Source organism: Notamacropus eugenii, chromosome 2 (assembly GCF_028372415.1).
Source record: "Notamacropus eugenii isolate mMacEug1 chromosome 2, mMacEug1.pri_v2, whole genome shotgun sequence".
Classification (NCBI taxonomy): Eukaryota; Metazoa; Chordata; class Mammalia; order Diprotodontia; family Macropodidae; genus Notamacropus; species Notamacropus eugenii.
Genome location: NC_092873.1, coordinates 61,506,337 through 61,631,198, shown reverse-complemented (window position 1 = coordinate 61,631,198; position 124,862 = coordinate 61,506,337). Strand labels below are relative to the sequence as shown.

Genomic DNA, 124,862 nt, shown 5'->3' with positions numbered 1-124,862 from the left:
AAACAAGTCTTCACCAAATTCTTCCCTGATGCTCATTGTGGGGTGGAAGTGACCCTGACTTCTAGTAGCCTCTTCAAAGAATCCCAACTTTGGCCAGTCCAACTGAGCAGGCAGAAGACCAACGTGATGTGGACAGTGGCTCCATATTCCAAGGACCAACCTCACAAAGTTAGGAAGGGCTTTTCACTAGAACAGCTTCAGCTCCAGCCACACTTACAGGCTTTGTGCTAAGTCAGAGAATGGTGATCTGTGCTGGCGGACAGGCTCATGCTGACAAAATGAGAGGTCTTCAAAGTGTGAAATTAAGTAAGAAACCTAATTTAGAGGCAGACACACACTCACGTACACACATAACCCATACACGCATTTACGCACACAACTCACATGCATATCTTCAAATGCTTTAACAGAACCTGACAGCTGGTTCTCTTTAAATCATAAATCAGTTTGAATGTAATCAAACATCTTGTTGGGTGGAATTGGGCCCCTTTCCTCCCCAAAGCTCCAACAATGCTCTCAGACAGAGACAGCATTCACAAAGGGAGCTTTCTCCCTCTCTGGAGCCATTTTCTTCTTCCAGCGGAGAGAAAACATGACTTTTTGTCCTGAAAGACTGACTGTCTCCTGAAGCCATCACCAAGGCCTGGAGTTCCCAGAGACGTGACAATCCACCCACTCCTATCCCCACCCGACTCTGTGAGTGTTTCTCTGAAGATGAATCACCGTTCATTCACACAAGATTCTCATTCGCATATGGCTGGGTTTTGCCTTTGATCTCTGGGAGACATAACATTTGTTTTCCATTGGTTTCATTATAGCACAAACTCAGATAGGATTTTTAAAGAAAAAAATTCGAATTATTTATATTATAGTATTAATAATAACAATAAACAGAAGTCATTTACATATCCCTTCAAGATTTTCTTAATATATTACATATTTGATGCTAAAAGCAATTTCATGAGGTAAATACCATAGGTGTTATTACTATTTTCAGATGAGGAAACTGAGGCACAGAGAGGTGATATGTCTTGTCCACAGACAAGCCATCACGCAGCTGTAAACACTGGCCAGGGTCTTCACACGAGATCTTCCCCAACTCTAGACCCAGGGCTCTTTCTTCCTATAATAGCTTGCAACTGTCATAGAAAGTGATGTGATATTTCTATTTTATGTTTATTACAAATATATGATTCCTATTTATGTATTGTTTATTTCAAAATATATAATTTATAGGTACAATAGAAAGTAATCTGATATTTTCTATTTGTGTCTAAGTGATATGTTTATATTATATTTAATTTTTAAATATCAAATATTTTATAGGGACAACAGAAAGCAACCCAAAGGGTTGGACTCAGTGGTCTCTGGAGGTCATTCCAGTTCTAATTCCCCTGGCACCTGGACCCTTGCCATAGTCCCATAATGGGTCTCCCTGCCTCCAACCCTACGAAGGCTCTTTTAGTAAACACTAATGTCACTTCCCAATTCTCTCTCTCTCTTCCTCTCTCTCTCTCTCTCTCTCTCTCTCTCTCTCTCTTTCTCTCTCTCTCTTTCTCTCTCTCTCTCTCTCTCTCTCTCTCTCTCTCTCTCTCTCTCTCTCTCTCTCTCTCTCTCTCTCTCTCTCTCTCACACACACACACACACACCATGAAGTACACTTAAGTGATCTTAAAATTAGGAAGACCTATTCAAGTTCTTCCTCCGACAAATACTAACAATGGCCACCTGGCCATGTTACTTAAACTGTTTGTTCCCCAGAAAGCTCCTCAAGGTTATAACCTGCAAAGCAAAGGCTGATTCTTTTTGGTGGAGGGAATAAGGGCACAAGCATTTGTATAGAAATGACTCTGTATAGTTGCTATAGAGTTCTTTACAGAAATTGCCCCATTTGAGAGAGAGGCGGAGATGAGGAGACCAGGGTTCTTCCCACAAGTAGGAGTATGACAAGGTTGTCCATGATGATCTTCCTTAGCTTTCTCTCCTCTGCACTGCGTACCTCACGCTCCTCAAGTCAGCTCTGTTACTGCACTGTCTTCTATGATAACTTCCTCTACCATTAGCAAACAATGATCATATTTCCCCACACTGGGGAAATGACTTCCCCATTACCATGAAGGGCATTGCCATTCTCCCAGGAATCTATCTATTGTCAACACCTCTTAATTTCACATCTGGAGCATCTTCGGGATACAGGACTCAGTTCAGGCCTTCATCACCTGTCACCCGGACTCTGGCCATACTCCTACAATGGGTCTCCGTGCCTCATTCTGTCTATTGCTGGACCTGGAATTAGAACACCTGAGTGTAAATCTATTACTTACTAGCTTGTGACCCTGGGCAAGTCATTTTGCTTCTGTTTGCCTCAGTTTCCTCAAATGTAAAATGAGGGTAGTAATAGCATTGACCTTGCAGGGTGGTTATAAGGCTCTAGTGAGATTATGGTAAAAAGCACTAGGCACACAGTAGGTGCTTAATAAATGCTTAGTTCTTTTACTTCCCTATCCTCCACTCAGCAGCCAAGGTGATTTTCCTGAGCTATAGGGTCTGACCATGTCAACTCTCCTACCCATTAAATGTCAGTGGCTCCCTAGCACCGCTGGGATTAGACATGAAATCCCCCATTTGGCATTGAAAGTCTTTCATATGCTGGCTCCATCCGACCTTCCCAGCTGCCTTTCCCTTTCTTCTCCCTTCCTTCCCCCCTCCCCACCCCCCACTCTATCCGATCCACCCACATGGGTCTCCTGGCTGCTGCTCTAACATTAGGCTCTATCCTCTCCCCATCTGTCTCCTCCATGATTCAGCTTTCATACAGCCTTCTGCAGAAGGCCTTTCCCAGTTCTCCCAGCTGCTAGCGCCTCCCCTTTGAAATTATCTCCCAGATACCATGTTGTGTAGATGTGTGTAGTATGTACATATGCATACCTGAATGTGTGTGCTATATATCTGGTTCTTTACATGTTATCTCCTCTGTTAGTCAGTAAGCTGCTTGGGGACAAGGACCATTTTTACCCCTTTTTGGATTTCCAATACTTAGCACTGTTTCTGGAATATAGTAGGCATGTAATAAATGCTTGTTGACCGGCTGACTCATGAGGCTGGGTCTGACTACTAACACATGGCCATCTGTATGATCCAGAGCAAATCTCTCAACCTCTCTAAATCCCCGAAGTTGCACAGCAGACACTGATCCTTACTGATAAAGGGAATTTCCTCATGGGAAATTATTTACCCTGATGATATCCCAGACCTGGACCAAAGCCAAAAGGACCTTTAGACCTGGATAGACCACTAGCAGGCCTGTTAACACACTAAAGAAAGTGGACCAGGGTCAGACTGGATCTCCTACACAGTGAGAGAATCACTGATTTGGGACTGGCAGAGGCCTCAGAAGTCATCTTGTCTGACCACTAATTTACAGAAGAGGAAACGGATAATCAGAGAGTTGTGACTTTTTCAAAGCCACACATAAGGCCAGAGATAGAATTCAAACCCAGGCAGGCACACAGCCAGCCCTTGATCTTTACCCTCATCTTCATCAATGAGGCTGACCCTGTGGGGGAGGTGCGCTCCCCCTGGTTTATCACCTCAGTCTGAATAGAAAATACTTGGGATGAGCATGGGGAGCAGTTTGCATGAAGGTGGGGTCTCCTAGCCACCACTGAGGCAGCTTTGCCAGGAAAATCCAGAGAAGTTGGGATCCAGGCTGGACAGCATCCGAAGAATGTGCCTTTCCCCAAAGTGGGCATGGGAAGGTGGATTCTTTCTTCATCATCAGATCCTTTCCAGCTGACTGTTGCAATTTGCATTTTGGAATCAGAGTTTCTGGTTGTCAGCAAATCAGTTGTAATTTACCTCTGAAGGTTTTTAATAAGCTCTGCACGTCTGAGTTCTATTTTTGCTGTCACTGGCAATGACAGAATTCTTGACGAGGAGTATATTTTACTAAAAGAAATAGGAACCATGAAGAGTAACTCTTGTAACTAGAACAAGTGTAACAAAAGACAATGTATTTTGAAACAGGACTTAAACCCAGGTCTTCCTGACTCAAAGACCAGCTCACCCTGCCTCAAGAATATTTCAGAGCACATAAAAAGAGTTTGTTGTTTTAGGTAATATAAATATAGCATTTCTTCTGGGACTACCCCTCCAAACATGGAGAGGCACTGACAAACTGGGATTTCTGTTGTTACTATCATTCTCATAATTCTATGGATAATCTTAAAAGGCTTTGTATCTAGTATGGTTGCTTCTGAGCCCCCATCAGTGTGTTCACCATTATCAACCAATCAACATGCTTTCAAAAATATTTTTTGCTAAGATGGCATAATAGAAGGAGTTAGTATAAAATATCACACACACACACACACAAATGAAGGTGATACTTCCATAAATACACAAAAAATTAATGAAAAAAGAGGACAAAAACTTAAAGAACAATGGTAGTGAAGCACACATTAAAAAAAGACAAGTAATAGGTAGAGGAGTCAAGAGAGATAGGAAATAAGAGATACACACAAATATAAAAACAAAGATTAGGGGTAGAATCTCTTAGGGAAAGTACTCGTTTATAAATGTATATATGTATATGTTCACGTGTATACATATATGTATAATCAATATCTATATAGAAATATATCCATGCTTATAGCCAGGGGAGGGAAGGAAGGGGAGAAAAGAATAAAAAGCATACAGCAAAGAACAAAAGAAAATCCATAAAGAAGCAAAGATCAACCACTTTCAACATAATTCAAAGTTTTTATTATATGTTTTCTTGAAATGAAAATTTATCATTATATATTTCTAATCATCTCATGTTCTGCTGTGCATATAACATTTTTTTCTTTTTTCTTTTATATTTGTTTTAATATTGAAGCTTAAAAATAAATCTAAATGAAGAACTTGAAAAAAGAGAGAAAGAAGCAATTAACATTTCTGTAATTCCTAGACTGAAAGTCCTTTTCTCCATTCATGGAGTCTTCATAAAGTTCTCTTATGGTTTTCTCGGGTACACCCCGAAGATCTGCCCATTTCTTGAATTCCCTGCCAAACTAGTCCTTAGAAACAATTATTTATTATTGTATTTTCCCAAATTATATATGAAAACTATTTTTAACATTCATTTTTTTAATTTTGAGTTTTATCTCTCCTTTCTCTACTCACTGCAAAGGTAAGCAATTTAATATAGGTTATATATGTGCAGTCATGCAAAACATATTTCTATATATGTATTGATGTGAAAGAAAACACAAACAAAAAACACCAGAAAAATAAGTTTTTTAAAAAGTCTGGTTAGATCTACATTCAGACTACATGATCTACCTCAGCCCAACTGACCTTCTTGCTTTTTATCACATTGTCTGTCTCCCACCTCTCTGACTTTCCACAGGCTGTCCCCTCTGCCTGGAATGCACGCCCTCCTCCACTTCACTTTTGAGAATCCTTACTTTCCTTAAAAGCTCAGATATCCTCAGGCCTTTACTGATCTCCTCCCTGCCTCATGTTATTCACTGAAAATTTTGACCTAAATGTATTTATTTTTTGTACATAATTTTTCTTTACTCTTCCCTTTTTATTATTATTAACTTGAAAAAACTTGAAAAACGTCAATAAGCATTAATTTTAAAAAAAAGAAAAAGAGGACTGAAATATATACATAGTCAATCCTCAACACTGACATTGTGGAACTTTTGTGACTTCAAACATTCCCATGATTCTATATGTAATCTCATTTTCACATTCATGTTGGCAGCCATGAAGATCGGTGGCCATGTACAATAAAGAAAAATGAGAAGCCCAATGAGGCCAAGTTTTTGGAGCAGCTGGTGTTCTTTTAGGTCTTGTCCCCCTGCTATTGTAAAGAACTCCCCATGCATTCTTTGTATATTTTCATTGGTTGCCTTTAAAAGTCAAGTTTTGTTCGGCAATCATGTCCTCACGGAGCTGATCAAGCCGGCATGTCCTTCACAGTCTTCAAGGCCATCCAACATCCATGAAGGACAAAGGGTAGGAGGTGGTGTCAAGACCTCGCCAATCTTAGTGTCTTCCAACAACAGTGAATAAAGTCCCAGTAACCTTGCCTTTGGTTTTCAGAGGATGACCAAGGTGGAAAGGTCTACAGCAGAGTAGTGTGCAATAAAATGCCATCAGACATGGAGGAAGGAAAGATTCAGGTTAATAAAATGTTTTCACTTGAAGAATGCTATTTGCTGAACTATATTTATGGTATTATAGATTTCATGTATTATGAAAAGTGAATATTGTTTAAAATCAAAGTATTTTTCTAATTGAGAAGTTAGCACAAAAGGCCACAGAATTCTAGAGAATAACTAGCAAGAAAAATATTTTGCTCGTCAACAATTTTATCTTATGTGCTGCACTTTATGGGTTATTTCATGGTTACTGTGTTAGGAAAAGTACATAATATCAAAATTAACATTTCTGTTATAAAATTTGTGTACAGAAAAAGTGTATTTTCAGCAGCTTCAAGTGAAAGATTACAGTTTGTAGTGGTCACAGGATCCTAACCCCTTATTTCCCATAGGTTCAGTATATCAGCTTTGGTATTTTTTACTTTTGTGCTGTTTTCAAGGAACATTACCCTTGTGAAAGTTGAGAATTGAATAGGGAGATGGGGGGAGGGCGGGAGAGAGAGTGAGAGAGAGAGAGAAAGAGAGAGAGAGAGAGAGAGAGAGAGAGAGAAATTCTCCAGTGTGTCTGTGTGTGTGTGTGTGTCTTACAAGAGCACATATTGTCTATTGCTATAGAATATAAGCTCCTTGAGAGCAACAAGAGAGCAGAGGCTCTTCATTTGGTCTAGGTATCATTTGCTCCACCATCGCTTTGTATTGACTTGGTTATATTTCATATCAATCCATCTATGTTGATATTGTCTGTCCCACACACACACATCCCCCCCCCCCATAGATTATAAGGTTCTTGAGGGAAAGTATTAATTCATTTATTTTTGTATTCTCAGTGCCAAGCACAGAAGAGATACTTAATCATTGTATTGATTGATTGACTGAATGATTGATTGATTGATTCCAGAGGTTCACTTTGGAATCCTCTGGGGTGTAATCCCATTGTGCTCCCCAAAGGTGGGGGGTGGAGTTTTCCCAGAGCTAGGGGCCAAAGTCCAGGAATGAATATCTAACTGGATGGCAGATGCCCCCTTCTCCCATGCCCAGAGAAGTACTGGCTGTCTCGAAACAGAATCATGGCATTTGGCCTGCGGTTTGAGGAATGGACTCTGCCAAGCAAGGCCATTAAAACTGCCAGTGAGGCTCAGGACTGTCTCAACAATGCAAAGAAATGAACTATCCCAGCAAAGCCTACTGGGCAGCACAAAGTTATTGTTGGTCTCCATCGAAGCCACGTTGGCAGATGATCTCTCGCTGTCTTTCTCTGTCTTTCTGTCTTTCTCTGTCTCTTTCTGTCTGCTTGTCTCTGCCTCTCTGTCTTCCTCTGTCTCTTTGTCTGTCTCTCCCTTCTTTCCTCTTTGTATCTCTCTCTGTCTCTCTGTCTCTGTCTCTGTCTCTGTATCTCTGTGTCTCTGTGTCTCTGTGTCTCTCTCTCTCTGTCTCTCTCTGTCTCTCTCTGTCTCTCTCTGTCTCTCTCTGTCTCTCTCTCTCTCTCTCTCTCTCTCTCTCTCTCTCTCTCTCTCTCTCTCTCTCTCTCTCTCTCTCTCTCTTTCTCTCTCTCTTGCCGGTCAGATGGACCCTCTGGCTTCCAAGCTCACACAGTGGAATGCAGCCTCTGAACAGCTTCCAAGGACCCGGCCGGATTCCTTATAAGGAATTAGCAAGTTCAGGAATATGGTTGACGCAACAGGGCAGGAGACCAAAGAAGGATAGACAGCAGAGGGGATTTGTCTCCAGCTAGATGTCAGGAGCGGCAATCTTGGTTAAGAAGGGGGGATGGCAGGGGCAGGGTGCAGGGCAGAGCTCATGGCTTCCTGAAGAGGAATGCTTCACTTGTTGATGCTAAAGCCTGGCCTCAGTCATGGCACAGAAGCCAGCTAAGTCCAGTCCTGGCTTCTCTTGAGACCTGTCTAGCACATAGAAGGTCCCCCAGGCTCCAAGCCAATAGAGGGTTCGCTGTATGTAGAGTAGGAGTTCAAATTTCACCACAGACACTACTATCTGAGTGACCCCCACCACATCTGTGACATAGAGATCACAGAAACAACCACCTCACAGGGTTGCGATTAGATATGTGCTAGGCTCTGGGCTAAGTGCTTTAGAGTTATTATCTCAGTTGATTGGTCAGGATGCCCCTTTATTTCCTATGCCACTCTAATTCATGTCAGCTGCCATCTCAGTGATTCCTGGGAAGAGGTGAGGAAGACTGCCGAGGGTGGGGGGTCCTAAATTTGGGGGGTCATGCCCCTCTAGTAGACTGGTGAAACTTAGCGACTCCTTCTCTGAATCGTGTTTTAAATGCGTAAATTAATATATATAGGATTACACAGAAACTGATGACATTGAAATAAAGTTATCAAAGTCTGGGTTTTTTTTTAAGTTCCCAGACACTAGGTGAAGAATCCCTGGTCAAATGAGGGGAGAGGGGAGGTTTCCCTCAGTGGTCTCCAACTCAGACAGGTTGGGAAATATTTCATCTTGGTGACAGACTTCCTCAGAGGTGAGCCTGGCTCTTTCTATCAGACCCTATACAGAGGGAGAGGCTTCAGGTACGGGCCCAGAGCTGAGCTGTACTTCTGCTGTCCAAGGACTCTGCTTGGTCCTGTTAACAATACAGTCATCAGGGATGTGGGATAGAAAGACATGATAGGCTGGCCCAGGATGAGGAACAGGAGAAAAGAAGGACAGACCATGTCCTCCTCTAGGATGATCATGTGTGTGTCAGTAGAAGGATGGAAAGCCTGTAGCACGTTGGGGATCTAGGAGAGGCTGTTCGTGAGAGTCACAAAGGATGGGGGGCCAGATGGGCTGGATCTCATGGAAGCAGGACATCTGGGCTCAAACCCATGCCCTTTGACCTTGGGCAAAGCTGCATCCCCAGCAACGCTTCCCCTCCCACAGGCTGTGCTGCTGTTCTCCAAGGCTCAGAAAAGGCAGAGGGAAACAGGAGCCACGCATGCACTCACACATAGTGAGCTCTGAAGACCAGGAAAGGTTGAGACCTACTCAGATTCTCCAAACAGATGTTAAAATGCCCTGGTTCCTGGGAGGAGCAGCCTGAGTTTGGCCAGGTTTGCCTCCTTACGAAGCCAGGAGAGCTACAGCTCCAGCCCTGCCTGACTTTTCTAAGACTTGGCAAGAGCTGGGCCAGCTCAAAAAGCATGGAAAAGAGCTGGGGAAGAATGCAGTGGGAGAAAGAAGGGGGATGGGTCAGAGAAAAGAGGATGAGGCTGTGGCATGAAAGCTAGCAGGGACCTTCAAGGTCAACCCCTCATTTTACAGAAAGGGAAACTAAGGCCTATAGAGGTGAAAGAACTTAATCAAAGTCCCGCAAGAAGGCAAGAAGGAGCATAATGGGAATAAAAAGTCAGGTTTTCTTACTCCAAACCCTCAGCACCACAGACATCTATTCAGTATAAAGATATTCTCAGTCACTAGTGCCATTTTCTCTAGGCAATGAAAGCAAGGTGGTCCACAGAGGAGGTCCAAACTTGGAGGAGCAGTCAGAGTCCGTTGGAGGAAGGAAGGAAGAAACCAAGGGCAGTTATTGTGGAATAATAGTATCTTGCAATGAGAACAGGGTACAATGGAAAGAGGCTGAAGATGGAGCCATTGCAGTGAGTTCAAATCCATTCTCTGCCATTCACTGCTTTTGTGGCCTTGGACGAATTGCCTAAATGTTCTGAGCCTCAGTTTGCTCAGCTATTAAATAGGAGGGTTTGACTAAATGCCCTCTAAGGTCTCTACCAGCTCAAACTCTCTGAGCCCGTGAGCCTTGGGACCACTGCACCCCATCCTACAGCTTTCTAGGACCCACAGAGAGGGAAGAATTTCCCTCCATTTTGTGGGTTAACCTGGCCAAAGAATTAATCATAAAAGGGCCAACAACCATCATACCTTCCTCTTGGGCCAGGGTGTGGTCACACAAAGTGTCAGCCTTTGCAAACTGCCTGGAAATATAAAATGTGACTGTTATTTTTCTTGGAAAAAATAAATGGATCATTTGTCATTTTACTTTTACTTAGCCAAGCCTGAGTTAAGAATAAGAAAGATGCACGCGCCTACGGCTAACTTCAAATCTAATGACTCAGTTTCAGGAAAGGTTTAACTATAATTACCTAATCTCTAGGAAAACAGATTTTAGCCATGTCGTACTTTGGCCATGTGCTCAGTTACATTAAATAGGAAAAATAATGGTGGAAAAAAATAATGATAATAAAAAGAGCATGGAATTTGGGGGAAGAGGATCTGTTTTCCAAAGACTACCTCTGCTACTATGAGAAGTCAATTGAGTTGGTCAATTGACCCCTCTAGGTTTCAGCTTCCTCTAAAAAATAAGAGGATTGGACTAGTGGCCTCTGAAGTCCCTTCCAGAATCACGATCCTATGACCTCTCTGGGCCCCTCTGTTTTATCATCTGGAATTGGAGGAAGGGTTAATTGGACCACCGCTGAGGTTCTTTCTAGGTTTAAGGTTATGATCCTATGTGTGACACTGGAAAAATAATGTCACTTATCTGAACCTCAGTTTCCTCAGCTATAGAATGGGGGAACTGAACTAGAGAGCCTCTGAGATCCTTCTGGTTCTAAGCCCATGATGTTATGAACAGGATCCCACTGGAATATACTCCCCAATCATTGCCCTCAGGGAGCACTCCAGACCAATCCTGTTCTACTTCCTCCCCTCGTGGTCACACCCTCACCAACTGCCTTATGGTATGTTGGGATCTGTGTCCATGGTTCTTGATCAACCTTGAGCCTCTCATGAGGACTTGTGTCCCAAGGTCTAAGGTCTCTTCATAAAGTCATCTCTCCCTCCTCCTCCAATGATTTTGGCTTACAAAGTTATTTTAAGAGTGTCTTCTCTCATTCTTACTACCCCTGGTGTGATGTATCACACCAAGTGTCAGGAACACTAGATCCAACTCCATTTGTTGGTTGGAATGCAGAGATGACCTTTGCTCAGGAATGGGATGAGTTAGATATTACTAAGGTCCCTTCCAAGTCTGAAATTTTGGAATTCCATGAATTATCTTCATAGGAAAAGATCCAGACCACTGTGCGTACTCTCTAAGCCAGTGGATCCCCAATGGAATGCCATGCTGAGGCAATTGGGCAGCACAGTGACGAGTGCAGTGGACTTGGAAGGTCATGAACACCTGAGTTTGAATCCCACCTGATACATGTGCCAGCTGCATACCCTGGTCAAGTCATTTAACTTCTCTCATCTTCAAATTCTCCATCTGTCCAGTGGGGATAGCAATAACTCCTAATCTCCACCCACAGGATTCTTGCACATAAGGGTCAAATATGATAATATAAGCAAAGTGCTCTTCAAATCTAAAATGATGTTGAAATAGAGTTTTCTCATTTGCTAGACTGTCCCTGGCCTCAGGAGTCTGAGACAGGGTAGACTCTGTCTTTTGGTTGCCTTGCTCAAGAAATAGGGGTAAGGTTAAGGAAACACAAGACACAGGGGTTAACTATGATTGCCCATTTAATATTTAAATGGCAGTTTATTCTATAATGCCTTTACTCATATCCATCTCCTCCCTGCAGAATCATAACATTGGTAGAATCACCTGATTTCAGTGAGGAAGGGCAGAGAAAAAGTCAGCTAGTGAAAAATAATTCCTGAGACAAGCAACTCCTGGTTATTACTTTGGAAAATATTCATAGCAATGTTGAAGTATATTTCATATTCATGAAGCTCTTTTGTCAATGTTATTTCAGATTTATAATCCTTGAAACCCATAGTTGGTTAAAATCAGAGGACAACAGAGAATCAACAGATTCTCTTTCTCCCTCTCTCCCCCCTCTTCTCTCTCTCTTTCTCTGTCTCCGTCTCTCTGTCTGTCTCTGTCTCTGTTTCTTTGTCTCTCTGTCTCTCTCTGTCTTTCTGTCTCCATCTTTCTCTCTCTTTCCCTCCTTCCCTCCCTCTTCCTCTTCTTTTTTCCCTTTCTTTCTTTCTTTTTGCATGAAGATATTGTTGGATTTAGGCCCACTGAGCCAAATTTTCATCATAAGGAAATTTCCACAGTGATCAACAGGAAGCTTTGGCCTACTAAACAGATGCACAGCCATGGTCAAAATAAATAAACAAACAAACAAATGAAGGAACGAATAGATAAATTTTTTTAAAGGCCACACTGCATACAGAGTAGTTCACACAGGTGATATTGATGCCTTCACTGCAGTCCACTTATTCTGGACTCCAAAAGCCACAATCTACATGATTGGTTGGTTCTCCCTCCCCCAATGTAGACTTCAGGCTCCCTTTAGCCAGTAGATAGCCTTTGAGTGACTGTGGTCCAAAAAATATTCATCAGTCTGAGCCCTGAGACCAACCTAGTGATGAGACACTCCAGAATAAGGATGGTCCTTGGAAACAGTAACACTCCTCATCACTAGGCCTGGACTGGAGGCCTTTTTGAACTGATGGAGCCTAAAAGAGCTTATCCTCCTCTGGAATAAACTGTAAGAATCTATGATCATTCCATACCATTATGGGAAATCCAAGAAGCATATTAGTTTCTATATTAGAGTACCTGTCAGCATCAGAAAGACCTGAGTTCAAATCCTGCCTCAGATATTTACTAGCTTTGTGACCCTGGGCAAGTCACTTCCCCTCTGTGTGTCTCCATTTTCTCAATGAGGACAATAAATAGCACCTGTTTCACAGGGTTGTTGTGAGGATCAGATGAGATGATACAACTTCCAAGTGCTTTCTAAAGGCTAACAACAATGATGGTGATGGTGATGATGACACCAAGGATCCATGGTTACATGAAGTAGCTATGGTTCCATTAGTGTGGGAACTCCTTCAGCTAAAGAAGATGCAAACCATCCACAGAGAAGTAGAGAAACCTTAGATTCTTAGAGGCTCCATCATGACAGGTGTGACTTCATAGCACAAGAAAGAGATAATCCCATTGCACTCTGTCCCAGTTCAACCATGTCATGAGCACCATGATTTAGGAAGAACTATGAGAAGCTAGAAAGTGACCAAAGTGGGGTGATAAGGATGGGGAAGGGTCTTGAGTTCATGAAATGTACTCAATGATCAGGTGATCACCTGATGGAACTAGGCATGCTTAGCCTGGAGAAGAGCAGATTCTGGAGGACATGAGCCCTGTATTCAAGCATTCACTAGGTTGTCTTATGGAAGAGGAGTTAGCCTTGATGTGATTAGCCTCAGAGGATAACACTAGCAACAATGGGTAGATGCCAATTCTTTTGGCACTATGTCAGGAAAAATTTTCTTAAAATGTGAGCTATTCCAAAATGGAATGGACTGATGAGAGAAAGAGAAATGGGGAGAGAGAAAAAGAGGAGAGACAGAAAGGAGACAGAGAAAAAGAGAGCAAGGAAGGAGAGAGAGAGAGAGAGAGAGAGAGAGAGAGAGAGAGAGAGAGAGAGAGAGAGAGAGAGAGAGAAGAGAGAGAGGGAGAGAGAGAGAGTTGGTGAGTTCCCTTTCTGTGAAGATCTGCAAGCAGAGTCTGGACAACTACTTGTCCATATCATCTTGGTGAAGTTCCCTGGGTTTGATGGGTTGGATAATGAGAATGTCGAGGTCCTTCCTAACTCTCAAAGTCAACGATTCTGCAGTTGAGCGACTTGCCAGTGGTCACACAGCTAGCAAAACATCAGAAGTAGGATTTGAACCCAGGTCTTCCTAACTCTCAGAGACATCTTGGTGTAGTGTATAGAGATCTGGTCTCAGAGTTTGGAGGTCCTTGATTTGAATCCTGCCTGTGACAGACATATGCTGGCTTTGTGACCCAATTAACATCTCAAAGCTTCTAGACAACTCTCTAAGACTCTGAACTGTGAGGAAGCTCAGTGATTAAGTTATAGGAAGTGTTTTCTCACCTATGAGTTCACAATATCAGTGAAATCACAATGAAATCAGATGTAATCTTTTTCCTTCTTAACACCAAGTCCAGGATTTAATTCATCATGCTATGTTGTCTTTCATATTTTTTTTCAGAAACATCCATGGTCAGACTATATCCTTAGAATAAGGAAAGTAACAGGAAAAGTGGAGGACTTGGGTTTCATCCCCCTCTGACACTTACAAGCTATGGGGCCTCGAGTAATTCACTTCTTCTCTGGGCCTCAGTTTCCCTCTCTGTAAAGTGAGACTTTCAGACTAGATGGCCCTAGATAGGTCTTCATATGCAATAGGATGGGATGGGATGGAGTAAGAGGAGAACAAAGTTCTGAGGGTCTTGGCCTCTCTTCTGTTCTTTCTCCCTCATCAGAGCCAATCATTTCATCTTCCCATATACCCAAGGGGTGAATTGGGATGAGACAATTATCATATCTCATCACTACGTGACCCTGCCTAGTACAAAGTTGATTTGCCTAGCCTTAAAATCTTTGGCTTATAGATATAGAATCAGAAGGGATCTGAGAGGCCATCTGGTGCAATGCCATCAGTTTACAGAGAAGAACACTGATGCCTAGGGAGAGAAGGGAATCAATGGTGTCAAAGGCAACAGAGAGGTCAAGAAGGATAAAAGTTAAGGCCAAGGAACTGTTTCCATTAAATGATGAGGTTGGGAGTCAGATTGCAGAGGGTTTAGAGAAGAATGGGAGAAGACAGAGTAGAGGCACCAAATGACTTTTCCAAATTATCCAAACATGGTGGAGAAACTGGGGATAAAAGACATAGGATGATGGCTCTCAGGGATGGGAAGACTGTTTTTAAGGATAGGGAGAGGTGGGTCCATTTGCAGACAGCAGGGAATGATCCAGTAAATGGGAAAAGATTGAAGATTAGTGGTAGGATGAGAGTGGGGACAATATGGAGAAGATAGAAAGGAAGAGGATCAAGGACACATCGGAATGAGGATGAGTTGGCAAGGAAGAGGTCCACCTCTTCATCAGACATTAGAATAAATGAGGAGATAGTAGGGAATGAGTTAGAGGGAAGTGGAATCAGAGGAGAGAAGAGGGAACTCATAGTGAATCTACTCTATTATGTATGTGTTAGGTCCCCAGATAGACTACAAGCTCCTTGAGACCAGCAACTGTCTTTGTGGTCATAGAACCCAGCACAGGGTGTGGCACATAGCAGGTACTTAATAAATGATTTTTGATTGACTGGTCAATGTAATCAGTGATGATGAGGAAGAGACAATCACATCTCTCTGTGAAGAAATGGTGGAAAAGTAGGGACCATCTGAACGCATATGAGCTTCGTCTTTCATCAGGGCTAGATTTCTTTTCCAGGGTTTCCCTGGGTCACTGAAAAATATCTCATTGGTCCATATTTGGGAAGTGGGAGAATTGCAATATGCTTTTTTCTTTCTCCCAACAACCTTTAGAAGGTAAATGATGTAAATGTTACAGAACAAGGGAAGTAGCCATGATATTTTCAATAGTAGAACATCAAGTGTGGAAAGGTCCTCCACCAGAGCAGATTGCTATCATCTATGACTTAGGAGCTAAGTTCTAGGGAGTTGTCTGAAGCCCATGGAGGTTCAGTGACTTGCCCAGGGTGAGATAACTCTGTTAAGTGTCAGAAATAGGATTTGAAGTTAAATCTCCACGGCTTCAACCCCAGGTACCTTCCACTACACCATGCTCAGAGACATAATGTAAGATAGGCAATATGGTATAGTGGATAGAAGCCTGGAATCAGCAAGACATAAGTTTAAATTCAGCCTCAGACACTAGCTATATGACCCCAGACAAGTCGCTTCACCACTGTCTGCCTCAATTTCTTCATCTATAAATAATCGATAGCACACACTCCCAAGATTGTTGTGAGGGTGAGATGAGATACTATAGTTTTTCTTTCCACATCGCAGGGGTTAGGGGCACAGAGCCCCCTCAATCTGGAAAATCCATATAAAATTTTTTGGTCTTCCCTTCCTACCAGAGAAGAAGTCTGAATTTTTTATTTTTCTTCATACGGTGTTTATGGTACTATACATATATTTTATGCATTTCTGAGTTTCTAAACTTTTTTTGTGTCATCTGCTGGTCTTCATGCATCATTTGAAGCTTCTGCAAAACTCCCCAAAATTCCCATTTAATTTCTTATGCCAATTCACAATATATCAAAATCGTGATGGGCAAAGGCATGCTGTGGAAGGGATAATTATCACTGTAAAGCACTTAGCATAGTGTCTGGCCGATAGTAAACATGATACAAATGCTAACTATTATTAATATTACTATTACCACCACCACCACCACCACCACCACTACTACTGCTGCTACTACCTACCCCTACTACTACTACTACTACTACTACTACTACTACTACTACTACTACTACTACTACTACTACTACTACTGTTCCTCCTACCAGTACTACCACTACTGCTGCTTCTACTACTACTACTCTGAGTCACTTTCCCCTCTAGGCCTGTTTCCTCATCTGCAATGTGAGGGGGTTGAACTACATGATGACTAAGGATGTCTCCACATTGAACTCTGCTCCCAGTCCCCTCTGTCCCACCAATTTTCACCATCCTCCTCCTTCTGCATCTTCCTCCCACACTGTGAACCCAGGGGATAAATCCAACAGTACTTTGCCAAAAAGAATAAGAAATCCAAGCTCAAAAAACCTCCATTAAACTTTATTTAAAAAGTTTCTTTGTGTAGATTTCCCAAAAACAAAATAAAAATTAAATCCCTCCCTCCCCATTTTTTTATCTTATAAAACACACAACATCAGAGGAATGTCAAGAACATTCTACACCAGGACTTCAGAATCTTTAACTGAGGCGTGGGTCCCAGCAGTGCATCTGTGCAAAGATGTTTCCCTTGTTTCTACTTATGTTACTTCTGTGCAGAACATCGACAAAGAGAAATCAAATGGAAATCTAACCCAGCAAAACTACACCAAGCTGATCCCTTCGGGGAGAAGCAGCTCCTCCCACGCAGGCTTCCCATCTCAAGTTATGCTTGGTTAGGGAAATGATGAGCTAAGCAGGTCTGGTTAATATAGCTGCGGGAATCAATGGGCTTCCTGTTGGAGATTTTATGCAGGCCCCAAATAAGTGGAATCCCAATCTCGACTGAAAATGAGAATTGGACAGATTGGTCATGAGCAACACTGCTGGGGGCGAGGAGGGGGACTGCATTTCGTAATGTGGAAGGGATAGGCTATAATCACCTGAAGACAAGAGCACTCAGTCCACAAACAAATTTAGCACCATATTGATAGGTCATGCAGCAAAAAAAAAAAAATTACGAAAACAAAAACAAAATTTCCTTCAAGGTTTGCTCATAACGTAAAGCACAAAATAGTACAGTGCACGGTCTTGTCTACCCATAGCTTCTACGAGGGCTAGTTGGGAATAGCTGAGTCCTGTGCTTCTGGAAGAGGTATGTGTCAACAGTCTGTCACACTTAGGTTCCTATTGTTGAAATGACTCCAGGATTGATGTGTGCTGTGAAAATGAGAGAGAGAGAGAGAGAGAGAGAGAGAGAGAGAGAGAGAGAGAGAGAGAGAGAGAGAGAGAGAGAGAGAGAGAATACATGTTATCAAACAAACAGGAGAACCATTTTCTGATTATGAAAATTAACTCTAGAAGTATCTTTAATTTTATTAGAGGCAGAACTAAGGTGGGGAAACAGGGTATGACCAGAGCAGAGAAATTTAAAGGGCATAGAGTAATCCAAGGGCACAGAAATTCAGCAACTAGAATTTGGGCTTAGCATCTAATTTGTAAAATTAATTAGTTAAAGGGGGGATGACCTCACCATTCCCACCTAACTGAATTTGTCTTTAAAATAGAATTATTTTTTTTTTAATTTGAGGGGATTTTCCATGCTGTTTGTACATTTTGTGATGCATGCCCCATGGGACAGAATTCACAGTGATGACTCCAGATCTGAGAAAAGGTCGTGAGAGGCTGAATTTGGGAGCCTGTCCTTTGCACTGATGACAAATCAAGAGAATGTGAAAAGCACAGAATTTGGCTCAAATTTGGCTCAAACTGGGCTCAAATCCCAGTTCTCTTGCTTTTTGAGCTTGGTGCTCCTGGCATAAAGGTCCCAAAGGAAGGGTTTACTTCATAAGTGTGTGTTGGATGAGACCGGTTAGCATTTATTTCCCCAGTAACTGGCACAGGGACTTATCCATTGTTGACAGTTAATGTTTTGATTGATTTAAAATGAATTGATTTTATGGCCAAAGTTCCCAGCTTAGGGGTCACATACTGAAACTATTTGGGGGAATGTTTCTTAAGTATATCCTCTGGCCTTCCAGGGCTTACCACTCAGTGCACCATTTGAGCAGGGTCAGGGATGGAGAAGGGATCATAGTTACCCCCTACTGGCAATCAAGCAATTGACATTCCTGAATTAAGCACCTACTACTATGTGGGAGGTTCTGTGCTTGATTCTAGGGACAGAAAGAAAAAAAAGAAGACAATCTCTGTCTTCAAGGGGCTCTGTTCTATTGGGGGAAACTACTGATAAATAAACACAAATGTATGCAGAACGTTATAGGGGAGGCCCAGTACAGGCCTCAGCTGGAATGCCGCCAGAGAGCAGAAGTTAAAAGAAAACAAGGGATTCTAAAGGGCAGGGTTGAGGAAGAAGGGCTTTTTACGTAGGGGGGCAAAATTAAGGGTTTTCTGTGCAGAATCAGTCCAGTGTCCAGAGAGAGGAGTTTGCAAGTCGGGGGGCTGAGGTCTGGCTGTTAATGTCTTTAAAAGCCAAATAGAAGAGACTGCGTTTGCTCATAAGGCACCCCCGGCAGATGACTGAGTGAGGGAGCAGATGTTTGAACCTCTAAAAAATGAAGGAAAAATTCACTGGGGCCTTGGCTAGGACACCTTCCTTTGGGGGAGACCTTGCTTGTAAACTCCATATCTTTGTTTCCTTTTGCTTCCGGTGATCCATGACCTAAAACTGGGGCAGCACCAGGCCCATGATCAGGGCCAGCCTCTGAAGAAGGGGACGAGGCAGCGCCACTCACCCGGCAAACAGGCCTTTTCACAGTCGGACTGAGTCTCAAAGTTGTTGCCATTGCTACCACAGCCGCTGTACCAGAACCGGCCACAGCTCTTGGTCTCAGGGTCATAGAACCACTTCAAGTTGAACTTCCGACAGGTCCCAATTTCCTTGGGCCGCTTGCAGACATCTTGAATTCAGAGAAAAAAAGGCATCATGGCAGGATTTGGGTACTGGCCACGAGGGCCAAGGTGTCAGGGTTCCCCCAGTCAGGGAGGTGGGAATGAGGGAAAGAAGAAGAGAGAGGGAGAAGGGAAGGAGAGAGGAACAAGAAGGGAGGAGAAGAGGGAGGAAGAGAAGGAGAAAGGGAAAGAAAGAGAGGAAGAAAGGCAAAGGGGAGAAGGAAGAAGAAAGAGGTAGAGGGGAAAGGAGAGAGGAAGATGGAGAAAGGACAGAAACAGATGGGAGAGGGAGAGAGGAAGAGAGAGGAAAGAAAAGAGAAAATGGAGAAAAGAGGGGAGAAGGAAAGGATAAGAAGAAAAAGAAAAAGGAGAAAAATAGGGAAGTAGAGGGGAAGGGAGGAGAGGGGAAGGGAAGGGAAAAGAAAGAAGAGGAAAGAAGGGAGAAAGGCAGTTTCCTTTTTCTTTATAGCAAAAGTCCCAACTCTTCCCTCCTGGCAACCCCACAATCTCTAAGAAGAAGCCCAGACTCTCAGCTGAGAAGTACCAATGCCTCCCCTACAATACCCAAACACTCAGTGAACGGCTCTGAACCAGAGCCAGGCTCTGGGAGAAACAAAGGGAATCTTTGAGAAGAGGAGGGCTTAGGGTCTCTATGGAGACTTTATGTATTTGTCCTTCCTTCTCGAAGAGGACCATGACATCATGATGATGACATGACTTGCAGTTGACTTTCATTTGAGTGAGGGAGGGCTGTGCAAGGTCACCAGCCTCACTTTCTTCTTCAGAGCCATCTGGATCCAGTAGCCAGATATTCATCAGGATGACTAGAGATGGCCCAGGATGCAATGGGATACCCTGGCCCTTTCAGGCTAAGGTCCTATAATATTCTCACTTTGAATGAGCTTTTAGGGCAAAGTTAAATAAGGAAGTGAAGATAAATACTCGTCAATACAAAATCCACAAAGACACTACACACACACACACACACACACACACACACACACACACATGCACACACACATGCACGCACACTAGCACACAGGCACAGCAAAGTTATTCTGAAGTAGGGGATATTTTCCTTTAACCAAGGAAGGCAGTTTATCTTTCTCATCATCCCCTTCCCATGTGACCCCACTGCCTGATCAATTTTCCAATATCCCAAATAGCTGCAGAGAAAAATGTGAAGTTCCTGATTTTTAAGGCAGGATGGAGTTCTTTGAGTGCTTTGAATGCTTCATCCTAGAAACACCCCAGGACAGATAAGCACCAAGATGTCTCATGGACTCACCCAGTTTGACCATCCACTGAGTGGATCTAATTTCCATTTCCCGTTTACCTCCACCTCTGTCACACGCCCCCCAGTTCAGAAGATCATGAACCCCTCACCTAAGAAAGCTTCTCTGGCTTTTTAATTAAAAGGATGGGTTTTTAAAAGCCCATCTTCACCAACTGTCTGTTTCTGATAGGTAGAATATACGCAGTAGCCAAGAAGAAATGCCTTCCTTAAATGGAAGGGAAATGGATCAAGAGGCAGTTCCCCAACATTGGCCCTGGTATCCTAGGAAGGACAGGAGTCTGAAGTGAGAGTCAGCAACAGAAGAAGGCCTGTCTCTGTGCAGTCCTACTCCAAAAATTCCATCCCAGATCTTGGAAAAGACATTCACTGGCCCAGTCCTCTGCAGGAGAACCTCAGAGCTCTCTAGCCTGATGCAACCTGGTCAGGCACGAAACCATCTCACCATCATGTAGATCCTACATCTGCTCTTGAGTTGAGATGCCCACCAGGCCTAAAAGCATCAGACATCGATAGTAATTTCTGACACCAGTCAGCATTTTTAAACCATCAAAATCTAAGCATGCTCTTGGAGCCAGAGGCAGTATGGCTAGTGGGGAGAGGACCAGCCCTGGGGCCAGGAAACCCTGGATTTAAGGCCTACTTCTGACACCTTCACTTGTCAGGGCTCCTGATTTTCTAAAACTTTAAGTTGGGGGGAGTTGCTAATATATATCCGTGGAGAGAAATTTCATATTGGAAGCTCTCATCATGAAATCGTAGGTCTCTACCAAAACAAGAAGACAAATTTAAATAATTGGGGAGAGAGACAGAGAGACAGAGAGAGACAGAGACAGAGACAGAGAGAGAGGAGATTTCCGGTCAGTTTATAAACATAGCTACATTTGTCATTAGTTTTAGGACTCCAGAAAAAAAATACTATTTCTTTTCATTTTAAACTTGAAAAAAAGTAAAATAAGCATTTGCACAAACACTGTAGGACAGTAAGAGAAGCTTCGGCATGGATCTGTGAATCTCTGTTATGTACAGCTTGCTTTTCTTTTTAAGAATGTAATAAATTCAGCCTGATACTTTCAAAGTTGTCCTGCTGGTCTGGGCTTCCTTCTGGCCTTTCTGCTGTTCTTTCCCCACGAGGAAACAATAATGAAAGCAAAGCTTTCCTTTATCTTGATCCCAACAGAAATTAGATGAGAATTTAAAGGACTGGCATTTGACTTCTGATTCTGCTGCAAATCATGGGAAACTCACTGCTCAGTGCCTGTTTCCTCATCTGTAAAATGAAGATAGTAATACCCCAAGTACGAGCTGCACAGGGTTATTGTGAGATCTGAGTGAAATCATCTCTGTAAAGTGCCTGGCCAACTTTAACGTGCTATGTGAATGTCAGTGGACATTACCTGGGTACAGAGAGAAACCCCAAGATACTAGATGGTTATTGCTTGCCACGCATCACCAAAGGAGTGCATATATTGAGACCAGACTAGAGAGGAATTCACCTGTGTTATGCTCCCTGGAAGGAGGAAGCTGGTTAACTAGGTGCTAAGCTTAATTGTTTCCATTTGCTTAAATGTTGTCTGGAGTGTAAGTTTTAGTGGTCCCGGCCAATGCCCTGAGTATCCCACTCTAGTTCTTTCTCCCTACACTTTATTTAATCATTCATTTCTTCCTCGTACTTTCTCCTTATAGATATAATGGGAACAGTCATTAGGGTTTTCCTGATCTGCTGGACTGGGTGATTTCTTGTGGGGTTGACCCTGAACCATGGTGACCCCATACTGTAGCTCCTCACTAAAGGAAATGCATGGTCAGTGTCTCCTGGCTGGTCCACATGATCTCTGTCACCGGGGACATTTTAAAAAATGTTTGCTGATCAAGCCAGATCCACCCAGTCAACAGGCTTTTAAAGTAAAAGCAACTTCTGTTCTTGCCCTCTCATCCCTTCTCATTAAGCAAATAATTTGGAACCCTCCCAGCTCTGCCTTAGGCTTCCAGTAAGGATCTGGATGACTGCTCTCTCCCTCGTCTCCCCAAGCATCACACACACTTCACAGTGAGGATGCCTGCTTGTCAAGGTGAGCCTGAGAGGGACCATCTAGGATGTCAGTCATGACACTTCTGCTTGGCATTTCATTCCCAGAGCATAACCAACTAAACAGCAATTTTGGGGGAGAAACGTTTCCAGTCATATCATTAATCTGATATGTGCTTACAACAGACTGAAGTGTCTTTCATAGGATTTGATTCATGAATAAACTAGGCTGGCAGCCTCTGCCCACCATTTCACCTGATTTTTCTTGCTTGTTACTCGTCCTACTCAAAATCACGAAGACTGACTGACCACCTTGTGATTGTGTGCCTTAAAGAGACAAAGGATGTGATGCTGAGTTAGAAGACAGGGGCAACTGCACGTGTCCTGGGAAGCAAAGAGTGTTCTTGGGCAGAAGCAAGAGTTAATGGGGATAGGAAACATCTTGGCTCCAACGACTTAACTTTGAGAGAGCACCAGCTCAGAGCATCAAGGTACCTTGGCACATAGTACGCATTTAATAAATACTTGTCAATTTCATTCATTTGTGTTTTTCTTAATTAAATGTGCCCATTTTTATTTCAAGAATCTCAAAATCATTGTCCAAAGAGCAGTTCCCCAAAGCAGTCTTCCTCAGGAGGTAAATGGGCGTTAGACTTTGTGGGAGGAGGCTAAGAAATCAATCCTGGGGATGGTTGATTCACCAAGCTACATTAGAAAGCTCCTGGATCTAGAGCTAGAAAAGCCACGTAGACCAAGTCGCCATTTTAGAGGAGAGTAAACTGAAGCCCAGGGAGATGAAGTGAGGCAAGGTCACGCAGAGAGGAGTGCTGAATAGCATTCAGAGGAAGGTCTTTCCCCTATACCTCTTCCTGGCCTCATCTGCTTTGGGTCTCTAGCCTCAGAAGTCACTTAGCCTTTTTTAAAAGTTCACAGGGAGAGAATCCAATGTAAAGCTTACAAATTCTCCCTAATTCTGGACCTTGTGACTCACCATGAAAAGAAATGGGAGGGAGCAGAAACAAAGATTTTGTTGTTTATATCCATGAAAATTGTTTATATCTTCTTGATCCTTCTGGGCTACACATAACAGATCTCCAAATCTCCCTAGTTGATGCCAGGATTATCTCCTCCTAATGACTCACCAATACTAGAATGAGGAAGGAATTCTCCTGCTCCACCAAAAAAGGGTCAGCAGCAGGTGGGAGAATCCAGGCTGGATTCGGAGAGTCAGGGAAACCTGAAATTAAAGCCAACCTCTGCCACCAAGCTATGTGACATTTAGAAAATGACTCCCCCTCTCTGGACTTGGGTATCTTCATCTACAACATAAGGTGGACTCAATGATCCCTAAAGTTCTGTTCAGCCCCAAATGGGTAATCCTAGGAGAGTCGTTGAGAATCGACTGGTACATGGGAGGCATGTTGGTTAGAGGATATTGGTATTCATGAAGTACCTTGTGTTCCTGGGGCAGCTAGGTGTTGCCATGGTGTATAGAACTTGGGGCCTGGAGTCAGGAAGACTCATCTTCCTGAGTTCAAATCTAGTCTCAGACATTTACTATTTGTGTGACCCTGGGAGAGTCTCTTGGCCTTGTCTGCCTCAGTTTCCTCATCCGTAAAGTGAGCTGGAGAAGGAAATGGCAAACCACTCCAGTATCTTTGCCAGAAAAACCCCAAATGGGGTCCTGGAGAGTCAGACACAACTGAAATGACTGAACAACAAAAGTACCTTGGATGTCAATGTTATCATCAGCCTTTAAAAGAAACAAAGATGAGTTGAGGTAGTATCACTGTGCCCAATACACACACACACACACACACACACACTCCCTCAGTGTCCTTAAGTTGAGAGTAAATTTCTTCTCTAATTCAAATCTTGGAGAAAATTGCTTTCATAGGCTCATGGGATCCTACGCTTTCCATTTTCCCTATTGGGTCCTTCATAACCTGGGAAGAACCTTCAGGTCATGTGCCCTAGGAGGAATGCCTAGAAACCACATGTCTTCACTGGAGTTCTTTGTAGGAACACCTGGGATCCCATCCCATCTCTAGCACATACTAGCTGTGCCTCCCTGGGCAAATCAATCCACTTCTCAGCACCACTAGGCAACTCCTTAAGAGTAAAAGTTATAGACAGCTTGTAGATTTTCATTGGTGAAGAGAGTATCCACACTGAGAGTCCCCTTCTAAAGTCAGTTCTAATTTCACAACCTACTACCACCCCAAATTTTCTGTTCTTCAAACTTAACACCCCTAGTTCCTAAGAGTGATCCTTTCATTTCATAGACTCAGCACCATGTATCTGCCCATTTCTCCCCTCCCCTCCAAAATGACCAGCTCTCAAAGACACTGAAAATGCCTAACTCTGGTCTGCAATCTCTAGAGTGTCTTAGCACCTATTAGAGCCTCAAATATCTAGTGAATAAAAAACATGTCTAGTGCCTGTCTTATATTGCAGGCAGATGCCAACCACTGATCAGTATCTAACTGCTCCTAGATCAATCACCTAATACAGGAAATATATCAGAGTGTCTTCTTCACCACTACCTCCAGAATATAAAATCCTCGAGGCAGAGACTGTATCACTTGCTTGGACATGAATCCCCCTCACTTACATGTGTTTGGCATATAGCAAGAGCTATTTAATAAATTCTATCTCTAACTACAATAAAGTCAATGGAAAAAATCAGCAGCAACAAAAATGTTGAGACTGAATGAATTCTGGATAACTATAATAGCCAGCTTGCTCCTAAATAATAATATAAGAAAAGACTTCCTCCCCCCATTCTTTACAGGGGTGTGGGAGGCTGTGGGGGTGGAATATTGTGAACACTATCAGACTCCGGTGATGTTCTGGTGAGTTTTGTTAAACAATTTTTTTTCCTCTTCCTTTTTTATACTTTTTTATAAGGGATGACTCTGGGTGAGAGGGAGAGGAAGGACATATTTGTAAATAAAGTTGATAAAAAGACAAAAGCTATCAAAAATATGTTTAGTAAGTGCATATATCTACTATTTTTGAGGAGCAGAGGGACTTGGTGAAGACAGGACTGGACTTGGAGTCAAGAAGATCTGCATTCAATCCTGCCTTGGATACAATCTGGTTGTATAACCCCAAGCAAGTCATTTAATTTCCCAACATCCTAGGTAACTTTCTAAGGTCATAAGTTAGAGGGAGTTGATGTGTGGAATGAATTTCCACACTGAAGTTCCCCAAGCTCATGAAAACAAAGATCCGGACCCCACACCACTACTTTTCACAGTGTAGTGACTCACCTGCTTCCATCCCTTTCCATGGCTCAGAATTCACCATGAGGTTTAATGTGGCACTTGAAGCTGTCTTTGGCGCCTGAGGTGGTGGAGACTGGACTTTCTCTATAGGTACAAAATAAGTTTCACTCTTAGAGAAGCCAGAAGTTAAGGACCTCTAAGGAATATCGGCACTTCTCAGCCTCATGCAGAAGGTAATTTTTCAGGCTTAATTATTAGCTACACTCAGAGCGAAGGTGGGCATTGAAATAGGACCACTTAGTACCTGGCACATAGTTGGTGCTTGATAAATGCCTATTAGTTCAAAACAAAAAAAAAAACTAAACCACCCAGCAAAGTAAGAGACAAGAAAAGTTTCCTACCTATGCACACCGAGGAGAAGAAGGGGACATTCACAGGGAAAGGACATTCACATGGCAGAGTACACGTGTAAAGAACCATGAAATCTCCAAATCGGAAGAGATCTCAGAGTTCAAAGAGTTAGAGGCAACCTCAGAGGTCATCTGGCCCAATATCCACCTTGTACAGAAGAAGTTTTGTGACTGGATGAAGGGTGCATGGCTAGAGAGTCACATAGTCTAACCCAAACTTGAATGAGAATTCTCTCTATAACGTCTGCAATAGGTGATCATCCAGACATTGTTTAGAGTCCCCAGTGACCTCCCAAGATAGTTTATGCCATTTTTAGGCATAGTGTTACTATTTCTAATACAAGATGGGGGATGGGGGCCGGTGTTTTGCCCACATTGGCCAACTTATATTCCATTTGAGATACAGGGAATTATTTGTTTCATTTTCTATTAAAGCAGCAAGGTGACTTACTTGTAGTGAATGTTCCCTCATAAGTTGCTTTGACCTGGGATTTCAGGTAGCTGATAATTGCAACGTGGTACGTCTGCCCAGCAACAAGGCCTCCAACGATGCGTTCGGCCACAGTGAGGTTCTGTTTCAGGACAACAGAGCGGTCGTGCATGGAGGTGATGGTGAGGTCATAAATATAAGGATTGGGTTGGTCAGGATTCACCCATCGAAGCTTGGCACTGTTCTCAGTGATGTCAGAGACCTGGACTTCCCTGGATGTCTTAACTAGAATACAAACAAATCGAAACAAAATAAAGTCACATAACACAAAATGATACCGTGGAGAAAATGCTGATTTTAGAGTTAGAGGAACTACAGGTTCAGATCCTACTTAGGACTCATCTGACCTTGACCAATTCACTTCATCTCACAGAGCCTCAGTTTCCTCACCTGTAAAATATCTTTAGACGACCTGAAAAGTCTAGGTTTAAATTGATGATTTTATAACCTATCTGGGATTCAGTTTTCTCATCTGTAAAATGAAGTGATTGTATTCAATGACCTTTTAATCTCTTTATCATATGTTCCTAATATTATCTAAGAACTTGTTAATACGTACATTGAACAGAATTCATGAAAAACTTTGCTCAAAGTATATAGGTGTAGAGTTACAGTCCCCATCAGAACAGGCAATTCAGACTGTTCCCTCCCTGCTAAGTCATCTGTTCAAGTTCAATTTTCATGATTCATTATTTTGTTTTTTAAAGAGATTTTCTTTACACTCTCTCTTATAAGCAAGAGGCTAATGATTTACTTCCACCTTCCAATGCTAGGTAGTGAAATCGAGTTCCCTGAGAACACTTCAATACTCCCAGGTATTTTAATGGAAGATAATTTTGACACATGCCTTTTTAAATTAATTTTTTGAAAGTAATCACTGATCTCTTGCTGATGTGAGACTATAAAGACAAAGCCTCCTTCAACAATCAGATGGAGCTATAATCTCCTTGGGTTGGTCAATCTCTCCATTGGGCAGTTCCCAATACATCCACCCCTTCTCTTTCTATGGAATGCCTGTCAACATCTGCATTCTTCCATGGATTCTCCACAGAAGAGTCTAGCCATTTCAAATGAATACTCTGGCTCTCCCCAGAATTTCCCCATGGCATTATAGCTTATTGTGCTTAGCCAAACACTGTCAGTATCTTCTCTAAATGACTAACTCACTGCCTAAATACCACCAAGGAAAACCACATGGGATCACTTTCCAGAAATCAGTCCTCCCTTCATGCCTTGGCCTCCCCATAGAATTCTTTTCCCGTGCTCACTTCCAAGACTGGATTTGGTCTATGGTCTTGTGGTAAAGTAAAAGTTTTTTATGATTCTTCTCTTTGGCAAACTAAGAATCACAGATTGCCTCATTCCAGGGGAGAGGGATCCCATTCCACACACATATCGTGCTCTGTGTACTCCAGATGGTCACTGAGGAATAGTCACAGAAATACAGAATTTAAGAGTGAAATGGACCCTTACCCTCTACAATATCCCAAGTACCACAAGAATTTCTACTGCCCAACAAGTGGTCCTCCAGACTCTTCTCGGAGGCCTGCATGGAAGGGGAGGCCTCTCCACCTATACATAGTTCTAATGTTAGGACTCATTTCTTGACATCAAGCCCAAGTTGGACCGTGCAGCCTCCACCCATTGCTCCTGATCCTGGCCTTTGGGACCAAAGAAAAAGTTCATGACAGACCTGCAAATACTTGAGGACAGGTACCATGTTCCTTTAATCTCCACCTCAAGTCAAGTGACAACAGCATGGTCCCCAGACAGGAAACTTACAGAAGTGATTTCTTTAGACTTCACACAAGAAGTCCTTTCCCAGCCTGAGATTCTGGGACACAGGAATTCTTAGACGCTATGAGCCTGAGAATCTGGAATCCTAGGATTTTTTGGTTCTGCAGCTCCGACTCAAGATGCTACAGAGTAGTTACGTGATTTAGTTCTCTAGGGTAACATTCTCTATCTTAAGATAGAGATATAAGTAAGATAGATTACTTCTCTTTGATTCTATGACTACCAGACTGCATGGCTAATCTTCTCTGCTGGCAAAGAAGGTCCTTGGCTATGCTATTGTTTTGAGGTGAAGCATTAGAGAGCCCCCTCCCCCAACTATCCCCAATCTTGGCTGCTGCCTGAAATTCTTCCAATAGGGCTTGGTCTCTATTCTAACACAAACTCCCTTCCCATAGATTTAGACTTGTCACTCACTCCTGCCATGATATGAGGCCAAAGGGGGTGGAGGAGCATGAGGAGACATTTAAAAATAGCATGGGTTAGTGGGAAGAGACTTGAATCTAGAATCAGAAGACCAGGGTTCAAATTCTATTACTGACTACCTGACTCTGAGCAAGCTCTTCAATCTCTCTGGGCCTCCGTCCCTATCTGTAAGATGCAGAGGTACAAGTAGATGGCCTCTGAGGTCCCTTGTGGCTCTACATCCATGACCCTGTGATCTACCTTTGGAGGTGGCCAAGGATGCCAGATAGGAAGGTTGGGAGACCTGATTGCTTCCAAGAGAAAAAAATTCATCTTTTTGAGTCTTCTCCACCTTTCAAATTAGGAACCAGCAAGTCTCAAAGAGCTGCTGACATGAAAGCCTATATTGAGCCTTCCCCAGGAAACACTCTTGAACTTGGCCACACCTAGACCAGCCAGCTGCCGCTCAAGGAGGCTCTTATAGCATCACGTCCCGAGAAGTTTGCAAGGGTCTTCTGGGTTCCATTTGGTGCTGCCTAAGTGCAGGGAGGCCTGGGGATGGGGCTCGGGGAGAGGGGTTCATACATACCTGCTGGCTTCAGGGACAGTGGCTTCATGGCCTGGGGTTTCGTGGCAAGTGGTTTTGTAGTCACAGGTTTTGGAGCCACTGACTTAGCGGCCACTGGCTTTGGAGCAACTGGCTTTGAGGCGACTGGCCTAGCAACTGTAGCTGGGTTTGCAGGGGCCTGCTTTACAGGGGCTGGGTTGGCCACAACAGGATTCACAGGGGCCTGCTTTACAGGGGCTGGGTTGGCCACAACAGGATTCACAGGGGCTTGCTTTACAGGGGCTGGATTGACAGAAGCCTGCTTTATAGAGGGCAAGTTAGCAGCTGCTGGGCTTGCAGGGACCTGCTTTGCTGGGGCTGGATTAACAGGGGCCTGCTTTACAGAAGCTGGATTAGCAGCAGCTGGGTTTATAGGGGCTGGATTGACAGGAGCCTGCTTTACAGAGGGCAGGTTAGTGGCTGCTGGGTTTGCAGGGACCTGCTTTGCAGGGGCTGGATTGGCAGGGGCCTGCTTTACAGAGGGAAGATGAGCAGCTGCTGGGTTTGCAGGGACCTGCTTTGCAGGGGCTGGATTGGCAGGGGCCTGCTTCACAGAGGGCAGGTTAGCGGCTGCTGGGCTTGCAGGGGCCACTTTTGCAGGAGGCTGCTTTTCAGAAGGTAGAGCTGCTGAAGTTGTAAGTTTGGTGGTAGTCACAGGCTTGGGTGTAGAAACGGCAGTTGCATTGTTAGGAACATGTCTGGAAAAAGAGAGGCAGATTTCCAATTAATTCAATTCAACAAAATCTGATGACATTTATACTGCATGCCAGGGACTGTGACAGGTCCAGGGTCCTTACAAAGGTGATCACAGCCCCTACCTTCAGGGACCTGGCAGTTCCATGGAATATGTCCATGGGATATGCCTAATATTGAGACCAAGGCTTGCAAAGATTCTCAGTCATCCAGTCAATAAACATCTATTAAGCACCTACTATGTGCCAGGCCCTGACAGGTGCTGGAAATACAACAAAAGACAAAAACTCACTACTGTCAAGGACCTCATTGCCATCTAATGGGAGAAACAACCTGCAAATGGCTCTAGATAAACATCATAGAACAAAACTTGGGGCAGTGGGTTCTGTTTGTTACTCCTGTTTTGCAGATAAGGAAAGTGAGTCTGAGAATGGTTAAGTGATTTGCCCAGGGTCACACAGCTAGTAGATTTCTGAGGCAGGGTTTGAACTTGGGTTTTCCTGAATCCAAGTCTCAAAGGTCTGTGCGCCCTCTTGCCACTAAAAATGAAACCAATGAACAGTGCAAAGATCTGAATGCTCTGCAAGGCCAAAGGATGGCGTGATCTTCAAAAGAGGAGAGCTCTGCCCAAGCAATGGCACAAGATACCCAGGGCTTTTGTTTTAGTTAGAATTTAAGGAGAATGTGTGTAAGAGCTTGAGGTCTCTTTACTGGTCATGGGCTTCTCTGTTGGTGTACTTACCTCATAGAAGGGTGATGAGACTGATTTAATTTGAGGAAAGGGAATCCAACCCCCAGGACACCCAAGAAGAAAGATGAACCTCAGACTGGGATGGAAAGGGTGCTAAGTCACCTTAGAACTCCTATAAATAAGTAAAAATGTCTTGTGCTTCCACGGGGGGCCACACCCCTAAAATAAGAAATCTTTAAAAGGAATAAAGAAATGGAGATAGAGTGGAAGGCAGAGGCAGAGAGGGGGAGGCAGAGACAAAGGGAGAGGCAGAGACACAGACAGAGAAACCAAAAGGGAGAAAAGAGAAAAGACAAGGGAAACATGGTGGAAAGGGAGCCCGCCTCAATGACCAGAAAAGAGTATGTTCAGTCTCTAACACTACTGGATGACCCTGGGGACAGCTCCTAAACACTCAGATCCGCAGGCAACACTTAGGGCCAAGAATTGCCGAAGGAATGTTGATCTGGGGCAGTCACACCCTGGCTGATCCCTACACAAATGAAATCCCAGATGTGGATCACACTCCTCGCCTCCTCCACCAAAAGCATATTTCTTCTTGTACTTAAGTAAAAGGCAGTGGGCAGTGTAGACGTAACGTCAGATGACATCAGAAGAAGCTGGAGTTTTGATTTTTTTGTGTCCAGGGACTGGTACATAATAAGTGCTTACTAAATGCTCATTAATTAATAGATGTATTGGATTCAAATTCTACTTCCGCCAATGTGTGTGAGTTTGAACAAGCTATTTCAGCTCTTTAGGCTTCGGTTTCCCCATCAATAAAATGAGAACCCCATCTTTCAGTTCCTTGCAGTTCACTGGGTTGTGAGAATAAAATAATCATGTGTGACTAAAATGCTTTACATCAGATAGGATCTTGGAGACTTAATACCCTGGAAAAATGGGGGGGGGGGGGGGAGAGAGAGAGAGAGAAAGTCCTGTGCTCCTCTACCATTGTTGGCACTCTCTTCCTCTGAAAAATACTTTGCAAAATGATTTACCATCTTTGGATTTTCATGTGTGTGTACATGTCTATTCTCTATAAGCTCTCCATAAGCTCCTTGAGGTCAAGGACTGGGCTTAGAAGTGCTGGGCTTAGAATCAGAAAGACCTGAGTTGAAATCCCACCTCAGAACACTAGCTAGCTGTGTGATCCTGGGAAAGCCACAACTCTGAAGGAGTTGGACAGATAGTTCTCAAGATTCCCTCTAGCTCTAAATGCATCCCCATATCTGATAAGTGCTTAGGAAATGCTTGTGGCATTGAATTTAATTATGTTTTCAGTTTTTTCTTCTATGTGATCTCCCTGCCACCCAGTCCTACTCCCAATCCCAGTCCAAGTAGAATGAAAAAATGGACATTAATTTGTCTCGGTGGATTGAAATGCAAATCACTCCCCAGATCAGGGATTTGATAAGGGGATGAAAGGCTGCCTTGCCTTTTGTAGAAGAGAACACCATTCTGGAAGAGCGTGTCCCCTGCCAGTCTCTGGCTCTGCCATGGTGGCTTTGCACACTCGCTGTCAATGTGGTAACTCCCTTCCCCCCATTCTTCTGCCTCCTTTGCCCCAGACCTCAAGGCAGGAAATACAGTCACTGTGTGGTTGAACATTGATTCTCTGCCAATGCCCACATGGGCATGAGAGTCTACTAAGCAATCACTGCCTTCCTGGGCACAACACAATGCCCTGGCTGTGTAAAGGACAAACATGACCTCATGCCCAGCTTCTGAGAGTTCTCTAGTCATTTCTAATGAATGGGAACTCCCAATATAGAAAAATCCTTCAATTGATGCCTATCAACAACTAGACTGTACCTTTCACATAATATTGGAATACTATTAGGCTAGAAGAAATGATAAAAAGGATAGTTTCAGAGAAGCCTGGGTAGAGTTATCTGAACTAATTTGGAATGAAGTAAGTAGAACCAGGAAAATAATTTATACAATAAAAAACAATATTAAAACACAAGCAACCTTGAAAGACTTCAGAATTCTGATCAATGCAGTGACCAGCCATGATTCCACAGGACTCATGATGCAACCTGCTGCCCACCTCCTGAAGGAGAAGGCATGTACTCAACAGGCAGAGTGAGATATATTTTTGGACATGGTCAATGTGGAAATTTGTTTTTCTTAATTATGCATATTTATTACAAAGGTTTGTTCATTTATTTTCTTTTTTTCCAATGGAAAAAATAAATGTTGATCACTTGAAATAAAGATTTTTTAAGTTTCCTAGATCTCAAACAAGTTAAGTAACCTGTCCATAGTTACATGTGTTGGAAGTGTCAGGCAAGACTTAAACCCATGCTCCCTGCCTCAAAGGCCACCCACTAGACTACTCGACCTCTTATATGTAACATGAACAACTTGAAAAACAAGAGATCTGTTTTGGAGTTTCCTCTTTCCAGCTTCATATCCCTCTCCAGAAAGGATTCCTGGAAAAGAAAGGTCACTTACATCTGCCTTTGACCAAACTTGATAGAATTCTTGGCTGGCTGGTCCCCTTGGAACCAATCACATTGCTTCCTGATATCTGGAGACAAGTAAAATGCATTTTCACCTATGCAGAAAAGGAAACAGAAAAGGCAGGTTTGTTATTTTTTTAATCAATGAAATAATCCATTAGACATAGGTACAAATTCACATGAGCCTTGCATCAAGGAAGGACGCTAAGGGGAAACCTCATGGATCCGTTTAGGGAACACTCTGCCTTGGCTCCAAGGGACAAGGGATGATTTCTTGGAGTTATCAGGGAGTAAGACTCTTGACCTTCTTGTGTCTGACTGTCCCATTGGATATAGTAAAGACATGCTTTGTTTTTTAGGCAGAGGGAAAACTTATTCAACACGAAGGACTGGCAGAGCCCAAAGGCAATAGAGCAGACAGGGAAATCTGTGGGATTTCAGAAACCACCACCCCACCCCACCCCCAGCCAGGCTCTTTCCTCTTAAAGAGGAGAGGAAATCCGCCCTCCACACATATGCCAAGCTGATTTTCCTAAAGTACCGATCTGACCCTCCTACCCAAAGTCAAAGTCATCAGCAGCTCCCCTCTTGCCTCTAGGATACAGGACAAATCTTCAACCTCCCCTGGACACCTTCCTCAGGGTGGTTTCCATTCGCCTTTCCAATCTCCTTTCATATTACTCCCTTCTATGCGTTACAGTAGATGAACAGTAGGTCAGGAATCAGAAGATCTGGGTTCAAATCTCACCTCTGACGCTGTGGAGGTTATCCTCAAGGAGGTGGTTTGGTGAAAAGTACTCTGGTCTCAGAGTCAGAAGACCCAGGTTTCAGTTATATTTCTGACACTGACAAGCATCAATACGTGATGTGCTCAGATGTGCTAAGCCTCCCTTTCCCTCATCTACAAAATGCTTTAGAACAGGAACAATGTTACTGACTCTATGGAGCTTACATTCCTGGTCTGTGACCTAGAATGAGTGAGCCGACAACTAGACACCTCAGAGGGAGGTGATGAACCTACCAAAGGAAAGCCCATGAATTGGGGGGGGGGGGGGCAAAGTTGGGGGAGTGTCACACACCACCGCCTTCTGTGAATCTCACACTTGTTGCCCTATGACTCCTAAATTAGTGGGATTTCACAGGATTCACAGAATCTTAGAGTTGGGTGGGGGATCAGAAGTCATCTCATGGACCCCTCCATGTCCCACCCACCACATGAATGCCCAGTCTTTCCTGGAAGGTCTCCTTGTTCACTTTGGAGTAGCCTTAAATGTTAGGAAGCTCCTTCCAACATCTTGCCTAACCTCACCTCTCTGTACCAACCACTCATTGTTTCTAGATCTGCCAACTGGAGCCAAACCAAATAAATCTATGCCCTCTTCCATAGTGTAATGGAAAGGGCATTAAGGTTGGGGTCAAGTAAGCTGGGCTCACATCCTTACTCTGCTGTTTCCTATCTATGTAAATTTGGTCATCACTTAACCTCTCTAGCCTCAGTTTCCAACTTGGTAAAATAGGAGGATGGACTAGAAGACCACCTCTAAATCTATGACTTTATGATAACATGATGATAACATCATGATCAAGCATTTATTAAGTGCTTACTGTGTGTCAGGCACTGTTCTAAGTGGGGTTATAAAGAATGGACAAAACAGTCTGCCTTCAAGACTTATCACATCCCCCAGAGCTTCTCTCCTCCTACCTGTACCTCCTCAAGTTCCTTCAACAAGATACTTACTGTTGACAAAGGAGGGCAACAGCCTTGCAAAGCGTAATAATGGCTCTTCATTCAGCTCTGTGGGCTTGTCAGCCAGTTTGAAGAAGACATCGTTGGGCTCACTGGCAAAGCCATAGACATCCTTGACACTGACGTTTCGGCCAATTCCCAGCACAACAAAGAAGTACCCTTTGCACTTTGCCTGGACAATGATCCTCTGAAGGTCATCGAGCTCAGATTTTCTTACTTCTCCTGTGACCATCAGCACCACAATCTTCAGGTCCCGGGGGTTGGGTGCACTTTCAAAGATACTTTCTATGGTGTACTCAATGGCATTTCCCAAGGCCCTGGTCCCAGGCAACAAGGTCATGCGGTTGCTGAGGAAGTCTATCAGCTTGTCCTTGGAACCATAATCAGTTAATGAGACTTCCACGTGGACAGGGGGTATGCTGGTGTTCATCTCATGCTCCCAGGGTGCATGCTGGAGGACTGCTACCCTGGTGAGGTGCTGGGACATCTTGGGATCAGGACTGATGTCCAACTGCTTGACCATATAGGTGATGTACTTCTTCATCTCATTGAATGCAAATGGGGTAGTGGTTTCAGAGCTGTCCAAGATGAAGGCCATGTCAATGTCCACATCGCTGCCTGCTGCTCTCCTGTCCCTGAAGGCAGGCCTAACACTATCAAATCCACATGATGGATCAGGATTACATATATCTAGAGAGGAAGACAATAAACAGACACTTAATTCTGAGCCACTCAGGGGCTGATCTTGTCTTTAGAAAGAAGACAGACTGATCGAGATTTAAGGGAAGCATTAGACTGGAAACATCTCTATATCATACAGTCATATTTACAACCAGATTTCCACTGCCATCTCAGGCTTTCAAATATCAAACAATAATGAGATGGAACAAAAACACAGATAAGTCTTCCCCCACCCACATCTATTGTGACAATTACAGGGGACTTTAGATCACTGCCATCCTATGAGGAAAGCTGAACTGTAGGTGTAAATGAATCAGAAGTTACAATTCTGGACCCTGCCACCAGCCAGAATTTCAGAGTTTACCTTATCCTTTGCTGAACGTAAAATCAACCCAAGCTAAGATATTTCCCGGGCTATCTTGGTCAGTTCTCCCTATTTAATTTACCCTGGATATATCTTGCATGCCCATAACTATTTACATGTCATCTTCCCATTAGAATGTGATTCCTCCAGGAAAGGGGCAGTGGTCTTGCCTTTCTCTGTATCCCAAGAGCCCAACACAGTGCCTGGCATATAAGGAATTATTTAACAAACACTTGTTGACTGACAGTCCCACCACTAGATCCAATTTGATCAAACCCATGAATAAGCAGACTGACCCTTTATTAAAATGGAGGGCCTTACCCAAGCAGACATGGCAAGTAAACACTGTCTTCAAGAAGTCATCGAGGTTCCTTGCAGCGGGCAGAACCAGAGCGTGACCCACAGCTGTGTTGTTGATCTGAATTAGACAAAAGGAGATGGTTTTGAAGGGTATAAGTAAATGAATCCAGTGTGAATACATATATGTATATATATGTATATTGTATGTGTATGTGTGTATATATATGTGTGTGTATGTTTGTGTGCATATATATATATGATATACAGTATGAATTATGTCTCTAAAGTCAAACAGTTGACTAGCAGATTGAAACATTTCTCCGCCCTCTTTTGTACCCCAAGTCTGAAATAATATTATCCCCAAATGTAAGAACTGAATTTACAGACCCTGCCCTGGGAGTCACTTTATAACTGTTATTATAATTAATTTCTATTGTACTTATCACTGTGCCAGTCATTATGCTAAGCACGTTATAATTATATCATTGGATCCTCACAACAACCTGGTAAGGTAAATGCTAGTATTATTCCCTTTTATAGATGAGATCACTGAGTAAAGAGAGGTTAACGGATTTGCCCAGGGTTACACAGCTAATAAGTGTCTAAGGCCAAATTTGGATTCAGATTTTCCTGACTCCAAACCCAGCACTCTATCCACTGAACAATCAAGCTACCCCAATGACCCAACAGTTTTGTCTGAATCCATGATACTCTGATTTATCCTCCTTTATCCATTAACCAATGGGTACAAATGGCTCCGGGTAGTTATAGACCAAGTTATAGAAAGAAAGAATCAGGGCAAGGTACTCCCTCTTCCTCCACTCCTCAAATGATCCAAGTTGAAGGTTAATCCTTCAGTGATGGCTTATCTGGGTTACAAAGCTCTAGGAACTCTCAGGAGAGACTAGTCAACACCAGGTCAGGTGAGAGGGAAGATGCTATCTCTGGCTTTTTCCAACAGACCATTCTCCAGTGCCTGGAATATTCCCCTTGTGCCCCTCCATAGGACATCAGACTTGGAGTCACAAAAACCCGAGTTCAAATCTTATCTCATAGAGTTACTAACTGTGTGCCTCTAGGTAAATCCTTAACCTCTCTGTGCCTCAGTTTCATCATCTGCAAAATGGGGGTGGGGGGGGAATGAGACCTGAGGGCCTCTAAAGTCCCTTCCAGATCTAAAGCTATACTCCAAGGAAAAGCCTCAGCTTCTTACAAGGCTCCAGCCAGATGCCGCCTCCTGTGTGGAGACACACATGACCCAGGTCACTTTGTACTACAAAAATACAAGTGTTATCAGCACCCTCTAAAGTTCAGGGTGCTCAGGCTTGCCCCAGTTACTCAGCCCTAGTTTTGGCTCTGGTGAATAAAACCCCAGTGAGCATATGAAAGCTGCCTGAGGACAGTGACTATGTTGTTATTTTCTTTACCCCCAGTGCCGCCACACATAGTAGGCACCTAATTAAAGTTCCTTGGATTGAAGTGACCTCACAAAACCACACAATTGGAAAGTACCTGGGGACTGATCTAGTGAAACTCTATCACTTCCCAAAGAGAAAATTGAGGTTTATAGAGGGCAAGAGAAAGAAAATACATAATAAATTACATAATTATATATATAGTCATAGCCATTATTATTATTATAGCTAGCTAGTAGTAGTGGTGGTAGTAGTAGGTAGAAATGGCCAGGTAATCTCAGAGAGGAAAGCACTAGCAGCTGGGGGGACTGAGAAGGCCTCTTGCAGAAGATGACATTTGAGTTAGGATCTAAGCATTACAAAATAATAATGAGACTGTATGAATGGGTGACTATGATGCTAGCTCTTCAAATTGGACATTTTATTACAACTCTGTCTGTGCCTCCAATTGATCAAGTAAGGAAACAATAGCCCATCACTGGGAGTTGTTTAGATAAATGTTAGATTAAATTGTTCATTTGCCTTGAGAGGTGCTATGATGCAGTGGCCTTGGAGTCAGGAAGCTAGTGGCTCACATCCCATCTCTGATGCCACTAGATTGTGTGACTATAGACAACCTCTCCATACCCCAGGTCCCTCTCTAAAATTTGTGGTTGCAGAGCAACAACCTGTGTTAGAAAAGGGAGTTTCCTAACTGGAAATGCTCTACAATGATGATATAACATTCCCAATCCTCCCCCAAGATGACATTTGGGTCACAAATGAGGAATCCAAGACTCTTTAAATCTTTTTGACTTCCTAATGTATTATAATCAGTACTGGAAATAAAAACAGAAGGAGAGATGCCTAGTTAGTGTTTTAACCACCAGAGCTATAACCAGAACTGAGAAGCTGGGACTTGAACCAAACATGATAAAATGTCGACAGTCCTGATGCAATCTGCCCTTGTGTGGGAGAAGCAAAGGAGTTTAGTTACTAAGAGTAATTATGTAAAATAGGGAGCTACCATATGGCACGCTCTCCCCTAGCTTTAACCCATCTGGAACCTACCTTCACCTAGTCTCAGCCCTTTCTTCTCATAGTGTCCCAGGCACTAGAGTCATCTCATAGAGGAGCCTAGGCCCTCTGCCCAGGTGGACAATGTCATGAGAACTCTATCTACCCTAGTTCAACTGGGTTTATCTTCAAAGCTCCCTTTCTGCCCTAAGATTTGCCTCATTCTGGTCTTTTCCATGACCCTCATCAGCCATCAATGGGCATGGCATCCACACGATCCAATACCAAAGGCAGAAGGGTTATGTGGCTCTCCCCCTGCCTTCCTGCCCACAGCACAAACCTGAAGGGCATTGATGAGGGCCCGGTCCTCTCTGCTGGTCAGGAACAAGGGTGTGATTCCTGCATCAGAGAGCTTGAGCACAGCCTCATTGAGCTGAGGGGAGGCTCGGACAGGACCGTTGCTGAAGAAGACAGCCACCTTCCTCATGAGGAAGCCACTGCGAGCCCGCTTGAATGTGTTCCTGGCCACAAAGGACATGGCAGTCTCCAGGCTGCGTTCCTTGGATGTCAAGGGCACCTGGAGGTTCCTGATGCGGTCCAGCAGAATGGACTTCCTCTTGGAGTCAGGGAAACGGATCTCCGTGGTCACTTCATTGTTGTAGGTCACAACAGCCACCCGGGCGCCTCGAGGACAATTGCTCTCTGCTATGGTCATGTCATTCACAATCCTCAGGAGGGTGTCTCTCATCCGACTGAAAGTATCTTGATTGACCCCTTGCGAGGTGTCTAAAGCGAAGGCGAGTTCTGTTGGGAAAACTGGGCATTCCAGGGGCCCTGCAGAAAAGAGGTGAATTTTTTCAAAACAATCAATTTCTTGACTGATGGAAACAGTTAAGCTCAATGACAGCCCCCATCTCTATAGAACAGAAATTTACAAAGCTCTTTTTTAAAGCAACCTTGGAAAGTTGAGAAGAGAAGAATATCACCCCATTTTACAGATGAGGAAACTGATACTCAGAGAGGTCAGGCAACTGCCCAGCGTCCCAGAGCCAGCAAATGTCAGGGTCATGATTTGAAACTTGGGCTCCCCACTGCTGCTGGGTAAGAAGGATGACCCATTGAAAAGGACTCACCATAACAGCAAGCTGAAAAGGAAAAGAGAAACTGTCAGAGAAATGTCTCTAGAATCACATCTCCCTAATTGTCCAAGGTTACCAGAGGAGGCTGGTGGAGATCTGAGGACTTACGGCATTTGTCTTTGATGCTCTGAATCAGGGCACATTGCTTTAGAAGAAAACAAAAACGCGGATGAGTAATGCACGTCAATTACTAAAATATTGATGAACAATACTCTAAATTTGAATTAGTGTTTTGCTTACATCAACTGACTCTCCTCTGTTGCCTTTATGGCCCTGCAAAAGGCAAGGAAGAAATGATTAAAAATTACAAACCCTTTCCCTCTAATCATTACTTAAGTTTAATAAAGAAATATCTAATTTTTCACTCTCACATTTACATTTTTCCTAGCCTTTGGCATACAGAAAAGGCATTGAGAAATAAAAAGTCTGTTCTTAACCCAAGTCCTTCATCAGTTAATGAGTAAAAGAGCTGGGATTTATAGCATGCTTGCCATTATACTGTACTGCCTCTGCATCTCTGTCTGTGTCTCTATCTCTGTTGCTCTCCCCCCCCTCTTTCTCTCTCTCTCTCTCTCTTTCTCTCTCTCGCTCCCTCTCTCCCCTCTCTCCCCTACTCTCTCCTCTCTACTCCCTCCTTCTCTCTCTTTTAGTACAGCCTCTTAATTTTACAGACGAAGACAATGAGACCCAGAGGCAGGCTGACTTGCTCAAAATCACAAAAGCAATAAAAAGCAGAACCAGAGTCAAACCTGGGTCCTGTGTCTCCCATCTAAGCCTCTTTCATTTCACCAGACTTATCTCCCACAAGATAATTCAAAAGCAGAACTGGAAAACTATCTGGAATCCCAGGAGAGCATCCAGATATTCTTGGCTGCCTTTCAGCAAGTGACATCTAGGTTAGACGGTTCATCATTCTATCCCCTGAGATTTCCAAGGATAGAGGCTCCATGGAATTCCCCCAGTTCTCTCATCATGTGGTTTTATCAGGGATGGTTACAAAGTTTGTCAAGGACAGCCCTTTGACTGGCACCCTTGGTGAGGGGTTGGGAATTGAATAGGGCTTCAGGAAAATGGACAATGGGCAGTTAAAGAGAGAAGAAGAACCCAGGAGTGTTGAGGTGTGCCAGGGAGCCAGCAAAGGCAAAAATGTCCAGGAAGACAGGATATCAAAAGGGGAAGGAGGACTTCATGGAAAAGAGGTCACCATATTTAGTGACTAGAAGGTCAATAGTGACCTTGCAAGAATGGTTTCAGTCAAGGGGTGGGCGAGGAATGAATAGAGGCAGTCAAGCGTACAAAAATTCCTTTTTCAGGAATTTCATCAGGAAAAGACAAAGAAGAGATTGAATAGCAGCTGGATATGGCAGATAATCAAAAAAAAACTTTTTATAGGGATTCTGAAGGTAAGTTGGGGTGGGGGGCTTTGTAGAATGGAAATATGGGAAGGAGCTAATGGAGACTGAGATTAAAATGATTAGTAGACAATAAGTTTAGTGAATGAATGAATGGGTAAGTGAATGAATGAATGAATGAATGAATGAATGAATGACTTCTGAATGCATCCTGGGGAAGAAGGTAAAAGGGATGGGGTCAAGGGACCAAGTAAAAGATGAGAAAGATGCAGAGGCCAGAGCACTGGGCCCAAAACTCAGCCCTGCTCCTTAGTACCTGTCTAATTTAGGCAAGTCATGATAAATCGTAATCACTGACCCTCAAATGGTGCCTTGGAGTTTCCAAAGCATTCTGCATCTATTATATCCTTTGGGCCTCTCTGAACCTCAGGCTCAGGAAGCTGGACACCAGACGATTTTCAGTGACTCCTAGCAAATCCAGAAAGTGGCTAAGTTAGGAGGTCACAGAAGTACTTACAGATGGTCCTGGATATCCTGGGTCTCCCTTCTGTCCAAGTGATCCAGGTGGTCCTGAATTTCCCTGTAGATCAGCAAAGCAAACATATAGGTTCCATGTCCTTGGGTTAGAGTTCTCAAACCCATGAAGAGCCTCAAGACTCCTTGGATGAATCTACTCTTTGCCCAGGTTTAGGTTCCAATGAATAGTTAATGACTGTTTCGGGCATTGAATTCAGTAGAGAGTACAGTGTCTCAGTAATCTGGTCAATCTCCCTGTTGCCATAAATATACATCTGGAAAAGTCTCCAAAGATAGACAAGGAGCTGGGTCCAGAAATGAATGGCATTTTCAATTATCTCAAGCTAAACTGCTATCAGAAAAGTTCATGGATTTCTGTTTTGTCTGGACTGAACAGAACTATTCTCCTAGTGATGCCTTAATTAATCAGCCATCATAAGGTAAACTCTTTGAAGGTAGGATCTATTTTTGTCTCTTTGTATCCCAGACAAAGTAGCCATTTTATAAATGTTTGCTGATTGACTGATTAGCTGCAAGTCAAAGATTGCCACAATTTCAGAAGAAGCAAAAGTCTAGATAACCTAAAGGCAATGGAAAAAGTGGATGTGGGGAGTCAGCTGGCTATGTGAGACCCATGGTCTTGGAGTGAATCTGTAGTCTGACTGAACCACCAGAAGAAGGCTATCTACAAGACAGAGAATTGGATATGAGGTTATAGCACAGGGTATTTGTTGAGTGTAGACAACCAATCCATTATTTTAATCTACCTTTCTACTCTACACTAATGAAATTAATTGGACAATTGTCCAATAGTTCATTTCACTTTATGCTGTCTAGACCCAACTTAAAAATAAGTTTTTGTTAATGACCTCTGACTTTGAGTTATCTCACAGTTTCAGCTGCTATAGGGGTCAAGTCAATCCAAGGAAATGAATCAAAAATTTTACCTCCAGCAAGATCCATCATGGGCTCATCGGTCAAATGGAGACGTTGCACTGATTGATGAGCAAGGAAAGTATAACCTATTGGTTCCCAATGTTCCCAGAAACACCCTGGAAACACTCAAAAGACATCTGGTGATGGGTTTCTACTGACTAATGTACTGGGCCAGTTGGGGCATCTCCAACTTTGAGAATTTTTAATAGTTCCATGGTTCTAATTATTGTGCCTCCAAAGTGGGATGGGCTCTTTGAGACTATCCCTTAATAAAAGTTATTTTTCAGAAGAGGGAATTTTCTGATTTTCTTTCTTTCAGAATAAAAGGGAAGGGTAACAGGCATTGGGATGAGAAGGTATTTTAGTTTCCTGTTCCTATTCCATGTCTAGAGAGGCTAAGTGGGAAAGAGTCCACTATAGTGTAGTAGAGTTGACATTTATTCATAGGACCACAGGCTCATACGTGTAGAACTAGAAGAGACCTCAGAGACATTTAGTTCAACCCCCTCATTTTACAGATGGGGAAACTGAGGTCTGGCTAGCCTCAGTGAAGCTATGTCACCATAGTGACCTACTTAGACAAACGAATTCATCGGTTGGGGGGATGATATTGGAACTTGACTTACCCGGCGGCCTCTGCTTCCTTTAGGCCCTGGTCCTCCATCCACACCTCGATCACCAGGAGCACCCTGGAAAAAAAAGAGAATGAATAGATGAGCTCAGCTTTGTAATGAGGTCTATGCTGAGTCAGAGAGGCCAGATCTGTCCTGGATGATTGAATCCCCTTTTCTCACTGAATTCAGTCAACTAATGATGTTGGATTTGTATGTGCTTTATACTGAGCAACTAAATTAACTGATGAATAGAATCCTAGAGTAGGAAAGAACTTATGAGGTCACTGAGATACAGTCTCCCACTTCATGCAGAAACCTCAGACAGAAGTTAATGTAGTCCCTCACAAGTTGGCCAATTTCAGTTGGCCATAGCTCTAATTGTTAAAAAGACCTTTCTTCTGGGGTCAAACAGAAAACATCTTCCTCCTCTTCCACAGGATCTCTTTCTGGAAACTTGAAGACTTCTCTCATGGCCCCAAAGTGTTTTTTCAGGCTAAATATCCTCAGTTTCTTCAATCAATCATCTCATGCTATGGTGTGTAGGCCCCTTCAGTATCTTAGTTATCTTTACCTTCCTGGGGTCACCCATCCTCAGATGCATTCCAACTTGATGATCCAAAACTGAACACAAACTATAGATCATGGCAGCATAAAGCACAGAATAGTGGAATGCTCACCTCTTTCATTATGAACACTACCTCTCCATGCAACCAAAGGTCACATTGGCTTTTTACAGGGGCCATGTCACAATGCTGAGTCACAGTGAATTTGCGGTAAGCCCGAGCTCTTTCCCTCGAAAACTAACTAAAACTAACTAACTAAAAACTAACTGCTGCTTAGCCTTCTATCCCATCTTGTACTTGTGAAGTTGACTGCTTGAACCCAACTGTAAAACTTTACATTTATAATCTCTCACCTCCCTCGTTGTAAAGTTGTACAGACACAGACTTAGAGCAGTTGATTTGTAATATGATTTACATGGCACATGTGATGGTACTATACTTATATATTACTAGGAAATGATCTATTTACCTTTGGTCCTGGATATCCAGGGAATCCTCGTTCTCCCTAAAAAACAAAACAAAAACAAGAAAGGAATCTATCAAGATTCATTCCAGTTTAAATGTGTGTAATGAGTACATATTTATTTCTATATATTTCTATATTTCTACATATATAAATCTATACATGTAAAAATAAAAGAAGAATGTGGCTTTATATAGTTTATATATTTATATTGATCTCTTTATATAGTTCTATTTAAAGAATACTCTTTGTCAAATATTCATATCATTTTTTATTAATAAACATATTACAAGTATTTATTCACAACAAACATAAAAATAATAAAGTAACAAACTTAGGGTAAGATCACTAGGGTAACCTTGATAATAACTTCTGCATTCTATGGCATTTTACCATCTAAAACATTCATTCACATTCATTCTCTCATTCAACTGCATTCATTATGAATGGAATATGCAATGTGGGCTCAGCAGCCCACAGACTCACTCTTCTATAAAGAGCTTATTGCAGTGAGCATCTTGATGCCCCCTTAGCAATGGAATGGGTTGAGGCCACTTTGTAAAACTTTAATAAAACAGTGTGCCCATTGTTCATGAGGGAAGCACCTACTTTTTTGCCTTTTTGTCCTTCAAGGCCGATGCCATCTCGTCCATCATCTCCCTGGGAAAAGAAAAGACAGTGTGACCATCAGCTGAATATTCAATGGAGCAGTCCTGGTGCTTGAGAGAGTAGGGAAGGAGGAGAAAGAAACACTGCCCAAGTAGCCCCATCATGTTGGGGGCCTTAAAAGGGTCAGCTAAAGAGAGATGAGAAAAGGTGAGTTGAAGGGGATCCATTTGCCAAACTGTAGGCACCCACGCAACATCTGGCTTATGCCATTCATAGTGAATAAAGACGAATAGTGCAGGGACTGTCTTTTACCTTTCTTTGTATCTGCAGCACCTAAAAGAGTGCCTGTCACAAAGTAGGTACTTAAGAAATATCTGGCACATTGTAGGTACTTAATAAATGCTTATTGATTTGCATAATAAAGGTACAAGAGGGACTGGTTGTGAAACCATTCAAAAGGAGGATTGGAAAATCCTAGAATCTTTGAATAAGAAAATATCTTTGAGGTTATATATTCTAGTCATCTCTATAGCACCTTTGACAGGTGATAATCCTAACCTTGACTTAAATGCTTCCAGGGCCAGGAAACTCATTATTTTAAGCAACCTTTTCTATTACTGGAGAGCTCTAAATGTAAAAAAGTTCTCTCTTCTATCAGACTGAGTTGTGATCCTTTGAAAACATCACAATTGGCCATAGGATCACACTAGTGTGTTCGTCCTTCACTGCCGAAAAAGACCATGCCATCAGAGAAATGAAGACATGACTTGCACTTGACTGTTTTTCTTTTTTTTGAGTGGAGCACCGTGCAGGTCACCAACCTCACTTCTCCTCCAAAGCCATATGAATTCAGTGACCAGATATTCATCAGGATGACTGGAGATGACCCAAGATGAGGCAATTGGGGTTAAGTGACTTGCCCAAGGTCACAGAGCTAGAGAGTGTCAAGTGTCTGAGGTGAGATTTGAACTCAGGTCCTCCTGACTCCTGCACTGGTGCTCTATCCTGTGCACCACCTACCTCCCCCTTTAGGATCACACACTGTACACCAGAAGTCTTAGGCACAAAAAATTACTGGGTGCTTAGAGCTAGAAGAGGCTTTGAAGATCATCAAATGGAAGTAACTGAGCTGACATTTTATAGTCCACGTAGAACTGCAGGAAAGATCTGCGATTTCTTGCTGTGATTGGGCACCATCACATGCTCTGATCTCAGGGTCTGGACTTTTCTTAAAATCTATCCCTTCCACAGCTATCTCTATGTTAATATAAGTATAGCCAGAATGAACTCCAAATTTATAATTCTTATCCACACCACTATACTGCCCTCTGAGACTAGCCAATACCTTGAAGACTCTTGTGTTTGATATCTGGGACTGCTATTCTGACACTAAGTTTCAAGACTCAGTTAATTAACACTATCATTAAACAACCCCATTCAAACAGGCATTTTAGCCACAAGTTCTTAAACTTGATAATTTCAAATGGATATGAAGGAGATAGATGAAGCCTAGACTGGAATTCATGTCTATTCTTCCCTCAGGATACAGTGTCAGCTCAGAAAAAAGCCTCCTGAGGGTAAGACCCATCTTTGTCCTTACGAGTCATGGCTCCAGAGGGAAAGCACGCAAAGTTTTGGGAACCAAGTTGATTCTCAAACTTACCATCTCTCCCCTAGGTCCACGTGGCCCATTACCTCCTTTTGGACCAAGCTCACCAGGCTCACCCTAAGAAAAGAGATTATTTTAGAAAACATCATTCCTACTTCACATGGTACATAGAAGGCTCTGTTTGATCCTAAATAAGTGGAGGTGATTTGAATTGGAATGGATTAGATTTAGTTGGGTTAGAATGGCCTGAAGTGAATTAAATTGAACTGAACTGAACTGGATTTCTGTAGAAGCTTCAAATTACATCACTACAGATTACATTTCCAAAAGCAGTTAAGGAAAGCTATTTGTAGGCTTCATGACTCTCGTTTTTGTTATTTGTTTCTCTGATTCTGTGATTTAAGAAATCACAACACCTTGATAAGGACTTCTGGAAACCATCCAGGAAAGCTTGCAGTTATCCCTTCTCTAACCCTACCAGTGGTAGAACAAAGGAAGGATGAGACAGAAGGAATCTCTCCTAGGATCCATCTGTGGAAATGTTGGAGATGCAGAATTAACAATGGCGGCTCATAGGTCTATAAGTGGAATTTAAAGTTTACCCAGACTTCCACCTCAGTTTCCTCATCTGTAAAACTCAGAAAATTGGACTAAACAGCCTCCGAGTTCCTCCAAGTTCTAGCACTATAATCTTTTGAGTTGGATGGCATAAGAATTTGATCAAGGATCATCGTTCAGTTGTTCAGTCATGTTCAACTCTTTTTGATCCTCTGGACACCAATACTGTCCATGGTTTTTTTTTCAGCAAAGATACTGGAGTGGTTTGCCATTTTCTTCAGCAGAGGATTGAGGCAAACAGAGATTAAGTGACTTGACTAGTGTCACACAGTTAGTAAGTGTCTGAGGCCAGATTTGGACTCAGCTCTTCCTGACTCCAGGTCCAGTGCTCTATCCATGAGCCACTGAGCTGCCCCTATAGGATGATAGGTCATAGATCTGGATTTGACAGGGACTAACCAATCCATGCATTTTCCAGGCATGTAGAACAAGACCTAGAGAGTTACTAGAACCTTGGATTCCAAGATATAAGGAACCTTAGAGATCAGAAAAGGGACATTAGAGGCCATGTAGACCACCCCCTCATTTCACAGATAAATAAACTGAGGCCCAGAGAGATGAAGTCATTTACCCAGAGTCACATAGCTACAAAACCAGCTTATTTGTTTCTCCAAACAGGGTTCTCTAAGGCACCTTCTAACCCCATCTTACAGATGAGAAGAGTGAGACTCAGAGAAGGAAAAGTGAGACAGAACTTGATTTATCATTGTACTGGAAAATCAGGAGTGTGTCAACTAATCTATAGTTTAAGGGGAGATCAGGCAGTAGAAACGAGAGCTCACTGCCTTGTGCTTCCTTTAGAAATTAATTGCCATGACTCTCTGGCCTGGGTGGGTGTCTCTGAAAGGCCAAAGGGTGACCAGTAGTCTATTCTAAGCTACCTCAAATGGTTTAGGAGTCAGAAAGACTGACAGATGAGGGTCTTAGAAGTCTGAGCTTTCATCTAGGAGTCAGTCCCCCTCAAAGGGACTTTGGGTCTCTTCAGACATACCTTGGCTCCCAGGGGACCAGGTCGGCCACGATCTCCAGGAACTCCAGGAGTTCCACCACCTCCCTAGTGGAAAAAGAGTAAGGATTGGTCACTGCAGCATAATGCAAATGAAGCCAAGTTTAACTATACACATTCACAAAAATCCCCCAATTTATCCCACTTGTTCTCAGTCGTAATGCTACCTCCTTTACTAGGCTTTACGTCTTCCCCACCCAGTCTATTGCCCTGCCCACAGCAGGTGTTTGTGAGTGAACGATACCATCTCTTCCCCTTCCATATTCCCTCCTGCTTTCTTTGGGCCATTGGCACATAGCACATCCTGCCTTTATGTAGCTGATTTGGGCATGGCACCTGCTCCACTGGACTATGTGCTCCTTGAAGGCAGCGACTGATGATTACATACATACTGAGCATCTACTACATATAGCAAGCAGCGTCCAGGCACCCCCAAGAGAGACGCAGAGCTGAATCGAGGCCCTGCCCCATCTCGATGGGATGGGTTTAATCTAAAGATGTGAAATGCTTCATACAGACACTCCAGACTAGAAGCTGTCCATCTCTGTCTGGGGAAAATTCTCCCAAGTCAATAATTTTCAGTAGGTTTTTATAATTGGTGTTTTAGGACTGGATTGGGACTTCAGGGGCATCTAGCCCAACCCTTTGATTTTACATATCAGGGAAACTGAGGCCCATAGAGGTGAAGTGACTTGCCCAAGGCTATACAAGTAGTAAGGTTCAGAGGCTAGATTTGAACTCAGGTCTTCTGACTACAGTGATCTTTCCGTCACACTACATTGCCTCTTTCATGTCTGCTTTCACCCTCAGAATTCTATTCCATTCATATAATAACAAGTACTTATTCAGCATTTGTCAGTCATGGGGGACTCCCCCCCATAATGTGTATCAGATTACTGAAGCAAATTTTTGAGATGGGGCTTCAACATCATACCCCATAAATGGAAGGCTAGATGCTTATATGCTGCTTTTACATCCTCCTCCCCTCTCCCCATCCCCAGGGGAGAGGGAGCAAAACAGGAGAGAAGAGAAAGAGAAAAAGTAAAAAGAGAGAAGAGAGAGACAGTAAAGCAGATGAAAGAGGCAGGGGAGGGCAGGGAAGGAGGGGAGGAGAAGGAATATTTACCCTTGGTCCAGAAATGCCTTGTTCACCTATTAAGCCAGGGGGTCCCGTTGGGCCAGATGGACCCTGTGGACAGAGGAGAACAGGGTGAGCCTTCAGGAAAGATCCTGGGGAGGGGCTATATGCGCCTAGTCCTACTGATAGCCCAAAACGGTCAAAGCAATGATAACTCATGGTCTGGATGGACCTCAAGGTTTACGCAGTACTTCAGTCACAAGAATTCAGTGAAATTAGCAGGGCAAGCATTATTCCCCCAATTTTACAAATTGAGAAACTAAGGCTCAGAGAGGGGAGTCACTTCCCTAGGTCCTAAACAGGACGATGGTTTCATAGCTTTAGAGCTGGAGAGGGCCCCAAGGGCCGTCTAGTCCAACCCCTAATGTGACAGATGAGCAAACTGAGGCTCAGACAGGGAAGTGACTTGCCCAAGGTCACTCAGCTAGTTATGTGTCCAAGGCAAGGTTCCCACCCAGCTCTCTTCTGGGTTCGATTCCACATCTAGCGCTCCTGACACTAAGCCACACTGGGTATGGTCACTCACCTGAGACCAAGAAGGGGACAAAAATTTCAGCAAAAGTGACCAGTCTTAGCTGTTAACCCACTATAAGAATATTCAGCTATTCATTAAGAAAGTCAAATCAATAAATTACAGAGCAGCTTGTCCCCCAGGAAGGAAATTCGGAGCTCCTCAGCATTGACTCACCTGTGGCCCTCTTGCTCCTGGCTCTCCCGAAATTCCCACTTGACCTGGGTTGCCTTTGTTACCCTTGAAAACAAGAGACAATAGAGGTCAAATATGGGCAGTCTGACTAAACTGAAATTCAAGCCCTGTCATTTCCCATTTTTCTTCTCTGCCATCATGCCCAGGTCCCACTGACACCCCCAAGTCTGGGATGGGGACTCTTCAAACTTTCCGTGCATGGCAGAGTCTAGGCTGAGTGCTTCTCCCCTACAGAGCCTTATGCCTCCAAGAGGACTTTATAGAAGCCTTCCTAGAGTGGCTAGTCAAAAAAGGCATCCCCCTATGGCCAACCTGCTGCTGAGGGACTTCTCCAAACTATAAAGGTCATTCTTTGGGTTACAAACAGTCCATCCCTGGTCCAAATGTAAACATTTCCACCCTGGCTTAGCCTCCAAGAGGAGGCCCTTTGGGGAAATCTTGGTGGGGGTGGGTTGTAAATCAATGGCTAAAATACATCAACAAAGTACCAGATCATGGGGAGCATCATAGATTTAGAGCTGGAAGTAACCTTTAAACAATTCAGTTCTCATCTGGTTTCTTTGTCCATGGGTGTCCCCTCTACTTAGATTCAGAGTAGGACCAGCTACCACCTTGACTTTTAAACTTTGGCTTTTATATCACCTGCATTTCCAAATATGTCTTTCCCATGTTCTACCCTGAGGACCACGCATCATAACAAATCTCAGAAAGGTCTCATGACAAAGGTACCAACACTTGAACTCAGACCCAAGACTCTTTTCCCAACCTCTTAAGAAGTGGTAGGAGGGGGCGGGGCACATGGAGACAGTGAATACCCTTCATATTAATGGGTACTTATGGGAAAATGAGGGAATCAAAGAAAAAAAACTTACCTTCACTCCTGGGGGACCTCTACGCCCAGGGCCACCCTGTGTGAATAAGAAACCACCAGGGAATTAGCAGAGAAAAGAACGTCTTCCAAGTCCTTCATCATTTATCCATTCATGAGATAATAGAGGCAAACCACTTTTTAAACCTTAAATAAATATTAGCAAATCACATCACCTCTCTCTGCCTTAATTGGCCTCTCTGTAAAATGAGGATAATCAAAGCACCTCTTACAGGCTTGTTGCAAGGATCAAATGAGATAACACATATAAAACTTAAAGTGCTTTATAAGTGCTAGATATTACTATTATTAACTGTTATTCAAAAAATCTTTCTCATGTGTCTGGGAAAGCCCTGGGCCAGGCACTGCAGCCTGACTGAGGACTCTCTGCTTCTCTGCCACGTGACCCCTTCTGGAGCAGAGCCCCTCGTCTACTTCGAATTGCTGCCAATTAAAGTCTTTAGGAGGCTCTCGAGCCTGCCAAGTTAAACAATTCTGTGGTCTCCACTCCGTCTTCTCCCCCTCATTTCCAAAGCAAAGCCTAGGAACTATGAGCACTCCCCTCCTCCCTCCCTCTCCACCACCCCAGTTCTTTCACAGTGGGTAGCAAGCATGATGTAAGCCCGATTTCAAACAGGGGTCCCCACTGTCCTAAACCTCTGAGCCAAAGGTAACACCTGCACAGCGAAGGGAAAGAGGAAAAGGAGGCTTTGAGAACTGAAAGCAAACCTAACAGAGACTCATTCATTGTGCTTTGGCCAAACTTTAGTCTGGTGCCATGCAGAAGACCCCTGGTCCCAAGGAATGGAAGCTCTTTTTACGGGGGACCCACCATGATGGGTAGCACTAAGCCTCCTCCCTGCCATTGTGACCAGGTTCTACAGACACACCAAGAGTGAGAAAGCAAAAGACAGGATTCTCCAAGCCTTTCATGCTCTGTCATTTCTGGGTAGAGTGTTTCTCCCCTACAGGAAAAGGAGCAACACAACTGTCCAAAGAAGGGTCATGCAGACCCTCTGCCCCTTCTCATAAAGCATGAGCAGCTGGAGTCATAAGAGTCCACATTTAGTTAGCACTTTGAGATTCACCAAAAGCTTCATGTCCTTGATCTCATGTGATCATTGCAACAACTCAGTAAGGGCACTGCTATTATTATCCCCTTTCTGCAGATGAGGAAACTGAGTCTGAGAGAAGTGAAGTGATTTGACTAGAGTCACACAGTCAGCAAGAGTCTGAGGTGGGGTTTGAATCCAGGTCTTCCTGATGCTAAGCCCAGTCCTCCATCTGCCCATTCTGCCACAATGTGCTCCATTTATTCGACCAGATTACATCCAGTCTTTGGGCATCTTCATTCTCCCCTTTAGATTTTCAGGTAATATGGCAGTAGCTGCTCAGTGATGGGGCACACATAGCAAGGTGGGGAGTCTTTTAATAGACCTACTCTGCCCAGGGTCCCATTTCACCAGTCTGCTGCCTCAGATGTGCATGACCCCTCAGGGGCACTGTGAGTGGCTATGCATCAGAGCTAAAACCAGCAATTTTTGGGTCAAAATCTGTCCTCAAATAGAGCATTGGAGGAACAAGTCTGAGACAAAGTGAGGCTGCTTCTGGGAGGAGTAGGACAAAATCAAGCTCAGAGGTAACCTAACTGGTTCTAATTAATTCCTACGTGACCATCAGGAAAAGTGCTAATAAACTATAAACATAACAGATTTCTAAATTGCCCAATCTCTTGGAATCATTTTGCCCTCTTCAGTTCCTCTGCTCTAATACAAAGCTCCAGTGATTCAACCCTAGTTATGGTTTTCACAAACTGTGAAAGTTGGAAGGGACCTCATTCTACGCATACACTAAGGAAGCTTCACTGTAGTGTTCTTACAAATAGTCCTGCAGCCTCTGCTTGAAGATTTCTAGGAAAATCCCACCCTTTCATGGGACATCTCTAATTGGCAGGAAGTTTTTTTTCTGATGTGAAGCCCCAACATGGCACTGAGCTACAGAGCCAATAATTTTCTCTCGCCACTGTCCTAGCCTAATCATTTGTTTGAGTCCCTCAAAGGTAGAAGGGATCTTTTCTCCAAGCCGCTGAGTCATGATTTCGAAAGACTCAGAAAGGAAAGAAGGAGAAAGAAGGACCTTCTCCTTTTTACAGTCAGCGCCAGGACAAGTATGGTTATCTCCTTCCCCATTATAGTCATTAAGTCTCTTGTCCTAGCTTCCTTATACATGGCATTTCCAAAACACTCATTGACCTCCAATGAATTAGGGGCAGTGATATTTTTAAGCTATTTCCATGGGAGTTATGTTTGGCCTCATTCATGTACTGGGTTTTTCAACAAGTCAATGCCAGTTGCACAGTGTAGCCACCTCCAAGAACCTCTTGCCTTTGACCATCGCTCCAGACGACTATTTAAAATTAATGAGCCTCTGCTGAGGGCTTTTACAATACTGTTTTTCACCATTATTTGCTTATTTATGAGTTCAGAGACAAAAAACAAATTGAGTAACGTTGGATGTGTTGTTTCATGTAGGCAGAATGAGGCTCTCCCATAAATTTCCTCATCTCCAGTAATTCACACTGCACAGCCTCACTTGAGATATTATGAGATGCTGGAGATTAGGGTCTGGCCACTCTCCTTGCCACTTTCCTTGTCACTCTGTTTTGGGACCAGTTTTCATGTGAATTGGGAGCAATCTTAGAGACTACAGTGCTTTTTGCATCTCTCCTCCAGGCAATGACCTTCTATAAGTAGGCTCTGTCTTACTTCCTTATTTTCTAGCCTGTAAGAAGACCAAGCATCACATGATTCACCAATGCTACTCTCCCATGTGTGCTCCCAATCATTGTCCCCATTCTTGGGAGTTTCCTAGATTCTGTGAGTCTTTTAACGACCTCCAGCATCTGGTCTTACAATTTAAGAGCTGCCTTAGGTGCTGAGAATTTAAAAAATTTACCCAGGATCACATACAGCAAGTATATGTCAGAGACAGGAATTGAATATTGAGGTCTTCCTAACTCTAAGACTGACTACACCACACTGCCTCTCATATTTAGTAGGTAGCAAAGAGTTCATGGGACAAGCATCCCAAACGAACTTGAGAGCAGCAAAACGATAAGAAGGAAAGTTTCTATGGTGAAACAGAGTTCCAGGAATTCACTTCCTGCCAAGAGCAGAGAGGTGTTCAGTGGCTTTGCACCAGATGTCCATCAATGGGCACATCCATGTCCACATTTGGGCAAAGAAATGAGATATACTCACATCCTTCCCAATTACTCCAGGACCACCTGGGCTCCCATCAAATCCAGGCATTCCCTAGAGCAAAGAAGAGACAGACATGAGACTCTCATGGGCAGGCAGAAGAAAAGTAAGTTTCTTAGATAACTACATGAAATGGGTCTGCGAATAGATATACTATATATATAAATTCCCACACACCCCACTTCACATGTGTGTTGACACAAACGGATTTCACCAATATCTATTTGTTAAGATGAAAATCTCATCACTCAGAATAAACAAGGATTTTCTTTGACTCACATGTCACTGTGGAAGTGGCTGAGACCCAAGACAGACCCTCTACCGGGCTGGTCTTTATCAGGTTTAAGGAAAGCATCACTTCCTCTTTCCGCTCTAGCTGCCTAGTTCAGTTGCTTGGTTTTTCTTCCTATTAATAGTGAATAATCAAATAACACTTTACCATCGGGCCGATTTCACCCTTTTCTCCTTTGGGTCCTCGCTGTTGACTGTCCAGTCCTATTTCACCCTGAAATCAACAAAAACAACATGAAAATGTGAGATTGACAATACTCAAATTAACCCAGCTAACTAATGGTTGGACCACATGCCCAATGTCGGATTGGTGAATGAATGAACAGGGGTGAAAACTTTAAAGGGTGGACAGATGTGACTCCTTGGAGGGAGAACGTAATTTTCAGATCATCCCAATCTCACAACAGTTGGCCCAAATCATGGCATCAGACTTATTCTGGGCTCACCCAGCAGCCCTGTGGCACCAGACTGCCCAGAGTCATTCACAGACTAGCGACAGCAAGGTTTTTCTCCTGAGGAGGAAAATGCTACAGAAGGGGCATAGGCTCTGTCCTTGCAGTATTGCATCCCTCTCCAGGATCAGCACAACGGGAGGCAATAAGTCAGTCTAAAATAGAAATAATCTGGCTCAGAAATGGCAATTTCTTTGTTGAGTTAAAATGCCACATGAGAAAAGAGACCAGTGGAGAGCAAGAATAGCATTCCCAAGAAGCACTTGTCTACAGTGCCAAGGCTCTACAAGCCAGCAAGGAATAAGACAGACTTCTCTATGGTGAGAGCTGCAAAGGTAAGCTTCTGGAAGGGGACAGCAGGGATCGTTTTAGTCACACATCTGATGTTTCAATTGGAGCATGGCTCCATGTCCTTCCTAGTCTTTCTTGTAACCCATGGCCCTAAATTTGACACTGAGGAAATAATCATATGAGAAAATATCTACAAAGTTATTAGCTCAGTACCTGGAACACAATAGGTGCTTTATAAATTTTATTCCCTTCTCCCCTTCCCCATGAACAATTTAACATGGAATTCTCTTTACCGGATCTCCGCGAATTCCCATGTCTCCTCTCTCTCCTTTCTCTCCTTTCACACCTCTGTCTCCCTAAGATAAAAACATAAAAAGACAATAAAGCTCACAAATGTTTCCAAAACCATTTCCCACCCTTAACATGAAGAGATTCAGCTCAGAAATGGCAACGATATTCAGCTATTCAGAGAAACAATCCCAGTTATGCAAACAGAATCTCAGATTCCTAGAATTGAATGGGACCAATGATGCCATCTATCCCAACATGGACCTGACCAAAAACTGCTTCCCCATCAAGTAGTCATTCAACCTTTTCTGGAAAGACTTCCAGCAAAGGAGAATCCCCCTTGCCCCCTAGGTTAGCCCATTCCACATTTGGACAGCTCCAATCATCAGGAAGGTTTTTTTACATCAAGCCTAAATATGCCTTTTTGTAGCTTCCACCCAAGGTGCCTGGCTGTGCTCCCTGGGCCACAACTAGCCACCTTTGTTGTTAGAGAATTCAACACAACCTGGCTGTGCTCTTGGGGACCAAGGGGCCCAAAGTTAATCCCTTCTCCACATGACAATCCTTCAGCTCTCCTGTCCAACCAGAGAATAGCTCTGGCTCTTCTGCTGGCCATACATCCCTTTAATTTAAGGTCAAATAAAAATTCCATGCAAGAAACACTACTGTATTTATCCATTTAACAACAGTAAAGAAAATATGACCTACCCGTCTGCCAGCACTGCCCCTCTCTCCAGAAGAACCTGGCAATCCGTTGTCTCCCTGAAAAATGAGTTTTGGAAAATGTCATAAGAGGACTCACTTCTGCAGCCTTCATCAAAGAAGTGTCACCAAGGATTTGGGAAATCAGAGAGGTTTTTTTATTATTTTAAAATACAAATAGTTTTAAAATATCTTACTTCTTCTCCATTTAGTCCATCCAGACCTATCTCTCCCAATTCACCCTAGGAAAGAAAACACAAAGGAGAATTGATATACCGATAGGTAAATAAACCCATTCATTTAAAAAATTGGAAAATAACAATATTTTTAAAAATATTTAAATACCTTTTCTCCTGGGAATCCACGGGAACCCTAAAAATAAAGCAAATACAATTAGTGATCCTCCAACACAGGCCATTTTCCATATATTCAGAATGATGTGTGACCCATGGGAGGTGATGGAAACTAACCAAAGGATACCTTGAGTGGGTTAGTGGAAAGACCACCAACCAGCCTTGGACTCTGACCACATGGGTTCAGGTACTAACTCTGGTGCTTACTGGCTGCCTAACTGGCAAATCATGGTCTCCATTTTTCCATTCATGAAATGAGAATTATTGAACATATAAAGTGTTCTGTAAAACTAAAAGTGCTATCTATGTGCTAGCAGTGATAATGGTGGTGGTGTGGTGGTGGTAAATGTGAGTAATGAAAAATAAAAAACCAGATACTGACTTCAAGGTTACAGCATTTTAAAACTACAAGGTCTTCCTTTTGGGTCACTCCTCTACCAGATTTAAAATATAACTACTCCAAAGAGGGACTAGCTCATTTAAGTAGTTCACAGAAAACTTCTCAAATCTGCCTTCTTCCTTACAGAAATGAATTTTTCCTCACCCTAAATCCCAATAAACAAATATATTCTCCCTCCCACATATGCACATAAAGTCATTTTCTAGGCTGTAATTTTTCATACATCACTCAAACTTGACCCATTCATCTACAACATACCTTTGTTCCCCTCTGACCTGGACATCCTTGAAAACCTTGAGTACCATTGACACCAGGAGGTCCACGTTCACCCTTTGGAAAGAAAAGAAATATGTGTTGATTAGACTGTCTTCCTCATTTATTTATGACTGCTTATGGGGTTGGATTAGAGTCTTTTGCATTCATTTTTGGTTCAAATTAAAGTCTGACCTACGTTCTATGATTTGTTAGCCCAAATGCTTGCACAGGAGCTGAAGGCTCTTTTCTTTTTCAGTAGAGACCTAAACATGAACGACAGGTTCTCAGCTCTGGGAGGAGATGTGAACCCAAAAGAAACATTTAGTGACAATTCAAGACTTAAGCTGCTCCATGGGAACATATGGCTCAGGGCTCACAGGTAATATCAAATGAGATACGCATTCAAAATGCTTCACAACTGACCTTAAAACAGTATATAAGGCTATTATTAACATAATAATAACAGCTATTATTATTATCATGTCACCAAGCAATGATTTGTCCGATGATACTCTTCACAGTCAATACAACATAGCTCAATTCAACAAATGATTATTAAGCACCTAGTATATGAAGTCACCAATTGGCTGCTTTTAAATCATTTAAACACTACGTGCCAAGCACTGTGCGAAGATGTGCATGTGCTATGAGCAATGCACTGGGTCAGTTATTGGGAACCCAGGGATGAAAAGTCACAGTCTCTGCCCTCCAGGAACTGATAATCTACTCTCAGTTAGAAAGTCTATTTCACTGGGTCAAGAATTTCACAAAGGTCCTGTGCCTATTTACTGGTCAAGAGTGTCTTATCTTGGAAATGTCATACAAAGTGAATATGAATGAAGAGCATCAGAATGCCATGTTTTATATAATCTGCTGTGGTCTGAACAACAACGTCAAGATGAGAGTTGGGGAAACTCCTAGGGATTACAAGAAAAGCACACATTTTTAGAAAGGAAAAATGGTCTAGGCACATACACACACACATATACATACACATACACACATATACATACATATATACATATGTATATGTATATATATATATATATATATATATATATATATATATATATATATATATATATATATATATATAAAATTTCTTGGTCCTAGACCATAATATGCTAGGGAGGGGACAAGATGGAAAGAAGGATTGTTAGACAAAAACCATGTTACTTACTGGTCCACCTTCATCCCCGGGATAACCTCGATAACCATCTTCTCCGGGCATACCCTAAAAAACAAAGCAATTTCTTCACTCGCAGAATCCTATTCCATCAAAGCTTTCACTCTTGATTCCAATTCCCCAGTGATGCTCCTGAATTTCAGGGAATATCATTAATTCTATGGTAATAATTCATATTTCCTTCCAAGATGTGGATCCATTTTTCGAGGCATTGATGGATCAGACTTGTTCTTTCTGGTATTGATGTTACTAATACTTTCACCAAATTCCCCATGCCAAATTCCCCATCCCCTGATGTTCAGGAGCTACTCTCAGGGAGGGGAAAAATAAGCCAGAGTCCATTAATAGTACAAGTAAATGAATGGGATATAAGACATCAGTCAATGGGAACATGTTTGTATTTAGATAAGGGAGGCTAGTAAGCAAAGAATGTTTTCTATTGCTGTTAGGGAAAAGAATCAGTATATTCAAGAAAAGGCAGCTTGGAGAGATTTGTGGTCCCATCCAGTCTCCACCCATGACCTTTAGTCAACTGAACTTTGGCTTTATTTCAGTGTCATCTGTTGGGAGATGGGAACACATTTTCCTCACTCCTCCTTAACCCCATGGTAAATGATAAGAAAAATTTCTGCTCAAATATGCTGATGCAATTTTCCTGGAATTTGATTTCAGTTTTATGAAACGAACCAAAGCCTAAACATTACCTTTGGCCCGACACTGCCCAGAGGTCCTCGGTCTCCTCTTTGCCCGGAACATTTGCAGGGAACACCACAGCATGCCCTCTCAGCAATGCTGTCCTGGGGAAATGAAAGAGAATGGTGAAAGAGAGCCCACACCAAAAAAAGAGAATATGAATGATCCGCCAAACCACCCTGTATGCTTGCCTCCAAAGGGGAAAGGAACTCTCAGGTGAAGTTTGAGAAATACTAATTGCATACGCCTGGGCCAGATGGAGAGACACCTGTAGAATAGTGGCCACTTAAGCCAGTTTGAATGACTCGAGTTCATTTTGTCCAGGGACAGATGGGATTCTCAGGAGTAACTCTTCCTACTGATACATCACCATAATCGGCTTCAACACTATACAATCACGTGAACTCATAGGTCATTTCTCAAGCCGACATTGAGTTATAAGACTACAGGGAAGGAAGGAAGGAAGGAAGGAAGGAAGGAAGGAAGGAAGGAAGGAAGGAAGGAAGGAAGGAAGGAAGGGAGGGAGGGAGAAAGGGAGGGAGGAATGGAGACAAGGAGGGATTGACTATTTGAAAACTAAAATTTTAAATGTTTTAGTCAGTATACTTAAAGTAATATAGATGTGTTGGTCTGATGAGATCCCTTATAGAATCAACTTCAAAATATGACGTCTTCCTAATATTCAGAAATGTCAAACACTGTGAGACCATGGAGAGTGCCAGATTTAGGATTTAAGAACTTCTGTTCAAATCCTACTTTTCCCACTTATCGGCTTTTAAATTTTGTTTTCTATGGACTATATTGCTCAGGTGTTTGTAATCATGCTCACCATCTCATAATCATCATTCTGACATGAGCTGATAGAAAGATAGAACTCTCCTTCGGCCAATCACTGAAGTGACATTATTAAGGTTTTCTTCTTTCCCTGATATTTATACCAAGGAACCACTAATGGCCAATAGTGTTTCCAGGCATGGAATTCCTGCTCTCCTTGGTTTTTCCATGTCACATGATTTGGAACCCCTCTAACTGCCTTTGCCAGCTGCCTCGTGGTGGTAACGAGGTGAGCCTGTTTCTTCAGAGTCTCTGGCAGCAGAGTGCAGCAGCCTTGGCCAGTCTGGGCCCATGGAGGGGTTGTCCATCATTCAAGGACAAATCTACTAAACACTGTGATTCTCATCATCAAGTTGGCCACTCTAAGATGTTCACTCCCCACCACACTGCCCCTCTCCCCATCAACTCTCAAAAAGATCTACTTCTTCATCAGGAACTGCAGCCAGCATCAGTGGAGAGAGGTCTCATACCACTGACATCCCACGTCACTGAAGTGATGGTTATTTGGAAATCATGGTTATTCTGTGGCCAAAGAAACCAGGTCAAGATTGGAAACCCAGAAGGGATCCTTAGGGACCCCCTTAGCAGCAGATGGGAAGAGGGGAACACACATACACAACCCTCTGGCAATATAAACCCCACCCTCCAAAAAGTAATAATAAAATCATTTCTCAGCCTCTGAAAAGGGGCCACTTCATTCTCCGGTCAGTTTTAGAGCTGAGTACTGACACCTATCTTCCTTTTTTCTACCTGGGCTCTTCCTGCTCAACAATTCAATTCAACAAGTATTGATTAATTTCTTACTCTGTGCCAGGCACTGTAGTAGGTGCTTTGAGTGCAAAGGCAAAAAGGAAAAAATTCTTGCCCTCAGGAATCTTCCATTCTAAAATATCCCAAATCTGTCATTTATTATGTATGTGGCCACAGGCAAGTCAGTCTATCAGACTCTCAGTTTCTTCATCCTCTAAATGGGCATGATAGTAGCACCCATCTCACAGCGTTGTTGCCACATGTGTGTGTTCGTCCTTCATTGCCAAAGAAGACCATGCCATCAGAGAAATAATGACATGACTTGCACTTGACTTTGTTCTGAGTGAGGGTGGGCTGTGCAGGTCACCAGCCTCACTTCTCCTCCAGAGCCATCTGAATCCAGTGACCAGATGTTTATCAGGATGGCTGAAGATGACCCAAGATGAGACAATTGGGGCTAAGTGACTTGCTCAAGGTCACACAGCTAGTGAGTGTCAAGTGTCTGAGGTGAGATTTGAACTCAGGTCCTCCTGATTCCTGCACTGGTGCTCTACCCACTGCACCATCTACCTGCCCTATTGCCACATGAACTGTCTGGAAAATGCTTTGTAAGTCCCCAGAATGCAACATAAATTATTTATAATGATGATGATTAATATAGTTATCTTAATTATTATATTAATTGATATAATGATAACTATTATTCATTTGCCCTTACTGTAAGTTCACTATCCTCAATCCCCACTAGTCTTTCTATCATGTTTGGCTTGACCAAGAACATTTTGTAACCAACTGGGAAGGCTTACCCAACCCTTAGATACGTCAGCACCTTTAGCTGCTACTCTGGGCTAGAAGCCATAACCTCACTCTCCTTGAAGGAAGTTTAGATGTCATGCCGCCCTCAGCCTCCAGAGGGTTTGGCCAAACATCCAACAATTTCTCGGTCTCCTCCAGAAAGCTAGAATCAGTCTGATTTCCCATTTTCTTTCAGTATTTGTGTTCACTACAGGACCTTCCAATGCAGTTCACCAGTCGAGAGCTGGAAGGACCCTCAGAAGCCATCTAGGTTTTCATTTTACAGGTGAGAGACCTTAGGCACAGAAGAGGGCAAGAGATTTGCCCAAAGTAAGTAGTAGAGCTGAGATGTGAACCCAGAACCTCAGATTCCAAGCCCAGCATTCTTTCTTTTATCCCACCTATTTCCTCTTATTTAAGATAGATCTCTAGGTGACATGATTGACTAATAAAATATGGGTTACTTGGCATGAGGTTGGCTCCTCAATCAATGACTCTCCATTTTCTCCTCTGAACCCTCATCTCTACCATCTTACTGTAAAAAAAATACTTTCATCGTTTTCTAGAATATTTCCTCCAGGGGTTCTAGCTATTGCTTCTGGATAACCAGCCAAGAAAAGAATCTTGTTTTCCCAGAATCTTAGTATTGGTTAAATGAGATTATGTGTGTAAATTGCTTTGCTAATCTTAAATTGCCATTTTTTCATCCATCACTAATGAACAGAAGAGGGGGTCCATCATCAAAGGGGACAGAGGGCTACTAGCTCAACATATGCAGCTCCAGAGACCCCTCTCCCCATGTTCTGGCTCTCGTTTCATCCAAGGGAACCATTTTGGGATCCACCAGTAGTTCCAATACCAAAACAAGGCCCAAGCAGAGAACCCACCACTGAGCTGCCTGTGTTAATGCCTCCATATCTGTGAGCGTGGATCACTGAGACTTACAAACCAAACACTATATCCCCCAAATTCATCCACTGAGTAAAGCTGCTCCAAACTTACAAGCTGTTCTGCCAGCTCATAGTCCAAGTCCATCAAGTTCACTGTCAAAGGCCGATTGTAGGTGAAGCCACGCCCAAATTCCAGCTGCATCACGTTATCATAGTTGGCAACCCGTTCAAGGCCAACAAAGATCAGGGCCTTCACACCTGTGGGAAGAAAATGGGTAACAGAGCTAATGTTTAAGATGAGGCTTTGGCATCTTTATCCAAGCCACAAATGATAGAATGTGTTCATAGGATCATAGTCCTAAAGCTTAAAGGGACTTCAGATCTAGACCACTCTCCCTCCCATTTTGCAGATGAGAAAACTGAGGCCCAGGAGGTTAAGTGACTGGCACAAGATCATACAGGTAATAAGTGGCAGAGGTGACATTGGAACCCATGTCTTCAGACTCACAAGCCAGGGCCCTTCCCACCACCTCCCTGTGTCACATCGTCGGCATGACAAGTACTCCTAAGAGGTTTCAGGGTGTCACTGCAATGTTTAGTGAAAGAGTTTGCTGTGACTCAGGCATAAGAAGCCATACTGAGACAAGGTCTGAATGAAGACAGGAACCTGGATGCTGGACCCCTTCCCTCCTGACATTCTAACCGAAATCACAAAACCTCGAAGATGGAAGGGACCCCCACGGAAATGACCAACAACCAGGGGATCCCCTAATTTTACAGAGGAGGAAAATAAAACTGAGCTCTGGAACCCTTCCAGGTTTCTCCCTGATAGAAGGGGCCAGGCAGCCCCTGCTCAAAGACCCCAGTAGGGGCAGTCATTCTACTCATGGAAGGTTCCCCTGGCTGAGGTCAAGTCCACATTTATTTGCCTCCAGTTTGCATCCATTGGTCTAAGTTTTGCCCTCTGAGGCCAAGCAGAACATGCCTAAGCCCTGGTCCCCTTATGCACTCTCCATTCCAGTCAAATGGGACTACTAGCTGTTTCCCACACATGACATCCCATCTTCTACCTCCATGCCTTTGTAGCAGTGGTGTCTCATGCTGGACAATCCTTCAGATACATGAAGATGGTGATCACATCTCCAAGTCCAGGCTTCCTTGCACCCAATTAGACAAACCCACTTTTAGCAAACCATTGAACCTACCTTCTTCTTGCAATTCAGCAGATGCTTTTTCTAACTCGGCCAGGCTGCCATCTACCCCATCAGTGAAATGAATAACCACCTTGGAAAAAGGAAAATGTAGAAAAGTCAATTCTCACACAAAACCACTAGAATTTTCAGGCCAACTGACAAACACGTCCGTCATAAGAAGAGCATTGGGTTGGACCATTCTAATAATATAAACTGAGCACCTATAAAAAAAGAAAAAACAGAACCACCTCATCTGTTATAGTGCCAGAATCACAGTAAGAGAACAGAGAGGGATCGTGTGTCTTGACTGCAAGGTCCATGTATGAAATGAAAAGTGCTCTCTTAAAGAAGAGAGGGAGGGAGGACACACATGGACTGGAACATGTTGCTAATTTAACTGCAGAAACTACAGTCTCTTCCCCTCCCCCTAACACACAGTGATGACTGAGTCAGACAGTTCACACTCACACTCGGGTTCCTACTAGAGTACTTGGGAGTCTTCTCTTTGAGAGATCCAGGGTCTGCCTAGGCAAATCAGGATTCAAACCCTGACTCTTGGAGTTCAGATCCCAAGCTCTTTTAACAGTAACAAGGTTGCTAAGTGGGGTCAGAGAACCTGCTTGCAAAACCCCATATCTGTGACTTACTGCTTGTGTGATCTTGGACAAGTCAACTTGCCTTTCCTGGCCTCAATTTCTTCATATGTAAAATGAAGGTTTTGAACTGGATGGCCCGAGACCCCTTCCAACTCTAGGTGCAAAAGTGTAGGAAACATCCCTCTGAGGGATGAATTTCTAACTAACAAAGGACTAAAGTGTGTGTGAGTAGCTGGTCCATGGTGCATGGAGCACTATGCCTGGAGTCATGAAGACTCATCTTCCTGAGTTCAAATCTGGCCTCAGATACTTAGTAGTTATATGACCCTAGACAAATCACTTCACCCAGTTTGCCTCAGTTTCCTCATCTGTAAAATGAGCTGAAGAAGGAAATGGCAAACCAATCCAGTATCTTTGCCAAAAAGAACCCCAATGGGGTCATAAAAAGTTAGACACAAATGAAAAAAACTGAACAGTAGCAAAGGTGTGTACATTCTTATGAAGTCAAAGAGACTTCAGAGAGACCACGTTTCAAAAATCTCCAGCCCACTCCTCAAAATATCAGAGGACTTTGCAGTAGAATGTGATCTTACAGATATTATTATCTTCTGGTCCAACCCCCTCACTTTACAGATAAGAAAACTGAGACCAAGTCATTTCTTAAAGGTGGGAAATGACTTGGCCATGGTCACACAGGTAGTGATAAAGTCAGGACTTGAAGTCAGTTCCTCTGACTCCAAATCCAGGTCCCTCCTCATTCCTTCACATTGCCTCTCATCTCCATCCCCAATATGCAGAGACATCTCTGACAGGTCACAAAGCTAGCCCCATCCTCACCTTCACCGTGCCCGCTGGGGAACTCCTGAATTTATTCTGATACACTTTCAATGTGTCCGCCGTCAGAAGGTAAGGGTGCTGATTCCTCATGGTCTGGAACTTCTCAAACAGGTCAGGCTGGTACTCAGAGAAGTCAAAGCCTTCCACAGGCCCAGAAGGAGTATAGGCCACAGCCGCCACCCGCACAGTGGGTTCCTGGCTGCCAGTGCAGCTGATCCGCTGGAGCTGGGTAATTCGGTTCAGGACAGCATCCACTTTGGATTCCAAGCCCCTCTGGGACACAAACACACTCTGGTCTCGGGAGCCATCGAAGCCGAGAATCACATCCAGGTGGCATGCTGGGATAGAGGAACATGACAAGCTGAGCAAACCCATGGCAAGATTCATCTACAGTAAGAAGCCCAGGGACTCTGGCAAGCAACCGTTTTAGCAGGGAAATGTCCAAAGACAAGCAGGTTTTAGGGTTTCATCAGAAGAAGGGAAACTTCCAACTGGGGACCTTCAACCAAAATGAACCTTCACCAGGTACATGAAAGTTCAGTGACTTGTCCAGGGTTACAGAACCAGTATGAGTCAGACAGTGGCGTCTGAACCCACATCTTCTGGTTTCTGAGCCCAGCCTTCTGTCTTACATGTTACACTACTTCCAACCATAAATGAAATAAGGGGAGGGGGGAATAAAGGGGAGCTTTCCTGTAATCAGTGTCTCTAGGGTATGAGGAGAGGGAGAGGAGGAGGAGGGAAGCTGTGTTAGGGCAAAAAAATTACTATATGGCAAGCATTGGTCATTAGAGGACCAAGTCTAACATTGTATGAGGACACTTAGAACTGGTTCCTGTAAGTATCTCATTATAATCTAAATGGCATCATTTGGGTCTGAGTCCCAAACTTATATTTAGGTCACACAGAACCAGATGAGACAAATCAGCCTAATGTTGAACAGAGGGTTTCATAAGGTTACACATTCTTGAAAGCACATACAAATAACCTCTACAGTCTGGGAAATTAAAAAATTAAGAGAAAGGAGCAGAGTCCAGAAGGGCGAGAGAAGTTGGATCTACTGTTTATTCTCGTATGTTATCTCTTCCAATAAAACATAAGCTTCTTGAGGACAGGGGTGGGGTTTCTTTGTCTTTGTATTCCCAGTGCCTAGCACAGGGCCAGGCACATAGTAGGGTGCTTAGGAAAGGAAATGGATTGATTGCATACATGTTGTCTTGTTCCCAAGGGAAGTTTTTTGAGAGCAAGGGCTTTTATTTTTTTTGACTTTGCATCCCCAGTGTCTTGCACATAGTAAATGCCTAATAAAAGCTGGTTGATTGATTGACTGTTCTGTCTCCATGAGAACAAAACTCAAGCCATGATACCAGCATGGTATTTGACCAACATAAATGAGGTGAAGATAAAACAGATGAAAACCAAGCTGGATGGCGAAGAACCTTTGGAAGGAATCTGCTTGGATCTTTGGGGATAGGGTGATTAACTCATTTGCCACTTTCTAAAGGATACAATTAGGAGGATCCTACGTCTAGAGCTGAGAGGGACCCCCAAGGCATCTAGGCCAATCCTTTTTTGTACAGAGCAGGAAACTAAGACCCAAGCAAAGTGTCTTGTCAAAGATCATACAAGGAATGGGTTGGGATTGGAACCTAGTCCCAAATTGGGATGACTCCAGATCCAGAGCTTTTCCCACTATCTCATGCATGTAATAATCAGTACCTCTGGAGACGTCTGTCATGCCGGGACATAGAGTCTCATGCATTGCATCATGCAGAGTTTCCAGCACTTGCTCGCTCAATTCAGACAGCTCCTGGACATTGCTCACTCTGAAAGCTATGGCACTGTTGGAAGCGATCTTTGACACTTCCCTTAAGTCAATGTTCTTCACTCCTACAGCAAACACTTTGACGCCTTTCTGAGACAGTGCCCGCGTGGCTTCCTCAGTGTCTTCCACCGAGGCCCCTCCAGTGATTACAAAGGCAATCTGGGGGATCCGCTGGTCAATCCTACTGCCAGCCTCAGGTACAAAGTGGTTCTTCCTGAGGTGGTCGAGGCCCACAAAGGTGTTGGCTTCCCTCCCACCTTTGTAGACAACTTTGTTAATGGCATCTATGATCTCTTCTTTGGTGGAGAAGTCCTTGAGGAAGAATTCATCGGTGGGGTCCGTGTTGTACTGGACCAAACCCACCTGAATGGAATCTCCACCTTCATAAATGGTGTCCACTATCCCTGAGGCGAAGCGGAGAACTTCTTGGAAATCATCTCTTCTGAAGTTGATGGAGCCATCCAACAGGAAGACAATGTCAGCTTTCTTTGCCACTAAGGTAATCAAAATCAGAAAATGAGTCTATTTCTGTGCCCACAGTAAAAAGACACAAAATGGTAGGGAAAATCATTGAAAGGCAAACATGGGGTATAGAATATGTATGCTCATCATAAAAAAGAATGATGCCCCCCAAAAAAATACACCACAGTATTAAATAGTAATTTCCATATTACATAGTAAAGAAAGTGTGTTTTATTTCTGCTTGGGTTTTTGTTTTATTATGTTTTGGTACTAGACTTATGATTTCATTGGGATAGGGAACTCCCAGAAGAAGACACTGCTTCCTCACAATGCAGATCTGCCCCTACTCTACAACTTACAGGGCTCATCCAGTTAAGTTACTTGTCCAGGGTCTAATAAAAATTCTATTTCAGAGGCAGGATTAGACCCTAGATTTTGTTGAGTTCAAGGATAACTCGCCCTTTAGGCAGGCTATAGGGACACAAGAAGGGAGAAGGAGCTATATGTCCTAGTCTTCAAGAGAATGGAAACTCCTCAAGGGAAGAGACTCATCTTTGTTATTATATAGCCCATGTCCAGCAGAGTGTCTGGCTTATAAGTGGAATTTGGTAAATAAATACTTATCTGTTGACTAACTGAATGATTTCTAATTGCCAGACACTGTCTAAGGGTGTCAAGTGGTAGCCTCAAAATTGGCATTTGATGATGGGAGGTGAATACTAATTTGAAAGTGAAAAAGTAAGGCTGGTGCCCTGAAAGTTAGTGGTGAGAATGAGTGGGTCAGGACAGGAAGGCAGTCAATACTGTATCATAGTATTCAGCAATGTGACCAGTTCCAGTATATCTGAACTTGAAGCCATGAGATCATGGCTTTAGATCTGGATAGGACCATACAGGTCACTTATTCCAACAACAACAATAAAAAGGTTAAGTGACTTATTCAAGGTCACACAGACATGGCATTGAGGAGTTGAACTCTGGTCCAATAACTAGAAATTCAATTCTCCTTCCACTACTACATATCAGATACTTAATAGCAGGGAGACCCTAAGAAAGTCAAAGTGTCTCTAATCCTCAGCCTCCTCATCTGTAAATTAGGGATAATAGTGGCATCTACTCCATAAGGTAGTTGGGAGACTCAAATGACAGAATATATGTGAAGGATTTTATCTTTAAAATTATATATTTTACATATATTATATACAATATTATATAAATGCCAACTACTATTATCTGGAATTGCAGATGCATCAGTGACCAAGGGAACTTGAAGAGAGTGAGAGGACATTCAGTACTTATACAGAAAAAATGAGGAAGTGAGTCAGTGAGTGTGTAGGAAAGTGTGGGGCTACAAAGCCCCTGTTGGCATTGAGCCCTTGTAGGAGAAAGATGGTATGTGCAAGAACAGGGGGAAACTGGGTCCTACAGCTTTGCTAACACATCCTCAGCATGGACAGCAGCAGAGGGAACAATAATGAAGAGATCAGCTTTGCTGTATCCCAATAACATGTCCTCACTGAACATTACCTGATCGCCTCCTGGTTCTGTTTTTGGAGAGAAAATTGCCCTCAAAAAGGCAGTCTAGGGATAATCTAGAGAATACACATGCCAGTGAATGACAATATTGCTACAAAAGTATCTAACAATGATGCCATGATCTGTATCCATGGATCATAATATATTTACCTGGGGTTGAAGGAGGAAATGGACCTGGAGGTGTTGGAGTCACTCCTGAGGGTCCAAATGAATTGATGACTTGACTTTCAATGTTGCGAAGATCCCTAAAGTCTCTGACGGTGAAGATGAACCTGTCATTATTGGTGATTGTCTGCAGCTCAGCTCTGTCGACATTTCGGGACCCCACCCCTACACTGACAATGCCCGCTGAGCCTATCACTCTGGAAGACCTGGACACATCATCTTGGGACTTTCCTCCAAGAAACAGGACAAGGTGTTGGGGCACCCCGTCTTCTATCCTGCTTCCTGCTGACTTCACAAAAAAGTTTTTGGCCACAAAATCCAAAGCCTTGCCAGTGTTCAGTGGGGAGCCTCCACGGAGCCTCAAGCGTCGTATGGCATCCAGAACGGCAGCTTGGGATTTGTAGGTCTTCAGGTAGAACTCTGGGAAGACATCATTGCTGAACTGTAGCACACCAATTCTTACTCTGTTGGGGCCAATGTTGAGCTTCCGAACAATGCTGCCAATGAAATCTCGAATGTGGGCAAGCCCATCCTGCCTGACACTGTCGGAGGAGTCAATGAGGAAGATGATGTCAGCAGCGTCGTTTTCTACAGCTGGAGAAAGAAGAAGAGAGAAGAAAAATAAGCATTTCTCTCTCCTGTGGCCACCCAGCCTCACCAATGGTCTTTGAATATTGGGTTCATTTCCTTGGGATTCTAGGCACAGAGATAGGGACTGGATGTGGGATTTCATTGGTATTGGGACCTGGCACAAGAGGAAATACCTTCTTCTAAAACAAACTGGCACCTTCTCCACAATTTATAGTCCTAGGGAGCTGCCTGGTGCACATGGACAGAATGTGCCAGAGAAAAGATGTGAAGAATGAATTTTCTGGCCTCAGGGCCAGCTCCCACCCCACTAAGCCACACTGTCTCCTTGGTACTCTTGGGGGACTGTAACATCAACCACCTTCTAAAAGGGAAGTCCTGCCTTCAGGAGACACCAGGAGATTCAACTTGTCTCCTGGACTATTCTTCTTAAGTTTTGAACTTAAGGCATATTCTCTTCCCCACCCCACCCCCCCCAAAAAAATGTCTCTCAAAAGTCCAATTTATCCTCACAGAAATCCTAAAATGTAAATGTCAATCTATTTTACAGATAAGGAAACTGAGACTAAAAAATTAACCAAAATGTTTTAGTAGAGATTCCTTTTACCAATCACAGAACTGCAAGAGGCCCTCAGAAGATCTGTAAATCTAGGCAACTCAATTTACAAATGAGGAAACTGAACACAAGGGATGTTAAGGGATTTGCCCAACACCTGGGTAAGAGTGTAAGGATCTGAACCCTGGTCAGCTGCCTTCGAGGTACTGAACTACCTCTCTCATTTTTTTTCCCCTGCCATTCATCCTAGTCCCATCTAGCTCCTTGTTTTCATCCAAAATAGCATTTACTCACCTGGGGGCGGGTATTGGGTGCGCGTCAGGAGGTTCTGTATCTGCTCTGAGGTCAGCGTGGTAATTGGGGTCAGGAGCTTCTGTTCCAGGCTTGGGAGCTCCCTAAAGGTGCTCACTGAAAACACGTACTCGGGACTCAGAGAAATCTTGACCAACTCCTCGGGATCGGCATTCCGGGCCACGGTGAAGGGTGCCACCCCTGCCTGTTTAATCTGCACAGCGGAATCCTCCACCTCGTCATCGGATCTCCCAGAAGAGACCAGGACCAGAAATTGAGGCACACCCTCTTCGATGCGACTCCCCAGAGGCCTCCGGAAGATGTTTTTGGACACGTAGTCCAGGGCGCTACCCACGTTGATCTGCCGGCCGCCTTTGGGACGCAGCCTCCGCACTGCATTCTGAACTTCATCCTTGCTGGTGTAGGCGTTGAGCAGAAACTCAACCCTGGGGTCCTCGCTGAACTGAATCACGGCCACTCGGGTGGTGTCAAAGCCTACATCCAAGTCTTCAACGAGCCTCTCGATCAAGCCACGAACATAAGAGAACTCTTGCACCATGTTTTGGGAGCCATCGATGAGAAAGACCACATCCCTCTTGCTGCTGACCCCTGGGAATGTAAGGGTCAGAATGTCATATCATACAGGTAGAATCGAAAGGGACTTTGGAGGTCTTCTAGCCCAAGGCTTTCATTTACAGGTGAGGAAGCTGGGGCTGAGAGGGTCTAAGTCCCTAGTTCAAAATCACACAGGACGCAAGTGACATAATTCGGGATCAGAAGCCTCTGGCTCCAAGTCTAGCCTATTTTTCTTCTCCACAAAACAAAAAGACGTGTATGTCCAAGTCACTGCTCTCCCTATTTGGAGTTACAACTAATCTTAGCATCTCCCAGAATCACCAAAGAAATAAGGTGATTTATCCTCTGGATTTCACAACCTAAATTAAATATCACCCTAAATAAATGAGTCTGGAGGCTGTTACTTTGGGAAAGTTTCATTCTATAGAAACTCTCATGGGACACTGACCTCCTGTTGGTTCCACAAACAAGACCCTCTATCCTTTCATTCTGGGCAACTTCTCTGGCTCTCCAATGACTAGAATGCCTTGCCTGCTCTGACCAATGACTTTTCTGTTTTCCTTTTAGCCTCAACTAAAATTCCTCCTTCTATAGAAGAATTCCTCTATTGAGGAAGCCTTCCTCAACTCTTCTTAATTCTAACAGTCTTCCTTCTGTTAATTGTTTCCTATTTATCCTGCATATACCTTGTTTATGTCATTTGCTTGTATGTTTAGACTGGGAGCTCCTTGAGGCCATAGATTGTCTTTTGACTCTTTTTGTAGCCCCTAGCCAGGGCCTGGAACATAGTAGATGCTTAATCAAGGTTTATTGATTGATTTGTTACAGAATGTGGCCTCTCACACTAAAAAGCATGAGAAATGGTCCCCAACATTTGTAGATATTCATCAGTCACATTTTCCTTTCCAGGTGCCCAGAGATCAAAGTCAATCATTCTGAAATCTCAAAGACTCCATGCTGAAAATTATAAGGGTGAAGGCTGAGAGAGATGAGAAGACAAGAAATGCCAAAGAGAAGAGGCTTTCATTTTTTTACCCCAAACCAAACAAATTAATATGACTGGGGGTGAACTGTCAGTGAATAAAATCTGGTACCACACAGCTTCCCACTGGGTAGAATCATTTGTTTTACACTTAGAAATATCATGCACATTGAAGTACAAGTGTCCAGGAGAGGCAAAAAGCCCTGATGGAGAAGAGCCCGTAAGCCCAAAGACTCATGGGAGGCAACATGGCACAATGGAAAGAGCACTGAGTTGGGATCCAAGAAAGTCATGTAACCTCTGACTCTTCAAGACGACAGTTCTCAATTTTTTTCACATCAGGACTTCTTTATACTCTTAAAAACTATTGAGGACCCCAACGAATTTTTGTGTATGTGTGTTCTGTCAATATATATCATATTAGTAATTAAAATTGATAAATTTTATTTATTAATTTATTTAAAATTGTAGTTGTTTTTCAGTCATGTCAGACTCTTTGTGATTCCGTTTGGAGTTTTCTTGGCAGAGATACTGGAGTGGTTCTGCCATTTCCTTCTCTAGTTCATTTTACAGATGAGGAAATTGAGACAAATGGGATTAAGTGACTTGCCCAGCATTCCAGAGCTAGTATGTATCTGAGGCCAGATTTGAACTCCCAAGGATGAGTCTTCCTGACTTCAGGCCTGGCATTCTTTCCACTGCACCACAAGGTTAACATTAGAAACAAATTTAAAGTTAGAATTTATCCATTATGTGTAAACATAAGTTAATTTTTATGAAAAATAACTATATTTTCCCAAGCAAAAATATATTTAGTAAGAAGAGTAGCATCTCTTTTCCATTTTTGCAAATCTCCGATGTCTGGCTTAATAGATCAGTCAATCAATAAAGATTTACTAAGCACCTACTACGTTATGTACCAGGCATAATGCTAAGCATTCAGTTCACATATCAGCTTCTGCATTCAGTCTGTTATGATATATTGTGTTAATTGAAGTATATGAGAAACATCTGTCCTAACACAGATATGTAGTTGGGAGAGGGATGAGTATTTTGATAGGCAATTTCATAGTATTATTATGAAAATAGCTTTGACCTCACAGACTAAAGCTAAAAGGTTTTGGAAACACCCAGGGAGGGTCTGCAGACCACCCTTTAAGGAACGCTGCTCTAAGATTGTAATTTACAGAGAAGGTTCCTACCAGCTGCCATTGCTAAAGGGAATTTTCTGCACTGATGAAATCACAACCCTGTAACATTGCTACCTGCACACATTTATGTATCTTGTGTGTATATGGCTATTTGCTCATTGTTTTTCACAATAGACTTATAAGCACCTTAAAGTAGGGAGTGCCTTTTGCCTTTCTTAGTCATCCCAGGGCTTAGCACAATTCCAGCACATAGTAGGTGCTTATTAAATGCCTGACTGACTGACTGTCTAATTGAGCTTGAACTTCACTGAAGGCCTGGATTGCTGCTTCCTTGCAAGCTTTAGACTTCTCCAGGGCATATCACCTCTGAGTTTGAACATAAAAACAGCTCTCACCCCACATTACACAAGAAAGATGACTTAAAGGTTACTTGCATCCAGGTGGCCAAGCTAAATGCATAGGAAACCTACCTGGTGTTACGTAGGTCAGCACAGGCGTTATCTTGTCCAGCTCTTCCCTCGTGAGTAGAGTCACTTTTTCTGAGATGACCTGTTGTACAGAACCGAGCTGTTGGAAGGTGGGGATGACCACAGCAAAGTCGGGAATGTAGGAGATGGTGCGCATTTCTGTGTCATCGTCAAGGCCAATCCGAATGCCAAAGGGGACTGCGCCGCTCCTCTTCAGAACCACCGAGGGCCCTCTGATGTCATCCCGGGACCGGCTTGCACTGAGCACAATCAAGAACTGGGGGACACCTTCGGCAATCCGGCTTCCAGCTGATTCCACAAGCATGTTCCTCATGACAAAATCCAGGGCCGAACCCGTGTTGAGGGACGAGCCTCCGAGCAGGGTGAGTCGGCGGATGGCATTGACCACAGCCTGCTGGTCCGAGTATGAGTTCAGGTAGAATTCAGGTCGGGCTCGCTCACTGTACTGCACCACAGCCACCCTCACCCGGTCAGGACCCACGTCCAGGCTCTCTACCACTCTCTGAACAAATTCTTTCAATAAAGAGAAGCCGCTTCTGACCCCCTCAGAGCCATCGATCAGAAACACAACGTCCTTCCTCTCACCTGGACCTAAAAGGAAGAAACCAGAACAGATGACTCACCGATGACCTAGTGTTCCTATTACCACCTGCCATAGATCTCTTGAGGGAAACTCAAGAGACTTAGTGGTAGGGGGTGGGGGGGAAGGATGGAAATTGTTCTATCATTCTCTGGTAATATTTCTTAGAGGGTTGTTTCATGGCATTGCAGAGTAGAGATCATAGGACCACAGAGACCTCAGATTGCTGTTAGAGACCTCAGAGGCCAGCACTTTACTGATGAGGAAGCTGGATCAATAAATTAATAGATCAATAAATCTTGCGTAAGACCACAGAGGGAGTACCTATCAGAGGTAAGATTTGAGCCAACTTCCCTCTGACTCCAAATTATAGGATCTCAGCCTGAGAGCTAGAAGGGACCTCTTATACTCCAATCCCCTCCTATAGACAAGGAAATAGATGCCTACAAAGTTTAAGTGATTTGTCCAAGCCGAGGCCACACAACTAATACATGTCAGAGACAGGATTTGAACCCTGCTCTTCTAGCATCAATGCATAGTCCAACAGATTTAGAGCTGGGAGAGACCTTAGAGATCATATATTCAAAGTTCTTCATTTTAGAAATGAGGAAACTGAGCCAAGATCATTGACATAATTTGTCCAAGTTCACACAGATATTAAATGCCAAAGCCAAGATTTGATTATGAACCCAGTGCTCTTTCCCCATTTAACAGGTGGGAAACTGAAGCAGTCATAGAGATAGTTCAGTAGAAAAAAATGAAATCCCACCACTATATAACCCCTAGTTGACTTCCTCAGTAATCTTTCTGTTAAGTTACAATCAGATCTCCCACTGACCCATATGCTGGAGAACTGGCCTGGAAAAGTAGCAATGGCCAAACATACCTTGTGATGGTTCACCATTTTGCACAGTTTTTAAGAGATTCACAATCTGTGGCTGAAGCTCTCCAATCTTGGGCAGAGACTCAACAGTTAAGATAAATGCAGGGGAGGGTACAATCCGTTCTAATTCAGCAGCATCTGCATTCTTGGCTTGGAAAATGAATGGGATAATGCCGACTTGTCTCAGGTTCTGGGCTGGCACATCCACACGATCAGTTGACCTTCCAGCAGCCAGAAGGACAAGGACCTGAGGCACCCCTTCCTCGATTCTACTTCCAGCTGACTTCACAAAAATATCTCTCTGGGCCAAATCCAGGGCATAGCCCATGTTGAGGGGTTTGCCTGTCTTAATCTTCATCCGTTTCACAACATTCAAGATCTCTCCCTTATTCTGGTGTTCAGAAAAACGAGACTCAATTCTGACATTGTCACTGTACTGGGCCACTGCTATCCGAGTGCCATCAGGTTTCACATCCAGCTCATCAATAATCTTGTAGAGGAAGTCCCGGACTGCAGGGAACTGACCAACAAGGTTGGCTGAGCCATCAAGGAGGAAGAGAATATCCCGCTTGTTTTCTAAAATAAAGGTGAATGAAAACAAAATAAGTAAAGTAGACACTGGAAATTGCAGCTGGTTGAATTTCAGTCAAGAGCTACAGGGACTTGCTAACAGGATTCACCAAATATGGAAGATAGCTATACCAGCAGCCAAAGAGAATCCAAATCCCTTGTCACTAAAATTTCAAGTCCTACTGTGTTCATCTGGGAATAGAAAGAAGAAAAGACGAGTACATATGACTCAACACTTTGCTTCTCAAAAAACCAAAAAACAAAATGCAAAAAAAGTTCCATAATACACTATGACTTGTGAAATGTCATTGGTAGCAAGGTATAGGAAGGCTGCATCCTTTTCAAAAATAAAACAAGCTATAAAACAATGAATAATGCTCTTATCACAATTATGCATATTAAAATTTAAGATTGATCTCCCATGACAAAGAGTGCCATGGATTGATAAATATGGATGGCACAAAACATGCTACCACTTATTCAGTTGAAATTAATGATCATTTCACTAAATCTGAGATTATGACAGATTCCAAATAGTGGTCAACAGCACATTCTTTCTCATTGTCACAAACCTATCCACCTCTTCTGTCCTTGTCCAAAAATCTAATTCTCCTTAAACTTCCTTATAGCGGCACAAAGAACCATGGATAAGATGAATTTATGACTCAGACTACATGGGGTGACTCAACTTTATTCTATTTTATCCAAACAGATCCTGGGAGTGATTCTGACTGTAAAAATCAATGAGTTTCATGGCTGTCACTAGTCAGCAGTGGTGTCCCCAGGAAGCCTTCTGAACCCCAAGAGCACAGACAGTCTATAGTAGGGAGGCAGGGTAGAAACCATGCTAGTATTTCAGTCTAATTCCTCTCCAAATTTGTCTTTGCCCTCCTGTTCACAATAGATGTTTTGCTAAACATCATAGAAATGGTCCATGGTGAACTTCTCTTAAGTAGAACAGAAACTCCTTAGGAGAAGGGAGTATTTTATTTTTTTTGTCTTTGGCTCTCCAGGACATAGCTCAGAGTAAGCAATCAGACTAAATAGCCTCAGAGGCACTGTTCAGCCTTGGAGTACTTGTATGATCCTGCAAATTTAGCTCAAGTGTAAAAAAGATGCCAGATGTATATGTTGGTTGGAATCCTCTGTGATGAATGTAGAGAATTCTCTGACTCAGTCCTATCCTCACTGATGTTCACATGAACAGGGAAATGTTCAAAGGAGGACAATTTCGACCAGGTTTAAAATCAAACAGACCAAGTGTGCTATCATCTCTTATTATGCTGTCAGGATACATCCAGTCAACTCAATTTCTTCAACTTCAAAATGAGGGAGTTGGAATAGATAGTCTTTGAGGTCCTTCTTGCCCTGAATCTACAATCCTATGATTTCTCTGGGCCTCAGCTCCTTCATTTATAAAATAAGGAGGTTGGACCAGACGACCTGGCCCTTCTAAATTTAAATCTCTGATAACATGAATTCCTGGTGTTTCTGCAATATGGTAACAGAGCTGAGAAGGACAATGGTACTTTTCGATTTGGAGGGCCACCAAAGCCGATATGATTTTTAATTTTTTTTTAATTTTTAAAATTAAATTTTAAAGTATTCCAGTGAAAATGAGCCACGGAATGAGCAGAAAACTAATAAAGTGACAGTCATATGCTGTCTGAAATGGAACTGAGCTACAAGGAGCTCCTTCATATTCAGTGTTAAATGTCAGCTCCTTAAGGGCAGGAACTGTCTCACTGTTGTCTTTGCAAATTAATGCCATGTTTGGCCCATAGTGAATACTTAGCAAATAGCTTTTGAATTCATTCTTAATTTATTCATCTCTTCCTGAAAGAATCAGAGCATGCTGGTATAGTATCTTCAACATCCAATTAAAACAAAAGTCAACCCTGGGGAACGTCCATCCCTTCTAAGGTTCACAACAAGGTAGAGAAAGGTATTGGCCAACTGCCTCCCAGTTTGGTCTCCATTGGAGTGAGGGGATAGAGAGTTGGGATGAAGAAAATTGCACATTACCTGTTGGGGCAAGTGGAACTTCTTCCACACCACCACTAACATACGTGGTTAGGGGCTGAATCAATTGCTGTGGCAAGGCTGGTAGGGAATTGAAATCATCCATAAGATAGACCAGGCTGGGATTAAACGCAATCTGCTCCAGCTCTGCCTTGTTAGCCTGGCTAGCTCCCACACAAAAGGTCAGGACTCCAGCTCGGGCTAAAGCATTGGAAGCTTGCAAGTAAGAATCCCCCGATTGCCCAGCAGCAAGCAGAAGGAGGAGCTGAGGGACGTTCTCATGGATCCGGCTCCCACCAGCTTCCGTGAAATGGTTGGAGCGCACAAAGTCAAGCGCTGAGCCAATGTTCAGAGTGGACCCCCCCTTGAGTTGCAGCTGCCGCAGGCGAGCAAGCAAATCTGCCTTGGACTGGTATGTGTTTAAGGAGAATTCAGTTTCGGGAGTGTCGCTAAATTGAACTAAACCGACCCGGATACTGTCATAGCCCACATCAAGGCTGTTCACTAAGTTCATTACAAAGTCGCGCACATAAGGGAAGTTGGTGTTTCCCACGTTGAATGATCCATCCAAAAGAAAGATGATATCCCTTTTGTTTACGGGAACTGCAGTGAAGCACAGAAAACAAAGTGAGATACTCAGAGACAGGTAAACATACTGTGTGAGACTGGACTATGTGTGCATCCCGCGCAGGCACACATGGGAACACCAAGACCACAGAGAAACACACGGTGAGGCCAAGCGTGCCCGGGGCATCAAATATGACAGATGGCTCTGCATATTTCTTTTCAACTACTGCTACTGGTGAAGCATTTTGGTGGTAACGGGAAAGAAAGTGAGTGGAGCTCACAAAACACGTACGTGAACCATCTCCCGCGGTGGGGTGGCTAGCATCAGAAATCATCAGAAGAATGGTGAAAGCCCTCCCCTGTGCCCCCAGAATAACTCCACAAACCAGGTGCCATTGCTCTTCTCACAATCTGGTCCTATTGAGGAAGAAGGTTAAAATAGGTTGGAGCTGTTCCTCTAATTCCTGATTGGGACCATCCAGCTGTGCCTTTTTTGTTTCTTGTGAAAAAGATCTGGGGGCTCTTAGTGGATTGTGAGCTCGAGATGAGCCAACAGTACACTCGGGCAAACAAAGAAGGTTCATGCAATCTTAGGCTGTTTTGAGGGTTGTAATGTCTAGGAATAGAGAAGTGGTGGCACTACTCTGGATGTAACAGTTTAGGAAGGGCACTGATGAGTTGAAGAGAAGGACTAAGGACTATGGTATATAAGGACTGACCAAAAGATTTGGAGATCACAAGCCTAGAGAAGAGAATTTGGAGGCCTGTCAAGGTATAGGAATTCAGCTTGATCTGTGCATCAGAGAGAAAAAACTGGGGGGGTTATATTGGCAGAGGGAACTTTCTGTGCCAATAAAACTACAAGTCTAGTCCTTCTCCCTATCCCAGATCTGCATCATTTTGTCTTTTATTTTCCTCTTGGCAAAACCTTTTGAAAAACTGTCTTTAGGTGCACCAAGGGGAGAGAAGGCTTTGCCAGACTGATGGAGGCAAGAATTGGTGATTGCAGTAAACACAAAAAGTGATCTCCCCTCCCACCAGTGACTACAGGGAACCCATAGCAAGGACCAAGAGTAAAGGAACAGGGAAGCAAAGATCCATATTATGTTCCCTTTCCTCCCTGGAGTCCTATGTTCTAAGTGAGAATATTTATCAATATTCCCTGCAGATTTCTTTATTCCTTGAAAGTCACAGAGCCACATTTTAGTTTAGTTTTGTGACATATAAAATATGTGCTCAAAGCAATATTCAAATGGAATGTGTTCAGAACCCTACACCTTAACAAAGACAGCTACATTTTTTAAATGCTGCTCATAATACAAGACTGGGGTCCTAAAATAGATCTATAACTGGAAAGGACCTTAGAAACCTTCAAGTCCAACCTCTTTATTTTATAATCCAAGAGGTTGTGACTTGCCCGAGGTCACATGGCTGAGATGGGCTTCCAAGCCAGCTGTTCCTGAAGTTCCATTCACTATACTACCCTGCCTCTCAATGTAGGATAAAGTGACCTTGGGTCCTTTGGAGTTTACTCACATTTTCTAAATAAGTACTTAGCCAATGCCTTCAGATCATTGATAATATGTGCCTTGACATTCTTGACAGTTCCTTTCCTCTGCCATCACTGGGACACAGAAGCTAACCCCTTTTTCCAATATGAGAATAAATAAGCTGTAAAATGTCCTGGACCAATCAACTTCAATAACTTTGGCATGAGATGGAAGTTTGAAACACAGAAAGACAACTAAGCCTTAAGATGAGGGGGCATCCAGGGACACCAAAGACTTGGCATGCAGTCATGCAACAGAGAAGGAGAAGACAGTGACTTGGAGAAGCTGGTTAGGGTGAGAGGTGGTGGTTCCGTGATATTCATCTTCATTAAGGACGGCTGGGTGGATCGAATCCATTCAGGTTACAGGTTCCCAGAGCAAGGTTCGCAGGAAATCGTTTGTGGACTTAACATTGAGCTTTCCCAGTCTATCCTTGTTGAGTTCTCATTTTATTTGGGGAATTTGAAGAGGATGGAGCTCAATCTTCAGGCACTACTCCTCCCTACACAGAGGCCTATTCAAACATTGGCCATTAGAGACTGACATTTAGCCATCCAAGATTCAGGCTTCTCAACCCCAAATAAAAAGGGACCTCAAGATTAATCGCCATCTTGTCTTATTACTTTTTTTAAGCAGTAGTGTGTTCTGGATTCTATTTAGCGACACAGAGGCCAAATCCTTTTCTCTCTCCAAGATCTCACTTAAAAACTACTACCCGACTTATGGTTCGGAACATACCTTGGGTGATTCCAGAAAGAGTTCTTAATGGTGCCAGCAAACCAGGTAGAATGGCTTGCAGAGGCCCAGGTCGGAATTCTGGAGGGATGAACACCAAGGAGGAGTCAAAGGCAACCTCTTCAAGCTCCATTCTGTCCGCCATTGGGCTCCCAATGGAAAAGGCCATGATGCCACTTCTCTTCAACTCCTGGGCCGGCAGGCTGATGTCATCAAGGGACTTACCTCCCGTGATCAACACCAGGAGTTTGGGAACTCCTTCTGCGGCACGATGACCAACAGAACTATTGAAGAAGTTGTTCCTGATGTGGTTGAGCGCAGCCCCCGTATAGAGCGCTGTGCCATTAAGGGGCTTCAGCCTCCGAACAGCACTGAGGACGTCCCTTCTGGTGTGGAAGTCCTTAAAATAAAACTCCGGCTTAACAGTGTGGGTGTATTGGGCCACGGCAACTTGAATCAGATCCTGTCCAATTTCCAGCTTCTGGATGACTTTGTAAATGAAGTCACGGATGGCATTGAAGTTGGCTGATCCCCGTGTAGATGTGCCATCTACTAGGAAGACTATATCTCTCTTGTTGACTTCAATGACTGCAGGCAGTAATATTATATAGTAAGTGGACAGGCTCAAATACCCACATTCAAATTGATTCTCTAAAAACCTAGAAGAGTATTGAAGACACTACAATATTTCTTTGACTGACTTAATACTAAGATTTTCCCAGCTGAGAGTTCTCTGGGCCATATATGCTTGAGTTACAGCCACATCCATTCCTAAACAATAGGAATTCATAACAGTTAAATCAGATAAGTAAGAGAAAATTGATTTTGATCAACTGCCTGTTTGGGGATGTCACCACCAAAATTCAATGAGATCTTCTTTGATCCCCAAATACATCACTTGATAAACAGCCCTGAGAACAAAAATCATTAGAAACTCAAAAGAAAGACATGAAATTGATATAAGCCCAGAAGAGCCCCTATAACTGACACTGGGGCACAGGACCCCATGGTCCCAAGATGTCAAAGCAGAATTAAGGTAAAGTTAAAACTATTCTTTACCAAGGTTTTTTGCAGCTTCATTGTTCAGAAAATAAAATGTGGTTTTAAATCAATGTGAGAAATAAACAAAAAATGGGGAAAGGGAACTATTAAAAGGAAAATGGATACAAAATCCAAACAAATAAGACCACAGAAGTCTCTTTATGAAAGTGTGTTCTGTTGCAAGAGTGTGGGTTTATACCATAGGAACCCAAACCACAGACTATAAAGCAGAAAAGACAAAAACAGAAGAATAAAAATATATCCTAACCAGAATATTTCCTTTTTGGAAAAATAGCAACAGTACACCATCTGTAGGGTCACATCACAACATCAAAAGGAATAAGGGATACTCTATGCATCTTAGAGGTACAGGTAAATTTTCCAGGAGCCAGGGGAAAGAAGCATGTCAGAGAATATTGGATGGAGAGCAAAACAAGCAAAATAGAAGTGATATCATCCTCGTGTATACTACAGACCACCTGGACAGAAAGAAACCCCAGATGAGCAATGCAGAAACAGAGCACAAGCCTGGTGCAGAAACATGGCATGGTAATGATAGGGGATTTAAATGATCTAGACATCTGCTGGAGTTCCCTCAGAGTCGAATAAGGAGGAGTTAATCATGCCTTGACTTGTCATAATAATGATTTCATCCTCCAACAAGTGGAGAGACCAATAAACTTGGTCTGATACTTGCTAACAAAGAAAAACTGGTTGCTGGGGGTTGGAAATCATAGGAAGCTAGTACAGAAGACTACGCCATTCCAAAATTTGTGAGACAGGAGTCAATAACCTGCATGCACCCTAGAACTGGGGAAACCATATCTCAAAGTGTTCAGTGAAAAGATGAGTCAAACCCTATGAGCTAAAATCCTAAGGGAAATATTATTCCAGGAGGTATGAGGAGCTCTCAAGAATGAAATTCTGAAGACATCAAGAAGATAATGTGGATGTGTAGATGACTCAAAAACTAAGAGAACTGAATAAATTGTACAGAACATGGAAGCAAAGAGGAGAAACAAAAGACAAAAATAAACACATCATGATGCTTTGAGAATAGCATCAGGAGGGCTAAAGCTCAGAATGAACTGAGGCAAATCTAGGGACAACAGAAAGGTGTTTTCTTCATATTAGGGGTTTCTCCTTTCATCTTTAACTCTCCTAAGGAAAATGAGAGGATCACAGCAAGGAAAGATCCTAGGGAGACAGAGCAGAAATGCTCAGTTCTAATTTTGCATCTCTTTTCTTTGACAAGGAGAATAATCTTTGGACTGGAAAGAACAGAATAAAACTGGCTAATGAGGAGCAAATACCAAGGATAACTGAGAAGGAAAGAGACCTCAAAAAAATGGAACTTGTTCTGTTGGCCACCATAGGCAGCACTAGGGACAATGGATGGAAGCTGCAAAGACATAAATCTGGGTTTGATGTCAAGAAAAAACTTTTAACATTAGAGATTTGTGGGAAAGGCTCTAGAAAAGGTCATAGATCTAAAGCAAGGGCCATCTACTCCAACCCTCTCATTGTACAGATGAAGAAAACAGGTCCAGTCTACTCAGGTGACTTGCCCAAGGTCACACAGGGAATAAGCACCAAAGGTAGAATTTGAACATGGACCCTTAGACTTCAGGGCCTGTGTCCTTTCCTCTTGCCTCCCCAACTGGAGAAGAGAGATGGGAGAAGAAACAAGCTTAAGAAATTGAAGGCATCTCCAAGCTGCAGATTCATAGACTTACATCTGGAAAGGACCTAATAGCTCATCTAGTCCAATGCCTTCATTTTCAAGGTGAGGTAACTGAGGGTCAGAGAGGGCACAGAAGTAGTAAATAGTAGAAGCAAGATTTGAACCAGGTTCTCTGATCATATGCTTTTTGAGATCATTGAGTCTTGTCTCCAAAGACTAAGAACATAGACAGAAAAGAGAAAGTTTCTAGATAAAAATGTGAGAGGCTCTGTGATTTAACATTGAGGCCACAAGAGTGTTTGACATACCAACACACACACACACACACACACACACACACACACACTAACACATACATAAAAAAAGAAATAACTATATGAAAGAGTATAGCTTCTCTCCTGACCTACTTGAGCTTCAACAGAAACATTCCTAAGGAAGTGTTCTTCTATTTTAAAAACCCATATTGATTGTGATCCATCTGGCTACATGCCCTGCTCAGCTGTGAACCAGCAGGACCCCTAACTTCCTCTCAGCAACTCTAGGCATCATTTTTCAAACATTGGCATGGAGGGTTCATGCAAAATTTTAAAGAGGGACATCAGAAGCCAACTGGTCCAACTCTACCCTCAACATGGATCCCCTCCCCACCATGCCTCAGAAAAGTCATCCAGCCTCTTCTTGAAGACCTTGAAAAAGGGGGAAAGCATCAATTCTTAAAGTGTCCTATTTCCCAATGGGATGCTCTAGTGATTAGGAAGCTTCCCCTCCTGTAGAACTTCAACCCTTCAACCCACCTCTGCATCTTCCCCCAGGGTTCTTGGATCTGCCTTCTGGTATCATGAATAAGGTTAGTCCTTTCTCCATATGAAAGGCCTTCAAATGCTTGAAGATAGCTCCCATGGCCCCTTCTAGAAGACTTCACCTCTCCAGATTAAACATCACTAGTCCCTATGATGTTGCTTCTCTTTAACAACATCTCAAAGCCCTTTCACTATCCTGGTCCCCTTCTTCTGACCCTCCTTAAACCCCTAGATGTTGTCTGGTTAGGGCAGATGGGTCAGTGAGACCATCATCACTAACATCCCATGTGGAGTCTGGTACAGAACTGGGGATCTGATCCCTGGTCCTCTGATTTCAATCCTAATGCTCTTCATTTTACCTCCTAGATTGTTCATTAGGAACATCAATCATCATGTTGGATTACTATGCAGTGACTCCCTCCCAGCCTACCACGGTGTAAAGGGACATTTGTCCCAACAAGCAAAGACCTTGGAACTCATAACTTTGGAACTTCCTTGATCTAATTTGCACACATTTGAATAATAATCATGCCATCTATTCACTTCTCATTGCTACTCATGGGACTGCCCAAAGTTGATTCCTCCTCAAGTCATATTTTTGCAGTTACTGCTCTATTGTCCTTGATCTTGTCATGGACACAGTTTTCAGAAACATTCTAATTTACATTCAGCATAATCTGGCTGAAGTCCAGCCCTCATAATTATTTAATTAAGCAGAAAAAATCATCATAAACACAATATAATAAAAGTTCACTTATATTGGTTGATATCAATTATTTCTTCTATTTTCTAATAAAAAATTAACCTGGAGAAGCAAAGACTTATTGTCCCTTCCATTTAGATTAGCGTAGTACTTGACTCATATTATGTGCTTAATAAATAGCTTTTCATTCATTTAAAAATGGAATGGTCTGCCTGGGAATGTAGTGAGTTCCCCATCACTGGAGGTCTTCAAACAGAGGCTGCATGATGACTTAGGATTCTAATCTGAGTGAGGGTTGGACTAGGTGGTCTCTGAACCTTCTTCTGCTAACATTCCAATGTTCCTCATGGAAGGAAAATCTCAGTATGCAAAACGAGTGCCCTGTAAGGAACTCTTCTCTCCAGGAAGACCAATATTTTCTGGATCAACTTATTTAAGTTGTTTTGGGCTATTTCTTTTTGTTTTGCAAATTCTACTTTCTTAGATAATGCAAACATAAGCTCCAACCTAGTCCAATTACATAAATTTCCAGTTAGGAAAGCATTATTTACAATGACTGTCTACCTGATGTATTTGCAGCAAGAGGGACTGTTTGGAAGAAAAGTGATTTGAATCTGCAACATTTAAATTAGTCATGGGAAAGAATAAAATGAAATTAGTCCTTTCCAATTGGCACAAATACCATGATACTTAGAGAGTTTTTTGTGATCTTATTTTCCCTTCAATTTCAATTTATAATACAAAGGAATAATCTCTTTGTGCTGCAAGAAATCTTGAGACCATCTTGTCTAGCCACTCACTTTTCAGGTGAGGAAAGTGAAGGCTAGGAAGGCCATAGCACCACAACCAAATAGTATGATGGCCACACTGATCAAAGAATCAAGATGGAGCCATCCAAGGGAGTCTATGCAATTATGCCTCCCAAAAGATCTCTTGCTAAGGACATTGTTTTTGTCTTTCAAAAGCCCTGTTTCAAAAGGAGAATTCAGGGCTTCTTACCTTAAGAAAAAACCCAACTATCAAAAACTCCAGAATGAAGTGAGCCACTGAAGATAAGTCATCTGTCCTCCACTTGGCAAGCAACTGATTGCCATCAGGCCTAGTCTTAAGGCAGCTTTAAATTTCAAGGATAAATAATATTTTTCAAAGTTTCTTATTATTTTTGCCACTTTCACTAGGTAGGCTTGGTAGTCTAGAAAGTTCTCTTAACAATGATTCATATCACACCAAGAGCCAACCATTAACAAATCATTCTCTTGTTCTGAAGCTATATAATATCACACTGAACTCCAAAAACTCTAGGTATCATCCATGACACTGAGGGGCTGTGATGACTTACAACTTTTCCACATAGGAACTACTCTACTCCTGGCTTTATTTGCAACTGAAAGGTAACCCACCAAATCCCATCCATTCAATGATGTCCAGAGAAGTATACATACCTTGAGTGACAATGGTTGGGGGTTGCAACACAATTGTTCTTTGGGCCACTCCAACAATGTAAGGCAGTAAGTATTCTCGTAAGTCGCCAAGGCTACGAAAGTCCGGGGTGGTAAACACGAAATTTTCATCTGTAGCAATATTCTGGAGCTCTGCCCTGTCGGCACCCGGGGCCCCAAGGCCAAATGAAAATATACTAGCTTGCTTCAAGGCTACCACTCCATCTCTAATGTCATCACTAGACTGCGAGCCACTGATGAGCACTAACACCTGGGGGACCCCTTCCTCCACTCTGCTGCCTCCCGCCTGGGTGAAGTGGTTCTCCACTACGAAGTCCAGGGCAGCCCCCAAATTGGTCTCCTCACCACCAATGACCCTCAGAGCCTTCACTGCATCCAGAATATCAGCCTTCGTGGAGTAGCTATTCAAAGAGAAGGCAGTTCTGGGTTCATTGCTATACTGCACTACCCCAACTTGGATCTGCCGAGCTCCAATGGAAAGTCTCTCAAGGAAATTTACAAGGAAATCTCGAATAGCTGCAAAATGGGCACTTCCAGTCTTGTCTGATCCATCAATAAGGAAAATAAGGTCAGCAGATTCTTGTGCTTGAAAAGAGAGAAATGCAAAATGTGAAAGCGTTAAAAATGAGTGATTCCATGCAGTCACACAGCAGTCTGACATGTTTCTTTGGAAACCAATAAGAAACACGGATATGGAAAAAAATACACACACACCACATGTTGAGTGAGAAATGTGAAAATCTCCTTTAGTTCTGCATTCTGGTTGGATAAGAGGCATCTGGCAAAGCTACATCTTGACAAGACTTTCGTTTCTGATCTTATTTTGGTGAGAAAATTCCATGGCTGATAATGCTAAATATTGAGCCCATATTCTAGTGATTTCTGCCAAGTGTTTTAGGGGTTAATTTGAAATGGAATCTGCACACTAATAGCCAAAAGAGAGCATGCAGTAGGCATTTAATAAATGCTCATCGACTGTCTGACATAAAAGGGAAACCAACTGAAATAAAAGGATGACTTATGGTGCAAGGATATATTCGGGGCAAAACCAATAAAACATTTTTGAAAACTTTTTGTTTTCAATCATGAATACAAGAAGACTGATTGTAATCTAAGTTTATGATGGTGAGATGATGCCTCCTGATTTGCACCCAGGGCATCACATCCTAGATGTCTTTGGCATATAGTGCTTTGTCCTTGCTGGAAAAGTCAATTTCACTTTTTTAAATGGTGGGATGCATTCACTTTTGTGAATATGATAGGAGCAAAGATAAAGCCATGCAAAATACAAAAACCAAATATTTTAATAAGATTTTGAATCTGGCTTCATTTGACTTATTGTCTGCCATGATGGGTACTCATGTTGAACCCAGCTTGGATTGCTTAGGGATTTTACAACAATTCTCACCTCTATCCAGTCAAGTAATGCAGAACAATGTTAAACAGGGTGATATGAAACCAGTCATGACATAATTATCCAACCTTGTTCATTTTTAGGGACAATCCTAATTTGATCACATTGTGGGGGGATGCACCTGAGATAAAACCTTATACAGCAGTTATTTATGGCAAATTAATGATAGGAATGAAGAGATCACTACCAGGGTGTCTACTCTATTCCCACAATAATGCACAAGTAGCTTGCATTCCATTCCTAGAAATGGGAGTCATGGGAAATCATCAAAGTTACAATACCATTCTTGAAATTTACAAAGCATGATGGAGTCATTCAAAGATTCTCTGGAAAGAATCGTGGTCACATTAATATTCTAGACTCAGTGGAAATTTGACTTACTCATTCTTAACTGCCTAGTCAGATCATAAAGGGATGCTACACACACACACACACACACACACACACACGCACACGCACACGCACACGCACACCTCTACTATACATATGTGTGTGTGTGTATACACACACAGAGAGACATAAACGCATCATATGGAATTTTAGTGTGATTTAGTGTAATTTCAGAAGCATTGCTTCATATTTTTAAAAAATATGAAACATATAAAGGTTCTTTCTCATTATATTTTAACATGGAGACACTAATGGTAAATCAGTCCTCCTCCTATGTAATTTTTAAATCTTACTTGACAATTATAACATTATCTTATGGGAACTCTTTGTAGAAGTTGGGGACTAAATGCACTAAAATGTTCTTTTCTTTACCCTGATGTGTGTTCATTATGGCTACACATTGGAACTTAAACTAATATCCATTTTGGCCCAGAATTATGAGTCAACAGGACAGGGTAGATGGAGATCTGGTCTTAGAATAAATAAGATATAGGTTCAAGTCCCGCCACACATACTAGGTATATGAGCATGGGCAAATCACTTAACCTTGAACTGTTCTCAGTCAAGTCTGAAAGACTAGAAGTTCCAAATGAGTTCCCAATCTTAATTAGTGGTGGGAGTTTCATACCAAGGGATCCCTATAATGATGAAATCACAGGACTAGACCAATAACCATTTACAAAAATACAAAATAATAATAAATTAAAGTGGACATTGGTCCAGTTTCAGATCTTTCGCTCTGTTAGCAAGTTCATTCATTAGGGTCCAATTAGTAATTCTATTGTTAAGGGTAGTAAAATCTTAAGCCTTCCTAACAGTTATCCTTCTGAAAAGTGAGTTTCAGTATCTGGTAGAGATAAGACCCGTTGGATTGGCAGGGAGCTGCAATTTCAAGGTCTACAGAGACCCAGGTTTAAGCAAACACATGATTGCAATTCACAAAAGAAGGAGGGTTTAAGAGCTAGGATGACTTACACATCAGAGAAAATTTGCTAAAGTTAACAATGATAGGGACTAATGAGCTGTATATGAGTAGACCACATAAATCATATACAGTTACAAATCCTATTGTGAGCAAATGTATTTTCTGTGGCTCGTCAATCAATCTTGTCAAAGCCTGATTTATAGGGACAAAGATTGACGAGTCCATTCACTCCCCTATTAAGAACTTTCAGGCGTTCACCATGAACCTTTAGGGTTACAAGATCTGGGGTCAGAAGATCTAGCTTGAGTCCTGGCTCTGCTGCTTCTTCCAAGGTTGACCATGGACCAAATCATTGCACCTCTTAAGCAGCCTCTGGTACACATGTCCCAGAAGGATGAACTAGAAGTTCTCCAAGGTCCTTTCTTCCATCTCTCAACCATACAGTCCAACCACACAGCATCATATTCTGTCACTGGGGACACACCTTTCTTTCAGGCCAAAAAACAAACAAAAAAAAAAAAGTGAAAGGTACCCTTAAGGAAATCCCTTGAAACCACCCACTTGGCCATTCTTTGAGAAAAAACATACTAAGCATCTACTAAACCAGGGTAGGTCCTAGGGAAATGTTGGATAATTTGTCATCACTGCCAAAACCATAGTACTCACGTACACAATGATGGAGCATGGACTAGAAAACAACTCAGAGCATGCTGGTTAGGTGAGGGAGCCAGAGCATCCCAGGAGCCTTATCTAGCTCAAGGTCCTTCCCAGAGGGAAGGCTAAGGGGACTCCAGAAGTAGTCAGCTTTCTCAAAAATTCCAGGGGGGAAACGGGACCTTTTTCTCCTTTTTTGGCTCCCGGCTTATAATGTCCATGGCATTTTAAAGTGAAAGGGTTACAAACAGTCAAGCATCATGGAACCATTAACCACCAAGAGAAGTTAATGCTTTCCTAGCATCTCGAATTGGCAGGGGGGTTTTTTTATATATCCATAGCATAAGAAGTTCTCTCATTTAAAAAGTAAAGGAGCAGTCATGATTTCCGTGCAAAGCACACCATTGTAAATGCATTTCAATAATTTGTTTCAAATTTTATTTGTCATGTAAAGCAAAGGGGAAAAAAACACCAAACCCATCTTTAAATGAGAAGAGTGCTTTAGCAAGAAATACTCTTTTAGCATAAAGAACATTTCATGTTTTCCTTTGGTTTAAGACATCATCCTAATAGTAATTATGGGTGATCAGAGTCTACTTTGTGACCAATTGAGGAAAGGGGACAATGGGGAGTCTTGATAGCTAATACATACCAACCACAGACGTGAGGGAGGGAAGGAGATAAAAATGACTGCTAATTAATAAATTCTCAGAGTATTTTTCCTGTTGAATAACCTTTCAAAACATTTAAAATGGAAGCAAAGTGTCAATTTAAAATCATGGAACATGCAGTGAGAAGTGGTGACTTGGTGGGTATACAAAGCAAGGTTAATCAGGAGAGAGACAGGGGAGAGGCTGAATGAACATTGGTGATGCTTGTGCGTCAGCTTGCTTAGAAGGCAGAGATGTTTTCCTGGGCATAAAAACAAAGGTTTCCTTGTCAGAGGTCAGTTCTGCACAGACAGGACTAAAGTCATTCCCTTGGGAGACAATTGGGTGGCCGAGGCCTTTTATTCATTTCTAAACTCAATCTGATCAACTGTTTCTCTTTAGTTTGGCAAAAGGGAGTCAATCCCATTTCCCTATTGATACCTTTCTTGAAAGTTCTTATTTACTTTGTCAATGTCTGCATTGGAGCATTTTAAGGAGACTTTCAAATGGTTGGATGATGACTAGTGAGAGGAAGCAGTTAATGTCTCCTGTCTCTTAATAATGAATCTCTGCAGACACCTTTGGTTGTTTCCCCTGACATAGACAGTGATGAGGCCCATATTGTACTAGATGAAAAATGCTAGCGGTACTCTAGCAGGAAGTCTACACTCCCTTGCAAACACTACCACCAAAAACTGGCTAAATAACCACAGAAGATGCTATCTCTATACATGCTGTTTATGATTCCCTTGACCATGCTGATAAGCCCATTTAGAGTGAAGGCTCATCCCCAATATAGAGAAGGAGTCTGCCCAGAAATTGCAGATTGTATCATAAACTCCAGTTAAATGAGGTCCACGCCTTCCGTCTTACAATAATCCTTCGTAGCTCAGTCCTGTAGCCCAGTGTATCACTCAACTCTGCATCACAATGGTGCCCATATAGGCAAAGATTCCTTCCAACATCCAGCCTTATCAGCTGGGAGGACGGAGAGGAAGGAGTTGAATAGGGGTTCCATTTATTCTGAAGGAGAAGCATCCTTTCCTTCTCTTTTTTCAATCTCCACCCTTCTCCCATCCAAATACCTGCCCTTCCCATATCAGCTTCACCCCTCTCAGTCTGCTAATTACTATCAAGCCCAAACCTACTTGGCTCTATTTGTATCTGAACTTTTTCAATCAAATCCTCCCTAATCCATGAGAAACTAGAAATGCCTAATTGAGCCTGAGCCATGGTGCTTTCAGTTCAGAGTTATCTGTGTCTCAAGAAAAGGATTTCCTGTAAGACAGTGTCATAACTCATAAGATGATAGTCTAGGGATGAAACCCTCCAGGTCCTCCCCTTCATTCGAGGCAGAAGGAAATTGAGACCTAGGGAATTTAAGTGACTTGGGCTTCACACAAGAAACACATGTTGGGGTCAGGATTTGACTAGAGTCAGCTTTGCTGACTCTAAAGCCCAAACACTTTCCACTGCACCACACTGCCTCTTGGGTTCAAAGATAAGGGATGCAAATGTAATACCCCAAGTAGGTTTGGTACCACAGAGTGAAAAGACCACTGGTGTGAGGGGTCCTGGGTTCAAATCAAAGATGAAAACTGATATTCTGAACACGTGCCCTACTACATGTGCTGGGGGTTCAGAGTGCTAGGAGGGGAAGGGGAGAAGTTAACTAAGCAAATACCACGGCAAATGGGATACTGATTTTAATTCAACAAATATTTTACTGAACAGCAATTCAATGCCATAGTTAGACAGCTGGGTCTGGGTCTGTGGGTGTGGGTGTGGGTGGTGCCACAACCACTATGGGGGCTCCCATACAAGCAAATAGTTCCAATTATTAGTCATCTTGGGCAAAGAATCTTGGGCAATGAGCAAACAAAAAAGACCCCTAGAATAACATTGGAAAGCCTCTGTGGACCTTAGAGTCTGGGTCCCAGGTCCTAGCCAAGGCTTTTCCACAGCACAGGGTCTGCCTCTCTGGACCTCAGTATCGGCAGCTGAAATGTAGCATTCCATTAGCTAATTCTCAAGGGCCCTGAGGACCCCATAGAGATGGATCTGGGGCTTCTGTGACTGCAGATAAAGAGCAGCAGGCTTCCCCAGGCTCTCTTTTAAGCATGAAGCTTTCTGAGAAGCGAAAGCAACCTTCACACTCAGAAGAGGATGAATGATAAAAGTCATAAGAAAAGAAATGTGGCCAAATTTTTAATCTCCTGGTAATTTAAAAAAGGGGCGAGTGGGAGGAAGGAGTTTCTATTTCTTTTATTTTGTTATAATGCCTCCATGAAAATCTTCAAGGCCAAAAGCTAATGAAAAGAATACTTGAATTGGAGTCAAGAACACGTGGGTCAAATTCTGTCTCAGACACTTACTAGCTGTATGACCTTGGGCAGTCACTTAACCTCGCTTTCGTCATTGGTTAAAATGAGGATGCCAGGTTTCATGGTCTCTAAGGTTCCTGCCAGCTTTAACTCTGTGATCTTTAGTCACTTAATAGACTCAGTTTTCTCATCTGTAAAATGAGTTTCTGAGATCTCTTCTAGCCCTAAATCTATGACCTCACCGTCAGTCAACTAGCCCATAATGGACGTACTTTTCTTCTCCAATAGCAGGTAAACAATTGTTCTTGGCCTTTGACAAGAGACCGCTGAAAAATGCTTAGAACCTTTGTTTTTAACCTGTGGAGATTCATCATCTGTCCCCCTAGGTCAGAGGTTCTTAACCTGGGCTCCATAAACATAGATATATGTTTTAACAATTTCAATAGGATTCATTTCCTTTGTAATCCCACAGGTTTTCTTTTGTGTATTTAAAATACGTTGTTCTGAGAAGGGTCTGTGAGCTTCATTAAACTACACAAAAAAGTTAAGAACCCCTGTTCTAGGACAATTTTCTTACATGAAGCAGGGCCAATCGAGGCTGGCAGAACCTTAGCACCACCCAGAAAGCTTGACCCGGCCGTGGCTTAATGCTAAAGCGGCCGCCAAACTTAACGCCATGAGGAGGGAGCAAGGCGGGGACGCAGCTCGGTGCTGAGAGCATTCGTTACCTGTGATGTCTTTGGGTATCTCTGTTGCCCCGGCAATGTCCGCAACCATGGAGGAACGGACACAGGCCACTAAGTTTCCTACTATGTCATGGAGGGCGGTAAAATTCTCTAGGTTGAAAACATGCAAATCAAGGGGTTCACTGGCCATCTGCTTGAGCTCGCCTTCCTCTGCATCCTGCACGCCGATGGCAAACACATCCACGGCGGAGGCAGATTTAAGTTCTGCCGAAGGCCCGGCCACATCGTCCTGGGATCGTCCATCCGTTAACACTATGATAACCTGGGGGACACCATCGCTCGCTCGGCTCCCGGCAGCCTGAGTCAGATGGTTCTGTATCACGTACTGTAAGCCTCTGCCAGTCTTGCTGTCTCCCCCCAGGTAAGTCATGTTCGAAATATGGGACAAGACCTCTTGGTTAGTACGGTAGGTATTTAGCAGGAACTCAGTATGTGGGTTTCCATTGAACTGCACCAGAGCAAAACGAAAATCACTTCCTCCCACAGCTAAAGACTGTATAACATCATAGAGAAACTCCCGAACTAGCTGGAAATGTTCTTTGCCAATGCTCCAAGAGGAATCCACTAGAAATATTATATCTGCAGCGCCACTCATTTTGACAGCTTTAAAAAAAGACATTTTTGTGAAGTTAATTTCTACCCATCCACATGCTCCGTGATCTGACTTGATCTACACTGCACCATAGCTGAATAACTAATATTTCTGTTTGATGACCATGAGATCTTAGGCTAGTCAGTGCAGCATCAAGACTTACCCACCAAAACAAAGGTCCCATAGTCATGACGGACAGGCCATTTCACACTGACACTTTCATTTGATGATGACAGTTCAGTGTGTAAAATGGTCCCTGGACTAGTCGTAGGCATACAGAATGAAGAGAAATATCTGCTAGAATTCTTTGTCATAAGGTAGCAATTTTCCCATGTAATACGACCTCAAAGATACTTCTCAGACAGTCCAAGGACTGTCTGAACACAGATAACCAGTAGTCATTCACTGATATGATTTATCAATTGAATCTATTCAATCACGCCTTGATAGGAAATAAACAATGGGAGCTCTTTCAGTTGAGATAATTACAGTTCTATGGGATTACAATTGTTACAGAACTTTTGAGTGTGTGTACTTCTCTTTCTCTCCGGAACATATGGATATGCCTGTTGGCATCATGTTAAGGGGACAAGACAACCCATTATGAAGTCTTAGTGACTAGAGTAGCAACTTGAAGTTAGATTCTCTAGGTTGAAAACATCAAGTAAGATTGGTTGGCTGAGAGACCAGAGTGGATGGACTCTCCAGAGAGGAGCAGTCCTTTGAACCTGACTGGGAAAGGGAGCCACCAGATGAGTTCAGCCCCATTGAACTTCTATCCCCATGCCAACGAGCATCTCCACTCTATGGAGAAAGAGGTACAGGCATTCAAAGGTTCATCTCCCTGGTGCGCTCATCAAATCAATCTGAGCAGGGGAGATGCCCCTGAACAATCCTCATGTTCATTTCCTTCCATCCCCTGCACAGAGTAGTGTCTAAATGAAAGGAACATCTTGTAAATAATGGTTTTTCAGCAGCACATGTGGCCTCCACTTTGGCCAAAACAGTTACACAAGTTTCTAAAAAAGGGTGAACAAACTCCCGTCCAGCTTGTTCTGAAAAAATAAAACAACATAGCATCAAAGCAAGCATTCCCAGGGCTTACCCTCTTGAGCATCAGTCACCCAGGAACCTGAGACTAAAAGGCAGAATATTGCCACTAAGGGCAAATGTCGATGCTTCCTCATTTTGTTTTCGTCAAAGCACCAGCTATTGGACCTGAGAAGGAGAAAGGATGGAGAACATATTGATCAATTTTACCATGATATTTGAGTTCACATACTGGCTTTGTTCTTCAGGTCTTCTTTTACTTCCAAGACAGCACTGTGACCCGGGGAACAAAGTAGGCAGGCCACGGGTCCAGCAGCAGGTACTATCATGTACTTTATAGGTGCCCTCATGAGCCTTCCCATGGCTGATGATCATCCCTCATGTTACCAGACTGTACATGTTTTCAAGGGAAATTTGAATCCACTCAATTCCTTTAGTCCTCACAACAGCACCATGACATGGGTGTTATGATCCCCATTTTCCTCATGAGAAGACTGAGGCCCAGGGAAACTAAGTGACTTGTCCAAAGTAATAGGATCTAGAGCTGGATAGGGATCTCAGAGGTCCAGGAGACCACTGCCCTCAATTTATAGATGAGAAAATAAAGTAAAGTGATCCACCAAGTCATACATCTACTGTTGATGGTAGGAGTACGAGTAGTGTAGGAGTAGGAGGAGGAGGAGGAGGAGAAGGAGGAGGAGGAGGAGGAGTGGTAGTAGTAGTAGTAGTAGTAGTAGTAGTAGTAGTAGTAGTAGTAGTAGTAGTAGTAGTAATAGTAGTAGTAGTAGCACTAAGGCTAGTACCTAGCAGGCCATCCACTAGGTAGTACAGTGAATAGGGTACTGGTCCTGCAGTCCAGAAAATCTAAGTTCAAGTTCAGCCTTGGACACTTACTAGCTGTGTGACTCTGGGCAAGTCACTTCACCCTGTTTGCCTCAGTTTTCTCATCTGTAAAAATAAACTGGAGGAGACGGCAAACCACTCTGGTATCTTTGCCAGGACATGATTGAATAATAACAGTAGTAGCAGCAGCAAAAGTAGTGGCAGTAATAGTAGTAGTAGTAGTAGTAGTAGTAGTAGTAGTAGTAGTAGTAGTAGTAGTAGCTAAAATTTATAAAATACTTTAAGTTTTGCAAAATGATCATAATTGATCCCCACAACAACTCTAGGAGGTAGGTGCTATTGTTGTCACCTTTTTACAGATGAGGGAACTAAGGCAAACAAAAGTTAAATTACTTGCACAATCACAGAGCTAATAAATATGAGAGGCAGGATTTGAAATCAGGATGTCTTGACATGAGCTACATACAGCACTCTAGGAACTACACCAACATCCTCTTGAGGCAATACACTTTCCATTGTCTTCTCCTACCTAGTCCAATGACTGACAATTCATACAATTCAGAATGGCTGCCAAAATGATTCTCCTAAATTCCAGTGGCTCCCTATTACCTCTTGGATAAAATACCAACTTCTTTATTTGACTTTTAAAGCCCTTCATGTTTTGTCCCCAGACTATCTTTCCAGCCTCATTATATATTACCCTTCTTCCTGCATTCTGTGGTACAACAAAACTGACCTTCTCTCTGTTCCTCACACATGGGACTCTATCTCCCATCTCTGTGCCTTTGCATTGGCCATCCCTCATGCCTGGCTGCCCTCCCTCTTCACCTGCACTTCACAGAATCCACTTCTTTCAATATTTAATGAGGTCTTTCATCATGAAGTCTTTTGTGATGGTGCCCAACTGCTGGTGCCCTCACTCCCTCATGCCCTCACATTTAACTATGTTGAGTTTGGTTTTATTCTGTATCACATTTCATTAATACATATTTGTTATGTGTCTGTAGAATGTTTAAGTGCTCAGTACACTGCGTTATCCTGTCAGGTGATCTTCAGAATCTTCCTAAGACAGTTCAAATGGAAGCGATTCAGTTTCCTGGCATGGCGCTGGTAGACTGTCCATGTTTCACAGGCATACAACAATGAGGTCAGCACAACGGCTCTGTGGACCTTCAGTTTAGTAGTAGAAGTTCTCATTGAAATTTAGCATTTCCTTCCTCTATGATTTTTTTAAAGAATATGGTTTTGAGAAGGGTTCCATAGCTTCACCAGACTGCCAAGACAGTCACACACACACACGCACGCATGCACACACACACACACAAAACAGCAGCAGAACTAGAAGTAAGGATGTGGTGATGTTGGAGGCATATTGATAGGAGAATAATACTTATTATCTGATTATTGTACCCCAAATGTAAAGACACACTGCACTTCTTTTTCATCCACAGTAGAGGGTGAGAGTGACACCCCAGAAGCCCTTGTCAGGTCCACTTCACCCTCATTCAGGGTTTTGAAGCCACTGTCCAGGGCCCAGGGGTCTATAGCCCCCTCTGTCATCCAAGACACAACAACCACCCTTTGCTTGAATCTTGAGCTCTTTGAGAGCAGAGATGGACTCATTCTTTGTCTTAGTGAGCCTCAGAACCTGGCAATGTTTGGCGCAAAAATTCTTATTGATTGATGGCACATAAAAAATAATAATAGCAGGTACCCTTTAAGATTTTCAAATTTCCTTACAAGCATTATCTCACAACAACCCACCAAGTTCTATTACCATCCCCATTTAACAGATGAGAAAGCTGAGGCTGATAGAGGTTGACTTTCCTAGGGTTTCACAGCTAGCAAATGTCTAACTCTAACCAGTCCTTTCTGATGCTAAGTCTTCCTGACTCTTCTCTATACCACAATGCCTCTTGAAGAGTTCTGGGTTGCAGGTCTACCTTTGACACCTACTATGACTATGGGTAACTACATTCTCTTGCCTCCATGTCTACTTTCCTTCTTTACTGTGCCCATTGAGTTCATGTCTCTTCCTCTTTCTCTGTTGAATTCCTCTGTACACTACAAAGATCAGCTTAAATTCCAGCCACTCCATGAGCTTTTTCTTCATGCCAATCTAGTCAGTAATGACCTGTTTTCTTCCTCAGATCTCACATGGCATTTTGCCTACAAACCAGCTGTATTCATCATGTGATATTGTAACTAACAGTTCTCTGTGTTTATCTTTTCCTCTTACTAGATTGAAAGATGAGGACAGGAACCATAGTTATGTCTTCTTTAAATTTTATACTTCTACCTCTAATATCATCTTCTGCATACAAATGCCAGTTGAACAAATTAACAAATAAATGTTTCCCAAAGTAGGGGGAGGAATGAGACATCTAGGAACTAGAGAAGAGGAAGATCACAAGCCATAATTTCAATAAAAAGAAGGGGGGAAAGAGCAGTAAGGACTGCGTCTATAAGAGTCAAAGTAGGGATGAATAGGATGGAGACCATGCCATCGGCATAGGGATAATAAACTCTCTGTGAAAACTCTCTGTCACAGAATCATAGATTTAGGGTGAGATGGACCTTAGAAGTCATCTATTCTAACCTCTTCATTTTTGAAGAGGAAGAAATTGAAGCCCAGACAGGCAGTTATTTAGTCAGGCAGCTACTCAGTGGAAGATCTGGGATTCAAACCCAGGTCTTCCCACACCAACTCACCCACATTATGCTTCCCCTACACTATATTGCCTCCCAAATTCCTTAAAAGGGAGAACACAGTCTAAGTCAAGCTTCAAAGAAAAATAGGATACTAGTGTGACTTTTTCTGGGAACAGTCCCAAGAAAAAACAGAGGAATTTTGCCATGATGCTGCTCATTGGCCAATCATCCAAACTGCTCATTCTTTTCTGAAACAGAATGGCTAAAGCTGTGACAGCAAGACTGTGAAATGAGAGGTCGCCATATTGTTCTCGGATATTAAACCAGTATGAGATAGGGGTTAAAGATCACACCCTCTTTGGGGGGAGTCTTCACCTTAAGACAATTCATCTTAGTGCCATGCTCCTCCGGCTGTAACCAGAACAGAGCCTGGAGTAGGAGGCAATACAGTGCTGGGAAGCCAGGTTAAGGAATGACTATGGCACTCGAGAGTGAAGGCATCACAGGGCAGCAGGAAGGCAACGTGGTCTATCTCAAGCACAACTCTAACTAGGGAAGGGCTATCAGGATTTTACCTCCAGCAGCCAATAAAGCAGGTTAAGGATGCATAAACTGGCATTGTTGCCATTGTCTGAAACCATCTGAAAGGATGAAAAGAGGCAGTCTAAAACAACAGAGAGAACACTGGATTTAACATTAGAAGACCTGATTTAAAATCAGAACCCCATTCTGCTACTTACCTAGGTGAGTGACCTTGGGCAAGTCAATTCCCCTCTCTGGGCCTCAGATTTCCCATCTATAAAATGAGACTAGAGGTGGGGAGGGACCATACATCTTCCTAGGTATAGCTATGGACTCGTCAGCTAACTCAGATGGAAGAAGGATTAATCATACTCATTATAAGATATTTTCTTGATATTTTCATTGGGGAAATCTCTTAGGTTATAATGATAAAATTACCAATTAATAATTTTTAAAAAATACTGAAAAATTGGCAGTACCATTTAGATAGACAGATAAAATGTCATTTAAGCGTATGTATTGAATTGAATTAAGTTTCACAACAACCCTATGAAGTGGGTACTGTTCATGTTATAATCCTCATCCATTTCACAGATGATGAAACTGAGGATCAGACAAGTTAAGTGCCTTTCATATGTCCAGAGTCAGGACTTGAACCCAGGTCTTTCTATCTCCAAGTCCATGCTATGCTATCTCTTAACCAGAATTTATTAAGCTCCTACTGCATCACTAGCACTGGACTAGGCACTGAAAACACAGACAAGAGTGAAATAGTACTTACTTTCAAGGAGTTTCCACTTTCCAAGATATTCATAGTATCAAAAATACAAAGTTCACTAATTGAGAAATGCCCCCTACTACTCCCTGTCTGAACATATCTTCCTGAGATGCTTCAAAACCATTTTGTGATTCTTTGGAATGAGTTCTTATTAACACTGATCATATCTTCAGCCTTTTTTTTTCTTGTCTGGATGTTTTTTTAAGAAAGACACACAAGGAAACCATTCCAAAAACAAAGGCTTAACCACATGTCGAGGTCCCCGGGCTGACGTTCTTCATTAGCGCTGACCCAAGACCACTTCTAAAAGTCATTCAGCTCCTTGGGTCCATGCCTGGACCTTCTCTTAACCCATCCCAGGCCAGCATAATACAATCCTGGAGTGCTGGGCTGCAGAAAATACATATATACATTTTATACATATGTGTGTGTATATATGTGTGTGCATGTATGCATGCTAGAGACATAGGGAATGATCTGAATGGGGAAACTGGAAAACTTGCCTTTGTTTATTAATGTAGTTAAATATTGGTGTTGAGGCATTCAAGGCCATATGCAAGGAAAGTTGTGTTAATGAGCCCCAGAAGTAGTCTCAGTAACTGTAAGAATGAAGTGGGGGGGGGGGAGGGGAGGCGGATCAGACCTTCTACTGCTTTCCACATATGGCATTGGCTGATTGAACTGTCAATCAGTACTAGATCAGTCAAGGATGGGATGGCGGGGGGAGCAGTTTGGTAGCCCAAGGGATGGAGCGCTGGACTGGAAATCAAGAAAACTCATCTTCCTGAGTTCAAATTCAGCCTCAGATGCTTAGTAGCTGTGTGACCCTAGGCAACTCACTTAGCCTCAGTTTTCTCATATGTAAAATGAGTTGGAGAAGGAAATGGCAAACCATTCCAGTATCTTTGCCAAGAAAACCCCAAATGGAGGCACAAAGAGTTGGACACAGCTAAAACAACTCAACAGAAACCATAGAAAATATGGTTTTGGTTGGTTCTCCTATCATGCTTGGCTGCTGGCCTGATACTGATTGATCACTCAGCCCACTTGTGACTTAGTAGCCACAGTTCCCTCTGCCCAGCCCCATCTACCAAGCCAATACAAAAAGAAGGTTCCAGACAGATATCTGAAGATGAAGAATGTTCCCCGTCGATCAGAGAAGCAACCACAGACACTAATGTACAGAGCTCTGATCACTAGCATGGGATAGTGGATGGAATTCAGGGGTCAGAAGACCTGGGTTCAGATAATACCTCTGATATTGGCTGTGAGACCTTGGGCAAGTCATTTCATTTCTGTGAGCCTCCGTTTCATCTTCTGCAAAATGGGACTAATACCGGTAGAGCCTACCTCACCAAGCTCTTCTGCAGTTATAATTAATAACAATATTAGCTAGCATTTATATAACTCTTAAAGGTCTTCAAAGCTCTTACATGTTATCTCATTTGATTCTAATAACAACGCTATGAGATAGAGGCTGTTTTCAGAGATGCCATTTTACAGATGAGGAAACTGAGAGTGAAAAGAGGGGAAGTGACTTGCCCAGGGTCCCACAGCTAGAGAGGATTTGAACTCAGGTCTTTCTGACTCCAAGTCCAGTGTTCTGTTCACTGTGCTTATCTAGGTGCCATAGGTTATGAGATAATGTATATAAATAATTTTGTGTGTGTTCGTCCTTCATTGCCAAAGAAGACCACGCCACCAGAGAAATAATGACATGACTTGCACTTGACTTTGTTTTGAGTGAGGGAGGGCTGTGCAGGTCACCAGCCTCACTTCTCCTCCAGAGCCATCTGAATCCAGTGACCAGATATTCATCAGGATGACTGGAGATGACCCAGGATGGGGCAATTGGGGTTAAGTGACTTGCCCAAGATCACACAGTTAGTGAGTGTCAAATGTCTGAGGTGAGATTTGAACTCAGGTCCTCCTGACTGCTGCACTGGTGCTCTGTCCACTGCACCATCTAGCTGACTAAATAATAATTTTGTTCAGTTTAAAGCACCAAATAATTTCAATTACTACCAATTAACCATCTCCAAAAGTGGTGGTGTGCATGGATTCAAGCCCTGCCTCTTCTACTGTCTGCGTGTATGATCCTAGAAGAGCCCTTTCCCTTCCCTGAGCCTCAGTTTCCCTATGCATAAAATATAAAAGAAGCTGTAGTACAGTGGGAAAAGGATTGTTTCTGGAATCTAAGGACCTGGGTTCAAATACTGCTCTGACACTGGGGGTCCTTGACTTCCTAGACTTCAGTTTCTTCATCTACAATTGGGATGGGGGCTGGACTAGGTGACTCTTGAGATGGGATCCTCTGAGCCGAAAGAGGCAGGACCAATAGGACCTCCTCTGCTGGAGTCTAAGCACCCTCAAGTGCCATGAGGACGGCAAGGTACCAGCAACATCATCCCAGCAAATAAGACTGAGTCGAGAGCATCTTCAGAGTCTCTTGTCTGAGAATAAAGCAAAGAAAAATAGAGACTTTCTGAATCCTCCACCCACCGCCATGTAGACATAGAGACATACCACTGCCGGCCCTGTAAAGTCTTCTTTCAAAACCCCCAGATCTGTAAGGAAACTCAGATACATCCTATCCAACCTATGACCCCAACAGTGGCCATCCAACCTCCTGGAAGACCCCTCAGGCGAGAGGTCTCCTTCCCCTCTGCCACTCTGGGTCTTATTGGCCTCTTTGCACCTCCCCTTACTGCCCCCAAAGGCCTAGTATACATTTGTATTTCTAGCTTAGAATACAAGGATTGAGCCCCAGAAGAGGCCAGGCTTCATCCCAGCAAAGCTGATCCCTTGCAGCCCCTGGGAAGCCTTGCACAGCCTTCATTCCAACCCACTGACGTAGCCTCCTCCTGGTGAGAGGCCAGCTCAGGGAAGCTTTACCCTCAGAATTCTACCCCCATTTGGCCATGGCCAGTGCCTGCCCACTCCCTGCTCCCACCCCAGCCACAGCATTCGGTGCAGGAGCTGTGAAAACACCTGGAAAAAAAGGTGATCAAAGTGTCCTTGAATCATAGGAGGGAAATTGACGTACATTTTTTTGTTCTCTTGGCTTCGTATAGAATCAGGGGAAAACACTGTTTTCAATTAAATGATGACTTTTTTAAAATCGAGTCAATTGTCTTTCTGATACTATCTCCTAGAGGTCTCTAGATCTCTAGCCTTCACACACCTTCACTGTCTGTTAACCTTGCCTAGGGCCAGGTGGGAACTCCCCAAGTTACATCCGGGTGATGAAGGTCACTGTGAGTAACAACCAAAGGTTTATTGGCATCATTCACCTAGCCTGAGTTGGAAATTCTGAGTAGCAGATGCTAGTAGGGTCAAGAAGGGCGGTGGCTTCAGTTCAGGCTCCTGCTTCAGACTGAAATACCTAATCATTCACTTTTAAACCACTGCAAAGCTTGCCAAGTGCACCCCTTAACACCTCCTAGGGAGTTAGAGAGTGCCTTATGTATTATTGTCATTCTACAGAGAGGTAAGCCAAGGCACATCAAGGTTTAAGGACTTCAGATTAGAGACCTAGGGCTGGAAGGGACACCAGAGGCCATCCTTTTAAAAAGGAGGAAACTGAGGTTCAGGAAAGATGAATGAATTGCCCTAGGTCATATAGCTATTAAGCATTTGCTAGTGGCCTGAAATCAGGAAGATCTGAGTTCAAATCCTGCTGCAGACACTCAGTAGCTATGAAATCTTGGGCAAGTCACTTCACCTCTGCCTGCCTCAGTTTCCTCTTCTGTAATACGGGGACAGTAACAGTACCTACCTCACAGGATAGTTTATAAAGTTCATGGCAAGCCTGAGTGTCAGATAAAAGCAGGCTATTCCAATCCACCATTACCTTCTAAGTGGAGCAGCTAGGTGGTGCAGTGGATAGAGCACCAGTGCAGCAGTCAGGAGGACCTGAGTTCAAATCTCACCTCAGACACTTGACACTCACTAGCTGTGTGACCTGGAGCAAGTCACTTAACCCCAATTGCCTCATCCTGGGTCATCTCCAGACATCCTAATGTACATCTGGTCAGATGGCTCTGGAGGAGAAGTGAGGCTGGTGACTTGCACAGCCCTCCCTCACTCAAAACAAAGTCAAATGCAAGTCATGTCATTATTTCTCTGGTGGCATGGTCTTCTTTGGCAATGAAGAAAACACACCTTCTGAGTAAAACTGACCACTCTAAAAGTTAATACCTAGTTCCCTTCCCTTAGAAGGTATCTGAAGGAGACATGGGCCATCTTCGGACCCAGTTCAGTGATTTCCACTTGTGAAAAATCATGTGTTTCAGTGTCTGGAGCAGTCAAACGCCTATGAGAAATGGGCCAATTCACAGAGTCCACTTTCCTTTCCCAAGCCTTCCTAGTTGGAGGCCAAGGTGGCAGTCCCCACCCAAAAAGGATAATAACAGTTGACCTGCAGCAGAAACAGATCAGTACTGCTGAAGGAGCGTGGGTTCTAGAGTCAGGACCCTGAGTTCAAATCCCATACTCACTCATAAGAGCCTAGGAAAGTCATTTTAACTTCTTGGGCCTTAGTTTCCTCTTCTGTAAAATGAGATTAGACTAGATGGTCTCTTATGTCTCTTCCAGCTCTAAGTCTATGATGGTCCTATGACTCTGGCCAAAAATCTCTTTCTGTTTTCCCTTTTTTCCTCCTGGTTAACTCAAATTCAGTAATTCCCTTCTTGCTTAACAAAAAGGGCTGGCAATCACAATTCACATTTAATAATCATTAGCATTTAAAGGATATTTTTTAAGGGTTACAAAACACATTCCACATGTTATGGTTTGAGGCTTTCCAAAATGCTTTCTTCTCAAGGATCCTATGCAAGCCCCATTTTACAGATGTGCAAACTGAGGCAAGTAATTTGTCCAAGGTCACCTGTGCTAGTAAATGTCTGAGCTGGGATTTGAACTCAGGTCTAAGGTGGACACTTTATGAAATGGAAGCACTACTTTTCAAACTAGTGTGTAACCTCCATGCCCCCTTCACCAATCCGGCTCAGTGGGGGAAGGCAACTGAATTCCAATTCATTCAGAGACCAGCTGTGTATCTACAACAGTAATTTCCTCAACCAAATCGTTTGTTGCTTGTTTGTTTGGGTTTTGTGTTTGTTTTGAGTACCAAGATGATTGATTCAATGCAGCAAATTCAATTTGACCAACATTTATGGAACACCTACTATGTGCCAGGAGGACCTACATTCAAATCCCAGCTCTATCATTTTAGTCCCTTTTACTGCCTATGTGACTTTGGACACATAGTTACTTAACTCCCCATCTCTGGGCCTCTATATCTTGGAGCAAAATGGGCAGGAAACAGGAAGAGGGTAAAAGAAATGAGCTCTTAGCACCCATTAGTTCCTGAACCCAGGAAGGTCTCCATGAGAAGAACTGAGGGTCTGTTCTAGGGTAGATACAGCAGGAATGGAGAAGAGAGGCCAACTGGGATGGATGGATGGGTGGGGCTGGGGAACTAAGAGGAGTGCAAAAGAACCAAGGAAAAAAGTGAAGGAAGGAGGAAAAGAGGAAGGGAGGGAGAATTTATTTGGCACCTACTATATATCAGGCACTGTGCTAGGTAGTTTACTAATATTATCTCATTTAAACCACATAGCCATCCTAGGATGTAGGTGCTATTATGATCATCCTCAGCTAAGGAAAGTGAGGCAGATGACAATTAAGTAGCTGGCTGAGGGTCACATAACTAGGAAGTATCTAAGGCTGTCTTTGAACTTAAGCGAGTCCTAGATTAGGAACCTGGGTGCCTGGAGAATAGTAGGGGTGGGCAGGACAGGGTGTTGTTAACTGAATGAGAAAAGGTGGGAAAATGGCAGATAAGGGCCAAGACCATAAGACCATAGATGTGGAGCTGGAAGGCTGTTGGAGGCCACCTAGTCTAACTCCTTCAATTTACACATAATGAAACCGAGGCAGAACAAAGTAGCAGAAGTGGCATTCAAACTCGGGTCCTTGGACTCCAAGTTCAGCCTTCCCTTCCACTACAACGCCCTTGGCCATGTAGTATCTAAGAATTCAGGTCAAATGTGCTCATGGAGATGTCCAACAGGCAGCTGAAAATACAGAACTGAAGCCCTAGGGAGTGGAAATACAGATTTGGGAATCCTCTGTGTGAGCTCCTTAAGAAGAGGGATTGTTTTGCTATAGATTTCGCACACCCAGCATGTGCGGGGCACACAGTAGGCACTGAAATGCTTGCTGTTTGACTGTTTTATTGTACCAACAATATTAAAGCCAGGAGCGTGGAGATCTAGGCTGCACAGGGAGAGAAGGCCCAGCCCAGTCCCAATGGCATCCTCGCAGCAGAAATTCACAGAAAGCTGTGCCGGTGTTTTCTTAGCTGCACAAGAGTCCAAGAATCCACACTAATCCATCCCCAAATGCCTCATTCTCTCTAAATAACTCTGAACTGATGAGCCTGTGATTATATGACTTTACTGCGATTCAGTAAAGTCAGTGTGTGAATTGCTGAAATCCAGTGGAATGCATTTGGCTCAGACTTGGATTTGATCCGGGGCTGGTAGGGGCTTATGCTCTGGCAGGGAGTGAGGCTCCCCGACCCTGACTCAGAAGCAAAGAGAGACTGTGGGAAGAGGGGCGCCCTCTGGTGGACACAGTGTGAGACCTGCCCGTGCCAAGTACCTCAGAGCTCTCACTTCCCCAGCCTTCCAAGCCATGGGGAGGCTGCCACGCATTAGGAGTTACCTCTTTCCAGTTGAGAAAAAAAATCTTTCCAAGGAGAAGATCACTTCCAAAAAACTGGATCCTGAGCTCTCTTTTCAGCAGAAGATATATAGAATGCTAGATTCATCCAGGGGTGGGGAGCCTGTGGCCTTGAGGCCACATGTGGCCATCTAGGTCCTCGGGTGCAGCCTTTTGACAGTTCAAGTTTTACAAGTTTGAAGGGGATTTGTTCTGTAAAGTTGAGATTCACTCAAAGGACCAAATTTGAGGATCTGAGGGCCATATGTGGCCTTGAGGCCATAGGTTCCCCACCCCTGATCTAATCTAACCTCATTTTACAGAGGGGAAAACTGAGGCCCAGAGTTTGGCCAAGGCCACACAGAAAGTAAGTGATAGAATTTTCATCCAAATCTATCTGTCTACCCAAACCCTCTCCGTCTCCACCCAGCAAAAAGAGAAGAATAAGAAAGAGAAAAAAATCCTCTCCCTTTAAAACAGAGAAAATTAAACCAGGCACAAGATGAGAGAAAGAAGCTCCTTAGGCTGTTCCACAGCCATCTGAGGGGGAAAAGCAAATTAAAACTGGTCACTTTCTGCTTTCCTTTTCTTAAGCTGAGCAGGTTTGGGGGAGGGGGAATTAATAGTGCTGCGAGCCTGGAACTGTTTATATAATAATAAGGTTTTTCTTACTGACTCTGCCTTCAGCTGTCCCGGGGGGGGGGGGGGGGGGGACAGGAGTAAGACCAATGGGCAGAGAATCTTTCACAGGGGAAAAAGTGGCAGCACCGTGGGTGCACATGCACATGTGCACACGCACGCACGCACACACACACATACACACATACCTCTAGTATCATCTCCCCCATTCAGAAGGGAAGCAGGAACACCAACTTCTCTCACATATATGGAATACTTCTCACTCTCCCTAGAAAGGCAGACAAAGAATTCTGCTGGAAGACTCGTGGCTAGGATGGGACATGCCCAGAAGGAGGGCTGATGCACCCAAACTGGCCGTGGGGGCAGGTTTTTAAGACAAAATGTGGAATTTCACACAGAGGATGCCATGAAGGGTCATGAAGAAAGCTCCAGCATCCTCGGAGGCTAGATGGCTCTGAGTAGAGCTAACTCTACTAGCCTCCATGAAGGATAGATAGATACAAACAGAGAGAATGGGTAGAGAGATGGAGAGAGATAAATAAATAGTCCTTTTAGAAAGGATCAGAACCAGATGGGACCTTGGAGGTCATTTTGCAGAGAAAGAAACTGAAACCTAAGGAGAGGAGGGGACTGACCCGAGGTGACCCAGGAGACAAATGTCAGAGCCAGGATTTGAAACCAGATTTTCTACCTTCCAATCTGGTGCTCCAGCCAAGTGAGAAAGTGGCCATCCCAGCCACTCATCCCAAGGCTGAGCTCAGTATCTCTGTGTGTAGGAAACAGCCACTGAATAGATGTGGGAGAAGAGACTCCCAGGAGCCCTGAGTTGGAGGGTTCCTCAGAGACCATCTAACTCAGCCCAGCCTTGCACAAGAACTCCTGGGACAACCCACCCAAGAAGAGGCTCCCTGGATCATAGAGCTAAGCTGGAAGGGACATCAGAAGCCAGCCAGCCCTTTGTACAGAGGAGAAAACTGAGGCCCAGATGGGAAAGGAATTTGCCCATAGCAAATTAGTGATAGCTCACAAATCTCATCAGTGTATTTAGGGTTTAAGGTTCGTATATGTAGACTATTTAGAGTGTTGGCAACTCTTAGATCAGTACTGTTTTGTTTTATTTTTTTTTTTACTAATCTAGGTTACCTCTAACTCTATTCCATCACACACACACACACAAACACACATACACACACACACACACACACATGCATGCACACACACACCTTATTTTTCCTAGTCTTTACTTTTCCTTTACTCATGACCAGTTGACAACCTGAGAGATGAAGAAGTTACTAGCTATGGACCTAACCCTGAAAAAATACAAATTCTTTCCTTCATGCCTACTTTACCCAACCAACTCAACCATGCCACCATCTTATGCAGTCTTTCCTAGACTTTATTCATTCAAAGTTGATGGGTTAAGAGAAGCAAGAATGAATTAGTCATGGACCTAACCCTGAGCAAATACAAACTGTTCCTCCTTCCCTTCCTCTACACTGCCACCCCAACCCACCCACCCACCTCCTCTTACACTGTCTTTCCTAGTCCTTGTCCATGCCTAGTTGGTGGGCCCAGGGCACACCCTGAACAAATAACCATTCATTCACTCTATCATGTCCCCCTCACCTGGAGCGATGGGTCTGAGTACAAAAGGACATCCCTGTAATAAGAAATACATTTCCGTGAGCCCTGTCCCCAATGCCATGAGACTTGTCCATGGACCAATTGTCACATCCCACCACCTGATCAATCAGCAAGCATGTATTAAGCACCTACTGTGTGCAGGCTCTGTGCTAAGACCTGAGCACACAAGGACAAAGGTAGGGCAGTCTTTCCCTGTAAGGAGGTTACATTTTACCCAAGAAGACAGCATGTGGGCATGTAAGACCATACAAAATAGATAAAAGACTACTTGGTGGAACAAAGGCAGAACTCTTCTCCCTGCCGCTTGGAACTCAGAAAGTGAAAATCCATTTCCATGTAAGCCAGGCATTATTAGAAGTGTTCATTTTCTGAGAAATAAGGTCACATTGTACATTTAAAAAAAAAATGGGAGGTGGGGAGGAATTATTCATTGTTTGGGTTTATCTGCATTACTGTTTCCTTCATTTCAACAGTGGTAAGCACACTGGTCCAAATGGAGTCCCAAGGTCTGCCTCTGACCCTGTCACTAAACAGCTGGATCCCCTTGGAGACAACACCTCCCTTTTCTGGGCCCCACTCTCTCCCATCTGTGAATTGAGGATGCCAGAACAGCTCCTACAGGCTCTCCTTCTGATCCAGACTTGACTTTACCTCAAAGTGGCTTATCTCCCATCAATGAACATTTGCCAAGGCACCCCTTCCCCTAAGGACGTGGCAGTTTCCTAGCCATCACACTATAACTCACCAACTCTGCCTGCAGAGCCAAAATATGGAGAGATTGAAACCTGTGTCAGTGATGGGTTTTCCCATAGTTATCATGGGCTTTAGAGCAAAAGTGACATCTGGTCCAAGCCTCCCATTTTAGAAAGAGGAAGACTGAGGCTCAAAGAGGTCATGGGATCATAGATTGGAAGCCAGAAGGGACCTCAAAGATCATCTAAGTCTAATTCATTCATTTAACAGATGAGGAAATGGGCACCCATAGAGAGGAAATGATTTGCCCAAGATCACACAGGGGATCAATCTGTAGTTGAGTATTTTGATTAAAACCAAAACCCTAGCATTGTATGCATGCTTGTGGCACCCCTGGAGTATCCTGGGTTAACATGGAACAATTAGAAATTCTGAGCCCACTTCTTTCCCATTCTGTGGTACCGCCCTGCCTTGCCCTGCCCCACCCTGCCCTATAGGCAGTAGATACAAGAGTATTCAGATAATGGGACCTGAACCTAGCATCTTCTCAGTGGACCCTCCCCATAGGTATCTCCCTGGACCACTGAGGCTGGAAGGCAGTGGCCTCCCTAAGTAAGCTGTGCCCTCCACAGAGGTACCTTACTGAAAAGAGAACAAGCCCCACCCAACCCCTACCCCAATTGTTTGCAAGCGCCAGCCCTGCCTGACCACACCCTGGTGGAGAAGGGCTCTCCTAGAGCTCCCCAACTTGGCATGGTCATGGGAACTGTGCACACCAGGAGCAGGAATCTGTTGGGATGCCACCCTCTCTGTCTTGAGAGCACAGAAATGAAAACCCTTATTGCCCACAGTCCCATGTGAGGAATCCATGCTAATCCTTGTCCAAGATACTCTTGGGCAGTGCCCCCTGGGCACCCCAAACCCACAAGCTCCAACAGTGTCAAGCAAAGATGCCTTCATTTAACTTGGTTTAGTGGTAGTTTGGTTCTTACTGTGAGCTATAAGTTCATACCAAGTCTCTCTCTGTAGGACACTAAACAGGCACGCAGTACCTTGCCCATTCTGACCCATGCCATCCTGCAAATCTCACTGTGAGAAGAAGGCACTAGCAGTATTTGTTTTAGGCTCATGACAACATACACTTAGAGCTGTCAGGGACCTTTGAGGGCATATTGTTAAACCCTCTCATCTTAAAAAATAATTAGTAATAATAATTATAGAAAGCTTGAAAGGTTGCAAAGAGTTCTGCATACGTTTTCTCATTTGGTCTTACAGACGATCATAGGTTCACAGGATTATGAAGGAAGGGTCCTTAGAGGTTGTCTACAGATGAGGAAACTGAGGTTCAGAGAAGGCAAGTGACTTGCTCTAGGTCACACTGAGAATAAATGGCAAATCTGGATTCTGAATCCCAGTTTTCTGACTCCAAAATGAGGGCTCTCATGGGTCCACCAGAGAAGGCTTGTTCTTAGCGTTAGTCACCCTGAGATCTCTCAGCATTTTAACATAGACTGATCACAGGAGTGATTTTTTTTTTAACTTCTAAAAATCAACTGAATAACAAATACTGGAGGATTTGGCTTAGACTTTTTGCAAACCCATGAAGCGAACAGAGGAAGGAAGCCATTGGGGAAGCCCTCACTCTGCAGAAACACAAATGTTTCCCAAGAAATGGAGAAAAGACCCCATCAGAGCTTCCATCCCAAACCAAAGTCTTGGGAGAAAAAGAGCCAGCACTGCTGTAGCTGCTCAGTCTGATCCCCCTCAGGTTTCAGGCATTTCCTTGAGCTCAGTCTTTGGAAAGCAGGGAAGGGAACCTAAGAAGAAAGACAACTTACCCTGAGCAAACCTGAAGAATTCTGTATCTTGGACCCCGATGTTTGATTATGTCTGCCCCTGCCTCATCCTTTGCCTCCCTCTGGGTCTGAATGTCCTTTCTCGAGGCTGCTTTTCTGCCCCAAAAGGAGCAGGGTGGGAGGAGATAGGAGATGGGGGTGCAGCCTATGGAGGGGAGAGCGAGCCCTCTGCACTGCTTGTTTCCAGGAGGGCTGTGGCCGTGGTGAGCTCAGCTGCCTTCAGTGGGAGGCTACAGCTGCGAACTGGATGCTCTCCAGTGATAGAGTAGAGGGCTCTCTGCCTCCTCCTCCTCCTCCTCCTCCTCCTCCTCCTCCTCCTCCTCCTCCTCCTCCTCCTCCTCTTCCTTCTCCTCCTCCTCCTTCTCCCCTTCCTCCTCCCTCCTTTTTCTCCTCGCTGAGCGACTGACCCAAACCCTAAATTAAAACCAGACTCCTACTTTGTTGCCTCTGGCCCCCGTTTCAGGCTGATGTCACACTTTGAGTCCTGCCTTCATCCCACAAAGCCTGCAGTGGGACCCTTGCACCCCCAGACACCAGAACCTCCGTTCCACATGTGGTCTTCACCTTTTGGGCAGGGCCCTGAGGAGGAGAGAGCATGAATTCTTGGACCCTCCTTGGTAGCCAGGGATTTTCCTGTACTATTCTCCAACATCACTGAGAGAAGAAAACAGGAAATGCAGTCTCCCCCCACTGGGACCCCACCCTCAGTTTTCTTCTTGAAGTCTGGACTCAAGGCTTCTCCCAATAATTGTTCAGTTAAAATTTACTTTCCAAAAATCAGCAGTCACAACTGACTAGGTCTTCCATTCACCCAAATTTTGTTTCTTATAGAGGAAGCAAGGAAGGAGAGGAGATTAGAAGTCCAAGATTAGAATCTTGGAACTGGAAGAAATCATCTGGTTCCAAGTCCTACCTGACCAAGAACCACCCTCCCTCATAGCATCCCTAAGAAGTGACTACCCAGGTACCATTTGAACCCACTGTCTCCCACAACAACCCATCTCACTTTGGGACAGGTCAGAGAATTGGGAAGTTTCATTTCTATAAAGCTGAACTGTGTGTGTGTGTGTGTGTGTGTGTGTGTGTGTGTGTGTGTGCGCGTGTGTGTATGTGTCTGTGTCTGTGTCTGTGTCTGTGTATCTCTATATCTCTGTATCTGTCTCTGTGCGTCTCTGTCTCTCTGTTTCCCTCTTTCTTTGTCTCTGTTTCCTTCTCTTTGTGTCTCTGTCTCTCTCTCTGTCTCTCTCTCTGTCTCTCTGTCTCTGTCTCTCTGTCTCTGTCTCTGTCTCTTCTCTCTGTCTCTCTGTCTCTGTCTCTGTCTCTCTCTGTCTCTCTGTCTCTGTCTCTCTCCGTCTCTCTGTCTCTCTGTGTGTCTCTCTGTCTGTCTCTGTCTCTCTCTGTCTCTCTCTCTGTCTCTCTCTTTCTCTCTCTCTGTCTCTCTCTGTCTGTCTCTGTCTGTCTACGTCTCTCTGTGTCTCTGTGTCTCTGTGTCTCTGTCTCTCTCTGTCTCTGTCTCTCTGTCTCTGTCTGTCTCTCTCTCTCTTTCTCTCTCTCTCTCTCTCTCTCTCTCTCTCTCTCTCTCTCTCTCTCTCTCTCTCTCTCTCTCTCTCTCTGTCTCTCTCTCTCTCTCTGTCTCTCTCCCAACATCCCCCCTACTTCTCCTGGTTATGCCCTCTGAGTGCAAGCACACCAAGGCTAATACTTGTTTCCCAAGACACCCTTGAACATTTGAACACAGATAACTTCAATCTTCTCAGGGTTCATCTCTATAGGTCTCTCCACCAAAACTCCTTCAGTGCTCTCCCCCTACTACTGACTCTCCCCTGGTCACAGTCCAGTTTATCTATGTCCTTTCAAAGGTGGCCCCAGAATGGAATCCAATGCTCCTAGTATGTCTTTCAGGTTGCCTTCACATATGAATAGGAATACATTATTATATGATATCATATGATTATTATTATATGATAATATATGAATACATTATCCTCAGTATATATCCACTAGAAGGGGAGTCCTGCCCTGAGGACAGAGACTCTGAGTTGGTTTGGGTGGAGTTTTGTCTGTTTCTTTGTTTCACCTTTCTTTGTATCCCTTGTCTTGGCCCTGTGCTTGGTGCATAGTGGAGGCTTAATGCCTCTTAGTGCATGTTGACAGAATAAAAACAAACTACATGCCAAAAATCCAAGGATTCATTTGCAATCCTCTGACTAAAAGGTCCATGTTTGTGGATGATTGTTAAATTCAAATAGAAATCAATTTTTTCTAAAAAAAAAAAAAAAATTAACTCATCAAGCTTCTCCTCCCAAAAGGGAGAGTACCAAAGATTTCCAGGCAGAGTCCAGCTCCATCCACAAGGATCCCACAGTCACTGAAAGGGATATTAAAGATTATCTAATCCAAACCCTTCGTTTTACAGATGAGGAAACTGAGGTTCGAGAGGTGAAGTCATTTGCCCATGGCCACACCGCTAGCAAGTGCCTGAGGAAGGATTTGAACCCAGGTAGGTCTTCCTGATCTTGGCCAAGGTGTCCCAAGGATGTGTCCAGCTCCCCAAATAGATGAAGAACGTGCTGGGGGTGGATAAGGAGACCTGAGGGCTGTATATCTGAAAGATTCCAGATGACCCTCTTTCCAAGGGGACATGCATAAACTGGGCACCTGAGAAAGAAGGGTTGAGGCTGGAGAGCAGCAGGGCGGGATCCCCAGGACTCATACCTTGAACTTGAGTCATGAGGTCTTAGGAACACATGGGCGGCAGCTGGGTACAGAGAGGCCTCGGCCAAGTGAAGGGTGGGGAGGACCAAGTCCCACCTAGTGGGCAGCTGGGAAGGTGGGCAGGAGAATGAGGCTTATTGTGGAAGGTGTTGATTTGTCATCATCTGACGGGCTTGGGTCAGAGAAGCCAAAACTTGGGAGGCTGGCGTTTCCTTCTGGGGACTCTGCCTGGAATCAGGGCTGGCTCTTTCTGCTGGGGCTGGGGCTGTGGCCCGGGGTTCTTCTCTGAGGTTTACCACAAGGGTGGTTGACCAAAAGAGAGTGGAATCAGCTTTGCTGGGGAGTTATGTGAGTTCAAATCCTGCCTGGCACACACACATTTTACCCACTCTGACGCACACTCTCATAAAAAAAAAAAACTCATAAATCCAACGGCTCAATATTTCAAAGATCTCTGAATTTGTGAGTATGGGTACGTCTCTGATCTCCATCCTTCTATACGTCAAGAAGCAGTTAGTAAGCACCTACTGCATGCCAAGCATGGCTAGGTGCTGGTGACAGAAAGACACAAATATGACAGTCCCTGTCTTTAAGGAGATTATACTCTATGAAGACATGTTGTTGTTACTCGGCTCTTTTTTCAGACTCTCCGTGACCCCTTTTGATTTTCTTGGCAAAGATACTGGAGCGGTTTGCCCTTTGCTTCTCGAGATCATTTGATAGATGAGGAAATGGAGGAAAACCAGGTAAAGTGACTTGCCCAGGGTCACACAGTTAGTAAGTATCTGAGACTGGATTTGAACACAGGATGATGAGTCTTCCTGACTCCAGGATCAGCACTCTATCCACTGGGCCCCCTATCCATAGCTATGTACAAATAAATACAAAATGTATTCAAAGTAAATACAAAGTCATATCATTGCAGAGAGGGGGAATCCAACTAGCACCTGAGGGGGGTGTCAGGAGAGGCCTAACATAGGAGATGGGGCTTGGATTAGAAGAGGTAGAGTTGAGGAGAGAACACTTTCTAAGTGTCTGGGAAAGGCTGGCACAGGCAAGGCACAGAGGTGGGAGATGTCATGTGAGGGAAAGACAGGTGTGGGAAGTGTAATTAGCCAGGAATGCTCGGCTGGAGACAAACTGGTAAGGGCTTCAAAGGGCAAACAGGAGACTGTGCATCACTCTAGACACCGCAGGTCTGGGTTAGCTGGGTGGGTCCTCAGCCGGCCCACACACGGCCCATCCATGCACACTCCAACTCTTTGGGGTCGATGGGATCTCCCAGGGCTTGTGTGCTTCGGACAAAACCCTGAAGAACCTGGATTCACCCACAGGCCACCAGGAGGCATCAGAGAAGAACTTTAGTGGAAAAACAGCAGGCAAGGTCACTAAATCCTGTTTATTTAAAAGAAAGATACATAATTTAGAGGAAGAAAAAGTTTAAAAAGAAAAAAGAGCTTCTAACCCCAACTCCACAATCAGCTGGTTCTTCCCTCCACCCACTCCCACTAGACGTTCCCCACTTGATCCTGTCTCTATCTTTGTGCGTGACTGTTTGCACGGCATCTTGGCATCTTCCCCATTAGCTGGGAGACCTTGGAAAGCAGGAGTTCTGTTCTTCCTCTCTCTGGCACTTAGCACAGTGACTGCCACATAGTAGGTACTTCATAAATGCTTGCTAACTGGCTGTAAGAAAGTTGTTTCTTCTCATCCACGAAACTGGAAAAAGACAGAGTGAACTAGATCCAAGTCTTCTCACAGCTTGTCCAGAACCTGACACCAGCCCAACATGCTTTTACCCTAAATGTTTGCTACCAAACACCTTCTTCACCTCTTAAAAGGAATAAACTTTAGAAAGGTGAATTCTACCCAAACTTAGTAGGAGAGGCTCCTGGGCTTCAGAACTAGAGGCTTTAGAAGACATCTGGTCTAACCCCTAGGAATTTGAGTCCCCCAGAGAGAAAGGGACTTGCCAGTCTCAAAAAGTAGCAGAGCTGAGATTCAAACCCAGGTCTTTTCACCTGGCAGCAATATGTGGTAGAAAGGGGGTCAACCTTAAAGTCAGGAATCCCTGTATTCGTCCCACTTGTGATGCTCGTTAGCTGTGTGATGATGAACAAATCACTTAACTCTGTGTCCTAGAAGATTCACTAAGACTCTGCTGATCTATATCAGTGAAGGGAGTTTCCTCACCAGAAGTTCCCTACTCTGATGACTTTTTAAGGTCTATTCCCTTCTTCCCCAAAAATGGAGATAACACAAAGTCTCACAGGAAAAGTACTTTGCAAACCTTAAAGTATAATGCTAAGACAGAAATCCAAATTCAACTTACTAACCAAGATTTTGAGGAATCAGGTTCCACCGCCTTTAAAAATCAGGCTATTTTCCCACATTTCATTGAGCCCAGAATATTATAAAACATCCTCAGTGAAATCCAAGGAAATAGAAAATAGACTTGGTCTAACCATCCACATTGGAAAAACAAAGTGGATGAAAAATACATATCGTTCAAATCATCCTATGTAGCCAGATAAGCAGGGTATTGAAAGAAATGATCCATAGTTCTTTCTTGGGTAGGGATGATAACAGATGAAGTATGCATAGGAGAAAGAGTGTAGGCAGAGTATATATGTGCATTGTTTTCCTCGATAGAATGTAAGCACCTGGAAGGAAGTATCATACCTTCATAGATGCAGAGCTGGAAAGGCCTCAAGTACCATCTTGATTAGCCCTACTCCCTCGTTTTATATTGGAGGAAACTGAAGCCCAAAGAACTTGTGAGATTTGCTCAAGACTAGTCAGCTAGTAAATGTCAGAAGCTGGATTTGAACCTCAGTTTTCTGATTCCAGAGTCAGTGTTCTTTCCACTAAACTACACTGCCTCCCAAGGATAGCTTCATTTTTGTCTTTATATTCTTCTGTTGACTGACACAAAGTAGGCATTGAGTAAACGCTTGTTGAATGACAAAAGGGATGGATGAATGAATGGATGGATGGATGGATGAATGAATGAGATTGCATTTAGGGTCCATGGGATCCAGAGCCAGAAGGAATTTTAGAGATCATGTGGTCTGCTCCCCTCATTTTCTACAAAAAGATCTTGATGTTCAGACACAGAAAGTGCCTTCTCACGTGGGGAGTGGGATGATCTCAATCATCTCAAACTTCTTACTTAAATGCCAACATTTTCCATGAAATACTACATGGCTGCCAAGCCTAGAAGAACTAAGCGATAACTAGCAATATTTGCTACTGGGCAGAATGGTGACAGAGGTTAAAAGGCTGGTCTCACCTGAGGCCAAATTACAGAGGTGAAAGAAGTTCCAGTGGTCTCACTCTAATTCTGTGAAATGAGACTTCTTAAAGGAATAAAAATCGTAGGTGACCCAAAATGCTATGGAGAAAAACACATTGTCCATATCAACAAATGATGTCTGTTATCAGCAGTGACTTGGTTTAACAAAACGCATCAGAAAAGTTATTATCAAGGACATAAGTGGCTAAAAAGGAAGTAAAAATGAGAGGCAACAGATGGACAGCTTTCATGGTGTGCTGCTTCCCTGGAGATTGCAAAGGAAAGAGAAGTCTTGTATGACACTTAAAAGACCTTCTACAAGGAATTTACGAGGGAGAACTGTGCAGAATGGAAGGGGTAGCTGGGCTGCTAATTGTCCCCATGAAGGGTCTACCCAAACCAACAGAATCATGAATCCAACAACATGTCACTTTGGATATAAATCTAGGGATGGGACAGGGGTGGATCTATCAGAATGGAATTTATACTTTATCTTGAATCCTTTATTTTGGGGAAAAGCCACAATCCATTCTGTGTTTCCCATTTCTTGGATCTGACAGTCCTGGTGGGTCAGCTTCGCATTGACTGGAGTGTAGTTAGCATCAACTTCCCTGAGTTAAAGAAACGATACCTCTCTGACACTCAGAGGAAGTCTACCTCTCTGGAACATATTCAGCTGATGGGTTTGAAAGATGGGTTGATTTATGAAAGTAGCCAAAGGGCTACTTTCTTGACTTCTTTGGTTTCAGTCACTTCATCCAGGAGCTGCTTGGAGTCAGAGTGTTTGCTCATTTTTTGCTTCAGAAAGGAACAGTTTCTGATTGTAAGGCAATGCTTCTTTTGGGAGGCCAGCTTTGTGTTCAGATTGCTTGTCTTTTAGGCCCTGAAGCACAAAAACAATTGCCATTTGGTCTAGGGAGTATCCACCCAATCCCAAATATAAGAATCCCATGATGAAAGATTCTCATTCACAAAATTCAGAATCTCTGAAGTCACCAAATCAGAAACTGTTAAAACTGCAGGTTCTCGGGATCACAAAATTTCAGAACATCTCAGAATCCCAGAATTATTTAGTTCTCACAGGTCTAGGAGGATTTAGTTGTTGTGCAGTCATTTCAATCATGTCTGACTCTTCATGACCCCGTTGGAGGTTTTCTTGGCAAAGATGCTGGCGTAGTTTGCATTTCTCACTCCAGTACCCTGTGAGATGGACACTATTATTATTCCCATTTTATGGATGAGGAAACTAAGGCTCAGAAAAGTCAGCAGTCTCAGCCACCCAGTGTCAGAGGCAGGCATCCTAACTACAATACCATATTGCTAGATATTTGCAAGGTAATGTGCATTATAGGACACAGAATGAACCTGAGTCAAAAGAGCTGAGTTTGAATCTTGCCTAATACATTAACTAGCTTTGTGTGTCCCTGGACAAGTCATTTCCAAGCCTCAGTTTCCTCACCTGTAAAAGGGGAATAATCACATTTGCAAAATGGTAGCTAACAATGTTATTCTGAACACCAGGGTGAAGCATCTTAGAATATCAACACAAGGCACCATTGCAGGGAAAGACCCTGGGATGTCATATAGGTGGGTACCATGAGTGTGACATCATGGAGGAGACATCACCATCTCCTAGCTTTGTATTTTAACTAACGAGTCCCCATTACAGTAGTTTCTACATTCTGAGAAAGTTAAAGGGCTATCAACTCCCTCTGAGATCCAGGACCCAAGGCTGATGCCCTATGCCTTCCACCCCAGTTACAGATCTGAGGACCCACATCCCTACCCCAGGTTTGTTTATGCTGAAAGTGATTTGTCAATTTCAAAACATTTTAGAAATGTGAATTATCTAAAAGCTTTTTTTAAAGTACAATGCTTATTTCTCAATAAAAAATGATTTCACTTACTTGTAGTCATCCATTCATATTCTGTCACCTGGTCTCCTTGTGGCAAAGATGGCAACCTCAGCCTTGTGCATCCAGCCCATGACAGAGCTCAGCATTCCTAAGAAAGGCCTCTAATGAGGTAATTACCTGACATCGTTAGCCCAATGAGAATCACCCCTTACATTTCGGTAATTCCCCACCCCACTTCCAGGTTTCACATATATGACCTTATTTGATCCTTACAATTATGATATCATGATCCCCACTCTATAGATGGGGAAACTGAGGTTCAGATAGCCAGGAAGTAGTCTAGTTGAGACTTGATTCGGGGTCCTTTGACTCCAAATCCAGTATTCTTCTCACTTATCACATTATTTCATATTCCATGGATCATTGGCCATTGTGCTCCTTCTGTAGCCTGGCAAAGATACCCCCAGGCACACACAACTCTAAATATCAGACCCTGGATCCACTTTAAGATTAAGGAAGAGGGTAAGTAGAGACACCTCCAGTATAAAAACAAACACAAGTCTATTCTGGACTCAATGTCTGCCAAGTCAAAGACCTGTATGTGGGTGAGTTAGTTCTGAGTTCTACTCAGATTTTGACCTACTTTGAGGGAAGGAAGTAAGTTAAGGAAAAAGTTAAGAGGGACTTTGTTCAGTCTCCACACGGAGCCACTTTGATTCAATCAACAATCATTTATTAATATTAGCTATGTGACAAGCACCATTCTAAGTGTGAGGCTTACAAAGAAAAAGCAAAATTACAGTCCATGTCTTGAGAGAGTTTATATTCTAACAGAGGGGAAGAGGTCTGTAATTCAGAATACTCAATACAGGCAGAGGAGAGGGAAGGGAAGCTTAGAGGAGATACTTCTAGTAGCTGGGGAACCAAGACAGGTTTCCTGGAGGAGGAGACAAGTTACCTAAGAGTAGAGGATTCCAGGTACAGAGATAGGAAATGAAGTGTTGTGTTAGAGGACCAGTAAATAGACCATTTTGGCAGAGTACATGGAAGGCGGTGGAATGTAGGAAGATGGGAGAGACAGGAAGGGGCCTGTTGTAAAGAAATTCAGATGCCAAAGGCCTTAAGAGTCACTCAAGGTAATAGGGAGCCAATAGAGTTTATTTAGTAGGGGAATGACATCAGGATTTGCCTTAGCAGCTCCGTGGGGAATAGATTAGGGAGAGGAAAGATTAGAATCAAGGAGACTTATTTGAATAATAATAACTAACATTTATGCAATTACCTTACCCCAAATCTCCATTCACAGTCCATTTACAATCCAGGTTTAGACCCCCATACCTAGACTATAGCTAGTGGTCACGTAGATTCTGTGCTATTCAAAGTTATAATTATGTAAAACACAGTAAGTGGTACCAGCCCAGTGGAAACATGCAAATTCAAATAATGAGACCACTTCAGAGGACTCATTACTCAAATTCATCCATACCTATGCCAGTAAGAGACCAGCTTTTCTCCTTAGTCTCCCTGCCTCAGAATCTCTTTTCCCTCAATCTATTCTCCACTCAGTTAACCAAGTGTTCTTCCCTAAGGACAGGTCAGCTCACATCATTCCCCTTCTCATTAAACTCCACTGTCTCCCTATTACCTTCAGGACCCAAAATAAATGCCTCTACTGGCCTTTAAAGCCTTTCACAGTCTCACCCCTTCCTACCTTTCCAGTCTTCTTACACCACCCCCTACCACTACCACACACTCTATAATCGAGTCATTTCTGCTTTCTCTGCTATGTCTGGAGCAATATTCTCTGTACATCTTCTGACTCCTGACCCTGTGATCCCAGCAAATAGGACAAGCAATGATTAGGCTCCAGGACTGATGCAGGGGCCCCTGGAGACAAACAGACAGAGCCTGATCCTACCCTCATAATGATGATGCTTCGAAAAACTGTTTTTAACTGCGCCTCTAAGATGAAGAATTTATTAGAGGCCAGAGTCCCAAAAACAGTGAAAAGGTTTGCTCTGAATATATGTTTTCCATTCCTTCCAAGGGAGCTGCCATAATAGCTTAAGCTTCAGATTGTCATTCTGAGAGTACGTTCTGAATTACAGACCTTGTCTAGAGGAGCAGGAACACTAGTGGATGGAAAGAAAATAGGACAGAGTGACTGGCATGGAGAGGGGGATCCCTCAGACCCTTCTTTAGTCCTTGTGTGCATATGTGTGTGTGTGTGCGTGCCCATCAGTACTCACCATTCAGCCACTCTCATTCATTTTTCTTCATCAGACCACAGTTGGTGCCTTTACTTCACTCATTTGGCTCAGCTTGTCTTTTCCAGCTGAAAGGTCTTTCCCTATCTCCCTATATTTGCCATGAGTGTCACTCTTGGGCAGACAGATCACACTAACAGGGTAAGAGCCAGGGCCTGGGCTGGGGCCAGCTTCAGGATGTCTTTTCAGCTTCCCCTCCTAATGCTTCTTCCCAGGGAAAATAAAGTTAAAATCAGCACCAGAGGCAGACTTGAAGGAAGAAATCAGTCATGAAACCCAGGATTCCCAACCTGGGACCTCAGAACTTATCTGTTAATACTTTTATTGCTATTTCAATATAATGAGTTTCCTTTGTAATCAGATGTGTTTTACTTTATGCATTTAAAACATGATTCTGAGTAGGGGTCCACAGAGCTCTCCAATCTGCCAAAGGGATCCATATGACACCAAAGTTTAAGAACTCTGGTGTGAAAATCCAAGAGGAATGTAAGACCAGGAGAGTCCTGAGCCCTTTATCTGATATGTGTCTGCCTGTGTGTTGGGAGTAGGGACTAGAGTTGACATGAAGGGTCAATTGTGTGCATGTCTCACTGGAGAGACTCCTCCATGTCTGATCCTCCCCCCGCCTTCACAATGTCCTTTCCTGGGTCATCTTCCATAAGATGCCCCCCCCACCCCCCGTTATTAGCCCTTCCTAAGACTCTGTCCTGGATGCTCTTCTGTTCTCTATGACCTCTCTCAGTGATTTCACAAGCTCCCAAGGATTCAGTTCTCATTTCTACACAGGTGAGTCCCAGATAGATGGATCCATTGCTCTCTCCTGAGCTCCAGTCCCACATTACCAACTAGTATTGGACATTTCCCACTGGGTGTCTTGGAGGCTTTTCAAACCTGGCATGTCTCAGGCAGCTCATTTTCTTTTCCTCCAAATTTACCCCTTCCCATAACTTCCCTATTTCGGTCCAGGACCTCAGCCTCCATTCTGCCATCCAAGCCTGCAACCTGGGAATTAACTTTCACACTGGCTCTCATTCTCACACCCGCTAGGCACCTCTCTGTGTTACTCACATCTACTTCTTCAGGGAATGGACTATTTTGTGCTCACACAGATAGAGAAGAGAGTGAACCCAGGTCCCTGGACCAGGACCCTTGCAAACTTGAGAGTATTTATGTTTGTCTTTGTGGGAAGGAGGAGATAACTGTAAGACATTCAAAAAATCCTAGTTTAGCTCCAGCCTAGAGCTGCCTTTTATACAACCTGAAAATGAGGAGATTAGACTAAGAAATTCTCTCTACGAGCTCTTCCAGCCAAAATCCTACAATCTGATAAATGCCCTAAAACACTTGAATCCTTCCATGCAGAGCTCTGAAGGAAAACCAAAGAACACACAGGGCTTTCTATTTTGTATTCCTGGTGTTTTTCTGTAAACTTATTAAAGAAATTCAAGAACTCCAGACCTGCAATGAAGTAAAAAGGACCCTTTTCCTTTGGATCCTCCCTTCTTTCTATGACCCCCTGGCTGCCAGTCAAGAACTCATTTGGGGCTCTCTGTTCATGGAGGCTGCTTCACTCATGTTCTCAATGAGTCACTTGGAGTGACCCACCCAACATGGGTCCATGCTGCTTGGCCCACAGTTGGGGCGATACGTGCACTGTCAAAATAACATCTCGAATTCTGATGAAATCCACCACTAACGTTAGAAGAAGTCCTTCTGAGCCAATGGAAGGCTCACCACATGTCTGCCTACCATGTCCTACCCCACCCTTGAAAGGTTTGCTTAAGACTCATCGCCTCCACAAAGACTTTCCATGCTGACCACTACTGATTTCAGTTATTCCTATCCCCCTGGGAATTTCCACTTCATCTCATTTCACACTGATGTCCTGAATAGTCAGACTTTAGATACTCCTCTTTATAGAGGCATATTCATGAATTTTTGTATAAATTCAGACACTTAATGAGTAATAGGAATGTGTCTTCTTCTGAAAGAAGAGAGATGACAGGGACTTTATATATCTGGATCGACCTCTTTCCCATGCTTGCAAGGCATCAATATTAATGGAACCTATCCAAAAGAAGAGGACCAGTATGTCAAGGAGATGGAAAACTAAGAGAGATGAAAAGTGGTGGAAGGAACTTAGGATATTTAACTTGGATGAGATCAGACACAGGGAGACATGATGGCTGTCCTCCAGCATGTGAAGAGCTAGCATGAGGAAGGGGGTTTGCCAGCCAGTCTTCCTTAGCATCAGTGCCTTCCTTCTGACACTACTCCAGTTGGCCTCATTCATAGCTTCTTTGTACCTAGTTGTTTGCACATTGTCTCCCCCATTAGGTTAGAAGTTCTTTGGGGGAAGGCGCTTTGGTTTGCATTTCTTTGTATCCCCAGCAGTTGGCACCATGCCTAGTAACTTACCTTGGCATGGCCCCCAGACACCAGAACCAGTAGCCATGGGAAAAAGTCTTAAAGGGATGTCCCAAACTCTGTCTCTCTCTGTCTCTGTCTCTGTCTCTGTCTCTGTCTCTCTCTCTCTGTCTGTCTCTCTCTCTCTCTCTCTCTCTCTCTCTCTCTCTCTCTCTCTCTCTCTCTCTCTCTCTCTCTCTCTCTTTCCCCCAATCTCTCTCACACATACACATACACACACACACCCCATTTATTTTTTATATAAAGTTATAGTCACATATATGTAAAAAAAATTATGTCTGCACAAAGAGACACATTTTCAGAACTTTGACATCTCTCAGACTTCTTTCAACTGGCACCCAGATCCCCTGGAGAACTTGAACCAAGGCCTAGGTTTCCTGTGGGTGCTGCTCTGGGATGGGAAGGCCTTCAAACAGGAAAGTGCTAAACTTGAAAACTTGGGTGGGTTCCATGATGTCATTAATACAAGAGCTGTTGAAAGCCTCCAGAAGCCACTGAAATTGTGATGGGTTGTCTAATGGGTGCATAAAACCATTACTGGGACAAATGAGAAAAGATGAATTTATGTGTGGTATTGTGGTCATCATGACTGAAGAAGGAGCCAGTGACACCGTTGAAGACACTGGAGGCCAGACAGGTTGCCAACCTACCTCTAGAACTTCTCTGGAGCTGGGGGTGGGGTTGAGTTGGTAGATTCTCCCCTGAACTAGGGACTATGGGACATTGGAGAGATTTTTCAATGGCCTGGAAAGTTGTTCAATCTAACAAACAGGTTCAAATGAGAGAATATAGGGATATGTGGATGAACTATGTAAATATGAATTAGTGCTATTTCCTAGGTGCAAGACGTACAAATATAGACAGATATACAAATAGATAAAT

The 124,862-nt window shown here is 43.3% G+C and overlaps 1 protein-coding gene across 11 annotated transcripts; it reads right to left on the bottom strand.

Annotated features, from left to right (window-relative positions):
- Positions 1-16,719: 16,719 nt before the first annotated feature.
- On the bottom strand, positions 16,720-111,687 carry COL6A3 (collagen type VI alpha 3 chain). 11 transcript variants are annotated; one of them, XM_072640657.1, is made up of 45 exons: positions 111,403-111,660; positions 107,416-107,495; positions 95,120-95,232; positions 93,405-94,025; positions 86,302-86,904; positions 80,635-81,219; positions 77,783-78,382; positions 75,191-75,763; positions 73,707-74,315; positions 70,531-71,136; positions 69,078-69,686; positions 66,824-67,423; positions 65,105-65,442; positions 63,684-63,762; positions 62,591-62,736; positions 59,221-59,313; positions 58,511-58,564; positions 57,334-57,405; positions 56,668-56,694; positions 56,520-56,564; positions 56,329-56,382; positions 55,626-55,688; positions 54,738-54,803; positions 54,299-54,352; positions 51,043-51,078; positions 50,153-50,215; positions 49,453-49,515; positions 48,312-48,374; positions 46,757-46,819; positions 45,094-45,144; positions 44,491-44,526; positions 43,471-43,533; positions 41,910-41,972; positions 40,281-40,313; positions 40,149-40,185; positions 40,035-40,046; positions 39,242-39,735; positions 36,512-36,608; positions 35,137-35,835; positions 33,391-33,493; positions 29,490-30,205; positions 26,663-26,926; positions 25,847-25,945; positions 19,092-19,256; positions 16,720-17,556 (listed from the first exon to the last, which is right to left on the bottom strand). In XM_072640657.1, the coding sequence occupies exons 3-45, from the start codon at positions 95,199-95,201 to the stop codon at positions 17,516-17,518; spliced, it is 9,840 nt and encodes a 3,279-aa protein (XP_072496758.1). In that variant the 5' UTR covers positions 95,202-95,232; positions 107,416-107,495; positions 111,403-111,660; the 3' UTR covers positions 16,720-17,515. The 11 variants fall into 11 exon arrangements, with proteins under 11 accessions (XP_072496758.1, XP_072496757.1, XP_072496761.1 ...); XM_072640656.1 differs by lacking the exon at positions 107,416-107,495 and having other exon boundaries at positions 111,403-111,669; XM_072640660.1 differs by lacking the exon at positions 93,405-94,025 and having other exon boundaries at positions 111,403-111,659.
- Between the last annotated feature and the right edge of the window lie 13,175 nt (positions 111,688-124,862).

Bases quoted from the DNA above. Each gene is read 5' to 3' on its own strand.
- COL6A3 (XM_072640656.1), bottom strand. From the start codon at position 95,201: ATGAGGAAGCATCGACATTTGCCCTTAGTGGCAATATTCTGCCTTTTA. The intron at 94,026-95,119 runs GTAAGCCCTGGG...CTTTTTTTAAAG, and splicing joins GGTGACTGATGCTCAAGAGG to CTGTCAAAATGAGTGGCGCT. The intron at 30,206-33,390 runs GTAAGTGACCTT...CTCTTTTTCCAG, and splicing joins AAGTTTGGTCAAAGGCAGAT to ACATGTTCCTAACAATGCAA.